Raw genomic sequence first — 144179 nt, forward strand, 5'->3', positions numbered from 1 at the left:
GGCACATGTTTGAGCTCATTTCATTCTCAGGGTAGTCAAGACTGATATTTTCAGCCCCCTGATTCTGATGTTCCAAGAAGGGGAATGACCTGCCTAAGGTCATGGCCTGTGGCAAAGCTGGACTCCGATTCAGCCTTCTACACCTCTCTAAGGTGTGTACGAACAATGAGGCATAAACTCCTATGTATAGGAAGAGGATCCATTATCATGCACATCATTCGAAGCCCTACTATGTGTCCTATATTTTTCAATAGCTTAATTTTAACAAAAAGAATTTATACTAATTTATAATAATATCTTACACACACACACACACACACACACACACACACACACACACACACTAATTCAATCCTCACAGTAACCCTGTGAAAGTAATGCAGGGGAGTCCAACTCCAGGAACGGTGCTCTTAACCACTGCCCACACTGCTTCTCGATCAATGCATGAATGGAGAAATGCAAGTCTACACCTAAAAGATAACATTGGCAGCAAGACCAGGTCTCCACCAGCTCAATGAGGATAGGGCCTAGGGAGAGGCAAAAATCAACTGAAATGGACCCAGTCCCCTTGATCAATTTCTTCTGCTCCACTGGCTACTAAACTAGCTCCACTGGCCTGGGCTACCCAAGATGGCAACTGTTCAGTGCACGGCACCGAATAATTACTGGGCACAAAGCTCTATGCCAGGCCCTAGTAATTCAGTGTGAACAAGACACGCATAGTCCCCCTTCTCACAGAGCTTACAGCCTGAAGGGTAAACAGATACTAAGCCAGTAACAATGAAAGCAATGAGGCAGCTAGCCTTTTTCATAGACTGCCTATTACAAGAAATTGAAGAAATCCTGTCGTCCGGCCCACCCAAAGCAGAAATCTCCTCTCCACTCTCTCCTACAGACATGCAGCCTCTCCTGGAATCCTCAAGTCTGGAAAGCTCCCTCTTCCAACAGCAGTGCACTGCAGTCTAATCATAAAGCTTTTCCATATACTGAATACCAATCTCCTCCCCTATCACACTGTTCCAAATACGTCTTCTGCAGCCTGGAGAACAGGATCTATCCTCTTCAACATAGCAGTCCTTCAACATGACTGAGGACAGCTTCAAGTGACCCTTGAGCTTTCTCCTTTTGAGACTAGATGTCTCCTCTCCCCCTCAAACATTACTTTCAGGCCATGGCTTCCTAAATTCTCCCCTACCGTACCTAGTAGGATGCTATTGCATTTGCCAATGACTAATGTAAAAAACTTGAAAGAATCCTTTAAATGTAGTCTGAACAACAGGGTAAAGTAGAACTACGATCTACCTTGAGGACCCTATACGCCTCTTAGCTACCGTGTTCATGGTTTTATTATTAATACGGATCACACGTAATTGGCTCATATTGCACTCATATATTTGCCCACATTTTCAAAGATGTCCATTGGCTTCTGTTAAAGTTAATTTTGGTGAAACTCAGATACCATCTTTGTACCTGTTGAATAAGCAACCCAGGCTTAGCTTCACAAAAATAATTTTCATAAGAAACCTACTAAGGCTAAGCACCTCATGAGTTGAGTAGTCTTTGATGAAGATTTCAGAGTAATGAAGGTGTATCCCATAATACAGCACTTCATATAGAAACTCTTTTCTCTGAAGCCCTTCTCTCCCCTCCCCACCAGCTCTGTGCCCCCAGCTTCCCTCTCCCAGGTCCCAGCCTTTGTAACTGTGGTCCACCGGCCCCTTCTCCACCATCCCAACTCCAGCCAAATTCTCTCTCCTCTGTTAGGAAAACAACCCGTTCACCCCTTGTTCCAACCAGCAAATTTGTCATTTCAATGCACACACTCAGAAAATAAAATTAAATTTAAAATTTCCTTTTATGTAACAGGCCTACCCAACTCAAAAGGAAATGCATGTAGAAAGACAGTATCAGTATTCAGAAAACACTGATTAAGCACATCCTACAGGCTAGACACTTAGCTCCTTGAAGGATACAGTGATGTGCAACATCAGACACGATCCCCGACTTTGTGGCACCTACCATCTATGAGAGACAGCAACCAACCAGGCACACAGCGGGTGTTCACTACAGGCATAACGAGGCTGTGAAGGAAGGATACAGCCATGAAGGATTTGGGGCAGTCAGTGGGTCAGGAAGGGGTTCTCTTAGGAGACGGTCACTGAACTGACAAGAAAGAAGGGGAGGGAAGGGGAAGTAATCACTATGGCTCTCTACTTACAATGCTGAAAAACTGGGAACAACATAAATGTCCATATAAAAGAATCAGTTGTGGCATATCCACGTGACAGACTATTAGCAATCCATTAAGAACTAAATTTTTGATGCTAAAATATTACAGAGACTTAAAAACGTGCAAACCAACCTAACTTTAAAAATATTACTGTAAAAAACCCTAAATAAAATGCTAACAATGAGAATCCACAGTACATTATACAAATTGATTCGTTCCAGGAATTCAAAACTATCTCAATCTTAAAAACCCATTAATAAAATTCATCATATAAATAGGTCAAAGGAGAAAAATATGATTACCAAGAAAACTGTCAAAAGCATTTGATTAAAATTCAAATCCACTTCATACTTCAAAAAGAAAAACTTTTCTTTTTGAAAAAGGGCATACATATTCACCAAAATGAAGCATCATGCTAGCTAGTGGAACAATAGAAGGATCCCCATTAAAATCAGCAATATGGCATGGGGACAGTCTTATATTTGTTATTTAATATTGTTCTAAAAGTGCCGGCCAGTGCATGTAAAGTTAACAATATGAGAGATACAGCTGTTGGAAAATGAGTACACAATTATCATTATTTTGCATATGATGTGATTATACTTGGGAAACACAGCAGGAAAAAACTGCAACAAAAAATCATAATCAAGTGGCCATTTATAAAAGAAGTACACAAAAATCAATACTGTTCTTATAAACTAGCAATAACCACTTATCAAATATAGAAGAAAAAACAATCTCATCCACACAAGCCAAAAAAAATAATTTTAAAGGTTTACTAAAACATGAAATAAATATAACAAAAGTTTAGTGTCACGTATATGAAAATATAAAAATAAAATTACTGAGACATACATGAAAAATAAAAAAAATTAATTAGAGATACAAACAAATAATGAAGAGACATAACTTGTTCTTTGATTAGAAGACTCAATGTTGTAAAAACTACCCATTCTCCCTAAGATATCTATAAAAATCAATGCAGTCATCGTAAAATTTGACAAAGTATTATAAAAGTCACTTTGAATAGCTCAAAGATTCTGAAGGAAAAGAAGTAATGAGGAGTGGTTTGTCTTATGTGTGATTGATACACACACACACATTATAAAGCTGTAAATTAAAATTTTTAATATTAAAAAATAGACAGATAAATGATACAGACATGAGAGAACATAAATAGCCTCAGATATGCATGAAAATTTAGTATGTGATAAAGAAAACACTTGAGTGATCATTTGCAGAAACCATATACCAGAATCTAAAGAACACAACTAAAGCAGAGATCGGTAGTAAAGATGAAAGAATGAAAATAGATTAAACAACCAAATCAAAAGTTTGGAAAAAAAAAACAAAATAAACCAAAACAAAGCAAAAGGAAGGAAATAAATAGCAAAACCTAATGCTTCAGAGGAAAGAAAAAGGTGAAACTAATAACTAAAAAGCTGGCTCTTTCCAGAAATCAACTAAATAGACATACCACTAGCTCACTTAAGGAAAAAAAAAACAAGAGAAAACACAAATACACAAAATAAAAAATGATAAAAGGTAAACAAAACTGAAAACACCATTAGAAAATATTTTGTATAATTCTGTGCAAAAATTTGAAAACTTAAATTAATGGAAAATTTTAAGAACGTACAACTTACCAATTTGATTCCAGTAGACAGAGCTTAAACAGACCAATTTCCTAGAAGAAAAAAAAGAAAATTATCAAAGACCTACAAAAAAAACAAAACAACACAACAAACAAAGTAACAGGCCTCAATGATTTCACATAGAAACTGCACCTTAACAGAATATATAATCCCAATGCTACTTAATCTGCTTCAGAGAAGAGAAAACAAAGGAATAGTTCCTGCTCACTTTCCATAAGGCAAGTATAATATTAATATCTAAATCTGGTAAAGACTGCACCCTAAAGCCACAGATCAATCTCACTTGTAAATATCAATGCAAAAATAAATAGAATTTTAACAAATACACCAAATAGCCAGTTAAAATAATGTTCCCGCCCTGCAAGGAGAGTTCAACATGAGAAGACTATTACTATAATTTACCATGCTAATAAATCAAAAAGGAAAATCATATGAACCATGCATACTGGGAAGGCTCTTGACAAATTTTTGTGAAATTTGCAAGACTGTGAATTAAGAAAAAATACTTTTAAAATGCAGGAATCGATTTTTTAAAAAAAACAAAACTGGCATCTCTAGCTTGTTCCTCTCTGAAGACAAAGCACATGCCCTCAGGCAAAGAGACAAAAGTAGCTGTTGCAGTAAATACACTGGATGCAGGTGACCTCCCAGGTGGGTGGAGGGGGTCTGGGCAGGTGAAGGGCAGCTGCTGCATTAAGGAACAGACTACGGTAGCAAAGCATCCCCCCACCCCAGACTACTTAACACATGCAAAGGAAAAGAAAAAATATACTTCTTCAATGGAGAAACATGGCTACATATTTTTATATGCATTGTCTAATTGAACCCTTCTCACCACCACCCAAGAAATAAGTACAATCATCTATTTCAAAGACAAAAATTTGAGGAGCAGAGATGCTTAGCAGCTTATTCAGAGCGAAGAGGTTGGGTTAATGTCCAAACTGCCTAGTCCACTCTCTTCTTTTAATTTCCTTATCAGGGATCGCCACTGGCCAAACTCAAAAGTAAGGCAGAGGGCAGGGTGATCCCCATCTCCCAGGGCAGAACAGGGTGGACGAGGGTGAGGTACGCATCCGGAGTTCCTGCCAGGGAAGGAAGGTCAAGGCTCGAATGAGATATGACACGCAAACATCTCAGGACCTCCTTGACGCTGATCAAACTCTCAACCAGTATTTACCATGTCAACGGCTGCCATCAGCCTTCATTGGTGAAATGCCCTGAATCAAACAGACTTTATTTTTCAGTCAAAAGTTTGGCTTTTAGACTTAAATTTTAAGAATAAGGAGCAGCAGAGAAATGACACAGCTGGCCCCATTTACCAATATCCCTGGAAACTGGTGAAATACTACAAACAAACCAACATCTGGGCAGAGGAGGGGCCAGTAGAATGACTAACATTGATTTTCCCTCAAAACATCATAGTAAAACCATTTTTAAAAGTAGTGCCGACAGGAGGATTTTTAGTAAGGGAATATCTTTTTGAGCTGTAGTTTTATTCTGAGAACGTGCCCATTGCCCCATATTATGGATGGTCAACTCCACACTTAATGATTTGGTTGCATCTGTGACCCTAGAGCTGAAAATATCGATGAATGTAATTAACCTACTTCCAAAATTTATTTTTTAAAAAAAACCTATTCTCTCCTAACTTGGGAACATATGGTGTCGGATTACGAGGTTGGCACCTGGCTGACTGCTGGGTCCATGTGTCGCGTTCTAGCACAAACAGGCGGAGGCGAAAGCCTGCCCAGAGGAGTCGCCGGCCAAATCCAAAATGGGCAGCCTGAGCCTCAGGCTCAGCCAGAAACTGCCATTAACATCCTGGTGGAGGAAACAGGGTTCTCAGCACCGCCCTGGGAGCCCGGCTTCCCCTCGGGTCCCACACCGCCCCCCGTGAACGTGCTGAGAGGACCCATGAGGTTGGTTTCCTTTTCCCGGCTGTATTTATCAGGGAGAAACTGCACTGGCCCCAGCTCATCTTTGGGCTTGGCGCTTGCTCTTAAGTTCAGGCATTTTGAAGCAAGTAAATCCAACCAAATGGTTTCCCTCCCGATTAAAGGTATGCGTGTCCTTCTCCCCACTACACTCCCGAATCCTGGCTTGTAAATACAGAGTGAAAAACATTCACCTCCAACTAGTCGGAAGGAAGCAAGTGGAGCGTCAGCGGCCTCCTGGCCTCACTTTCCTATGCTTCCCTCCCGCCTTATTGCAGACCCCATCTCTAGCTGTGTAAGGCGGCTCAAACTGCTGGTGCACCAGGGGGCTAGTGGCGATGGCCCTCCACTCCCCGGTCCCCTAGGCTGCCCGTTGTAATACTGTGCATCGCTAAGTTAAATTATTTTATTCCTCTTCTTCGCTTGCGTTTTTGAAATGCACCCACCCGTTTCAGGTTGAATTATGGATAAAGAGGGCGTAGCCATGTCTCCTGTGGGAACTAAGACCTGGATGGAGTTCATTCAGGCCCAGTGAGAAGAAGCCTAGGGAAGAAGACCAAGTGTGGCAGACGGGTGGCTGTTTCAGCTTCCCTGGGGCATCCCTTCGCAAGCTGGAAAGTAAAAGCCATTAGTGACAAGGAGGAAAGTTCACTCAAAGGATTAAAACTGGGCCTTTCCAACCAGCTAGAAGGATCCTAAGACCAAAAAAGAACAGGCCAGCTACCACCCCTAGCAAGAAGTGGGCCCCTCCTTCCCCTTACCTGTACACACTACCTGGCCAGACATGACGTCGTAGGGACAACTTTTCCTTTCCCGCCCCCGCCTAGGTGGCCGTGGGAGGCGTCTGCCGCTTCTGCCCGCCCAGAGTCTGTTTTCTGTCTCTTCTGTTAGTAATGCTCCCATTTCCTTAATGGAATGTTTCTTTCCAACTCTAAATGATTGCGATGGGGCTGCCAATCCTAATACTTCCCCCCACCCCATCAGCACTGGCCACAGAGACAGGCATCTGACCCAGGCGGGCGAGACAGTTTCCCATTTTGTTGGCACAAGTGAGTTAATACCAAGAAGTGGGCATGGAACCCAAGCCAGGTCAGTGAAAGCCTTCTCTGAGACCTCTATAAAACTGGAGTCCAGGGGAGAAAGCCTTCTTTTCCCTCCAGAGTCACCCAAGCTGGCACTTTGTGAGGCTGGAGCTGCCTGTGCCATGCCCTCAGCTCTGCAGAGAAAGCCACTGCAGTCTGCAAGAAGCAGTCGGAGATGGGAAAGGTATGGGGGAAAGAAACAGAGATGGGGGAAAGGAAAATGAGTTGGCAGAGAGAGAAAGCAAAGAAAGACTGGAGAGAGGTTGGGGAGAAAGGTAAGGGGAGAGAGACAGAAGAATAGAGAGAGATGGGGAGACAGAGACAGGGGAAGGCAGAAAGGGAGGGAAGAGGTAGGTGGAAATGGGGGAGAGGAAGGTGAAGGAGAGAAAATGGGGAGAGTGCAACAGGGGGAGAGATGGGAGCGAGAGAAATGGTGATGAGAGAGACTAAACAGCATGCTGAGGGGGGAGGGAGAAAGGTGAGGAGAGGGAGATGAAGGGGGAGGTGGAGGAGAGACGGAAATGAGGGAGACAGGGAGGTCAAAATGGGGGTGAGAAGGACATGGGGAGAGACTGAGTTGGAGAGGGAGGCGGGAAGGAGTGAGGGAGAAATGAGAGACGAAGGAGAGAAGACAGGCACCTTTGGGGTCCCCCTGGAGGCCGCTTGCGTTCTTGTGTACTCTGGTTTATAACCAGGTTTGAGGTGGATCCTATTGCTTGTAACCAAGAGTGATAATCACTCTAATGCCCTTAATCAAGTCCAATCCTACTGCAGACTTAGCTCTCAACAGCCTTGTTATAGAACCCGAAGATGAACGGGAGGTTTCACTGACCACCTCAAAACACAATCCCTCCTAGAATCTACCCAGCCGGTTTCCGTACTTCCAACATGTGGAGAAAATATAAGTCCCCTTTCCCCTGCCTGCAGAGAGCATATAAAGATCTTCATTTCTTCCTTCCTGCTTCCCAATCTGGATCTGGCTCTTAGAATCCAATCATCCACCAGAAATACAAAAGAAACTACTTGGATTTTAAAAGCAGCATTTAGAAGAAAATGATGTTGTACATCATACCAAAATTTAATATGGCCTTATGCAAAATAGTAATGTGTCTGGTAATGCAGAGATTCATCTAAAGTAGGTTAATAACAATCCAATATTATTCTCCCTAAAAAAAATGAAAATGTATGTTAAAAAAAAAAAGCCTACAGTAGTTGAATCTTGTACCCATTGATGGAGCTGATTTACATAGATAGCATTTAACATTCCATCATCATTATCCTATCAGTCTCCTGTCTAACGTGCAAGCCTACAGACAGTCAATGTGCTTAGAGGGGGAAAAAACCCTATACCCACCAGCCAAAATGGTGGTAAATGACAAAATAAGAAAAAGGGAAAAAGAGGAATTTAGGCAGACAGATGAATATCAACTGGAATGAGAAAAAGACTGTCTCCCCCCTCCCCTCTACACCAATATAGTAACCTAAAAGACAGAATAAAAGAAAATGAAATAGTTAAGAGTAAAATGTGGTTATCAAATGGGGAGAAGGGAAAAAGAAAAAGGAGGCATTATGATAATAGGTGAGTCTGCCTCTGCTAGACTCAACTTGGAGTGCCGGCCTTGACTTAGATGGAAAGCAAATGTAAATGAAACGCAGTTCGTCCTTTATAGTCAATTGTATGAATATTTTCAGATATTTTTCCATTAAAAATGTTAAGTGGATTTAATTCTGATGAGACGAACCAGAGAGAGTGCTCTGGGGAGACTCACATGTCTGTCTGTGCACGTGCAGAGAGGGAAGCGAAGGGTGACATGTACGTACATAGCTCTCATGTTGACAGCCCCTTCCTGGCCACGCGCTTGGCTGTGGCCTAGCAAATGCTACGGCCTCCTGAGCACCTCTGCCAGCACATCATGAGGGCCAGAGGGATGGAGGCAAATGGAGCCCGGGGTCTACAGAGCTGCTGACGTCCGTCACCCTAACCCCTAGGAAGGTCTGAGCTGTATCTCGACCAGCTGAGACGAGCCGTGGTCTGTCAAGCGTGTGTAGCCAGGGTGGGTGTGGGGAGGTACGTTTTAACTCAGCTGAAAGACAGGGACCTGGAGGCAGAGGGAGAAGAAAAAGAGAGACAATGGAGCATGAGACGAAAGATCAGAGAAGTAGGAAAAGAGGAAAGGAAACAATGATGAAGAGAGAGAAAAGATGGAGAAAAGAAAATAAAAATTTTCTTAGCCCCCATTCACCTGGTTCCTTACCCTGGATACTTAGGCTGAAACCCAGCCTTTCAAACACGTGCTGCAAGTCCATGGGCAGTCATCACGTGTGTAACACACTGCTCAGTTCTGCCATGCCTAAGGACACATCCGAACCCTCTCTAACACAGCATCCCAGACAGTCACCGCTATTAAACAGGACGATGCCACTGATACCTGAGCGTCACCCCTAGACCTTTCACGCAGCCCGAAGGTGCCCTCCGGCAGCCGTCCACTCAACAGCAGGCCTTGCCTGGGACTGCTCCTGATGATGCTGAGTTTTACTTACAAGGAAAATGGACAGAAGTCAGCTAAACAGAATGTGATGCCAAGAGAAATATGCAGAATCCCCCCTCACCCAAAGTTGTTTTAAACTAACAACCTTGGGCCATGTCTCTTTTTGTCCTACCCCCTAGTGTGACAAGGCTAAACCAGACAACCTAGGTTCTCCCAGCCAGCAGTCATGTCTACGAAAGAACAAAGATAAAGTAAAGTGACAGCTTTTGAATATTAATAGGGCCTATCAGCAAGGGTGAGCCGCAAACAGTGGAAGTCATCCACAAGTTCTAAAAGCAGTTCCTAAAAGCCCGAATTCATCTCATCGCTCCCCACTTAAGAATTCCACTAAGAAAATGAACCTTTATTTCAAAAATAAACTTCTGAGATGACGAGAGATAAAAGCGGAGAAAGAAACCCTGCAGCACCGCAGGGCCATCCTGCACTCAGCTTCCCCCCTCGGGGCCCGTCGCGATGCCAAGCCCACCGGAGACGCCCAGTAAGTGTTCGTGGCATGAGTGATGTGAAAAGGAGGGGAGCGTTTTAAAATCAGCTGCAGAATGGGAATGGGCTTTGCAAGCAGGCCGGCCCCAACCAGGATCGCGGAAGCGGAAAACCGAGTTTGAGGTCACTGCGCTCCGCTCCAGACGTTACCTACAGACTATTTGGAGGGCTTTCATTTCTAAAGGAAAGTGGGGAAAAAAAGTTTACTGGGCACCGCGTTTCTATCTGTTTTATTCACTCACTCACCTACTCACTTATTCCATCATTCGTTCATTAAATATTATTGCGTGCCAAGATGGATGGGGTGGGGTTCCCTTAGACCTGCAGGTAGCGGAGGACAGGTGCGAGCCTCAAAGACAAGGGCCCATATTCTGCTATAACCGCAGGTAAAGCAAACTTCACTATTAGGAGGCTGTTAATCTTAAGGAGCCTAATATTTCAAAATCATCACCAACAAATGCGCCTTCTCCATGCCTGACTCAGACATGATGGAATTTTAGGACTCCCCACATATACTTTTTCTCAAACGGGTGGTATTTCCTCCCCAAAAGTTTATGGCTTCTAGTCAGAGCCAAAACCCGTGCTGGGCCATTTTTTATATCTAACCCTGCTGGTACTCCCAGGTGAACACACAGGCAACAGCAAGGAATAGTTACAGGGGGCTTTGCAGAAATGGACCGCCCTCTCTCATCACAGATAGACACTTCTAGCAGACCTAATTTGGCCACTAAGAGGCTACGTCCATTCATTACTACAGTCAATCAGTCATTTATTCATTCTAATCCTTACTTAGCATTTACTAGGCACAGTAGTGATTCCAAGAAGGAGAACACCAGTGGCTGGGCTTCAAGTAAGTCACCTGGAAGAAGTCACCCTTTTTGGCATCAGTTTCTTTGTCTATAAAATGAGGAGGTTGGACAAAGTCTCTAGGGTTCTTTTCACTTTTAAAAATACTGCTCTTTTTCTGATTCTAATGCCTGATCTGCTTTGCCAGGCAGGGTTGCTATGAAGATGAAGTTAGAAAATGTTCAGGCAAGTATTTTGAAAACTAGAAAGCACCGCTCGGAGCGTGAGGCATTATCCTCATTGTTGTTGCCATAGCCCCAAAATCCTTAGAGAAAAGTTTTCAAAGGCCCATTTGATAACATCCCACTGGGATCCTAAATAGGAAAAGCTCTTCCTCAAGTCTCACCGGGATCTCTCCTGCGGCTAGGAAGTCCACATGGTTGTTTCTGCACGCGAGCAGCTTCTCGCAGCCAAAGCTTTTCAGGGACTGCAACCGCCCTCAGGAAAAAAGGGTGTCCTGGTCTTGAGGTCCAGTCCAAGCCCAGAGGGAACAAGGCTGTACTCAATCAGTGCTGTCTGCTCTGGGCATGGCATGAAGGAGCAGTTGCCAGCTGACTGGCATGCCTTAGACGAGGTTCTCCGGTAGCTACAATGTATGGGCCATGCTTACATGCCAGGAATTCTAGTGTTTATCAAGAATTATCTGATTTTTGGAGTAGGTACTCTAATTAATCCCATTGTATAAATGAGTAAACTGAGGCCCACAGAGGCTGACCTGCCTAAGATCACACTGCTAGAACGCAGCACAGCCAGAATTAGAAACAGAGGCCAAGAGGTCCCAAAGCCAGCAAACTTCATTACAATGTGACACTGAACTTGAACTGGGATATTAAGACAGTATGTGACAGGTAAACCAAAGGAACCTCCTCACATTTTTCCTGAATAATACATGAAATTAATATCACCTCAAGGTTATTGGCAGCCTCTGGCTTATCACAGGAATTGAACCTCTAAAGCAGCATTCTGTAAATGCATTTGCATGCTCCATTAGTTAAAAATAAATAAATTGTGTCACCGAATCCAATATATAGATATCTATGCACGCACGCATGTATTTATTTTCAAATTGTATACATATATCACAACACTAATGTATTAGATACATATTCAAACATATCAAAAATAAAAATGTTTAATGAGGAATCAATATAAACACAAGTTAAAACATTTTCTACCCAAACCCCAAAGGGACTGTTGTGCCCAGTCACTGGGACACACATAGCCACTTCCTGCAACACAGAGCAAAAATAATGTATTTTCCCTTCTTTTGTCTCTATTTCTTCTCTGGGCTCAGGTTCAAGGCTTGCCTTGGGCAAAATGCCCCAAAACAAGACCTTTCCTCTCCTCACGCGCCACTGGATGCTCCAAACCCCTTTCCCAGGTCCCCAGACACACAGGCACTTTCACGCCTTTCACACCCACTGCCCAAAGTCCGCCCGTTGAGCTATTGTCCAGGACTGGCGTCTCCTCCTATGGCCAAAACCCGTACATTCATGCATTCTTACAACCAGCAAACACTTACTAGGCCCCTCTAATACAGGCAGGGACTGTAGGAACCTGCAGAATCCAAAGATGAACCAGTCCCAGGCCTACCCAGACCAGAGGGAAATTAATCCACACGCATAAACGGTTACAATATTAAGCTGAAAGTGATAAATTCACTTAAAGTGACATCAGGGAGATGATTTCCAGGCGGAAGGATCAGGGGAATGTGCGAGAATAAGGCAGCCATTTGCACGGGAGGGACTCAGGACAGCAGGAAGGGCACTACCGACTCAGGGACACTGCGGGGGAAGGCAACGATGTAGAAGAGCTTTCTGTCTATGTTGGACGAGGATATGGGCAAGAAAATAATCCAGCAGGCAGAGAGCTGCTCCTGTGTTTTGTGGATGGTGCAGTCCAGGCAGAAACAACAACGTTTACAACAAAGTATCAAAGTAAAAAAGACCAGAGTGGCTACGTCAGACAGACTAGGGAGTGCAGGACTCGATGAGGCTGGAGTGGTGGGCGTGGCCCACACCCAGAGGCTCACGGAGACAGTCGGTCACCGAATGGGAAGGCTGCAGAGCAGTGGTGAGCAGATTCCCCTTCCAGACAGGCTGCCCCAGCGGCAGTGGGCAGAGTGGGCTGAAGGAAGCAGGGCACGGAGGGTCCATCGCCCAGACGCTTTCCTCTGGGACATCTTGCGGGGTGCAAGACCTCGGCTCTGCAGAGCACTCCCAGCCTATTCCTCAACTACTCCGGAGCCAGCCCACCGTCCGGACTAACCGGGGAGCGCACACCGCCAAAAGGCAACAAGAGCTCCTGGTCCATCCGCAGCACCTCGTGCAGGCCGCCCATCTCTTTAGAGCCCGGTGGCTTTGGGGAAAAATTTTCACCATCTGGGCCCCTTATAGCCTGGGGTGGGTCTCCTCGTGGCAGGACAGATTCTTCCCATGGTCAATCAGAAGCTCAGAATCAGATTTCCCATTCGCTTCCCGGGGTGCTCCGGCCCCTGCTGACACACTGCCTCTTTAAACACGTTATGAAGATTATCAGCAATGTATCAAGGTGTCTTTGCAGAACGGTATAAACTTCAGCTGCACTACTTATTGCCATAAACCACACTTCCAGGTTTTTATTTATATGCGCATTAGTTCAATATGATTGGATCTGTAGGCAGCAGAGGGGACTGGGGTAATTTATATATATATCAATAAAGGTCTCCAGCCAGCCACTGGGTGCTCTAAGGGGAACAGTAGTTCCATTTAAAACATTAGGAACTGGAGAAATTGAAAATAACTCTCTATTTAGAGGCCAAGGATTAAGGCATTTCGCAGGGAAGGTCTCAGCCCAGCTAGGCTATGCTAAAAAGGCTGTTAAAATGTCATTTGGCTGATAGTTAAGCCACAGAATTTACCTTAAGCCCTTTAATTCAATTGTACTTTTTTCTGTGACGCATTGAGCCTCACAGGGGGACAGCACAGTGTGGAGGAGAGGTAGCGGGGTGCACGGACAGACGTCATTTTCTGCCTCTGATGTCCATTCTCACTGTCTGCTGGCAGCACCACCTCAGTGAGCTCTCCACGAGAGGCCTTCCTGGAACAAGTGGTCCAGGTGCCTGGGGGTCCCCGGCCGTGGAGGCCGCCCTGTGCGAGCTGAAGCGATCCGATGTTCCCTCCCAAGATGCTGGCTGCTGCTGAAGTGCCACAAGGATGAAAAGTGGTGAAAGCCGACCTATCCTGGTAGCATTGCCCCGAAGAGACTCTGATAGGTCTTGCCATCTCTGGCAGTGGAGCTGCCCTGGCTCCTAGGAGCCATGTTTCCTCTTCCATTTTAGGAACCATGAAATAGCCTCCCCGTGAGTTCCGCTTACGTCAGCCAGAGCACCTGCTGCCGGCAACTAAGGAGCCTCAGTGAGCCACTTGGGGTCAGGAGCCCCAGTGTTAGGCTTGGGCCCATCATAAACTGGCCGTGTGACCACTGATGAGTAGCCCCTCTACTTGAGGCACTGGTTGCCTCATCTGCAAACAAAATATTGGAAGAGGTCAACAATTCTCAAATGTTAGGTATTTTGTTCAAAATTTAGATTCTGATTCCATCGTTTCAGAGTGCGGCCCAGGAGCCTGCTTTGTAACCAGCACTGGTCTTGGGCCTCCCAAACTTTAAGAGCCCATTTTCAAATCACGCTCTCCAGGGTCCTCAGGTCTGGCGGGGAGGGGACCCATGAGGACGGCCTCTGGGTGAAGGGGACGTTGACGAAGGTGACCCTCCCGTTTCCACTAGGGCTGCTCTCCTTTTATGTTCTATGTATTGAGATTACACATCGAATTTCCTCGGTGCAAAGAGCTCTACCGATGGGGAAAAATTAAAAATCAGGGGGCCAGAATCAAAAGAGAACGTCCAAGGAGCCTCACTGCTCTGGGTCCCCGAGGCGCCGCCTGCAGGGCCTCCGAAGGGCAGCCAGTGCCGGCCCCTGATAAAAGTAACCTGGAAAGAGAAACAGAAGCTGACCTCCATCCTGAGATCCTCTTCCTAACAAACCCATGAGCAGGAGTTTATTAGCCCACTGGTGACGAGGCAGCGTCCAAGGCCCTGAGCGACTTGCCCGGCGTGATGCAATTAGATAACAGCAGAGCCTGTGACCTCTCGGTCACAGCGCAGGGCTCCTCCTACAGCGCCTCTTCCTGCTGCGGCGTTTGAAACACCATAAACTGGAGCCAGAGGAGATCCATAAACAGCCCAGTTCTTATTTTTTAATTTAGAGTCCCTACGTGGCTTCATTTATTTTCAAAAGAGCGTGTGACATGTTCGTTGGCACCTTCCCGGCCATAAAATATCTGTTGACATTTGTGGTTTGGGGCTGGGTTGGATTAGTTGCTGTTTCACTCCATCCACCTACTGCATGTAGCACCGGGAGAAACAACATCCTTCCCTGAGCCCCTCTCACATCTTCTACCCGCTCCCCAGAGCAACACCTATGTGCCTTTTGCTGAATGGGAAGATTGAAAAAGAGCTGCTCCATCTTTTATCAGCTGTGTGACCTTAGACAAGGCACATAGCCTCTGTCTCCATTTCCTGGCCCAGGTGTGGTTTTTGTAGGGTAAGATAAGAAAGAGAAGATGAACAACAGTGACTAACGTTTATCTACCACTTACAAGGAACCAGACGCTGGGCTATGCTACTTTACCTGAATTGTCTCAATTGGTCCGCTCACAAGCCAATTACATAGGTATGATGATCATGGCCCGCATTTTACAGAAGGAAAAATGGAGGCATAAAAAGGTTAAGTAACTGGCCCGAAGCTACACAGCCAATGAGCAGTGGAGTGAGCTTCAGTCTCAAGAAGGCTGACCCCACAGTGTCCCCCTGCATCGCCGCATTCATGGTGCTGCTCCCTACCTGGGTGAAAAGGGTAGAGGCACATCAGGTAGAGGGCTCCTAGAGCATGCTGGGGAAGTCGGATGTTGGGGGGTGATTCAGGATAAAATAATGCAAAATAAAAACATGGTACAATGGAAAGAACGCCAGCTAGGTTTTTCTTCACTAGCAGTGGGATTTTATGCCAGTTGTCCTCCTGGAAGCTCAGTCTTCTCATCAGCAAAATGGGGAAATTATTCCTACCTGGGAGAGACAGTGTCAAAACAGAGATGTGTGCGTGGCCACCTGTCAAGTCCTCAGTAAGTGGAAGTGATACAATGTGTGTATCACCGTGACAAAGAGCTAGGTGAGAGAAAGAATTTATTATTCATATAAAGTATGATTATATATTAGAGTAACATAGAATCCCTTCCAAAATTATAAAATCAATCTGGAATTTTCTTCCCTCAATTAAACTCACAGAGAGCATGAGTCTAAAGAGTTAAAAACAAACTTGTCTCCATCTATCCCGCTCACCCAACTGACCTGGCTCAAAAGCCTTGAAATTCCAACAACAGGAAATCTCTACTGCATGTTGGGGCATGACACAGGAAGGACGCTCTCCGCGTTATCCCCTGTGGAAACTAATATTTTTTATATTTATCATCCAGTTAGGAAGTCTATTAATATGTATGCAAAATCCTTTTAGGTATAGTTCTGTACATACATGCCTATGCTCAAATATTTATTTAATGATGTCATGTTGAAATTGAAATCCACTTTTTCCTTAAAAATATGCCTAGACATCATTCTGTGCCAACAACTGCAAATACATATCATCATTTTAATGCCTTCATAATACTCCACTGTATAAATATGCTATGATTCATTTCAATGGCATCCAGGTTTTGCTGTTTTAAACAGCACCGCAGCAAACGTCCCTGTACGTACCTCTTTGTGTGCTTATCCGTGAAAGTCTTAGGATGAATTCCTAGATACGGAATTGCAGCGTCAAAAATGTGGACATTTACAACTTTGCTGTAAGAGCTTCCAGGTTGGTAAAGGCATTCACGTGCTGGGAGGGCAGTACCACCCACTTCTGTGGGGACACAAGCTTCTGCTCCAGGGACCCTTCCAGATCTCACTCTTCGTACTTCCTGATCCAGCTGTTCGTATTCATCCCTTACCCTAAGCTGGCAGTCACGGGGACAAGAGAACTCAGTAATGTGAATGAGCTCTGCCACCAGTCAAGTGCGGGGCTAGCATGGGAAACCAGTGCGTTAGACACTGAAGCACATGTCCTTTCTGCTCTTGCTGGGCCTCCTCATGGCTTGTTGGCCCAAGATTCTGGGCCTGGCATGTGCCATGGTGAGTACAAAATTGCACAATGAGAAGACTGTGGCCAATACAAACAAGTGGTTATTAACTGACCCGGTTCCAGCAACGCTGTTAGCAGCGAGGAAGCCAGGTGACTGAATGCACCAAACTGGATCCTCCAAGGACACTGGGTACAGGTTTGAACAGGGAAACATGGCTGTAGGAAGCTGGGAACTTAAAAAAACTTGAATGGATATCAGACCTGGAGAGAAGGGAGAAACACTTAGGCTTTCGTAGCCTGAAGAAAGCAGGCCTGGGTAGTGATTCAATAGTGACCTCAGGGTGTATGGAGATTAATTCTGTGGGGCTGCACTTGGAATCCATGACGGGCACATGGCTTGATGACCTGTGCAAAGAGTGCTCAACATTTATCCTCGAGAGGATTTAAATAAAGTATTTTATACATAACAAAAACAAACAAACAAACAAAAAGAAACCTTTGCTCTATAATTCCAAACTGTTTTTCTCCAGAATGGTAGTTCCACCTTAGATCCCCAGTAACCAGTACGAGAGCGATTTACAAGTATTATAGTAGGTTGAACCAAATGAAATTATTATATTTGAGGGTTAAGAGTGGTTGAATATGAGTAAATTCATACAGTTCAAGCTAATAATTCATCCCTAATATGACCCAGGTTTTGCCTTCCCATTTTAAACACTGCACTGGCCATTGAGAAAAGGGCCAGTCATGTGTTTGCACCGTGCACCTTCTCAGGTGGGATGGGAGGAGGAAACACATGGAGACTCTTTGCGCGGCCCCTCTGAAAATACGGCATTATTTGAAGGACTCCTGCTTTCCAAGAGAGAAACAATCTTCTTAATATGGTAAAGGCATGATTCTGGGTCGCCTGATGGCAAAGAGTGAGCTGCTCTTGTACCGTCCCTTTTTTGTTAAGAGAAGAGCCGATAAAACGGAAAAGAAATTGGCATGCATCAGCACAAGTCCTTGAGGTCACATCTCACTAAACACAGGTTAAATCTGGAGGAATGTCACGGCTAATGCACCTCGCAGCAACCCGGCCATGGCTAGCAGAAAGGCCGAGGTCATGTAGGCCGTTCATCATATTCCTTTTGGACAGAGCGGATCTGAAAGATTGAGAGAGCTCTCCAGAAACAGGATGCCAAACGGAGATCTAGGAAATGTTACCAAGAGATGATTTTTCACAGTGAGCCAGGAGAAGAGAGGAAGGAAGGGGGTTCCTGACAGAGGGAGCGGCGTGTGCAAAGGCCCGGAGGCCGAGCGAGGAGGGCCCGGGGCCCAGAGCACTGCCATTCCCAGCCTCGTCCGCTCCAGGCCCCCACAGGTTCCTCGCACAGACCGCTCTGCCTCTAAAACCACAAGAGGCTCTAAAGATCTCTAAAATCACATGTAGATATTAGGTACTTTGAAAAGAGTACTTTTGTTCGTATGTCACACAGATTAAAGCTAACCATAGACTCCACTCTTGCACGAGTTACTGGGTCATTCAAAATGTGCAACCACTTTATATGTTCTCAAAGGAATCTTCTTTATAGCAAATAACTCCCACCAGAGCAAACATCACATGACTCCCCATAAGTATAATTGCAATTGGCTTTGGTGAGGGCAGGCAGCTGGCCTGGAGCAGAGGCAGGGAGGGCGCCGAGCCGCAGAGAATGGGTGTGGAAGGGTACGCGGGGAGGTGGTCTGGCAGAGTGGTAAGGGCTCAGGTTCTGGCGGCTTCACCACTTCCCGCCATGTGGCACCAGACAACCTTGTAACCAGGCCTCGGCCTCCCCACCGTAAATGAGGAAAAGGGTGGCACCTACCAAGGAATTGCCCAACGTCCGCACTGCCGGAGCTCAGACCCGATAATCCTCTCTGGTGAGGGCCTGCTTGCGCACGGCAGGGTGTTGAACAGCGTCCCAGGTCTCCACTCACGAGGTGCCAGCAGCACCCCTCCCCCCAGCGGTGGCAACCAGAAATGTCTCCAGACATTGCCAAGTGTCCTGGGGGCACAACCGCTGCCCTTGGAGAGGAGCACTGGCCCACCGAGCGAGCTGGGGGGGAGGGGGGGGGCAACAGAACCCTGCAGGACAAGCAGGGGCGCCGTGCTGAAACTTGGCAGGGGCTCGACAAAGGTTTGCGAAATAAATGCATAAAATAAGGGAGGGAAAGCTGCTACGTGGGTGACAATGGCACTTAGCAGATCTGCCATTTCGTGAATTTAACCAGCCATCCCTTCAGCCCAGGAACTTCCATCTACTCCCTCTCTCTTCCCACCCCAAGAGGCCAGGCCCTGGGTCTCCCAGGTAACGTGGGCAGAAAGGCCCTGCAGATGGGACATGACTGCCTCGGTGGGTTTAATGGCGCTTTCGAAGTGTGGATAATTGTGGGGCCTCTTCTAAGCAAGTGCACTGGTGGCAGGAGGCTGAGGGCTCTGGGGCACCATGGGCCCACATAGCTCAGCTCCGTCGAGCTGATGGTAATGTTATTAAATGTGCTCTCTCCTTTTATTAGGCATCTTAATAACCTCTAAGTTGCACCCAGGAGAGTTGCTGCAGAAAAGGAATTCTGGCCAACCTAATTTGTATTTGAAAATACCCCATAGGCCAACAGAACAAGATTCAGATGAATTTCACAGGCAGCTGAGGGCTACACAAGGCAAGTGTTTCCAAATTGTACTCAATTACTGAATGCAAAATGCCTGCCTCCCTGCCTTCTCCATCCCCGTTCTCTGCCCTCCTTTTCTGCCGATGTCCCCGCACCCCCACACATGCATATGCAACCCACGCTCCAGACACAGGCTGACAAAGAGACTTAATGTGGGTGCGCCCATGTCTACAGAAAAATAATGATAACAGTTCATGCTTCTTGACCGTTTTTCACCCTAAGTCAGACCTCAGTGCATTCCTCAGAACAATTCAAAAGGTGAGTGCTATCCTTATCCCCATTTTAAAATCGAGGAAACTGCAGCTTTAAAAAGGTCGCTATCTTACCAGAAAGAATGACACAACTACATAAGTATAACGCATGGACATAAACCAAATTCCATCTGCGCCCTGAACTGGGGCTCCTCGCCCGTGGCCTCATAGTTTTCAATAATCTGGGGCTGACCAGGAGTGTGTCCGCGCAGTAGTTCATCGTGTCTGGATGAGGCTATGTTCCAGGCCTGAGTGGGGTTCTGGGAAAAGACGCTGTCCTGAGAGAGTTCATAATGGAAACTATACACAGTGGAAAGAACAGTTTAAGGGCATCAGGAAAGAGGAATAACAACTCCCATTTGTTATCGGTGAGAAGCTGCTACATGCCAGGCATTGTACCACCTACCGGGGATATTGCCACAGCCACAAATAAAGGTAGTAGATGTGAGAGACTTTCCAGGGATAGAATGAGCGGAATCTGCCAGCCTTGACTAAATGAGTAAGGAACAGAGAGCAAAGGACTCACATTTCCCTAATGTGAGAGACTATGAGGATGAGCAAGCCATTAGTTGAAATTGAAGGGCAGAATTTGGGGAAGAAGGAGCGAGTTTGTTTCAAGAATGTTAAGTTGGAGCTGTCATAACACATTACATTAGTTTCCTGTTGCTGCCGTAACGAAGTACCACAAGCTCTCTGGCTTTAACCAGCACAAATATAATTTCTTCCAGTTCTAGAAACCAGAACTCCAAAGGGAGTCTGAGGGAAATAGAAATCAAGGTGTGTGCAGGGCTCATTTCTTCTGAGGGCTTCAGGCAAGAATCCGCTGCTCACCTCTTCCAGGTTCCGGGAGCCTGTTTGTTAGCTCCTGGCCATGCCCATCCTGTGTCTGCTTCTTCTGTCACACACTTCTCTGCCCTCCTGTGTCCCTCTTCTAACCACACTTACAGTTATGTCAGACCCACGGAGGTAATTTTGGATAATTTCCCCATCTCAAGGTCCTTGACCTAATGACACCTGCAGAGCCCTTTTTTGCCACCGAAGGTAACATGCGCAGGTCACAGGGAGTGGAGTGTGGGTGAACTGAAGGGCTGTTATCCACCAGCTACAGACAATTGGGAAGAGATGTTCTACACATGGTTAGACAGGTAAGTCTAGAACTTGGGGGAAGTTCATTCATTCATTCATTCACTCACTCAGTCATGCCATAATCATTTATTCAGCAGTTCGTATGTGTCAAGAAAATCACTACATTATAGAATTGATTGGGGTTCATCCCCATAGTTCATAGGTGATGGGAGTTTATGAAAAGACAGTGTAGAGAGTGGAAAGCAAAGAACTGGAACAACACGTGGGGGAAACCTACACATTTCTGGAACAGACAGGAAAGAGGGATCCAATGTGAACTTGTCCAGGTTAAGAGCTATTATGCAGCACCGTTTGTACAGGTTTGTTTATACTGTTTCGGTGATTTTAAGTCGGGAATGTGATTTCAAAACATGCTGTCTGGTGGTGTAGGGGAGAGGGGATGGATTCAAGCAGACCCTTCTTGGGCCCTAGCACCCCGGGAAGGTCTGCTCTCCAGCCTACGCTCACCATAGTGACTGTGGTTCTGGCCAGTTCATTTCCTCTCCTGTTCTCAGCCAAGCACAGCCATTAAGCACTTCACATCCAGTCCCTACAGCCGGAGCTCTTGGCTGCCCCAGTGGTGGAGGCAGCAAGAACTTAATCCATGGCAGCCTCAGGTGCAGAAAGATGATACTGAATATTTCATTCTTGGGATGATGGGAACTGCAAGCCCCTGGAGAGGATCTGGCCGAATCTTTTAAGTGAGCCTTTCCAGGAATCCATTGGGTAATGGTGCTATTGGCAGTAATGACCGCCACTCGGGCCCTAGCTCCCCAGAGGGAGGGGAAGCGGCATTAGTGCACAACGGTGCTAAAAGGCAGGTCCGACTCTAGTTCTAGGAAAGGATTTTTTTTTTTAACTCTGCTTTCAGAGATTTCCTGTCACTTCTTTGAATCCAAAAGTCATTTGTCACCCATTTTTTCCCTTTTTTTTTTTTTCATAAAAAGCCAAATGAAAGGAAAATAAAGAGATCTAACAAAGAGAAATTATTTAAGGTACATTCCTTCTCTTCAGGAAATTACCTGCTTTGGCTTATAACTTTAACTCCTCTCAATCTTTAATAACTAGCACAAGAAGGCTATAAGTATTAGAATGGACAAGAGAAAAACAGACACGTTATCTCAGTGTGGAATTTCGAGACTGGGTGTACATTGGTAAGTAAATATCATTTGTTAAGCACTGAAGTATTAAAATGAGCAAAAAATACTATTTTTCCTTTAAAAATTAAGCGTTTTGAAAAACTGGATTAGATTTTTTCATTACCCTTTACAAAATTGAAAACAGATGGTATGCGCTATAAACTTCTTTAAAAAACACAGAGAAAGTGAAAAAGGTCCATTTCGGTGTATAGGGAGGTGAAATGACCTGAAATGTGACCCCTCTGCCCTTAAGACCTGAGTCCAGATCTGGCCCGTGACTCGGTGAGAGCTGCGCACCCGAGGGTGTGCGGCGTGAGCTGGGGGTCCAGGGACGGGCTGGCAGGGAACAGGGCTCCCGCAGGCACTGCCTGTGTTAGCCTCACCTCTTCTCCCTGAGCTGCCCACCTTTCCGAGAAAGCTCCTGGAAGGAAGAGCTCTGGAGTGACAGCAGACCTCTGCTTACCTTCTGGCACTGCTATTTTCTAGCTGGAGAACTTCTAAATGTAAACAATTACATGTTCAGTGTTTCCATTCACGAATGGAACTGTTATGAGGAGGAAATTAAATAATGCATGCGAAGTGCTAGCTGAGGGCCTGGCATATATAAAGAGCTTACTGTAGGGTAGTTGTTATTAACAGTAATGGTAGCATCAATGATAACAATCCAAATTGGTATTTCTCTGGAAACTTATGTCTTTTAAAGGCCTTGTATCCGACCATTAGCATTTATCCAACTCATCTACGAGGTGCCAAGGACTGTGTCAGACTCGGGGACTGACTACAGGGCAGACATGAACGCCTGCAGGGGAGGCGGGGAGGAAGGAAAGAGACTCCAGCATCAGGTGGCCTGTTTCCAAGTCCAAGCTTTCCTACGTCTAGTTGTGTGGGCCCGGGCAAGGGACTTATCTTTCTGTGCCTCAGTTTTCTCAACCGCAAAATAGGGGTGGCAATAATGACAACCACCTTGTAGGGTTTTTGTGATGACTGAATGAGTCCACAGAGGTAACGTATGGCAGTCGCTGTTATCTGAAGCTACCGGTACATAGCACACTCAGTTGGCTTTAGCTTTTATCATGGTAGTTCCTGCCCTCGTGAGGCTACCGTGCAGGGTGGGGCAAAAGTAGGCTTACAGTTGTGAGTATGTGAAACACAGGTTATTCCTGTATTATTATTTATTATATTATTTCCCATACGAACGGTGAATGTACTTTTCTCTTACCTCGTAGTCTTCTACATTCCTAAAATGGGAAGGTGCTTTCCAATTTGCCACAAATTGTACCCAGCCACTAATTCAGAGACAAAGAGACAGCCAGGGGAGGGTGCTGGAGGCTTATCTACGGAGAACATTTTACCACTGAGCCCAATCAATTACTTCATGTAGCTTGAGATCAAGCCAGTTTTATAATTAGACAGAGTAGAAGGGCAGCTACATCTACATCGTGCATTCTCCCAGTCGCTAGAAAAATTTTCACCTTTGTCTTCTACAGCTTGACTGGGGAATATAAACATATCACTCACACACACACACACACACACACACACACACACACAGTGTGAAACTTCTTTATTGAAGTTCTGTTATTAGTGTAAATGTCAAAAAGAGCAACTGAATGCTTCACGCTTGAACCCGAGGCCAATGTGGAGCGCACGCTGACATGCGTCCTGTAGGGGTAACAATGGTTATCCGGACACGTCCACGCTATCTGTGCCATCCAAGACAGAGATGTATTTTTTAGAAACAACAAATCTTTTTTTAATCTAACCATTTTTTGCCCTTATAGGAAATCTAGACAGGTACCTGAAGGCTCAGCTTCAACATGCACACAGTGAAGCTGCATGAAGCCAGCCAGATGCAGGGTCAGAAGACCCATTCTTCTGACAAGGGAAGCCAGCCAGGTCAAGACATTCCAGCCAGACACTGTGGCTGCTCCCCCTGATGGAAGAGTCTGCTTCCGTCCAGCCTGTGCCAACGTAGCTCCTGACATAAAGGTGATGAAGGGCTGTTTTCAAAGCCCAAAGTCTTGCCTCCGGACCATTTAGAAAACACTGCTGGCTAGGGAGCCATCACGCACACGAGTCAATGAAATATTACCCCTAATTGAGTGGGCCATTTGAGAATGCAACCAACAGCATGTCCAAGGAGTCAGCATTCCCCTTACAACTCCCCAGTCCCCTCCTGGGTTAGTATCCATTTAAGAGAGAAAAAAATAAAACCACTTTCATCACTTAAATGTAAATGAATCAAAGTATGATATGGATAGGGGAGCAATCAGCTTCCCCTAATGACTGATCTGTTAAAGGGAGTGAAGGGTGATTCATTCCGGATGTGGTGCTCCTAAAACGCATTGCTAGGTCATCGATTCTAGATTTCCCAAACTTCCACTGAAGGATATGCAGGAGTTCATCGGGGGTGAAGAATGCAGGAGAACTGGCGGCCTTTAAAAATGAAAAGGTTTTGGATGCATCCAATCTGGTTGCCAAGAACAAGCCAACTTGATTTCTTTTCTAATTAATTTATTTTTTTTATTGTTGTTCAAGTAAAGTTGTCTCCATTTTCCCACCGCCACTAGCCCTGCCGCACCCACCCCCACCTCCCACCCTCAATCCTTCCCGCTTTGGCTTGTCCGTGGGTCCTTTATACACATTCCTCGACAACCCTTCCCCTTCTTTCTTGATTTCTAAGTCATTCTTCAAAATTCCATTAAAAAGTCTCCCAGAGAAACTAATCCCAAAGCCGTTCCTGAAAAGCCAGATGTCTCTCAGTACTGAAGTCAGCAGCAGCAAACTGTCCATTTTCTTTGGCCCCAAGAATGATTTGTTGTTTTCATTTTAACTAGTCGTCAATATTTTAAAATCAAGATATTTCATTGGGATTTTGCATCTCTTGAAGATCACCTGACATTGTTTCCACATAGAGAAAATCAGCCAATGCTGAGTAGCAGTCACTTCTTCGAACAGTCCCCACAGTCTCCACCTGGGTTCCTTGATACATTCACAGTGACTGTTGGTCCTGCAGCGATGACTCGGTGGGTGCTGTCATGGAGTTACTCTGCTGCCTGTAGGGACAGACACCAACTCTGATCCCCTGGTCCTGACCCAGAATCTGTCTTATGGATGGGGTGTGAATAAAGCCAAGGTTTTCTCCACTTGGCTTAACATGAAACCCCACGCAATAGACACCTTATGCCAGGTGGTGACAAACTGGCTCGTTTAGATGTTCTTTCACGGAAAGTGACATGGCTGTGAGGCAGCTTGAGACAGTGGCCAGTTTCCCATGAGACCTGCCATGTACCCCAATCTTGAAAGCACCGGAATCCCGAATGTCCTGTCTACTGAGGGTCACTATACGTGGCAGTCAACCCCTGTTTCTGAAGATAACCTAAGCTTATCTCTTTTTAGAAATATTAAAGACAAACGATTATGTGCCTCCTGCATATCTCAAAGCTCTGCTCTCTCTACATTCTCACGCCATGGGGTAAGATTGCTTCATGAGAAGGCTGAGCAGAATGATCGGCAGGGCCTCCAGAATCCAGCTGGCTGGAACTGAGTCCCAGTTTGAGCCCTTGCTACATGATCTTAGGCAAGTCTCTTTACCTGCCTGTACGCACACACCTCTCTCTCAAAATGAGAATAGTACCCATATCACAGGGTTGTTATAATAATTAATGCAAGTGAGCACTTAGTACAGTGCTTATTTATATAACATATATTCCATAAATATTAGGTGAAAAAATGAAGTCTATTGTGTGAAACTTTTCACCTATAACTTGTTTAAATCTTTCACTTAGCTTTCCTGTTCCTTCCATAGACTACCAAAATAGAACCTGTGTATCTACACACTTTGTAACTCCTCTCTCACTGAAATACTCTTCTTTTTCCTCTGTACTTAATTGACTCTAACCCATACATTAAGGCTTACCTCAAGTTCCACTTTTCCTACAAAGCCTTCCCGGACTACGCCAAGCATAGCGTGGCCTCCCATTCTCCGTAACCCAACCGGGGAACTAGAGGATGATTCACAACTACCCAGACCATGGCGGTGCAAATGCTACTTGCTGCACACTCGCACAGCAACCTGAGTGCAGCAAAGAAAAAAACTAATGCCCAGCTTTCCTCCTGCCACCACCATGATATGATGGTATGACATTATATGATATATGATATGACATGATGTTATGGTATGATATGGATGCATCGCATTGTTTCAAGGCATTTCACCTCAAAATTCCCTATAGTAAATTCTTGTACGAACAATTAACGTCTGCTTCCCGGTCACTGTAACTACTGATCCTGACGTGATAAAATGGAAGGATATTAAAAAAGATTTTCTTCTTTCATCTCTGATGGAGAGGTAAAGACAGTGAAAGTACAGCCAACAGGATCAGTGTGGGGATGTGACTACAGGAATCACCAAAGATGATTCCTAGGTTTGGAGATTGAGCTACGGAGTGAGTGGTGGGCTCTTTCATGAGACAGGGGACGCTGAGGGAGACGTGGGAGTTCCTTGGGAGTGAAAGAACACCCAGCATTCTGACCGTGTTAAATCAGAGGCACCTATCAAACATCCAAGTGCACCCATGGAGCGGCAACTGTGTGAGTCTGGCACTCAGGAAGAGAGATGAAGTTTTAAATATAAATGCGCAAGCCATTAGTATAGAAACGGTACTCAAAGCCATGGGGCCGGATGGGATGGCTGAGGGAGTGAGGACACGGGGAAAAGAAAAGAGGGCTGCGGAGCGAGCCCCACAGCAGCCAGCCCGATGAAGAGGAGGTGGCCAGTGAGGAGGGAGAAACGTCTGGGGGCCCTGGCGTTGCCCAAGTCACGTAAAGAAGGTGCTTCAAGAAGAAGCAGTCAGCTATGACTAACACTGCTAACGGGAAGAAAAGACCTGATTATCAGGCACTGAATTTAGCAGATGGCAGCCATTGTGCCATTGATAAGACAGTTTCCATGGAGTGGTGAAAAGTAAAGCATGATTAGAAAGAAATGAGAGAACAGTAGACACAATATATACAATATAGTAAATTCTTCTGAGATGCTTAGTGTAAAGGGGAAAAGCTGTGTGTGTGGTTAACTGACCATAAGGGGCAAGAGCAGGAGCAGAAAGACCAGCTGGAGGCTTTAAAATTGTCCATGTGATAGAGCTAGTTGATCTTCCAGATGTACGATGGTTACCCAATTCTATTAAAACCTTAAAAAAAAAAAAAAGGTATATGCCAATATTTTTGTATAATGGAGGAGTTGGTACATGCTTTTACTTTTTTCTTAAAGACAGAAGTAGGAGTATTAGAAATAAAGAGAACTTCAGATTATCTAATTAACCTCACCTGCCATTTTCTAGATAGAAAAACTGAAGCTAACGAAATAAAAGCATGTGCCCAAAGATGAAAACCTCATCTGTGCAGAAGCAAAATTGGAAACTAGAATGCCCCGTTTAACACTTTCTCCTGAGCCTACACATGTTCCTCATATGGGAAAGGATCACTCATCAAAACCCCACTCAACCAGAGTCGAGAGGGAAAAAAATTTTTTTCCATGGAGGCAAGCATTTTAAAGCAAAGGTTAAAAACAGGAGTTTTATGCTCCAGTTCTGACTTGGCGAGTTATGATCTACCTCACCTTGGTGAAATTACTCGCCTTCTCTAAACCTCAGTGTCTTCATTCATAAAATAAGGACAAGAGCATTTCGTAGGGTTTTTATGAGAACGAACTCAGCTGATATACCTAAAATCATGTCAGATATATAGGAAGGACTTAATAAATTACAACTATTGGTATGACTCTTTGTCTTTTATCTGCGTATTTATCCAAATGCTAAACCCAAACTCCTCTGGAGAAACTTAACAATTAAGAATGGCCAGGAAGAGAAATTCCAAGCATGGAAAAGATCATCACCAAAACCGGCAAGGTAGGGATCACAAATCAAATTTGGGGGAGAAACAACCAAGTAATGACAAAACATCATGTGGGGCTCACATCTCTGAGGGGCAAGAAGAAATTCCAATTTACACAGATACGGAGTTCAATTCTTTTTGTGAAAAAGGCTAGTCTATTACATCTGGGGATTTTCTGCGATTCACAAAGCGTGGCCGTGAGTGTTTGATCCCGCAACCCTGCAAGATAACCAGGCAATTACTGTTATTACTATGCCCATTTTAGAGATAAACAAATGAGGGTAAAAGAGATTAAGAAACTTACTCAAGGCCATGGAATCTAATAAGTGCCAGGGTCAGGACTAAAGCTCAGGTCTTGAGCATTTTCCATTTAGGTGTCTGATTACTTGAGGGAGCCTAAGTACAGCTTCTGTAGCATTTGATGATTTTATGATGTGCTTTGGGATTTATGGATGTTATTTTGTTGGTAACTCTCCACCTCATAATCCACAATAACAGTGTCTGCCTTTTGTCTATGAAACATATAAAAGCACCCAGAGATTGTTAAGTGGTGGGTGCATCCAATAAATACATAAATCATAAAAATACAAAGAGCATATGATGGCTGGTTTCCTTTCTGACAAATCTGTTTCCTTCCTGACAAGAGATGCTGCCCTGTGGTTCTTCATGTGGGGAAATAAATGTCATAAGTTATCAGCCATTTAGTATTATGCCTTGTATGCACCTAGAGTCCGGCGGGGATTTAAATTTCAAATTGAGGCACATCATTTATGAGGGCTGGCCTAGCCCTGTACATAGGCAAAGTCAATGCATCTGTTTAGGAGGTGATTTGAGAGCCCACAAAAGTATCTCTACTATCCCCCAAAATAATTTCTCTCACTGTCTTCAGAATGTCCACCTTTATGCAGTTCTTTGATTTATTAAAGATTCTTCCTTCATTTATTCCATAAATATCTGTTGAGCTATGAATAATAGACACGATTCTAGGTATTGAAGGCGCAGCTGCGAGCAGCAAAAACAAAGATCCTACCCTCATGGAACTTTCATTCCACTGAGGCATAGATGGATGGACGGTAGAAGTGGGAGACAGGAACTAAACAAATACATATAATATTATTAAAATGCCTTCATTCAACAAATATCAATTAAATGCCTATTACATACAAGGTCAACACAGGTCCCGAGAGAGTTTACCAGGTCATTCAGAATAATTTAATTTGTCATATTAACCAGCCAGTCACTTAATAACCTCAAAGAAATTCAGAGAGTGTCAAGCCTTGTGTGCCCAAGTTTCTGGTATTTCCATGTCTCCCCTCCCTGCCCCTGAAAATATTTGGTTCAGCTGCCTCTCTAGGAGCAGTCCTCACCATACATGGGCAGAAAGGATCTAAGCACTGCCACTCTCCAGCTGTTTGAAATCCCCTCCCAAATAATCCTGATAGCTGAGCTTCCTTCATTTGATCAAGAAACATGTCTGAGTGTCCACTACATACATCAGATGCTAGAAATACAAAGATGCATGGGGTAACCCCAGCTCTAGGACAAGTGAAAAATAAATTGTGGTCCAGAGGTTGAAGTCCAGTGACTGCTCACACACCCCCTTGCTATTCCTTCTCAATTAACCCACCATCTAGACTCCCCCTGGTCTAGAGCAGTGCCCCATGGAAGTCTCTGCAGTGATGTAAATGTTCCATTTCTATGCTGTCAAATACAGCAGTCACTGACCTCATGCTGAGTAGATATGTGGCTGGTATAACCAAGGAACTGGGTTTTTAATTTTATGTATTTCACTTAATTTAAATTTAAGGCTGACCACATGCAGCGAGTGGCTACCATGTTCGACAGCACAGGCCTAGAATCAGGAATGCTTCCGGGGTGGGCGAACTGCGATAAGAGACCTTAGAATCCAGGGTCCATCAGGGTGTGCAGTTCTGATGTCAGACTCCCCAAAGTGTTGCCGTTCTCCTGGAAGTTGCTTGGCGCTTCTTGTTGGAGGAATTTCCTTTTCCTTGTAGTGATTCAGGACCATCCCCTTGTACCTCTATAATCACCAGAGCATCCCCTAGGGCCTCAGAAGCTTCTGTGTGTAAGTAGTAAATAGGACGGGAGGAAGCAGAAATGTCACACTGAATTCTTGGGAAAACTCAAGGAAGGGTAGCACTCGCATTCCACTGGAAAACTAGACATGTGGCCACACCCAGATGCAATGGGTGCTGGGAAGTGTAGTCCCTGGCTGAGTAACTGCATCCGGGTGATAACCGCAGACGATGGAAAGAGAATAACAAATTTCTGGTGGACAGCTATCCATCTCTGCCACAACCAGCATTAGCCCTTTGCTGCAATTTTAAAGTTGAGCTGGGGAAAGACCTAATACATGGCCCCAAATAAAAGCTACTGCTCTGTCAGTGAAAATAGGAACAGCATTAATCAAAGTGTCACTGGACTTAATTCTCCAAGCAGGAAATCAGAGGGTAAATTCACAGCAAAAATCTAAGGATGAAGTGCCCTTTGTGGCCAAGGAAAGAATGTCCCCTTACCTGTGGAAGAGAGAAAGATGCCCTGTTCTCACTGCTCCTTCTCATACGTTCACTCAACAGCCCTCCACCTGCCCCATCCTGCAGCAGGTTCGCTGCCTCACCCAGCTGCAACCCTCGTCCCATCCCCTTTCCTTCCTCCATGGTCAACCTCAAAGTGAGCCCAAACATCTGATAGCCTAAGTCCAATGGGGGGGAACATTTAAGAAGTATGAAACAGAGGTTCCTTCACCTCCTCGCCCCTGCCACGCTCGAGCTGTACGGTCAGAACAGGAGGGAGAATTTGAATATCCGTGATTTACGGCTTTTATTTTTGTTTTGGCAGCTTCAGCTTCAAATTCAGGTTTCCTTCATGGTGAGACCACACAAAATGCATTGCTGTGTTGTCAGGATCATGAATTACGGTTGTATTGATGATCCTGGAACAATGTTATATGAATATCTTTCCGCAAATAAATACAATGTAAGCCCCATATTTCTTGTTGTTTCTTAGAATGGCCTGATTCACTAAAGCAGGAACATCCCTATGCCAGACAATTCTTCCCCCTGGAATTCCATTGTTCCTTTACTGCAAGAGAAATTAGATTATCAAGGGATTCAATCACCGCTGCAATCGTGTTAGCACAAAAAAATATGTATTAATCCACATCAAATTTACATTATGGAAAGTAATCGATGATTTCGCTACAATTACTCCATAGATAACAGAATCCATCTCCTAGGGTTGTTGGGAAGCATAAATAAAATACTACATAAAAAGTGCTTATCTCTTACTAATTGTTAGCTTTAATTATTACACTTCGACTACAGTGCACACCTATTACCCTTTTGAATACTAACACTCCGGTTTTCTTTGGAACACCATTTCTATACCAGCACAGACCCCTGTGGTTAGCAGTGCTAAGCTGTCACCGTGTCCAGTCTCCCAGGCTGGAGCCCGGGGCCGAAGCCTGATCAAATGCCCACACAGCACCTCACCACTCTGGGGATGGAGAGGTGACCCAAGCCAGACCACAGAAGCACTCCACGGAGATTTGCTAGAACCAACAGTGAGAGGTGGTCTCAGATTTCTGATACCCTTCCCAGCTGGTAGAACACAAGCTTAGAACAGCCAAGGACCACCCTGTGAAGAGGGTATAAATGCAGATAAAATCAAGAGAAAGTGCTCCCTCTCTTTTTAAGCAGCATGTGATCCTTCACTGTCCCCAAGTCCTGGGGTCTAAGTTGGGTATATCAGGTCTGAATCCTTACTGCCCTTGTACATCGCCTCCGTAGAATTTGTCACGGCGTGCTGTCGTGGCTGATCAGCGCTCCGGACGCCCACTTGACTGTGAGTTCAATGAGGGCAGAGACTCTGCCTGTGTAAAACTCACTACTGTCCTCAAGACCCAGCACAGGGCCCGACACACAGTAGGGGGTCAATAGATATTTATGGAATGAGTGAATGAATGGTTGATCAAATGGCACTTTTCCTACTGTACCGGAATTCCCAGCTGCATGGGAATTATGCAGCTCTCTCCCTACATTGTAATCTCTATGAGGGCTGGCACCCTAAGTGCCCGAATCTCTGTGAGTCTTGCCCTCACTGCCCGGTCGCTGCCACAGAGCAGACACTCAACATACATACCTATGGAACACAGAAATGAGAGACGAACAGCTATAGCAATTCCTGCAGCAATTCTATAGCTAGACTTTATTTCTAGGGTAAGCTTTTTGAAAATCAGGCCTACTATTATTGCCTCTCTACTTTAAACACTTTAATGGATGCTTATTACCTCTAGTGTGCAGACAAAATTCCTTAAAATTAACTGCAGGGGTCTGGCTGGGGTGCTAAACAGGATAGCCCACTATTTGGGGGTTCCAAACCCTTGAGATTCTGATGAAAGCTATGGCTCCCTGTCCCCAGAAAAGGAAAAAAAAAAAAGTCACATGACTGTGAGGAACTACTTTCTCTTGCTGTTTTCCAAGGTTGACAAAGCCTCCTGTGTCCAATCCGGGACCTCCTGGGACCCATAACCCCAGGTGGGAGGCATCTCAGCGGCCCACCCACTCTGCCCTCAGAGTGAGGAGAGCGGTCAGCTCTGCTAAGGGCCTCTCTGCAGCTCCGCAAGCACCAGGAAGCCCACCCCCATCTCCGTTAGTTAGCAATTCAGAATGACTTTTCAGAGCAATCCCTCAGTCTCCCATGATACTTGTCTGACAACCCCTTAATCTTGGCAAGAGCTGCATTAAACCAACCTGTCATCGTTTTCGCTGCACACAGCGGCAGCTCAGAGACAGACACACACACTCACTCAGAAGCAGACTCTTCAGCCCCTTAGAAGAAATGAGAATTTGAGGGGCCGGCTGCTCCATGCCCAGCACTCAGCAGTCGACAGGGTATGCCAAGAGGCGCCGCGCAGTTCTGGCTGGAGGGGAGCTGCTTCCATCCTGGGGGCTGTCAGGAGGCGTCAAAAGGAATGTTTAAGCAATCACCATGCTCGAAACCCAGGTCCATGCCCCGCTGGATTAAAATAAAGGAATGAAGCCATGATATGAGAAAGTGTCAGGTGAAATTTGCTGAGAATGGGATTCATTTTGACAAATTCAAAGAGCCCTGTGGTTCCTTTGGTTCTGAAGAAACTGTTTCAGCAGTCACTTTTGTGACCTGTGAAATTCTAGCCCTTTTTAAAAGAAAGAGTGAAACTATATCCAGCTGACACCTCAAAATATTTTGGAAACGTAAAGAAAAATAACAACACTAAACAGGTATGACCAGTCAAAGGCAGGTGTGGTACAATCCCTCTCCTCGGTTAACTCTTTTATGAAATCCATAATTTACGAGATAATTATTAAATTGTGAACTGCCATTTTTTTTGATCCTTCGTGATATGCTAAGCACTTTCAAACTCTTCCTTCAATATTTATTGAGAGTCAGCTGTTGAAATTGATGGTAAAACTGGCCCCAACTCCTCACCCCTCCCACCACGGGCAAGGCGACCTATCTCACCCTTGACTCCGGGCGTAGCCAGGCAGCTTGCTTGGCTCAGGGCTATGTTAGCATGTGAAAACTGCGGAACCTTGAGACAGCATGCGTGCACTTCCACTCATGTTCTGGTACCTCTGCCATCGCCATGAGAACTGCTGGAGCAAGCCTTCTGCAGGGGATAAGCGGGGCAGAGCCAAGTTGCACCCAGGCACCTAGACAACAACCAGCTGACCAGGAGACTCATGAGCAAGACCAGTGCACCTACCTGGCCAATGTCCAACGGACTCCTGACATAGGAGCCATGCATTCACATTTTATTGCTTATTACTTGTGTACCACTGAAGTTTTGTGAATTGTTACACAGCATTACGGCAATAGATAACCAACTGGGTACCAAGCCCTGTTCTAAAGCAACGGTACACCGCAGTGAACAAAATGCGTGAGGCCCTTGCTCTTACATTCCAAATTACCTTACCTAATTCAAAATTTATAACAACTTTATAAAGTTATATCCCCATTTACACATGAGGAAAGCGAGCTGTAGAATGGTTGCATTACTTGCCCAAGGCATTAAAGCCAGCAAGTGGAGCTGGGATTCCATCTCAGGCTTTATGATGTGGTGGGTAAGTCATTAAAGTCCAGTCAGCCATGGGTTCTCCATCTGAAAGATGGGAATAATAATAATGCATACCACAAGAATTATTGTGAGGATTAAATGAGATCATGCATGTCAAAGCACTTAGCGTAAGGCTTTGTACGTGGGAAAATCAAGAGGGTTTTGTTGTGGATGACGCTATTTCTGCTATGGTTATCATCGTGACTGCTGTGGTTGTGCCTGTCTGAACCCAAAACCTGACACCTCGCCAGTTCTTTGTCATTGTACTGCCTCTGGTCTAGTTTCCTGTCCTTTCTACCTGATCAATGGACAGGTGGAACTGATTGATAAGCCTAGTAAATGTCACTACTTCTTTTCATAGGGAAAAGATCAACTTTAATCACTTTTATTCCTCTGAACCCAGAGGGGATACAGGCCATTTCTGTAGACTCACTACTCAGGGGTTATTATACACTTAGCCTAGAAGCAGACATGTCTAAAGGGAATAACCAGCCACATAAATTGCAGAGCCCAGTGCAAAATAAAAATACATAGCCCCTTGTTCAAATATTATTCAGAAATGACATCAGAGTTACAGTTACATCACAGCATTGGACCAACCATGAGGCCCCTCTTAAGTTAGTCCCTTCTTCATGGAATTGTTTTGAAAAATAAATGAAATCACCATTCCCAGTCCTTAAAGCAATGCCTAACAAAGAGTAAATACTCCGTGGCGGGGGGTACCCTGCCACTCTCATTATTACATGTTTGCTGAAGTAATGAAGGGAATCCCAGCCAATGTGCAGCCCTTTAATCTTTTCCGAACTCTTGGGCAACCGTTTTCTCAAGTGCTTTTCGTAAACAGGCTTCTCTGTCCCACAGGTGAAAAAAACAGAAGCTCAGAGAGTGTGCGGAGGCTTCCAGAGGCTGCACAGCAAGAACGACCGCAGTCTGCCCGGAACCTGGGGCCCGTGAGCCCCGCAGTCCTTCCACCAGGTCCTCCTGACTCCAGCTTCCTCTGGTGCTCACAGATGTGCCCATTAACCTATCTGGTCCTGTCGGGGCCAAATACAGGGTCCTGCACAAATAATGACCCTTTCTTATTACAAAATCCTAAGCGTGTAATTCTGTAACGTACAATATCACACTCAAGGATACCTCATGAAATTTTAGGTGAGATGTTCACATTAAAACTATAAATTATTACACCCATATTCTTACCCCAACAACCACACTCAAGCAGGCCTTACTCCTGCTGGACCCTGTGTTAGGCGGAGGATAAAGACTTAATTTGCGTAGAGATCTGCACCACAGGCTCTAGTTCATTCCCCTGGACTCACAGAGCAATCCTGTCCTCCAAGCAAACCGTAGGCTGCCCGAGAAGGGAAGGGAAGGAGAATCACCCAGCAGGCGATTAGCACACAGGCCCTGAAGCACAACAATGGAATCTGAATCCTGGCTCTGCCACATGACAATTGAGAGAAGCACTTAACCCAGATTATGTCACTATTGGCATTCTGGCCTAGAAAATTTCTTATTGGGGGAACACACCCTATGCGTTGCAAGACGTCTATAGCAACCCTAGCCATCTACCCACTAGATGCCAGCAGAAAGCCACCTCTCCAGCTGCTACAACCAAAATTGTCTCCAGACTGCTAAGTGGGTCCTTGGGGTGGGGTAGAGGGAAGCAAAATCACTCCCAATTTTGAAGCACCGACTTAATCGCTCAGCTTCAATGCTCTCAACGGTAATCTAAAGATGGTGATGATAAAAATGTCACCTGCCTCAGGTCCTGAGGACTGAGTGAGGTGATCACATGCTGGTGTGGCACGCAGTGAGATGGTCAATAACTATCAGATGCTGTTATTAGTGCAGGATTGGCCAAGGAATGCGGATCTTGGCAAGAACTCCGTAAGCTTACGGAATTTGGAGTTGAAAATTCAGTTCAGCAAATATCTATTGGGGTCCATTTCCACAGGGAAATTTTCCCAGGTACTGAGAATTAAGGGTGAATAAGATTCAGACCCGGCCCTCCAACCCTAATTCTAAATTAGCCCTCTGCCTACACAGTGGGAAGTCCACAGCCCCGACCTCATTCAGATCCCAGCTCTGCAACTTACAGGTGTGACTTGGGACAATTTTGCTACACCTTGTGTAGCTTCTGTTACCTCGTCTCTAAAATGGAGATATTAATAAGAATCCCTCAGGGACTTATCTATTTCTTAACCAGTTGGCTATCCTGCCTCCCAATAATACCCATGTCCCCCAGTTGCCTGATGGATTCCTTCTCCCTCACCATATTGCCTGCAGCACAGAGATTAAGTCCACAGCATTCCCAGCATAAGATGCTGGCTTCCTCCCCATGAACATTTACAATCACCCAGGAGGTATTTAGGGACCTGAGTTCAGGGCTCAGATGAACCCCGCACCTCACTTCTCCTCTCCACCAGTTCTTTGCCTCTGCAGTGAGAATAACAATGGTGCCTCCTTCACGGGGTTCTTGGGAGGATAAAGTGACAGCATTCATGTAAAACAATCAGCAAGCCCCGCACCAAGGAAGCCCTCCATACTCTGTCACCATGACAATAACGGTGTTGAGAAGGGGAAGGAGGGTGCTGCCCAAGAACTGGAGGAGGATGTGGCTCTCTGTGGCCTGAACCAATAGCCTTCGGAGAGCTGACACGCGAGCCCAGAATTCAGTCTCCCTCCCAGGCTGGGGGGTAGAACTGCAAGCCTTTCAACACCAGAACCTCCTCGGTGCCCCAGCCCTTCTTGGGCCAAATGTAGCAGCTTTTTCCCAGGCTCTTGCCAAACGATTCAAGTGGATTAAAATATGTATGTATATATTTATGCGGACAAGAAAGAGGAAAAGCGTAACTTCTAGTCAGAGCCTAAATTTCCTGCCTCCGAAGCCCAGCTGGAGAGCAGGAGTTCTAACAGAAAACAGCCGCACAATTAGCTGGAGCTCTGTAGCTGTCTGCAGCGGGCTGCTTGTGCCGATGTCTCCATAGGTGGTCTCCCAGTTCATCAGTTCATAAATAAGTAATTTGAAATGTGTTCCTGAGGGAAATTTTCCTCCCGCTCTCCCCAACAGACTGCACTCATCAGTTTTCCCATTCTCCAGGTAGCTGCCGTCCTCATTTACAATGGCCAGAGGAACTGCGCTGTTCTAATTCCTGCCTCATTGCATTGTCTAATGCGAGTTTTCACCTGCCTCACAACTCCCTGTTTCTTTATATTGGTCAGGAAAAAAAAACTTTGCATATATTATTTATTGGCACTTTGGAGGCAGCTTTGCTACAGGTGTAAGTGGAATATTTTTACATACAAAGCAAGGCAGGAAAGCTGAGCTCTGGACAGAGGTTTGAAATGTCCATCAGCTCTCCAGCTGCACATACATGGGAACTGGGCGGGCTCGCATGCAGTGCACAAACCACGCACACCCCACAGACGGCTAAATCATCATCACCCCCAGTCTACTTCGTTCACCTCGGTTTCTCCCCTCGCCACACATTCAGACTGGCAGATATTTTGTACACGTCTCGATGCATTGTTCCAATCCTACATTTTTCTCCACTCGAGAAAATGCACAACGAGATCAAAAGCACCTGGTGACTTAGGGGAACCAGGGTCCCCCACTGGCGAAGCTAATGGAGTCACTAATTTGCCTGGCCAATAAAACCAATGATTTCTATAGTAAAAGCCTTTGAGTGAAGCCTCCAGGGCTTGCTCCAGGGGTAATGGAGGGGGCCTAGTTTCCTCTTAGCCAATAACCTAATTATTTTTTAAAGCACTAACTGTACCTTTCATTATAATAATGCATATAATTGATTTTACTGATTATGTCTTTCATGGCATCTATTAGTCACAGGGAACTATATTTACTTCTTTTTGTTGTTTTTATGATTGTTTAGCTTTGGGTCTCATAATATGTAATTAATAAAATATGTTAATGTGAGAGTAATTTAACTAATGAGATTTCCAGGAATGCTTTTCTCTCCTGATAAAGGAATTCCTCAGAAGGCTTTTGTGGAAGAAAAGCCTTTTCTGCGGAATCTTGGCACAATCTGAAACCTAAATTCAGATTGATTTGTTGTCTTTCCTAATCTCTGAACAGCCAGAGGATTTCAGCAACTGGATTTATTTTTTAATATATTTTATTGATTATGCTATTACAGTGGTCCCAATTTGCCCCCCTCCATCTGGTATCTCCATTCCCTCTGGCAATCCCCCTCCTTAGTTCATGTCTGTGGGCCATGCATATAAATTCTTTGGCTTCCCCATTTCCTATATGATTCTTAACCTTCCCCTGTCTATTTTGTACTTACTAATTATGCTTCTTAATCCCTGCATCTTTTCCCCCAATCTCTCCCATTCCCCTCCCAACTGACAACCCTCCGAATGATCTCCGTATCTATGATTCTGTTTTTGTCTGTTTCTGCTTGTTTGCTTAGTTTGTTTTTAGATTCAACTGTTGATAGTTGTGAATTTATTGCCATTTTAATGTTCATATTTTTGATCTTCTTTTTCTTAAATAAATCCCATTAACATTTCATATAATAATGGCTTGGTGATGATGAACTCCTTTAGCTTTACCTTGTCTGGGAAGTACTTTATCTGCCCTTCGATTCTAAATGATAGTTTTGCTGGATAGAGTAATCTACGTTGTAGGTCCTTGTTTTTCATCACTTCGAATGCTAGCCAGCAATGTTTCTTTTGAGAAATCAGCAGACAGTCTTATGGGAACGCCTTTGTAGGTAACTATCTGCTTTTCTCTTGATGCTTTTAAGATTCTCTCTCTAACTTTAACCTTTGGCATTTTAATTATGATGTGTCTTGGTATGGTCCTCTTTGTGTTCATCTTGTTTGGGATTTTCTGTGCTTCCTAGACATGTATGTCTATTTCTTTCACCAAATTAGGATGGTTTTCTTTCATTATTTTTTCAAAAAAGTTTTCAATTTCTTGTTCTTTCTCTTCTCTTTCCAGCACCTCTATGATTTGAACATTGGTACATTTGATGTTGTCCCAAAGGCTCTTTAGCTTCTCCTTGCTTTTTTTGGATTCTTTTTTCTTCTTGCTTTTCTGATTGAATGTTTTTTCTTCCTTTGTTCCAAATCATTAATTTGATTCTCGGCTTCATCCACTCCACTGTTTGTTCCCTATAAATTTTTTTTTATTTCACTTAATGTAACCTTCATTTCTGCTTGGGTCTTTTTTATGCTGTTAAAGTACCCAGTGAGTTCCTTGAGCATCCTAATAACCAAGGTTTTGAACTCTGAATTGGACAGATTGCTTATCTCCATTTTGTTTAGTTCTTTTTCTGGAGTTTTGTTCTGTTCTTTTATTTGGGCCATATTTCTTTGTCTCCTCATTTTGGCAGCCCCGCCCCCTTGCCGTGTTTGTTTCTATGTATTAGATAGTGTGGCCTATTGTAGAAAAGTATACCAGTAAGTTGGCTGGGGCAGAGCCTTAGGTAATCGCTGGGGCGGGGCAGCCCATGTGAATCAGGTTGATGGAGTCTTCCATATGGTGTCACCACTCTGTGGCTCTGTGTGGGGTAGGGCTCAGGAAAGGGACAATGGCTGCTGCCTGGCCTTGGGAGTTTTGTCCAGGAGGAAGCTGTTCCCCAGCACTCACCCTAATGCCAAACACTTCAGTTTCCCCCTGTATGCCACTGGTGCCCCTCCCGCTGCTGCCCCAGTGCTGGAGCCAAGAGGGAGTGAGTCTGCATAAGTCCTAAGTCTATTGTGGGCTCTTTAAGAGAAGATGCCTGAGAATCCTGCAGTTTCTTCTCACTGTTACCCCAACCCTCCCTGGTTTTTATAGCCAGACATTATGGGGACTTATCTTCTGGGCACTGGAACCCTGGGCTCAGTAGTCTGATGTAGGGCTGGTACCCCTCGCTCTTGAAGTATCCCTCCTAATTTTTATCTACCACAAGTGGGCATGAGACCACCCTGTCTGCATCTCCGTGTCTCTGTGCCTTGCCGTGCATCTCTATGTCTCTGCCCCTCCTACCTGTCTAGATGAATGTGACTTCTTCAATTCCTTGGTTGTCAGACTTCCACACAGCTCGATTTTCTGATGACTCTTGGTGATCATTGTTTTGTAGTTTAGTTATTATTTTTGCTGTGTTTGTGCAAGGAGGTGAGCAGTGTTTACCTACACCTCCATCTTGACCAGAAGTCTCATCAAAAGGATTTAAAAGTGAATGTCAAGAACTGTCCAGTTTAAGGGGAAATTGTTCTCTTCTCCCACTTGGTGACAATAATCAACACCCTCACCCCTGGGACAACCATCCAGTTAGCCACTAGTGAAGCTGCCTCCCAGCTGCTGGAGGGCTCTTCAAGAAAGGGGCTGCAATATAGAAGAACTGATTATTGTGGTATAAAAAAAGCAAAATGTAAAGGGTGAGATGAAGAAAAGAAAGGAAACAGGACTACGTAAGGACAACTTTCTCACTACAGGCACAGAAAGTCTCCTGTGGGGAAAAAACAACTAAATCTGAACTGGTCCCCCCTGGGCAGCAACAAGTCACCTCTATCTGTGAGGGTTACCCGTGTATTGAGTGGAAATAGCTCCTTCTCCGGAATGCTAATCAGACAGGACTAAAGATACCTGCAGCACAAAGCGACGCTTAAAACTGGGTGTGTGGAAGCAGATGGATCTGGCTCACGTGCAGTCCTGCACCTGGGACTTGGTTTCATCATATGCCTCTATGTGTCATATTACCTTTCATCTTTAAGATGGGGGGATGGACAAGAGTACCTACCCCATTAGATTGGTGAGAAGATTGATGGAGACAAGCCTATAATGAAGGGACACAGAGGCTGGTATTCACTAGGGTTTCTCAACCTCAGTACAGTTGACATTTTGGGGCAATAATCCTTTGTTGGGTGGGGGAGTTGTACTCTGTTCAGCAGCATCTCGGGTTCGAGCTACCAGGTGACAAGAGCACTCCTCCCCTCCCAGTTCTGGCCACCAAAATTGTCTCCAGATATCTCCAAGTAACCTCAGGAAGGGGCAGATGCATGCAGCGGGTGAAATCACTACCTCTGAGAAACATGGGCCTACACTAAAGACTCAATAAACAATAGCTTATTATTACTATGATCTTTTCTGAGAAGCAACTGGAAGCACAGACAAGAAAATCACTTGGGGGGAAAAATGTAAGGTGCTCTAAAGTGAATTCCTCCAACCATTGTTAGGATCACTGAGAATAATTCCAGACTTTGAGTGGCAAGTGTCTCTCCCTGCCGTGCAGAAACTTCTTTCTGGAGGACCCAAAGTCTCCTAGGCAAAGAGGGACCCCTTTCCTGGAGCTAAACTGACTCCAAGTTATTGATTACACACCAGGAGGTATGAGACCCATCCCACGTCCAGGTCCTAGAAAACCAACCCAGGCCAAATCAAAGGTCAGTATGAGGTTGTATGTGTGTGCACATGTGAACGTGTAGATACAGACATAGATATATAGAGGTATCCCACACATAAGTTTCTGATACATAAGCATAAAAAACTACAATAAACTCTTTACTGCTAGAGGGAAAAATTAAAAGTTACTTAGCTCTTACCCATAAAAAGCCAATTACAAAAGTCAATAAAGACGAAAACTGACCTGCCTATTCTTTGATGCTTTTCTAACCCAGACTATTTCAAGTTTAGATCGAAATTCATTTGGAAAAGCTCTGTTTTCTACTTTGTGAAAAAAGCAACCTTCATCAGTTGAGTACAGGCCATGGTAAACGCTCTTTTTTACATCATCTCATTTACAAACTAGAATCTGCCAATTTTAGCAATCATTTGATTGTTTTGCTCTGTAGAGAAAGACAAGATATATATATGGTTTTTTCACCCAAAAAACACATGCACTTAATACCACAGAAAACCACATAAACACTAAAGTAACAATTTCTCAAACACGCCTTCATCCAACCTTTGCACATATTCACTCAACAATAAGTACCTGATGACACTCTAAGTCATACGCTGGATTCCCCCACAACCAGGAAAAGCAGGGGCCGGAAACACATGGGTAAGACAGGAGCAGCCAAAATAAGAACTTCAGGTAGAATCTGCTACTTGAAAATCATCAGAGTAGTCATCGTGGGGAAAAGTCATTCCTTATTCTACCTCCTTACCCTTTCATTACACTTTTGCATTGTTTTGACTTTCCATCACCTGTGTTGAAGGTCAGGGGAGGCCACTATAATTTTTTTTTTTTTTTTTGGGATATTAAGGTCTTTTAAAATCTTAATTGAGCCCCGAGGCACACCCAAAAATCCACATCCAAATGAGAACACATGGAAACCCATGCCTGTTGCCACAGGTACTCCTTAGCATGACAGCTGGGAGCTCTGTTCCAGCAGCCAGGGAAGCTGTACGCTGTTCCTCTCCTTCCACTTAGTCCACATGGATACCTTGTGCAGAGCTCAGTTTCCCAATGTAAAAAAATAATGAAAACTGAGATGGTGGAACCGGCATGATTTCCAACAATCACTTGAGCTTTGACTGCCTATGAATCCCACCTCTTGCCCAAGGTTACCCATGGCTGGTGGCCACATAGAACTAGAAGTAATCCCACCCCCTAGTTCAAGGCCTTTTCCACAAAGTTGTACACACACACTAATGTCCCTTCCTTCTCTGTCCTCCTCTGGCTCCTCATTACTATGCATCTCGCCTCTCATCTCCTGTGCAGCCCATCCACAGCCTCCTCCCCACCGTCCCCCGCCCCCCCAGCTCACTCTGCAGGTAGTGCAGGGAAAGATAGCAATGGGGAAAGACAGCCAAGCACACTGAAGGGGTTACTTTGCCCGGGGACCCCTTTATCTGAAGTTGTCCTCAAAAGCAGAAATGAGTTGATTTGCATTTTCCCACTGAAGCATGCAGAGTAGCTGAGGAGTGTTTCTCGTTACCAAGTACCGTCTTCCCTGGTTTGCCCTGAGGCCTTCTCTGGGGCTGGAGCAGCTCTGAAAACACCTGTACGCTGCCCATTTAAATACATGCTTCAGACAAATCTTTTCCGGGGTTTCAAAAGGGAGAGAGACTAATGCTTTCCTTCTCCAGCATACATTATCCTTCCTGTGAATGCTGAAGGCAGGAATTAACACTCTCTAGTCTGGTTTATTTCTAGTGTGTCTATTCATGCTGTGTACCAGTTCTGTATTCATTGACTGGCAATTAACAGCTTTCCCTCTCATTCATTCATTCATTCATTCATTCATTCATTCTACATGTATTTACTAAGCATCTGCTCTGTACACAAAGCACAGTGTTGGCTGCACGCAGCCTAACAGAGACAAATTTGACAAGGATCCTGCTCTCAAATTGCTCACAGCCCAGCTGAGGAACTAACGTGCCCAGATGTACCCAGATATACCCACATTTTCCCTGGGAACCTCACTGCCTTTCAGAAATTGGCTTGGCCAATATGATGGCTGTGGGAACCAATGGCTCACCCATGACTTCTGCACATTCCTGGCCTTCCTTCTCTGCTGCTCACGTGAGCCTGCGGCCATGACTGGGCACCAGCACCTCATGACTTGGGTAAGTTGGCAGAAGAACTGAGGTGAGCAGAGAAGGATGGCAGGTGGTGCCGCAAGGTCTTCTGCCGTCCTGGCGGCCCTCCACCTCACTCTCCAGTGGTTCCCGAAGCCCGGGCTCAGCAAGAGGCGACCCGCCTCATGCTGCGCACCGCTCTGTGAAACGTAAGCCCACCTGCTTCTCTCCCACCACAGACCAGTCTTCTTCCTTCCCTGGCATCCTGGAAATTTGGGGAATAGGCTTCCTCCATCCTTTTATTCACATAATTATAATATTAGAGGGAAAGCAATGGAAGCTGTAAGAGGACACCACGCCTCAGGCAGGCAATTAATAAATATATTGAATGAACCCTTTATTGAAGGAGAGGGCTGGAAAAGAACTATGGGTGTACAGGGGAGGGAAAGTTGGTCCTCGTAGAGAATTCAAAGCAGGAGATTTCTTCTGCGAAAGCAAGCGGTGTCCCATGAGCAGGCAGTGCCTCCCGTTGCCTGGTCCTTTCTGACCCTCACCCGCACAGGCTTCATCTCCTCTACTTTTGTTTGGGGCATCTGCCCGGCTCTTCATGAAATGCCAGAAGATGAAGGGATCTTGACGATCTGAACACAGGATGATTCAGGAGTCCTACAATCCCAAAGGGTCCAAGCAAGAAAGAATTTTAGAGCTCATCTCCCCTCTATCCTTTGGTTCATGAAGGAGCAATCAGATCTTACGAAGGGCACGCGGCATATTAATGGGCCATCACACGCTTACCACTCTTTCTTCTGTGGCAGAGAAATCCAGAACTTTCAGGTGTTTTATTTGGCCTGTATAGCGCTTCCTCCCTCCCCTTAATCTGAATGAGTGATTATCATTTTAAAATCAGGAAACTTCACATAATAATCCAGGAAAAAAAAAAAATCAATGGCCGGATAGCACTGCGCTCACACCCCTGACCAGCGGCAGCAGCCGGAGCTGGGCGGCTGCAGTCCCCTTCCCGCTGCCCCCACCCCCACTTGTCGCACACCTGGCTGGGTCCTGTTGCCTCCATCGCAGCCATGGCGCCTACAGGCCTTTAAACTGGCGTGCCCTGCTCCCGGCCAGCTTCCTGCCCTGGCCAGGAGAAACGGTTTAGCCTGACTAGACTCAAGCAGCCCTACATGTAGTATCATTCTAGAAGCACTGAGAAATTTCCCTTGCCACCCCTGAACCAAAAACTAATAATAATATTAATAAACTCCAGGCAAAAAAAAGCAAACAAAAAGTCTGTCCCATTGTCTGAAATTCTACTGTAACATCTTGGCTTTGGAAGAGAAGTGATAAAGGAAAAAGGGGTCCGTAATACACACCTTCATCTATGTTAACAGCTTGGCCGAGGGCCGTTCTTGACTGAAAGAACCTGCAGACCCTCTGCATGCGCACAAACACACACATGCCCACACACTACACAGCACAACACACAGTCCCCTCTCTCTCGTTTTTTTCTCTCTCTCACTTTCAAAATCAGCCACATGCCCAACTTTGTTGAAATCTAACTCAATTAACAAATTCCTCCTTAAAAAAAGAAAAAATAGTTTTCATAAAATGAAAACACAGGGCAGGTATACGTCTTTGAGGATGAAAATGTGATAGTCTGTCTAGAGCGTCACAGAGAGCACGAACCAGAGGACTAGACTCCAAGGGGGCACGGGCCTGCGTTTTGCTGATGGGGGCATGTGGGTGCTGAGAGGCAGGAGCAACGTGAGCACAAGGCAGATAAAAAGGAAGAAAAACTGTCAATTGAGCAAGGGTTATTTTATGGTGATATCAAGCTTACAGTCAGGTAAGTCCCAAAATGCTATGTCCAAAATTTTAGCAAGTGTCCTTCCTTTCCCTTGTTCCCTCTGTGAGTTCTGGGAAATGGAGAGAAAATGTAATGAAGCATGTTTCCCTTTAAATGGCATGTAGCGGCCTCTCCGTGGATCCTGTTTTCTGGCTCATTTTAATGAGGAAAGGCGAGAAAGTTTCCAATGTCCCCCCGCTGCCCTTCCCTGTGTCTAAGGGAGGGTTTCTCAGAGAACTGGCAACCAACAAAATTTTGACAGCATGAACTTCTTTCTCTCACAAGCATTCCTCCAATCCCCAGATAATACCCCTCATTCCTCCCACATTAACTAACACACACAACTTGCTTCCTCCCTCCCTCCCAAGCCCACACTCCTTCTCTCCAAAACCTGTAACATAATTGTGAAGGCTAATTATCAAATAATGCTTAAGCCTTTGGGAGCAAGATAGAAGGTACTAGAAATGTTTTAAAAAGTCCCCAGGCTGCAATAGAAACATGATTAACTGAAACAAAAATGCCTGGTGAAAAGTTTCAAAACTAAAGTCAGTTAAAAATTTCTTAATATATATACAGGTATTACACTCACATACGTAGTACTGTAATACATAATATATAGTATCATAGTGTGTATGTGTGGGTAATCAGTTCTTAACAGGTCACACAGATTCTCTCATTTTTTTTTTAAAGGTAAGTCCCTTAAAGAGAAAAATAATTTAAAGTTGATCCGTCTTTCCCCCGCTACTGGGACATCTGCCACAGCTTCTGTCTACCCCCTCCCTCCTCTGACAGAAGACCCCTCAGCTGGCTCTGGAGGGAGGGACAAGAAGTCTGCCTCTAGTAAGAGGGAAGGGGAGAGCAATTCTGGGCTATATAATTCTCTTCCTGGCCCGAACATGAGCAGATAGGGCCTGACAGATGCAGTCTTTATCATGGAATAAAACAGGCTCTCAGCGGTGTGCCGCACACATGAATGTCGCGTTTTATGAATTGCCGTACTGCCGTGCTGCACGCGGCCGTGAGCAGAGCTGGGCAGACAGGGAGGCTGAGAGACAACAACTGGGCCCCCGCCTCCCAAACCCCTCCACTCCGGGCGCAGGCATTGGCGTTCTGTCTGCATCCTTAGAGAGGAGGAAACCGCGGCTGTGGGTGCACCTGTGTGGGGGCCCAGTCCTCAGCTGTGATGCGTGGAGAGGTTAAAAATAGCACCAGGCTGGTCAGATTTCAACTGTCCTGGGACCTGAGCAGTTACAGAGCAGAAGGGGCTTGCCAGGGAGGGGGAGGCAGCGATTCAGAGAAAGAACACACAATACCCATGCACATGTGGCCTGTCATGCCCAGAGCTGCCGGGCAAAAAATAGGCTCCTCACTCCTCTGTCAGGAGACGGCAGGCCCGGGATGCTGATTCCATGCCCCACAAGCCCTTAGACAGGAAAGACAGCCCTTCCATGGACCCTGGGTCAGGGAAGAGTCTCCATTCTGAGACTCAGTCCACAGATGTGCATCCAGGAAGACCAACTCTTGACTCAACGCCATGGAGGAGGTGGTACCCATGACCTCCAGGCGCTCACTTTCCAGTTGAGGAGAGCTAGTCCTACTGGTTGTCTTTGTCTCGTGCCCCACTGAGACCTCTTGCCTCACTCATGGACTTCAGCAGGCATGGGGATTCTGAGCAAGAGATAAACAGAATCTACTGGGACTCCTCTAAGCCTGAATCAGCTAGAGTTAAAACTGGCACCTCCTAATTTCCACTCTTTCCTATGATATGATGTCATGCCATCCAAATTGGATACAGTTACTAGGGTGTGATAGAGTATTCCAGAGAACTAATAGCCATGGAAGAATCATGGCACATCTTCCCAAACCAATTTTTCTTTTGAAACAGAAAAGCAGGGTAGGGAGGTGATTATTCTTCTTATCAGGAAACCAGCATAAACCTAGAGTAAATCAGAAAATTCACACATTTTTAAGGGGAAATATTAGCTTTCAAAGAAAGTGCAAGCTTCCAGAAGACTATTTTGAGCTTCGGCCCTATAGCTAACCTGGAAGTGAGTTTACTCACCTCTGTTATTAGGGATTCTTCAGTGCAAAAAGCTTAGGCATATGGTAGGCTCAATAGTGGTCTCTCAAAGACATCCCCGCCCTAGCCCGCAGAACCTGTGACTCTTACCTTATATGGCAGAAACAGACTTTGCAGGTGTGATTAAGTGAAGGATTGTGAGATAGGGAGAGTCTCCTGGGTTATCTAGGTGGGCCCCATATGTAACTGCATGTGTCCTCACGGGAGAAATGCTGAAGGAGATCGAGCTACACGGAGAAGAAGGTGATATGATGATGAGGGCAGAGATGGGAGTGATGTGGCTTCAGGATGGCAGAAAGGGCCACAAGAAAAGAAGGACAAGTGACCACTAGAAACTGAGAAAGGATAAGAAAGAAAATTCTGCCCTCAGAGCCTTAGAAGGAATGTTGACAACACTTGATTGTAACCCATTTTGGACTTCCAATATCCAGAATTGTAAGAGAATAAATCTGTACTGTTTTAAGCCACTAAATTTGCAGTAATTCATTATAGCAGCAAGAGGAAATGAATACCTTTCAAAAATAAAAGTCTAGGTCATGCGGATCTGCAACTTCATGCTACTATAATGAATGATTTTGCTTTGAACCACACAGAACATAGAATAATTATCCCTTCTCCATTAAAAATTATTCTATTAAGCCACAAAACATGCTTTGCTCAGACTGGCTTCAATGCATTTGCTCATATCATTCTCCCTACCTCAAAAATCACCCTCAATCTTATGTTTTAGATTCTATGGTAAAACAAATAAATGAATGAAACCTCCCTAAGCCTATATGATGAGGAAAGTGTGATTTTCTGTTCCTAAGAAACTTTACTATTTAGAAAAGACAAAGAAAGGATTTCTAATCCCATAAAGGGAGGAGCTACTTATGTCCAGTGCCAGTCTCAGATATTTAGACTTTATGATCTGAAGGGTAACAAAAATCTTAGGACCCCAAACTGTCTTTTCTACTTGCCTGCTCCTGTACTGTTAATTCACACTATTCATTGAGAATTACAGTCCAGTCCAGTTTCTCCAGTGCCCCCTAATAAAATGAAAACAACGTAAAAGACTATTATCAGTCATCACCCTAAATCATAAATGAGTATTAAAATAAGCACACATTTGCCCAGACCTCTTATGAATTATAAAATACAAACAATTTACATTTATTTACATTTAATTTACATTTAAAAGACTTGGCTGGGAGATAAGCAAAGAGGATCCAACAAACCACTAAAAGGAGACCCTGAAGAAAAAAGAGCAAGGGAACAGAGCAATATCAAAACAACAACAACAACAAAAACTATAATTAAAGAGAGTTTTCCTAATATAAAAAAGGATTTGAACTATATATTGAAAGAATATACCGTGATGTCATGAACCTGAGAATATTGACCCAGAATGACCAAAACCAAGACACATACTAGAAAAAGGGTTGTATTTAAAAGAAAAGGAAAAAGAAAAAAAATGGGTATCTGGGCAAAAGGAGCATATAACTTATAAGAGAAATCAAATTAAATTATCCTCAGATTTTTTTTGACAGCAAAGCTTTTTGCCAGAAGAAATTAGTGTAATGTATTTAAGATATTCAAGGAGAGAAAATGTGAACTAAGGATTTTTTTTTTATCCAAGGAATCACAAACTGCTAATAACATGCAAAAAATCAGTGAATATTATTCCCACGAGCCCTTCCTACAGAGTCTACTAAAGAACAAGTTTCAGACAGGTATTACTGGTGAATATTAGATATAGAGTTACTTGTAGATAAAAGACTAAATGAGGGTTAAAAGGTACAGACTCTAGTATGTAATGGTATATGATTTAAAATGCAAATATACTACAACTACAAAAAAATGGAGAGATGATTAGCATATGCAAAAAAATGTTTTATCTGCTTTCAGTAATAATAATGTCAGTGATAGTACAAGTATTATTCTGTGAATGTCATATAAGTAAAGTAGATAAAAGCAAATGCTAATTATGGGATATTCTAATTCTACCATCCCCCATGCCTTCAAGGACTTCCTGGTGAGAGAAAGGAGCTACTAAGGTTATACAGAAGATGCTACTAAAGACAGAAGATGTTAAGTAAACACCCTGTAGGTATGAATCGACTTAGAAATATTAGTATGAACTCATGAGGTATTTGTTTACTCCAGCTATTTCCATTAAAAAGACTTGGAAACAAAAGTCAGCCCAAGAGCAGTGAGCATCTCTAGAACTCAAGATTTGATCTGCAAATGACATATCCCATTGAACTAAACCAGGATTTCTTGGAGAAATGGCTAATTCCAGGTCTTAGGCAGGAAATGTCCCTGATGAATTTGGAACATCTTGACATGCAGTTAGAAGGAAGCTGTCAAAAACTACTAGAGACATTTCAAAAGAATTCAGAAAGTACCTTGAACTGCTTTACACTGGCCAAAGATTTAAGATTTGCAATAGATTGAAGTTCATCAAATATATATAAAGTCAAGAGTTCATGACATATACTTAAAAAATAATAATTGGTCACCTTTTAAGGAAACAATGATTTCAATTATTACCTTGTAAGCCAGGTAAATAAGAGGAAGTAATCAAACTATATGTTACCCATCCTATATGAACCGTAGTATGTGTAACAAAATGGTAGATGAAGGAAAGTGTCTCTTTATAAAAAGTATCTCAGGCAATAAATAAAAAGAAAGTAGAGAAATAAAATTTTACTATTTTTCAACTCCCAATGAATTAATGATGTAGACATCGAAGATCTACTTTAATATAAAAAAAACATAATCCAGACACAAGATGTAACACTATAACCTTATTAAAGGGATTAAGCTTCTTAACCCAGCTACGAATTTGCAAGAAATACAGAAGACAGAGAAACACGCTGAACTGCACTATGAGTGAGCAGTTCACAAATCTGACTGCAATCAAATGGCCCAGATGGGTCAACAGATAAAATTACAAGGGGAAACAAAGGGGTAGAGAGGGAAAACATAGATTAAGAGAGGCTTAAAAAGTTTACTAAGTTAAAAAATATATGTATGGGCAAGACTAAATTACAGGGTTTAGGAATGCACACTTGAGTGATAAAATTATAAATAAATGACAAAGTTACTACTCCGAAAGCCAGGATCGCAGCTACTTTTGGAGGTGGGGCGCCACCGCGTTGGAAGGAGGCCGGGGACGAGCGGCAGGAGTGGCTGGCACCTCTATTTCTTGATTTGGGCGACAGTTACAAGGACATTCACTGTATATAATAATTCACCAACCTACACATTTTTGGGGTTGGTTTTCTGTATCCATGTTTAATTTTATAATAAAACAAAAATTTTTTCAAGAGCTAACTGAAATGGTATCTGAGTTCTTCATCTCTGGATTAGCTATGTGGTCTTGATGAGCAATAAGCTCTCACAGAGCAAGGGTCCCCTGGATTTCTCCTTTGATTTCTGGAGGAACTGGGACATAGTAACTGCGGTCCAGCCACAACTGCTAAATTAAGCACATGGCAGAGCCTATTAAACTGTTGTTACACAAATCTTTGAGCAGTGATTGGAGAGAAAATGCAAGCCATTCTGAGCACTTTTCCTAGATGCCTCCTGGATGCTAGAAAAATCTCCAGGAGCCCTCTGTTACCTGTAGGAAATGCTTATGCTGCTCAGCTTCACCTTCTAGCCTCTTCCAGGAACCAGTTCCAACCAGCCTTTCCAGCCTCACCAAGGCTACTTTCTCAAATGCTCCTCTCCAGCCAAACAAGTCTACTTTTAGAATTCTGTCCCCTATCTGTTCTTATTCCCCCCGCCTCCCACCTTCTCTGGTAGCTTTCCCCTTTCTTTCCACTCACATCCTTTCTACCTCATCTTTAAGGCCCGGCTCTGTTCCCATTTCTTCTCTAAAGTCAGTCCTTGTTACCCTGCCCTGCTGCACTTTCTCCTCCCTCTGAACTCCGACCACGTCTATTACCACTATTAGACACTTAGCTCCAGCTCGCACTCGTTTGTGAGGGAACTCTGTATTTGTTTTGGGCCTGCAAATATACTCAATACTTCTTAAGTCTGGAACTGTGACTGCCACTTCTTAAAAATTGTCACAGAAAGCCTATCACAATATTTTGGGCATAAAAGTCTCCCAGTCAGTATTGCCAATTGACTGGTTGGGGGCACATGGATGAATAGATGGGGAGAGAGAAGAATGAATCAAATTATCACGTATTTGAGAGCATTCAGTGGGTACTGACAGGCATAGTCATATAAGTTTATATTAATGGAGACAGAATTATGGGGGTCTATTTGACCCTCATGAATTCACTACAAAGGGGTTTCTGGTCAACTACAAGCATTTACAAATGTTGAGTATCTAAAGATTAACATGCAAAAATGAAAAAAAAAGAAGAAGAAGAAGACATTGCAGGTGATGGAAGAAAGTTCTGATAAACTTCCTTTCGCTCACAACTTTTTCCACGTCTGGACCCATCTGTGGCAGGCCACATATTTACATTCTGTACAGAATCATTTATGGCAAGTTTCGGGGTGGGCAGGACTCTAGATTACGTCAGGTAAGAACCCTTTGGCCTAAAATCTAGGTACTGGCAATTACCAGGAAAAATTAAAGGCCCAATCATTCAGTTATAAAGGTGATGCCTGCATAAAAAAGAAAACAGGTCCCTGCAATGGGTCAGCTCCGAACTGAGAGAAAGCCCTGCCGTGGCCCGAGCCTGGGCCCGCCAAGCGAGTGGTGTGCTGTCCGCGGCCTGCGTCTCTGGCTCCCGCCAGCCAGCCCCAGGCCTGCCCTCCTTTGAAAGGAGCATCGCCAGGAGAAACTTTCAAGGACCAGACAGATTGGAAAGGGTAAATGAATAAAAGAAGTATGAGAGCTGAGATATTAGCAAATACAAATAAAGAATTAGAGGTAGAAAGAATTGGAATCTCCAAAGTCAACAGACTTCCCTTCCCTCCTGCTCGGGTGTTTTCCCTCTGAGAAAGCCGGGAAAGAAGAGAAAGGCTCTAACGTGGACTGGATGCCCGCGCCGCATAAGAAATGTTCTAATTGCTTTCATACATACATTTTATTTAACCTTCCTCCGCAGCTTACAAAGTGTTATTTTCCCTATTTTACTGAGGATGAAAACTAGGATTCAAAGAAATTAAGAGAATTGGCTAAGGCCAACACACCTATTAAGCATCAAAACCAGGATTCAAACCCACGTTTATTTTCCTCCAAAGCCCTGCCCACCACACCACTAGTGAAAACAGAATCGCAGCAGGTTTGAGCTGAATGATGACCTCACAGTCATCCCCATTTCACAGACGAAGAAACTGTTGCCAGAAAAGAGAGGCAACTTGCCCAGGGCCACACGGTCACCTTGAAACAAGCCCTCACTGTAGCCTAAACCCAGTGATCTCCAGATAAGGAGCTCTCATCCATTGTATCCACCAGAGAACTACAAGAACGGCCCACTCAACTGGAGGCAAGCTTGATGAAGCAGCTGTTAAATACAAAGGCACATTTAAAGGAAGCCGGTAAAGGATGGAGCAGCAGGGCCCACCCCTGTGCGTAAAGGGGCAAGGCCAGGACCCTGAACGCAGAGGGTGCTGTGGCTAAGGCGGAAGCTATAGCTATGGGAGAGCTCTGGGCTTCCACAGAGAGCGCCATGGCCAGCATGCAGCCTGGCAGGGCGGGGATGCAGACCGTCATACCCTGCTCTCTCTCCCCTCCAGCAGGATAGCCTCTGACTGGCGCCTCCCATAAGCTGCAAGGTGAGGGATTCCCAGGGTGCAGCTTCCAGGGTTCAGACCTGGAGGGGCAAACGCAGACTTCTAAGCACACTGTTACTCAGGGATGTTTCTCTGAACCTCAGTCCTGGGGCAGAGTCCTGCCCCAGCAGGTCAAAGACAACAAGAACAACAAAAACACCCTGTCTTAGTCAAGGCGGGGCCAAACCGTCTGGGCACAGAAATGAAGGGCAGTTCCTGGCACAGAGCCGGGCTTCTCACTACCCGTGGCAGGGGTGCCTTCCGTTAGGGGCAACCTTTCTGTGACAAAGGGGGCAGACGCCCTGCTCTCATTGCCTTGGTACCAAAGGCACCGCTCGGGGACTGCTCTGCTCTGTGCACAGGTCAGCACCGGCGTTCGAGCAGAGCTGCTGCTGTTTCCGATGGACTTTTGTGGGCAGATGAGAGTTAAAAACAGGAGGGTGGATGCAGGGACTGTGCTTGTGCAAGGGCATGTCTGCTGTTTACCAGTTCTTGGAAGTCAATGCCACTTTCTAAATAAAGACAATCCCCAAATGAAGGCAGTACATTCACTCGCTCACTCACATACCCCCCATCACAGCCTTCCATTCCCCACTGAAGTTTCAGCCTCAACTTCCACCGAGCCACCTCCTCTCCCTGATTTGGTCATATTTCCTATTTAGTTTAAATCAACAGTCTGATTGTATCAACACTAATGCTTTATGGAGGTTTATTTCTTCAAACAGACTGTGCTCCTCATTGCTATAAAGTTAATTTTATGTTCTTTGTTCACTTACCTAATCTGCAAATTACATCCTCCTGTTCCCTGATTACTTACTATTGGAAAAACAGCCCCTTTTTGCTTCCAGTTTGAGTATGCTCTGCCTTATCTTGATGACCCTAATCTTTCTCCCCCACTGGCCTCTCATGGCAGCTGCAAGGAACCGGCAGGGCGCAGCGTGGCCACCAGCACAAACCTCGAGTGAGCGGGCCAGGCCTGCCTGCCGCGCTCCTCCGCCGGCCTTTCTTCCCCTCCCCACCCACCCCCCGCCACCACCCGCCCCCCCTGCAGTCGCTCTTCTCAAACAGAGTGTGGGAAGAGGCTCAGCGGCAGTGGGGAGGATTAGAAATTCTGGGATCCACTCCATGCTCTCCAAAAGTCCTAGTGGGAAGACGGAGAACTTCCGACACTCACAGAAACAAGGACAAATGCTTCGGAGGCTGACATTCGGCTGATACCACATGAAAAATGACCTGACTCTTTTGTTGGAAGCGCCTGGCGGGGGAGGGGCTGCCAAAGGAGGCGAGATCACTGGGAATGATGAAGGGAAAAACAGCATCCGTTCTTATCCGATCAGGATATTTAAGAGGATGGGGAAGAGATGACCTGGCTGTCAGAAACGTCAAAGAGAATTAAGCATGTTTGTAACCGTGTAGAGGGAAGGGAGTGAGGGAAATGAGGAAGATGGAAGAAATTGACAAAATATTAAGAAGACGGAGTTGGAAGGGATCTTAGCAAACCTCATGCTTTACAGATGAGAATACTGGGGTCCCACGGTCAGCTCTCAAGTTCTAATAACAGCAACAGAGTGGTAATACTGATGCAATAATAATGGGAAGTGATATTTGCTTACTGTTATTTACCAAACCAGTCCACCCTCTTACTGCTGTTTAGCATATGCCATGTCCAGTTCCATCTCTGGCTTTCTAGGTTCTCCACAACAGCAAAAGCTAATGTTTCTTGTGCGTTGTGCACCAGCCACTATTTAAATGCTTTACTTGTCCTATACTTAATCCTCCAGAAAAAATTTCCTATGTACAGTTAGCACCTCCATGTCACAAGTAGTGAGAACAAGACACAAAAATGTGGATCACGTGGTGAAGGTCACAGGTGGGAAGATGGGGACAGCATTCCGCCAAGTCTGCCTTCTGAGCCCACATTCAGAAAAAAAAAGTGTGGAATGAATGTGACTCTTAAATTGGTGTAGCATTCCTACAAACCTCATTCCAGCCTTAGCCTCAAGGCCCCCGTATTCTGGGGGACACTGCTCTCTGTCCAGAACCCCTCCAGGCTTCCCAGTTCCTGGGGCGGAGTCTTCTGGCAGCTTAAGCCAGGCCAGAGGTGAAGGGCCCGGCAAATAGTAAATATCTTAGGTTTTAAAGACCACATACAGTCTCTGTCACATGTTCTTTGTGGGGTTTTGGGGGGGGGGGTTCTTTACAATCCTTTAACATGTAAAATGTTATTCTTAGCTTGAGAGCTCCCTCTGCCCCCTTCCTAGGCCCCCCAAATCCTGGAGTCCTGCTAAACCTGTGTATCCAGTCATGAAGTTCTTTATCCCTGGCATGCCTCTCCGAACACCCCTCCAGTTCCTGAGCTGCCCCCAGTCCTAGTCCAGGCACCCACTATGGCACGCACGCTCTGCTCACCAGGACGGTCTCCTCTGCTCCCTGGAGCAGGCCACGCATCACTGCCGGGTCCTTCTCCCCAACCAACGATTTGCACAGGTCACTCCCTTGCTAAAATACTTTCAACCATAAGCTCCTAACTCTCCATTAAAGGAGAGGTGAGCCTCCCAACACACACACACACACACACACACACACACACACACACACACACATACACACACACCTGGTCCTTAATGATGATAATACAGAAATAACAACATTATCAAGTCTGGATATGCGCTATTCACTCTGCTAGCCAGACGCATCCTCTCATTGGAGCCTCATCTGAACCCTGTCGGATAGGTGTGATTATGAGCCCAGTGTTACAGGTGAGTAGCTGAGGCTCTAGGAGACCTGGGAGTGTGTTAGTGTACACAGTAAAATGGTAAAACTAGGAACTATGCTGTGGCCCTCACACTCCAGGAGCCTTTCCTCTCACCTCCATCCTGTGTTCCCTTTAACATGCTTCCCTCTCTGTCCTCCCCGAGCCCCGGCGCCAATCCCACCAAGAAACATCCTCAGTGGGACCCCTGATTCAAGGGACAGCGAGCAGGCCACCCTGCAAAGGGGAGCGATTGCCCTGGAAGAGAAGCGAGCGCTGAGCTGAGAGTGCCATGCACTGGGCAGGGATGACCCTCAGTAGGGACGACAGGTTCCGTCGGATGTCCCTGATAGCAGGCTGCCTGCCGGGCAGCAAGCGGGCAGCTCCGAGCCGGAGCAGCTGCCTTTCAGAGCCGCGGACCAGGGCAAGCTACTAACATGTGGACCCAGCCACTCCACAATTTGCTTAAAAGCCACACTGTGTTTCCCGGGCAATGGCCGCAGGCCAAAACACACACATTCCAGTTTTTACGACTATAAGGTAAGCATTCTTTTAATGGCTCTTTCCCTGATTGTGTGCTGTTTTGCTTGTTCCATCTCCTGGCTGTTTTCCCCCTTTCTTAGCCCAGCTCTGCTCTCTGCCTCCCTGGCCTCCGCTCCCTGCTTGCAAGCTGCCTTGCCACTCTCGGCCTCCTGCCTTGCTTTCCTGCACCTCTCCATCTCAGTGGTTTTCCCCTTCCTTTGGACTCCCGGTCAGGTTTTCTGTAATTATCCGGCTCCCTCTCCCTCCGTGTTCCTGTTTGCTGGGCCGGCCGAGCCTCCTTCCCTCGCCTTTTCAGTTCCTCGGCTTTCGCAGAGACTGGAAAGCTCCACGCCAGCTTCCTCGTCTTCCCACTTCCCCGTTGGTCCCTCCTCCTCCCCTGCTCCTCTCGGCGGCCCTTTCCTTTCTTTCGGGACACCTGGTCCCACTGCCCGGCTCGCCCTCGCCAGCCCCCTTCACCTTTCACCTCTGTTCTTTGTTCCCCTGTCTCCTGCATTTCCTCAGCCCTCCCCTCCCTTCCCTCCCTCCCCTCAGGTCTCCTCCTGGTTTCCAACCCCCCCCCCCCCCTTATCTTTGTTTTCCTTCCTTCTGGCTCCTGATAGAGTGGGAGTAGTTGCAGACTGGGTCCTAATCCCACATGCAGACCTGGAGCCAGCATGCCCGCCTAACGCTGACATTGCCCAGGGAGAGGGAGCCTCAGTCCCTACCATTTGCCCCTGTGTTTTGCAGCAGAGCTAGAAGGCTTCCCAGTAAAGCCACCAGGAGTCTGAGGCACCCAGCTTGGTGGGCAGGATGAAGAAAGGACTGACTGTTTCTTTTCCCACTGGTCTCTTGCAAGCCAAGGCCAAAGGCCAGGGATGGGACGTGTCCTTTGTAAGTTGCAGCCTCGAGGCAGGACTTCAGCGACCATCGCTGCCCCCTCCTCACAACACACACACGCACACACACACACACACAGATTTCTTACTTTTGTTCAGGGCAAAAGGCCCTGTGACTTTTCAGACATAGTGTATGAAACACACACACTGGAAAATAAGAACTATAAAGGGAGCCAGAACCACCACAAAAGGGGAGCCGATGCTGGGGAAAGGGCTGTCTGCCATCCCTGCCCTCTACTTCTTGCCCCTCAGTTCTCTTCAACTTCGCCGTTTCTGCTTCCTGAGCCCCCGCTGGAGCAGGGCTGATGTCTTTCCTTGGAGGACAGCGCCATCTAGCAGGAGAAATGCCAAATCCTTAGCAGAGGGCCCCGAAGAAAGCCTCCCGGGCTCCTAGGCACCCGCGGCTCTTCCTAACTAACTCTCCACCAGTCAGACCCCCATTGGTCAGAAATAGTGATTTTAACCCTTTAGCCTTGTTGCAGATTTAAGACTATTTCCAATTGCTGTCTATTTCTCCAGTGTCTGGTTGAGTTTTAGTTTGCTGCCTTACTTTTGGGGAAAGGCAAGAAAGTTCTAGGTGAGCCAATGGTCTCTGTGCAATGCTAAGGAGCTCCAGGCGACTTTTCCAAAGCAAAGCACTGAATGTCCTAAAGGTACCTAAATGGCTCAGCTCCTCCCCCACCCCCAAATCGGGAACGCTGCAGCAGTTATTTGCTGCTCTCTTCTTTATCATTTCTTCCTTCTTCCTTCCTTTCACATATGTTGAGAGCCTCTTGTGTACCTGGCACTAAGTTAATTAAGAGACAGAGCCTCTCTCAAAGGTCCCATGTTCCAAAGGACTTAGATTTGCAGGACGTTTGACCTCAGCTGTGCTAAGGGTCTAGGGAATGGGGGACAGAAGACAGACCCAAGACCCTCCCCGACTTCTACCTCTTCCCAAACAGCTTCCTGTTTGTCTACATTTGACTTAAGAAATTTCTGCCTAACAGTTTGTTTGAATGAAGAATTCTGAAGCATTAGGAATGTGAAAACATCTGCTTCAACATAAAATGTCCCACTCTATAGATGAGGACACAGGATCTGGAGAAAGTTCAAGGACTGACCCAAGGCCATAGAATTAAGGGACTACCGTCTCCACATTCTATGTTCCCAACTTCCCTAGGTCTTCAAGGCCAGGCTTCTACAGCAGGAAGGAAGGCATAGTGAACTGCTCCAATTACTTTCTCTATTTACTCCTCTCCTGCCGGTTCCATGTGGGTAAGAGATGGCGTATGAGTCCACTAGGGATGCCATAACCAAGTACCACAGCCCAGGTGACTTCTACAACAGAGATTTAATTTCTCATAGACCTGGAGGTTGGCCCTCCAAGGTCCAGGTGTCAGCAGGGTGACTTTCTTTTGAAGGTCATGACTAAAAGATCTATTCCAGTCCTCTCTCCTTGGCTTGCGGAAGATCACCTCCACCTTCTGTCCTCACATTGCCTTTCTTCTGAGCATGTTTCTGTCTGCGTGTCCTCTTCTTCGGGGGACGCCAGTCATACTAGATCAGGGCCCACCCTACTGACCTCACTTTTAAATTAACCACCTCTGTAAAGACTCTAGCTCCAAAAACAGTCATATTCGGAGGTACTGGGGGATGGGACTTCACCTTAAGTTTTTTGGAGGGACAGAGTTTAGCCCATAACAGATGGCAAATACCTCGTAAGCCTGGATCAATGGGTAGTGGCTGCCTAGATGCCTCACCAGAAGGGATGAACAGGATGCTGCGACAGGGTCCCCATGGAGTCCACATTGCCACTGTCTGCGACAGAGCAGCGTGACTGTCACATTTCTGCCCTCAGTGATGTAGGACATATAAAGACTGCTTCTTTTGAGCAAGGAACATAGATCACCGTGACACACTAAAACATCCCAACACACCAAAACAGCCCAAAGCGATGCTTCCGAAAGAAGGCCCACAGCAATCCCAGGGGCCTCTCAAGCCCTTTGTTTTACAGGTGAGGCAGCTGAGACCTGGGGAGCCCAAGCCTTGCCTTGACCACTGAGCTCCTTTATACCCACAGCAAGACTAGACCCTGACTTCACATCTTTGATCTAGTGTCCTTTCCAACACCTCAGGGCTACGCGTGACATCCAGATCAAGACAGATGCTCCTGTATTTCCCAGGCAGGGTTGCAGAAGCCCCCATCCCCACAGACACAAGAAGGAACCATGGGAAGAGAACTGAGCTAAAAGCTGAAAGTCCTCGCTGGAGTCTTCGGCCAATGACATGACTGCCTGGGCCACCAGGCATCAAAGGATTCTGGGCCTGCACCCAAGCCTTTCCAGAGAGAACACTGCCATCAACTAGTGACATCTGCCATTGCCACGGGCACAGGGATAGGGAGTGGACAGATGAATATTATCTGTTTCCTGAGTTAGATAATCTCTAAAGTCCCGCAGACCTAAGATTTTGCAACGAGAGCCTTGAACGACAGGAGCCATGGGTTTCTTTCTTGAACTTAACTAGAAATCCGGATTAAGAGACGTGCCATGACAGTCCTTGCACCCGAACACGGTTCTGTGACTTGCTCTGAGGACCTTCAGAAAAGGCCGCTTCTTTGCAGCCCCTGACCCAGAAGCTCCAGTTGCCCCTTACGTGTGTGCCCGCAGCTCCCGGCCCCCTGAGTTCCCGCTCGAGCTTCTCCAGGTGGAAGTTTCCCCCACGGGGGTCAGCCGCTGGGACCTAACGCTGGGTCCTGGCTAAACACAGGCAGCGTCCACTTACACGATGCAAGTGACAAGAAAGGAGTTGCTGAAAAGCTACCCCTCAGCCACCGCAGGTGAGGGGGCACGTCGAAGCCTGGATGGGTTAAGGGCCCTGGAAAAGGTCAGCTACCAGAGGATAGATTCCATTTGTCAATGGCTCTGCAACTGGCACAGCCTGGTGTGTGGCTGCCCCCGGGGCTGCGCAGGGAAGGCACATGGCAGGCACTGGAGACATTTGCCTCTTAACTTCACACAGAGGCCGTGAGCCTTGCTCACGTTTGCCCACTCTGCTCGCAGCTCCCCAATTCCCTCTTACTTCTTCCTCTTGGCAGGCAGGCCTGGGCCAGCTTCGGGGAACCGTTGGGGTAGGCGTTGGCCACCTGGAGGAACAGGCCCCATGTGGGTGGGGGTAAGAGAACCCGGAACTGGTTGCGAGAGCAGGGCTGGAGAAGACGATAAGATTTAGTTTCAAATCACAGTCCTGTCACTTTCTGGCAGTGTGACCTCAGACAAACTGCTTAACTCCACTAAACCTCAGTATTCCCATCCGAAAAAAAATGGGAGGAGTAACAGAACCTAGCTCATAGGGTTGTTATAAGGATTAAATGGGATAGCAGTTATCTGTGCTGATTAGTATTATTAATTCAACAGATATTTAGGTTGCAAGTATGTTGAACTGCTTGGGATACAAAGATGTGTAAGATGTTTTTTACTTCACGAAGTTCTTGGTCAGTTACAACTGAATTACAGTATGTTATCAAGTGCCAAATTAGATATCTGTCCAAAATATAAGGCACAAAGAAGTCATGCCGCCTGAGGAGCTGAAGAATTTACTTTACATCATTGAGACCGTTTGAGAAGGACCTAGAGAAAGGAGGAAGACTTTACCTCAAGTCCCCACCAAGGAATCAACATGAGCCAAGAGGAGCAAAGCCTGTCGTGGGGAACATGAGTGTGGGCTGTGCCCAGACATGGTAAAACCCCCGGACTTAGTCTCTTGGTTCCAGGACGGAGCCTCCCCGGAAGTCAGGAAATTTGATTTGACCTGACCCTGGCTGATGGCATCACCTCAGTCAAGTCGCCCTACTTCTCGGTCAAAGGGGGTTAATTTCCCACAAAGAGGTCCTATAAGGTTTCAAAACTTTAAGCAAGAGGTGTGTGAAAGCTCTGGGAAATTCAAAGAGCTACCAGGCAAATAATAACAACAGTAACAAATGTTTACTGGGCACTCACTACCTGCCAGGCACTGTGTTGCCCCAGCCATCACTGTGGCTGCTTGACCGTGGAGGAAACCTGCAGCAAGCGAGGCAGCTTACTCAAGGGAACGCAGCTTGCAGGTGGGTGGCGGACCTAACATGGCCGTAAGTGAGAGAAGGGGACTGCATGCCCCCTCCCCTCCTAGGCAGGCTGGGACTACCGTCTAATTACCAGAGGGTCTGGCTAGGCAGCATGAGAAATGGAGCCACCAAGCAATGCCACGACCAGAGCTGGTTTCAGGGCGAAGATAGCGCCCTGTTTGAGTCCAGCTTGCCAACCCCTAGAGGAGCAGAGCATCAGGGTCCTTCTGTGTCTGTTGGGGACATCATAGTCAAAGAATATCACTCTTTGCCCAGCGGATGCCAAGAAGAGCTCAATATACAAATGTCAAGTCTCATTGAAGCACATCCCAGGTCACCGGCAGGATTGGGGGCAGCCAGAGCCTAGAACGCATGCCTGGCTACCCTTGCTAAGTTCCTGGGGCCATCCCTTGGCCGGAAGCCCCAGTCCCGTAGGATACCCCACTGGAGGACCCACGGCTGCTAAAAGAGCTCCCCATCGCCTGCAATGAGACTTGGCAGACCAGGGCTAAGGGAAAGCTGGCCAAGGATCACCAAGTCCCCCAAGGCTCAGGTAGGAAGGACCAGCTGTGCGAGGCCCGGGGGAGGCTGGCTCGGACTCTCAAGGCAGGTTGGTGGGAGAATGTAAGGGGTGCACTGGGGCTGCCTGGGGGCTGGGGATGGTGAGGCCTCGTGGAGGGAACTAGCTCAGCATGTCAAAGGAACCCCACCCACTGAGAGAGCTGGGAAGTAAAAGCGCCCAGTGAGACGGGGGCGCCCTTGCTGCCTAGAGCTGGGGGAAAGCCCCAGGGACTGTTCCTTCTGCTTCTGAGGAAACGAAGGAATGGGGGACGGCTTCTGGTACATAAAACAGGAGTACAGTAGGGTGACCGTGGGTGCTGGCTGTCCATCTCCTACAGGTTCCTCTGTTCTAGCCACCTGTCCAACTTCTTTTCCTTCTCCTCCTCCTCCTCTTCCTCTTCTCGTACTACTACTTCTAGATAGTGTTTATCGAGTATTATCACTACGCCAGGCACAATGCTAAGTGCTTTGTGTGTATCATCTCATTTAATCTGCACTATAAGCCTCTGAGAGAGGCAATATATAAAGATTTCAGAGGAGAAGGAGCTGAAGTTCAGAGAGGGTTCAGTGGGCTGCCCAAGGTCACAGGCCTGCCGCAGTGCCCGCATCCAGTTTCTCACTGTAACGCCCGCGACCTTCCCGTTCTCCGCCTTGTCTGTGAAGCCCGTCTGAGGACAGAACGCCACGGCGGCCTGCCTGCCATGCACTGCACTTGGGCCGCTTCTCTTTCTTTTGCGAAATAAGTCATCAACGGTATCACAGGATAAATCCCTGAAGGGAACTTTCTTCAAAAGGGAGCCAGAGGTTAAAGAAAATGTTCTGCCTTCTGAGGGTTTGAGAAAGAAGCAGCCCCTCTCCAGGGGAGGAGGTCAGAGAGGAGAAAGCAGGCTCAATGTTCCAGGCTGGGGAAGGGGTGGACTTGGGAGCCAGACCTTCACCAGTGATGCCCTTGACAACTTCATCCCTGGAAGGCAGCTGAGCAAGTGCGGGCGAGCGGAGGGAGCCTGAGGTCCTGGAGCACCAGTGAGCGGCCTGAGCTGCACCCACACCCAAGAACGATGCAGGGCTACACTCTCCTGGTCACACCGCAGGCCCGGGAGAAACCACATCACTAGAAAGCTGGCCATACTCCAACTCCCTCCTCGGCGAGTATCCAATAAAGAGAGGCCATCCTTTGCGCTAAGTAAGCAAGCCCTGGGGTTTGGAACAATTCAAGGGGCGATGAGAGACTCTGAGCTTCCTTTAATAAGGCATCTGAGGATTTCAAGCAATTAAATGGAAAAATAAGAAAATCGATGCTATTTGCATACTGAAGTTGCTCCAGAAGCAGTGATACTATTGAGTTTTTCCTGGTATTTCTTCTATTGGTCTTTTATTCCATAGGCGTCACATGACACAGGAACAACTGAGATAACTTGCTCAAGACAGCCATGGCTCACCCATACAAGAGCGGTTTGTCTCCCCCAAACCAGTCCAAGGCACTATGTCTGTCTACACAGGCTGCACACTGCTCAACTGCAAGGGGTGCTGTTCCCACAGGCTGCAGTGTGAATGGCTCCTCCAGGAGCTATGCGATGAAGAGGCACTGAACTGTGCTCTCCCAGTCGTCCAAGAGACAGGTCGAATGCACCCCCCTTCATTCCGCCTTCCCCCAACAGCCCTGCTGACAGGAACCACACTCCCTACCTGGCATAACTGCAGTGTATTCTCTACAGCAAGATACTCCTGCCTTGTAGTTACTGTTCCACGTGAACAGCCTCTCCCTCCCACCAGCCCATCATTCTTAACCTCTTTGGAAGAGTCCTGGGCCCCTTTAAAGTCCTATCAAAGATACATACGCATTCCCCAAGGGGGAAAAAAACTGCACAAACACATGGAATTTCATACCTAACTTCAGGAAATTTGTGGATGCCCCAAAGTCTACCCACAGCCATTCAGAGTGCAGCTTCCACGAGAGCAGAGACAATGTCTGTCTCATTTGCCATGGTATCATGAGCACCAGCACTGTGCCTGGCATGTAGGAGCCCGGTAAACGCCTGCTGAAGGAGAAAACGATTGACCCTGGACAGGCCTTGCGTGCAGGATCAGCGTCAGATCCCTTTCTGGAGCCCCAGAGAGTTTTCAAGACAATCGCCCCTCAAACAGCCTGGCATAACACTCAAAATGCTCGTTAATAAAGGGCTGCTCGGTTCCCCTCTGACACAGGCACCACAACCAGCCTGGCCCGTCCAGGCCCAGCCAGGCCCAGCAACTAACTTCACCAAGCTCCAGGGGCTCCGTCTCGGAAAGGCCATGTCCCCTCACTGAATGGGAAATACGGCACAAAGACTTTCTTATGCTTCCCTTTGTTTCTGCTCAAGGAGATAAAGAAATCTGTTCAGTGAGGTGAATGAATATAGTCGTAAAATCATCATCATCATCATCATCTCATGCAACTTAAACTGTCCTCCACATTTTCACATGCTCTTCTAGTCTTCTTTGCGTGTCATCCAGTGAAATACACGTTGTCCTCATTTTACAAGTCAGGAAGGTGAGGCTCAGAGGGGACAAGCAACTTGCCCACATCACACTGTCTGTCAAGGACTGGGACAGGCCCCCTGGAGCTCTGTTTCTCAGGCATTGTTCTGCAGACCTCAGGTTGTCATCTAAGCAACCACTGAAGCACACGTGAAAGGCCCTGCCTGGGCAGACGTCGGCGCTCTCTGAGTTGGGCCTGTCTGGGCCATGCCTCAGAGTCTGCCCGCATCAAGCTGGAGAAGTACAGCTGTTCAGCAAGGATCACCTGCCGCAGGCTTCCAGCTACCAAAGGCTGGCCAAGGACTTCCACCAAGACTCCCTTAAGTCCACCGTCAGCGACACAGTGGCCAAAATGCTCCACCCTTCCTCTGCCACCACTGCCGGCCACAGGAACTGCTCCGCCACACCTCTCCTCTCCCACGAGTGGGCAGGCTTGTCCCCATACCTGGGCCACAGGGCACGGCAGAAGTTGAGGGCCTGGAACCTCAACTTCCACGAAGAACAGTCCAAGTGATTGAAACAAAGAAAATGAGATTGGGAAGTGAGTTAAAAGGCTCTCAGAGCAGGGGACCTGCTCAAAGGAAAAGTGAGTGGGAGGCACTCTGACTAGTCTTTAAGACATAAAGGGACAAGCTACTATGGATGATTGACACTTGCTTTTTTCCATCTATATCAGAAGTAAAGGAAGGTAACCGCCTCTACTGCAACAGGCAAATTTTCGGTGGAGTGTGAACAAGGACTGCCCAACTGCAAGCGTGAAGGAGGCTGTGGAGTGCCCACCCCAGAGAGCTTCAGAATAGGATTCGCAACCCCTAGCGTCAGATCACTTTCGGGCACATCCCCTTGCCTGGAGGTAAAGGGCTATCCTCTACACAGGCTCCCTACCCAATCTGAAATTGTGCTCCAAGTTCTTTGATGGAGACTGGATTGCCTTCGACGATTCTGGAAGGTGGTCTGGGAAGGAACTGCCACATGCAGGTTAGAGATGAAGGATGAGATCTTGGAACCCTTACAAGGCAACGCTTTTCCCACCAAGCCATGGAGAGCTGTGCTCCTTCCCAGGCGGGATCTCACCTCTCGGCAGCTCAGTTCCCAAGGTCTGAATCCTTGCACCAACCGTTTAGATTTCTGAGAAAGCCCAGGGAAGCCTGCCCACAGCCACAGGGCAGGGGGTTGGACAGCTGCACAGCCACAGCAACCAAGAGTGAGAAAGCACAGTGACACCCCTTATCTGGCCGGAGCTGCCTGCAGATAAGGTAGAAAATAGTGCCGTTCACAGTCACTTCCTGGGTTTGTGATCCAGCATCCCCCTCAGTCCCATTAAAAAAGATTCCAGTTGTGAAAACGCTCCTCTCTTCCGGTCTTTTTTGTCTTCTCTCTGTTCTTTGCTCTCTCCCCAGGCCTCCTTCCTTATCTTGCTGCTCCCTGTCCCTGCAGCATGCTAGTCCTCACCTCTCACCCTCTCTCTGCAGGGCAGAGAAGCTGCTCCAAGTGATGACAGGTGCTGGGAAAAGTCCCTCGACCCGAAATAGTTTCCTCTCAAAACTTCATCTTCCCAAAATGCAGGTCATGTGTATATTGACTGGTTAACTCTCGTGACTCCGTGGGAAATACTGTATCACAATATGTCCCTGTGTACTGGGAGTGGACCGCAAGATGCACCCATTCAACAACTGTGCTAACACAGGGGCACGTGGGCTTCCCCAGCTGGGGGTGGCTGGGTGGCACAGGAGACCCAAGGGCAGCTGGACCCATCCCCCCTCCGCCGCCCTGTGTGAAGTCCTCATTTTTCATTTTCTATGTGTGTCTCACCACGCAAAATGTTGAACATGGGTCTGTCTGGTGGGCCCACCGCAGTCAAACCCAAGGCTCCTGGAGAAAGAAAAGGAAGGCGCAGAAACAAAACAACCAGTCCAGACCAGAGAATCCGGGGTCCTGAAGGCAAATGCTACTTCACAATGTGTCCGGCACGCGCCCCACTCTGTCACCACTGCCACCCCCGATCTATACAACGCCTCCGAGCAACGCCCACGGACTCGCTGCCTTTCGGTGGTGAGCTGAAGAGGGACCCTGAGACCCCCTGAGCGCACACGCGCTTTGACTTCCAAGGCAGCCGTTTCACTGCTGCCCTGGTCCTCCTGAGTTCTGCGGGGTGAAGTGGCCCAAGAGCGCGTGGCACATGAAAACAGTGGGTGGGAGTATGTGTCAGGCACTAGCGGGCCCGGATTGGAATCCTGCCCCGTCACCTACTCAACCTGTGACCATGGGCTCACTATTTGACTTGCCTGGCCCTCTCTCACGTGTACCATGGTTATTTTAATAGTACCTACATTGTTGTAGGCTACTGAAAGTTAAATAATACAAGGACTTGTTTAATACCTGGCACATAATAAGTGCTCAACAAATATTAACAATATTAGTAGTCAGGCCTGAAGCCCTTGGATTGGAGGTAGCTTGTTTTGTTTCGTTGGTTTTTTCCATACCAAATGACCCTTGGTGTCATGGAGAGGAAGCGGAGATATTTATGACTCAGCTCCTGATTCGGGGAAAAGAATGACCCTTGGAAATGTCATCAAGAGTGAACTTTGTCCTTGCTGCGGATTCAGATCAACAATTGTGATACCGCCCCACTCCAAGGCTCTGCCCTGTTGGAGCAAAGCAGGCCCAAAACCTAGGGTCTTTCTACAGTCTCTTCAGACCATCCTCTTGAATCAAATTTCAGAAGAGGCCTCTTTTCAAAGGCAACTTTAATATCAAACTAGCCAAAAAGATACAGTGATCTGGTCTTAGTGACACCATTCTAATCTAGCTAGCGATTCTCACAAAGAAAGGTACGAAAGTCTCATCCTTCCACAGAAGAGCTTGAGCAGAATTGAAGATTGTGCAGTTCGGGGAGACCCGCTATACACTATCTGAAGTCACTAGACATTTGAAAGCAGAAATGTCTTTCTCCTTTGAGTATTGCATCCTAACTGCCACCCGGAGATGATTTATATGTGCTCATCCTTATTACAGACTACACATAATAAAGGCATGATAAAAATCATATCTGCATAGATTCAGGCAGCTCTGGGAGAGAGGCTGCCAGTTTTGTTTGACAAGACACTCAATCAAGCAAAAAAGGTTTAAAATATTCCAGGAGGACTCACTGCCTGCTCAAGACTGTATATTTTTATCCAGATAACAGAAATCCTAATTGAGTACAACATTAGTACTCATTTTTCCTAACTCTTTCCTAAAATGAGAAACACCACAGGAAAATTACGTAAACACTTTGCCCTTGCGGGCTGTAAAGAAGAGTAGCTTGCATCTCCATCTGTTTGGGGGCTTCTAAGTAGAAAGTGAACATACATGGGGCTGAGTTCTTCCCTATAGTTTTGACTCACTGGGTGAAAACTCTCCTTCGGGACTTTTTCATATGTTTAAACCCCGTTTAAAGTCTCCCTCGCACTTGGACTTGCGGCAGGGTCTGGACAGGAGAGGCGAGTGAGACACGCCCCCAGGTGACAATTTAAGTGGGCACCAAACACTCAGAAATCAAAATAAGTGGTATTTGAATGCAATATTTCTTAAAAATAGAAATGAATGTCAAAAATCTACGGTGAAGAAAAATATACGAATTTTAAATAAAAACAGGACTCACGTCTGCATTTCTACAACTCGCTTCTCTCACTTCCCCCTGTAACCCTGGCCCCGGCTCCCAGGAAGATGTATTTACAGAAACAGACAGCTGGCCTACAAGTCACACTTCCCTACATATATTCTTAACATTGCATTAAAGTATTACTTATCTTGGTCCCTGCGTGGCTTGGCGTTGTTTTTCAGTGCCCCCTTTAAATTTCACACAGGAGGAAAAGGTCTGACTTGCCTCGCCACAGTCCCAGCCCAAAAATGTAGACAGAGATGCTCCAAAACCCACAAGAAAACTCAAAAACCACACTTTTGCTCCTCCCAATATCCCTCCATCCAAACACCTCTCCTCCAGACTAAAGGTGAGCCGGGGCGGGCGTCAACGCAGCCCCTGAAAAGAAACTTTTCCAGCTGCTGCAAGAGCTGACAGGTTGATAAAAATATTTAAAGGCATAATACTGAAACAGAGCAAAAATTAGAAATGTAATAATAAAGTTAAATGTAACTCTTTTAAAGCATAATTCTTTTGAGAGACGAGTTTTATGTCGGACCAGCATTTGAAGCAGCAGCAGTCATTATTAACGGGAACCTCCGAGAGAGAAGATTTAAATCACCAAAGTAATAAAAGCTGAACAAGGACTAGCACCTTGAAAGGCACTTGGAGAGAAGATTGCATACAAATGCAATTAAAACGATGCTTATAAAATACTAAGATGTTAATTGGGTTCAGTCCCAGAAGCCCCAGCAGTACAGTATGTCAGAAGTTAGCTGGTTTGAAGTTTAAAAAGAGTAGTTTAATTTGTACACCTTGTCCTAATTACAGAGCTTTCTGCAGCCCGCATATCTGTATGGTTTATTGTAGCTTGGAGCTTTGTAAAACAAACACACACACCAGTTAATTGGGTTATTGCGATGGAAAATTGGGCTACAGAACAGCAACCTCTCTCGCTGGCCTGCCTTTACAGCTGGTAATGAACGCTCCAGCCACGTCAGGGAGCCCTGATTTGTAAGGTGTGCCGTTTACAGCTTGGCGATTCTGTTGGTCTGAGGAACGGAGGCGATGCCCGGAAAACAAAGAATCACACCAGATAATGTTGCCTCCCATCCGCGCCCCTGCCCCAGTTGGCCTGCGCTTGGAACTTTAAGCGCGGCCACCCGCTCCCTGGTCCCTGCGCTTTCAGACATCCCTGGCCCGTCTGGGGGCCTCGTTCCCACATGAGAGCCTTGCGCCCCCGGAACGGAGCAGGGAAGAGCGGGCCCCACCAGGAGCCCTGTTTCCAGAGCACCTGCAGGGCGGCCTCGAGCGGTGGTGCTTTTTCCCCTACCCAGCCAGTAAGGACGTAATGCGATTAAAATAAGACCATTAAATCGCATTGGGGGTGAATGTGGCTGAATCGTTTTCCAGGAGCCTGGCTGGAATGTGCTTCCCATGGTTGGGGTTTGGGCCATTTCATGCCTGGGACAGGCAAGCTTCCTTCTCGAGGGAGGCCAGAAAGCTGAGACAGATCTTGGGTTTACAGCCTCTGTTGGTGGCTCTCCCAGTCCCCTTCTACCGCTAGCTGCCTACTGTGATTCCTAAATGAAATGAGATGCGAGTGTTGGGACCGCTATTCCTACGCCAGCTAAATGAGTCATCTTGGGAAGGTTCAGAAGCGAGCGGTGAGGTAGCAGACAGGGTGGAAAATGGCAAACGCAAGAGCCCCAGGCCTGCTCCCAGCTTGTAGAAAATAGAGGGGGGCCCTCGGTCTTTGAGCATGAGGGAAAAAAGAAATGTCATCTCCTACCAGAGCCCAGAGCAGATCTGCACATGGGGCCCGCGGTCCAAGCCAGCCCAGGGTAGCCAGCTCCACACAAACTCAGAGGGTCAGCCCTAGCTCCAGCTTGCCCTCCGCCTGAGTGTGTGGGGGGAGGGGGGTCTAGCTCTGCACTCTGAGAAGAAAGTCACCTGTTCGATGAAGGCACCCTAGGGAGCTGAGGCTCCAATGTTCTCCACCAAATGTATTTGCAGTTCAAAAGAGAGCCGCCTTGGGCCGGCCATGCGACACACAGATGGGAGAAGGAAGGGCGTGGGAGCCAGAACTCTCAGACAGGAGCCCACCCTCTCATCATGCTGAGCGGACTCTAAAACTCGGTGAACACTGAGGATACATTTCAAAATGCTGAGCGCTGTAGAGATGTCAGAATGCAAGCAAGGTCTTTCCTGTCGATGAGCAGACACTGGGGAGAGGCAAAGCCCACGACTGGTTTTGGGTACCGGGCCGGTCTGCGGAGTGGAGGAGAGGGAATTATCTACGCCGACAACCTCCCTGGAAGTTTAGGTTAAAAATGTTTACCTTGAGCTAACCAAAGTCCCAAAGGGAAGCATCCCTGTCCAGCTGCCCGGATGTTCAGCGAGCCTGGCCGAGCCGCCTGCCGCCTGGCCTTCGGGAGGCCTGCAGCCGGGTCCGGCCCAGCGAGGGATCCCGCTCTCCCCTGAGCAGCCATGTGGCCGGGGGCACCTCCCTTAAATGCTCTCCGCCTCACTGTCCCCATCCGTAAACTGAAGACACCTAAATTACTGGCCCCATGGAGCGCAGGACATAATTCAAGTAAAACGCTTGAAACACTACCTGGAACATGAGCACTAAATAAATTTTACCTATTATAATTACTGTTAGTAAGTATTATCCTTGCTTTATGGATGAGGAATCAAGGCTCAGAAAAGTTAAGTAATATGCCCAAGGTCACACTCACCCCCCAAAGAATGGAAATTTACGTCAAACCCAGCAATTCTTACCCCAAAACCCAAGGCCTTAATCACTGAGGGCAAGTCTGCCTGAGGGGACACCCCTCACATTCCAGGGCTCGTTAACTTAATCTTGGTCTTTTCCAACCCGTAGCCCAGAAGAAAAGGGGTAAGTGGGGACATTTGCAAACACAGGGTGCGTCTGAGGGGAGAAAGAAACTGCAGATCTGAGAGCCCTGGGTCACCACAGACACACCACCCATTTCACAACTGCCCCCAGAGGGGTCCTGACCCTGGGAACCAGCCTTAAGGACAGCAGCAAGGAGAGGCTCCTGCAGCGCAAAGCTGCTTTGGTTTCTGCTTAAAATTGACTTTGAGGTTGTATGAAGCGAGAAAGCATCAGCAAACCCAGCCTCCCTGGCTCCGTCGAGCCCGCGGCAGGCAGGTTATTATTTTTATTTATTATTTGTTGATGGATATTCAAAGCCATCAGTCAGGTCTTCCCCGGGGCCAGGAAGCCGAGGAGCAACGGTGCTGGAAATCTCAAGCTCAGTTCCCAGAGCTGCTCGGGAAGTGAGAGTTATTAAAGCACACTTTTCTATTGCGATCTGCTCTGTGGGGTGCCTGACCCTACATCTGACTCCAGGCTCCTGCTGGCCCTGCGGTACAGGCAACGGAGAGTCATACAAATTGCAGAGAGAGACTCCGGGGATGGCCGCGGAGGAACTGGAGGGGAGGAGGGGGATGCTTGCTGAAGTGGGGGTTTTGTACCCTGTTCCGTATGCTCTCTGCCTTAACCTTTCATTCGTCTGCACTCACTGGGTTCAGCGAGGCCAGAAGATGATGAAATTGCCCAAAGAGAAAATGGATGGAGTTGTCGATGGCAAAAAAAAAGTCCATGTAATAAGAGAAAAGTCCCTTGCCACGTTATGTCACAGGGTGAATACTGACTATATCCCTCACTGGGTGCTTCCGAACTCTTTTTGACCTTGACTCTGACCCAGAGTTAGAAATACCCATGACAACATGCCCCTATTTTCCCATGTACACACTCATTTCTACCTCACGGGATGCCCTCTGATACTTTTTATAGTCTTTAATTCTGTTTAAAAAAAAAAAAAATCTTAGTGCCCTGACCAGCATGGTTCAGTTGGTTAAGCATCATCCTACAAAGCGAAAGGTCATTGGTTCGATTCCCAGTCAGGGCACATGCGTGGGTTGTGGGCCTGGTCCCCTAGTTGGGGCACATGCAAGAAGCAACCAAGCAACATTTCTCTCTCACATCGATGTTCCTCTCCCTCTCTTTCTCCCTCCCTTTCCCTCTCTCTAAAGATAAATAAAATCTTTTCTTAAAAAGTCTTACTGAAGGCACACAAAATTAACTTCACACCCACCTTAGGCCTTGGGAATAAGAATCCTCTGAAGTCCGGGAACCAGCTTTTTACAACTACACCCCGATGGCTCTCTTGCACACTAAACTATGCCTTGGACCCTCAGCTGCCTCAACTTGCCATCTCAAGGAACTCTTCAACTCATCCAGGAGTTCTCAGTGTCTGGAGGTGGCCCGTTCCATAATGCCAGTCTGGGTCTGTGATGGTTAATTTCATTGTCATCTTGACTAGGCTACGGTGCCAAGTGGTTTGGTCGAACACTATTCTAGGTGTTGTTGTGAGGTGTTTTGTAGGTGTGATTCACTTTTACAGTCAGTTGGCTTTAACTAAAGCAGATTATACTCCATAAGGGGGGTGGGCCTTGTCCCGTCAATTGAGAATATTAAAGTATTAAGAGCAAAGTCTGACGTTTCCCAAAAAAGAAATTTTGCCTCAAGACTGTAACAGAAACCCTGTCTGAGCAGCCAAGCTGCCAGCCTGCCCTACATATGACAGACCTGCCAGCCCTCGCAATCGTATAAGCCAACTCCTTAAAATAAATCTCTTCTATATAGTGTGTGTGTGTGTGTGTGTGTGTGTGTGTGTGTGTGTGTAGAGAGAGAGAGAGAACTTTTGTTGGTTTCTCCTAGTGGTTCTGTTTCTCTGGAGAATGCTAGCTAATACAAGGTCTAAAGTCACATTTACTACTAAACAAACATCTTAATGTAAAAAGTGAGTGTTTGACCACATAATGGAAACAAAACTAAAGGGGAGGAAGAGTGGATTCAGAGAGACACAGAAGAGAGCAGGGATGTAGGTGAGAACCCTGCACCTGAGCGTGGGTAGTGGGAATCGGGAGAAGAGGGTGTGCTCCCACGGTATTTATGAGCCATGTTCCCTGGGAATTCATGGTTGATTTGTTTAAGGGGTTGAAGAAGAGAAAGGAGTACAGAATTACACCCAGGGTTTCAGATTGGTTCCATGCTTAGAAATAGAAAATAGAGTGAGCAAGTTGGGGAGAAAAGATGATGAATTGAAATGTATGCCTATTACATTTGTGATGTTTGCAAAAACCTGAAGGTAAAGATGCCTGGTAGGTGTCTGCATACATGTAACTGGAGTTTAGAAGCAGACCCTACCTACAGAAAGAGAGAGTGATTTTGGAGTCGCTCACCATAGGTCGTATTGAAGACATGGGGATGGAGATATATCTGTGACATTCATTACGACACAAACTGTCTGGGCTGAAAAAGAGAGAGAGAGATGTATTTATTGACTCATATATCTTTAAAAAATGCAAGAAAATGCTGGCATTAAATACAGCTGGGTAAGGATGTCTAAATGTCCAAGTTTCCACATGTCCAAATGTCACTACCAGGTATCGGTCTCTCTTCACCTTTTCCCTCAGGGTTTCTCTCCCTTCTGGGAGGGAAAATGGACACAAGCACCTCTAGGCTGACAGCCTACGAGCTTAGTGACCTCCATAATAATCTTTTAATAAATCACTTTCCAAATAGATCCCACCGAAGTCCCAGGGCTGTGGGTTTAGGCTGTTCCCCCGGTTCTTATGTGGTTCACCTCCCCTCCTTCGGGTCTCTGCACAAACATCAGCTTCTGGTGGAGACGTCCCAGACCACAGGTCTGAGACAGCTCCATCACTCATTTCACCTTTATTCTATTGTACGTCATTTTATAGCACTGTGCTACCTGATATTACCGTGTTGACTAATTGTGCATTTAACTATTGTTTATTATCTATTTTCTCAAGAACATAAACCCCATGAGCACAGAGACTATTTCAGTTCTATTAACCTGTGGATTCCCAGTCCCTAAAACACTACCTCCTGGCACGTAATAGATGCACAATAAACATGCGTTGAATGAATAGGCTCTGACCACGGTGGGTGTATTTACACCAATGAAGGGCTACATATTGTGGCTTTTTCCCTCCTGAATGTTGATTGTTGAACATTTACTAGCACACCAGAATCACACATCCTGAGAGTAGCAGAGATGCTGTTGGTTCCATGAAAACAAAGCAACATGGTTTTTAAAAGGAAGGGTGAGACGGACACAGGGAGGGCCGAAACGGCAGACGTCGACTGCGATAACGTTGACAAGGAAGAGTTCATAAACCAAAAAGAGGGAGAGATCAAAGATAAAACTTTGTAGGCACTAACGATAAAGGAAAGATGGGTGAAGAAGAACCCACAGAACATATATTGAAGAGCAACCAGAAATTAGAATCAAGACATTGTAGTGTCATAAAAGTCAAGGAAAAATTGAATTTCAAGAAAGAAGAAAAGGTCCATTCTGTCTTATGCTACAGGCAGAGCTCAAGGTAGCCTAGGAGAGTGATTCAAAGCTAGGGTCTTTATTTGATTGATGAGATAGTAAGATTCTGACATCCACTGGCCCACATTTCTCCCTAATGGGCAGAATTAATGTGTCACAAGTCACTGAGCACACAGCACCTATCTCCTTTCCTCAACCTTTGGGGTTCTCCGTGCCCAGGGGGTGAAAGCAGGGCTCTCTATTTTATGTGGCCCATTGGGGGACCACTGGCACAACAGATCCTACTCTCCCTTTGGGTAACATCACCTTTAAAATTCCAACTTGGGAATGAAAGAGGAGGTAACCTGTGATGCTAGGGAAGGACTTCCAAACTAAGTTTCCAGCTTAGGCTGAAGACCACTGGCAACTTTATGTTTTGGGTTATTTGGTTTCTGCAGAGCTACTCAGCTGAGAAAGAGGAGGGTTACTTCATTTAGGGCTGAGTTGGACAACTGCTTCCTGTTTGCAAACCTCGCTCTCCGCATCTAGATTCCAAGAGTCTTATCAGAAACCATAAATACCACTAACCTAGGAGACAAGACTAAGGTCGCAGGTCATCCCACAACAGAGACTTACCACAGTGCTCTGTGATCCTACGTAAGTCACTGAGCTTTTCTGAGCCTCTGTTTTCTTTTCAACGAGAACAAGAAGATTCAGACAACACCATTTCACATGTATCATACAGCTTTAAATTTGTTTCTGTATTTTGAACTGCTTATATATTCCTGCATATGTCATAATGTGGAATGCTCCAGTAAACACCTGTTGAAAGCTTGAAGGGTTAAGAAGCAATACATTACCTAGCCATCATATTAGTACCGGAAAGAAAGGGGTGGGAGAAACATAACGCAAGCCACAACCAAAAAAATGAACATCAGACCATGACTTCGTAATTCATGGATTCAGAATAAGGGCGCTCTATCTTGGCCCGCCATCTGCAAATGGCTTGTTACCGTAAATCCTAGAAGGCCCTCATATATCAATCTCATTTACATCATGACCCTACCCCACGGACAGTGTTATAACAAAGCAACAAAATGCTCCTTCCGTGCCTTCAGCATTTCACTGGCCATAATTCTCACTGGAATAGACCCCATCACTGGCATTGGCTAAACTAAACAGATGATTTATATCAATTAGGACTCTTTGGTGGCAAACAACAGAAAGTGACTTAAGGGGATAAAAAGGCAATTATTGTAAGTCTACTGTACAGCTTGCAGAATAAAAAGGAGAGCTGGTTAACCAAGCACCAGAAAGACAAGAAGCAGGCAGCTCAGAGATATCGGTCACTCGCGATGTTTTCTCAAGAGCACTGCTTTCAGGTGACTCAGCTTCCGTCTCTCTCTAGGTGTCTCTGCTCAAGGTTCAAGTACCGGGAGGAAAAAACTGATTGGCCTCTTTTGGGTCATATATTTACCCCTCGAATCAATGAGAAGTGGCTCTTCCAAGAGGAATGGTGTGTATGTGGTGCACATATGTGTATATATGCATGTGGTATAACTGTGCATGAATACATGTGTATAGCATGTATATGTGTGTGCATATATGTATAACAACACCTGTGTGAGGTTATATGTAAGTGTGTGTGTGTTCTGTTTATATGTCTGTGTACGTGTGCAGAGAAGGAACATGCTAGAAAGAGAAAGTCCACAGTATCAAGATTTTTTTTTGATAAATTTTCTAAGATGTTTTTAAATTCCAGTAACAGTTCCGTACTACCTATACACCTTGCTGTGTCACCTATCATTCCTCAACTTTGGCTGCCTTCCTCTGTGCAATGGGAATACGAAGACTTCCATTCCAAGGTCACTCTGAGGATAAAATAATACACACTTTTGGTAACAGTAGGACTGGCACAATAACCTCAATAAATAGGAGCTAATATTCTTACTATCTTATTATCTCTCAGATAGACTATGATATTCATAAATAGGTCAATATCTAGTCAAAAAAAGTGCTATTCAATCTCATTCTTTCTGCCCCAAGAGCATCCACATTGGGAAAGTCGCTCTTGTCCCCAACCCCAGGAGGCAGCTCCCTCACTCTCAACTCAGCAGGGTTGCTGCTGTGCTTCTTTCCACCTGAAATAGCCTCCTTCCTTGCAGTTCCATCTGAAATCCTCCCACTGCTTCCAGGCTGGGCTCCAACCCACCACTGCCGTTAAGCGTCCGCTGGCCCCTCCAGGTTCCCCGAGTCTCCTGTCCCTGTGACTGACAACCACCCTTACAGCAGAGATGGCGGCTGTATCCAACGGTTGTGGTCACCTGGGGTGCTCTGCGGAGGAAAACCGTGAAACTAAGACCACGTCCGGAATCCGCGAGAGAGTGCCATGCAGAATTGAGAGTGTCTGGCACGAGGGGCAGCGAGTCCAGGCTGTGAGCTACCTGGCACCTGGCTGTGGTGCCTGCCATCTTCGCCTCTGGCTGTACAATGTGGGGCACTGTGCACCTCCCGTTCCACGCGTGCTCTCCCCTCGAAGCCAGGGACCCTGTCTCGCACTTTTCATTTATGCTCACTCTGACTCGCGTGGTGCTGCGCACAGGCAGGGGATCGATCAAGGCCAGTAGGAGGATTAATTCATTCCTTGACTGGTAGCCAAAAAGCATGAGGTCATGTCCTACAAACTCAGAGCATCTGGGGACAATGAGCACACGCAATCCCATGACTTTCCCAGCGGGGCACGTGGGGACAGTGGCAAGATCGTGGCTTTCTGAGTCAGACAAAACTGAGCGATACTCCAGTCCACCTATTAACTGGGTGGCCTAGTGGCCCAGTCACAGAACCACACCAAATCTCAGTTTCCCTGCCCAGAAAGAATGGGGCTAACGAGATCCATGTTGCAGGGTCATTCAGAGGTTTAGAAAAGACCAGACTTACGAAAGGCCTGGCCCAGTTCTGGGCTGAGAATAAGCATTTAGTATATGTGAGTTTCATTTTAAGGTATAAATAATGAGGTTGAAAAGAATTCACAAAGTACCAATACCATCATTGTCATTATCATCATCATCATCATCTGGCAATCTGGTTTCCCTGGAAGACAGTCCACACCAGTTCCACCTTGTATCATACCATTGGGTGGCACTCGTGAGGAATTCCCTCTTTTCTTCCTGCTCTGCCTCTAGAATGACCCACCAGGATATGTTCCACACTCTAGCCACCCCTCCACAGGCGATTTGGAGCTCCTCCCGCTGCACAGCGGGCTCCCCTTAAAGCAGGGGTGGGGCAGGAGAGCTGAGACACTGTCCCCACTGAACCGAGCCTATCATTCCTCGGCTTCGGCTGCCTTCCTCTGTACAACGGGAATGCGAAGACTTACAACCCAGGGCCACTCTGAGGATAAAATAGGATAATGCACACGTTCGGTAGCAGTAAGACTGGCACAATCACCTCAGTAAATAGGAGTTAGTATTCTCACTTCCTATTTCTCAGGCAGGAGCTCAGCACACTCAGGCATGTGGAACATCAGCCAGGATCAACAGAGACCCTGGACTATTCTTGCTTATGTAATTTTCTGGGGAAAGCCGAGGCATTTAAATCACTAACCACCCAGCAACAGTTGAAATAGCGCCTTCTTTTAAAGCCAAATGTCAATCTAGGATAAACCAGACATTCCAACCCATAGATGGAACTTTTACTCTTTTAAAAAATGTATTAGGGTCGCATTGGTTCACAAAACCATACAGGTTTCAAGTGTACAACTCAAGAAAACCTTGTCTGTACCCTGCGTTGTGCGCCTATCGCCCCATGCAAAGTCTCTTTCTGTCCCCACTCCCCCCCGACTTTGCCTACTTCCACCTACGCCCCACCCCCTTCCCCTCTAGCTAAAACTGTGCTGTTGTCCATGCCTGTGTTTTCTGTGTGTGTGTGTGTGTGTGTGTGTGTGTGTGTATGTATACACATGTATGAAGCTGTGGGGGGGTTTTTTTGCTTAATCCCTTCCCCTTCCTTCACCCAGTCTCCCGATCCCCTCCCCTCTGACAGCTGTCCGTCTGTTCCATGTATCCATGCCTCTGGAGCCTATTTTTCAAAGAGCTACCATTTATTGACTGTTTACTATGTGCTAGTCACTATGCTAAGAACTTACTACACGCAGTCATACTTTATCCTCCCAACAACCCCAGGAGGTATCAAACTATTGCTTTTCCTCAAATCTTTATAAAACCCCGTCATTATCTGCAATGCTGTGTTTCAGTGGTAATTAAAATGCACAGGGACAGTACTATCCCCTGAGCTATATCTCTGCCCTGCCAAACGCTCAGCACAATCACCAGGAATCCAATGGGGAGAGATGCCCAGGGGCAAAACTCCCATTCTTGTTCCTGCGCCCCAGAGATTTCTTCCTACAACGTCCATTAGCCCTGGCAGGCCTCGCCGGTGTAAATCACCACCTGGCACTCAATGAGAATATAGTTATTATAACAATTGCCGCATTGCATGATGCTCACACCATTCGGAAATGTAGGTCTAATTAGCTCTAAGCTGCAGAAGATTTGAGTACGGTAGTTTCATTTTGGCTTAATGCTCGGTGCCTGGTGTAAAATCTGAATTTATTACTCTTTTTTTAATCATTTCTGCATGGCTCAACCAGTCGTATCAAAACTACTGCGTGTTACAGACTTTAAAAAGTGATTCCCTGTAGGCGTTTTAAGGTATAGGATCTATTATGGGAAGATATATATTTGACAGCATTCTGTTTATTACTTGGTTCCGCTACATTGTTCATGAACCCAGTGAACGATGTTCACAGTGGTAAGTAACACTTTATTCCGGGGAAAAGAAACACAGGGCAACTTTTTTTGGTAAGTACGGGAATATGGGCGCGCTGCACAATTACAGGACTAAAGGGCGAACGTTTCGCGTCCCCCATAAAGACCTCCCAAAACAAGGGACTATTTCACTGCTACATATCCCCCTAGAGTTCTCCCCAAAATTTTTTTTATTAAAAGTAGTGTGTCTCAGCAGTGGATAATCTGTTATGTTTCTAAAAATTTTAAAGGAAAAAAACAAATCCTCTGACTCCACCGCCAAGACCAGCTGTTTGAAGGTGGGTGAAGGGGAGACATCCTTGTTATTCTTCCTCACAACCCTTTCTTCATTCTATTTGTGCCTGACTGGTTCAGCTCTTTTCCCAGCTGCTGAAGGGAGCCAGCTCCAAGAGGCCCCACAGAAAGCCCTGTCTAGGTTAAACTGAGCACTTCTGGGGATGACCCCAGGCTCCACTTCCCGCCCTGGCCCCAGGCTCCTCGGTGCTGGCTCAGCCTCGGCCCCCCCGGTTTCTCCCTTTATTTCTCTGTGGCTCCCGGCCCCTAGGTCGTGCCTCTGTCGGCCTCTCTCCGAGGCTCCCGGTCTGGCTTTACCTCAGGCACTCCCCTTAGGACTGCTCTGCAGGCCGTGGGCCACTCCCAACCCACCCCCCACGGGACCTGAGTCTAGGCTCAGTGCCCCTAAGTCCCCTGCCTGGGCTGAGGGTCAGTCAGTATTTTTGAGGAGAGGAAGTTGCAGGTAAAAAATAAAGTGAACAAGGACTAGTGTTCCCATTCAATTCCTTTGCATGCCTTTACCCAGTGCTCTGGAAGGTCTTTGATGCGGGGCCCCCATGGAACTCACCCTGGTCTGGGGAGCCCTGTCTTTCCGGATGGCAGAGCACAGAATTGGGGCAAGTACCACGGGGAGGCTGACCCAGAGCCCTGACTGCGCTGAGCTACCAAACCAGCCAAACCAGGCACCCTCTGCCTCCAGAGCTCTTCTTATGGGCAATGGTTCTATTGTTTAAACCACGCTCTGTTGGATATTCTATGTGCAGCCAAAGCATCCTGATTAAATCACTAGAAATATTACAATATTACACCCTCAATGTACACAAACAGGTAGAAAAGAAAGAATATGGACTTGACACTCAGACCTAGACGCACGTCTTAACTCCCTCGGTAGCTCGACTTCATTTATTAATTTCTCCATCGCCCTGCTGAACTGTAGGCCTCTTGAGAGCAGGGAGCATGTCTAATCATTCTTTGTTTGGAGAGAGAACGTACTGTAGTCTTTTGCAAACTCAAACACCTTGACTGAAATCCAAACATGGCCAGTTACCAATTGTGTGACCTTGAGCAAGTGATTGGACCACTGTAACTCAAAAAAGAAAAACTAAGAAAACTAGTGACATAATGCCTACTTCGTAAAACTGTTATAAGATGAGCTGAGATAATTCACGTAGTAAGCCATTTAGTAAAGTACCTGTTAGAATGTAATAATTTTTTAAGTCAGTTAATAGTATTAGTTTAATATATTTACCACCTACCTAGAATACATCTTGACAGATAATAAAAAATTGCTGAATGAGTGACTGGATGAATGAATAACAACTTTGCTTATGTTGCTTCGAGTGTTCCAGGAGGTATAAATCTTGGAGGCTTGAGATACTGAACATTAACTTGTGGTGAGATATAATTTTTAAAATCGCAGGCTTCACAGCTGCTTTGTTACAAGTGTAATGGTCCCTTATCCGTTTTTTAAAATCTCTAGGTAAGACTTGCCCAAAAGCAACATGTGGCCCTCGTAGGGAACATTCTCTTCTTAATCTGGCTGACAAGGACACAGCAGAGAAGCCTCCCACTCTCGTGCCTGGTGTCAGCTTTCCAAGCCTGCAAAGCCAGCTCTGCTTTCTGGGACTAGGCCTCAGTTGACCCTGCCTATGCCCCCTGCTTTCCCCCCTCCATCTCCCGACCCTGGGAAGCTACTGCAAGTGTTTGCTTGGTAGTGAGCAGGACCACAGGGTGCAGAGTTCCCAGGGTCAAGAGCAACGGGATAGTAGAGAGGAACGCCTCAGACCAAGCAGTCCTGTCAGAGTTTTCAACATCTAAGCACTCAGCAAATATTTTGGAACATCACCCACATGTCAGGCATGTGTAGAGGGTGCTGAGGAACACGCCCGCACTCCTTCCAGACTGACACATCCATTCCCACGGGCACTGGGAGCACTGGCTACCGGAGGCTTTAAGCGGGGTGCTTCTCTGAGAACTGCTCTCAGTGAAAGGAGCTGCCTTGCCAGACATTTTGCTCCTTCCCTGGTAGCGGCCCCTATCCAGCGACTGCTCTCCTCTGGGGTACAAAGGTCTAGCCCCCTTGCCTCAATTAGGACAGAATAAGAGAAGGGAAAAATAAGTTCTATGATATATTTTAAAATAATTATTCTGGCTGTTATATGAAAAACAGATCGGGGGCAGGAGGCAAGGGTGGAAGTAAAAGACCGGTAAGAAGGTTTGGACTTGGAGACATGGAACTGGGTCACCGGCAACTTCAGTGAGAATCCCGTTTGTCAGTAACGGGGATGAAGGCCTGCAACGGCAGAGGCCCCGAGAGAACGGCAAAGAAAGGGACTCCAGGCCCGTGACAGAACTGCTGGGGGCTCAGGGTGCTACGCTCAGTTGGTGATGCTGCCATGAGGACAGGAGACGGAAATGGGGGGGTGTATGTACAGGTGACGCAGATTTACTCTTCTTGCGCCAGGACAGATAATGGCTCATTCCATATTCTCTATACACCTGATTATGCTATCGCCTCCTTGGGTTACTCATAAACAATTAATTTAAAATTCGTGACATACTGCAGTGTCCTGAAAGAACACTGGATGTCTTAAAAAGATATATCTCTTTAAATAATTAAGCAAAAGGGACTTAAAAGGGTACAAAAATCAACATTTGGCTATGCAATGCATACTTGCATCTCCTGTCTCTCTTTTCCCCGAGAATCTGGGATATATAATACAGATTTCCACATATGTATCTTTTTTGTATAGTTATTCCATTTTCATTAAAGGTCAAATGAGGCTGCTTTGTCAAATGGCCATGAGGTACAGTAGGAGAAACTAGCAGGATCAGGAGGTGCCCAGAAATATTTATTTTAAAATATAAAATTTAATTAATAAATATAGAATTTAATTCAATGGCCAACTGATTCCCAATGAGACCACACTTGCTTCAAGTCTTGTTTTATTCTAGTCTCCAAAAGCAGTTTTTTTTGTACTCATTCCGTTAGGAAAGTATTTCCAAAAGGGTGCTTGCTATGGTTTTCAAAAGTTAATTTCCCTTTAAATTTGCATGTTTGCCTCCTACCACATAATTTAGAGTTGGAAAGTGTCTAGAGTTATCTTGTTCAAGCATCTGCCTTCTGTTCATGAATCCCAGGTGCACTCTCCCCCTGACAAACGGCCCTTCGGTCTCTGGTTAAACGCCTCCAGTGACGGACAACTCACTTCTCCTGGAGAAAGCAGCCGCCTCCAGCTGCCAGTCTTCTGAAGCGGGAGCCGGAGGGAGACCCGGCCAAATATCCGGGGGGCCATGCACACAGGTAGATGCGTTTTCTTGTATAAGTTACAGGTTTGCATAATGGGATGCTCAGCTTCTTTGGTTATCAGGGCTGATTTATTGTAACGCTTCTCTGATTTCTGAGGCTCCAAGACAGGGCAAACATTCTTCATTCGTCAGCTGAACACCCTCCAACTACGCCCAGACTTAAAAGGGCTCCCATTAAAGCAAACTGGGGGCTGTCTAATTTTTAAATCTTTTTTGTCCTGGGCTTGCAGAGAGACATGTGGTTGGGAGGGTTAGAGGGATAACTGGAAATAATGGCCTCCTAGTTCTTTAATTATGGCACCAGTAACCCCCTTCATATTCTGGGGTTTGGTAGGATGTTTATGGTTTTGTCTTATTTCATCTTAAAGGCTGAATAAAAGCGGACTCCAACCGCGACAAACTCAGGAGGCCTGGCCCCAGGCTTCGAGCAAGGAAGCAAACAAACAGAATGCATGGGAACCCAATTTCTCAGATTAAATATGACAATGGTGTAGAGTCCATATGTATCAGGGAAAAAGGGGACATTTTAAAAGTCTCCAGAGTTCCCTGTCAAATTTGGATCATCCAAGGCCCACGCAATTGTTCATTTTTCATCCTCAGTGGAATGTCATATGGATTCTCTTTCCCTTATGCTTAAAGATGGATGGCCAATTGTTTAAGCCTGGTGTTTTTCATTAATTAGGTCTCTGCCACTAAAGCTTTAAGTGAAGTCATTTAATTCAGACTTTGCTTAGTAGGCTATAGAAAATCAGTATTTACTACTCTTTTTCATTAAGTTTTATTTTCCATATGACTCACCCAGTCAAGGAGAATAAGACGAAAATTTTACAAAGTCCCCACAGATAACACAGAGCATTAGATTTGTTACCAGGAGTGAGCACTTTTGTAACCTGGGCCTAAGTATGTCCAGAGCAAACAAAGAGCAAGGAAGTGAAACACAAATTTTGCTTTTTTCCACCTGTGGAGACATGGGATAAAAACGTGTTTTAATTCATCTGTGGATTCTAAATGCTTATTTGCAGACTTAAGTATCAAAACGACATTCTCATTCATTCTGGCGGGGGCGGGGAGGGGCGGGGGGTGTGGTAAGCAGTGATTTTTTTTTTTTTAAAGGCCAGCAAGGCAATCTGGTTATATCCATCATTACCCTTAGTTAATGGCCCACTTGTTAGTGAGCAGCTGCTGTTGCCAAGGAAAGGAACCTGGTTTCTAACAGTAGTACCTCATTGCCAGCTGGAACGAGGGAACGAGAGGAATCAGTGGCCTGCCGCGGGCGAGTGGGCGAGTGGGCCCAGCTTGAAAAGAAGGTGCTTCCCCTCAGTCACCTAGCATGACTGTCAGTCTCCCCTGGAAGAAACCTTTAAAAATGAGCACTCTTGGGCAGGGTGACCCTGAAACCAGGCAGGACCAATGTCAAAGAAGCCGGCTTATACGGAGAGCATTTCCAGAGCTCACATTTCCTTGGAAAAAAAAATATAAATCAAAATCAAAAAATATAAATCAAAATCAAAATATAATTTTGACAACAAAATGCCAATGTATTCATTTCTAGTGAAAAACCGAGCCCTTGAACAAAACAGAAACTCTTTGTGCAGGTATGACTGAGGCATTCCCGTCCTGCTCTCAAGCCGCAGGGGAACTCAGCCGTGAGGGTCAGAAGGGGGCTTGGAGCCTCCAGAATCAGGAGGGGAAAGGCTAGGTAAACAGGATCTTAAATGGCATCCACCTAACGAATAACAAAGACCTTACCAATTGCACCATACATTTCCAAATTCCTTCAGCTAGAACTTCTTTACACTCATCTCCACCCTAGCTGAAGGTGCTGCTAGAACCAAAAATTAAGAGACATAAAACTGACGTCAAGCCTCTCCTGTGGGCCTTTGAGCAGTCAGTCCGTGGGGAGTTTGGCGGCTTCCTTTCTGGGTGATTCAGAGGCAGGGAGACAGCCAAGTTCGCAAGCATATGAGTGGGCCCATGTATTCAGAACACTAAAAACAATAGAGTTGTAGATTACAAATGATATCTAGAGACCCATTGATTTATGTCAAAGTCCTTCCATTTATAATGATATTTAAAGAAGGGGAACCTAACTGGTCACCTTCAGAGGATGATATGAACCAATTTATTATCTTTATGGTAAATGAAGAGAAAGAATCGAGCATCTCCTACATGAACTATACCACTGGGTAATCAATGGGTAGCTGAAGGGAAGCACCTGTTTATAAGTTTTCTAGTTAATAAATGAAAGGGAAATACTGGAATTAGACATCACCATTTAGCAATTCCCAGTGAAGGAATGGATCCAGGCATTGAGCACCGGCTGATGTTAACAACAACAACAACAACAAAAAGCAAAAATCAGACATAATGTGCCTCCTGGTAAAAGAACTCAGTGCCACCTACCAAAGAGATTGAACCTGAGTCTAATTAATCTCTGAATACAATTCCAAACTTAAAAAAAAAAAAAAAAAAACCACAAACGAGGGCAGCAGAACATGCCAAACCGTACAATGAGAATGAGATCAGTGACATTCATATTATGGGAAAAGTCTACAGGTCAAAAAGTAAATTGTAAGAGAAAGAAAGGAATGCATGAGGAATCCGTAGATTAAAGGGGATGTGGAAGATGTCAATTCTTTTAATGGGCAAGACTAAAGTAGAGTGTCTGGGGATACTCACTTGTATGAAAAAACTGTAAAGGATGCAAGGAAGTAATTACTATAAATGTCAGGATAGTGGTTTACTTTTAGGGGAGGGGAGGGTGAGATGGAATGCGGCACGTAGAGAACCTTCTCAGGTGATGGACAGTTTTACCTCTTGATCTCAATGGCGGTTAGAAGGGTGTGGCCTTATAAGTCATTAAACCATACAGCTGTTTTGTGTGACTTTCCTATTTGTATCTGATATAATAATAAAAGGTTTAAAAAATGAGCAATCTATTCTTCCTCTTTGGTGTTGTTTGATGAGTACCTAGACCTGCAGAAGACTTCTTACACTCCGATAGAGACTCAACCAACCATTCCATCACTGCCCAACATCACTATATTTTGGAACATCTACATGATAGGCTGTAGCTATATCCATCTTAATCGGATGATTTGGATGTGTCCTTAACTGACACCTCTTGGGGCTACTCTGGCCCAAAAGCGACATTTCTAAGAGGCCCGCCAGGAATACAAACCCGGCCCAGAAGCCCTCGCAGATAAATAGCCCTGGCAGTCTGAGGGGACTGAAGTCATTCTCTTCAACGGTCATCCCTCGCATGGGCCGAAGCGTGGTGGCAGTGTGCCTATTGGGAAAGGGAGGGTGACTTCAGCACGCCAGCACATTATCAAGATGAAACAATGATCTCACCAAAGCCAGTCGAGAAATTACACACCATTTAAAATTCCTGCTCTCCGTTATAACCAAGTGGCAAAGCTACAAACAGTTCATAAAAGCCTTCCAGGGCATGTCGTAGAGTGGGGGAGGTTGTTGCTAAAAGTAGCCCAAAGGACGGCGGAGACATGACGACTTCAACTGTATCGGTTTTTACAGATCCCTGCCCAGCCCTCTCCCACTGCCTAAGGAGGCCTTGGCTGCGTGTGTGTCCGCCTGGCCCAATAAAGCGAGAGCCCGGGCACTTCCCTCAGATGAGCCCATCGCGTGCTCGGGCTGTTTGCAGCCGATGCCGGATGCGACAGGGCTGGTGCCTTGAAAGGAAAAGTGACGACTTCGGCTGCAGTCCCACAAGGTCTACCCACTTGGCTTTGTAGCTCCCGCCCTACAATCATTTCTATTAGTTTTGATAATGATGATGATAAAGTATTCTTGAAGTTCACGGCTCAAGAGCTTTGGGGACTGGCTTATATTAAATTGGCCAATAAAGTGCCTTGAGCCAAGGCAAATTGTGAGGGGATGCAGAGATTTGGGAGTATGGAGCATGGGAGGAGAGGGAGCCATTGGAAAAAAAAAAATTCCAAGCACAAAGAACTTTATAAGTCTTCAAAGCACTTTTAAAGTCAATCTGATATGTAACTAAAAGCTAACGAAACTGCACGTATATATCTCTCACCTAGACCGCATTCACACTGGGCATGTAAAATCCAAGATGCAAGGTTTTATGGGAGCTGGAACCCATAATGTTTCTGCCTGTCAGGAAGCTGATGAAATAAGACTTTTGATGGCCTAAGCCAGTGGCACCCCGGGAGCACAGACAACAGCTTTACCCCACCCAAGGCCCTGTAAGGAAGCTTGGACTCCATTACTCCCGTGGGCAAAGTCCCTGAACTCTGTGATAATAATTCCTGCATTACAAGCCAGTTTGCCCAATATCTTCAGTTTATCAATGAGGGAATTATGGTCCAAGGAGGACCTTGCTTAAGGTCACTGAAGTAAACACGAATTCCATTCTTTCCCTCTTCCTGGCTGACAAAGCCCCAGTTTTGCTCAGGGAATCCCTTGCCATACACCCATGTACTTAGAAAAGGGGTCTGATATTACCCTCAAAGGGAATAAACTATGGCTGATCAAGGCCAATCACTGCTGCTAGCAGCAATTGATCAGGCAAAGATGTAATCCAATCCTGGCCAACGGTATCTGGAAAATGTCTGCTGGGGAATTCTCAGGAAATATTTTCCTCAAATAAAAAACAGGAAAGAAGAGAAAGAAATACACAGGAAGAAACACACTTTTTCTTCACTGGATACTATAATATCTGTATATGACACCTACAATTTCTGTAACCACCATACAACCCTGTCAGGAAGGCCAAGGAGAAAGATGGCAGACCCTAAGTGTTCAATGATGTCATGAAGCTGCAACTCTGGACTTCTTGTTAAGCACAACAGTAAACATCCATTAACCTACATTTTGATGTACCTTCAATTTCTTGTGAGCTAAAGCATCCTAGAAACACAGGAAGTTTGTGGTAGAGCTAGGATTAGGACCAGATGTCATGATTTCCAAGCCACGGAGGGCCTCTTTTTAGGGACTGGTGAAGTCTGTAAGTAGCTGTATTAGTCTAAGTTATGCTGCAGTAAGAAATAACCCCCAAATCTCAGAGGCTTACAACAGCAAGGTCCTCTCTCTTGTTTGTATATCATGTCTATCAGGGTTGGCTGAAGTTCTTCTCCAGGGACCCAGGTTAATGAAGAAACTCTTTTCTGAAATATTGTTGGTTATGTGACAAAGGGAAAAAGGGAACACAGCAAACCATGAACTGGCTCTTAAAATTCCTGTTCAGAAATGACACATATCACTTTCACTCACATTTCTTAACCAGAGCAAGTCACAGAAACCAGTTGGATCTCAGTGAGGAAGGGAAAAAGAACAATTCCTTCAGTAAACACCACTTTTAATCTGTATTTAATGCTTCTAAGAAATAGCTAAGCACCCTAGGAGTAACCAAATGGCTCTGGAATTCTTTTGAAAAATCTCTAAAATTCAGGATATTTTTAGGAAACCCAATGGCCATGGCCTTTTTATAATAAACTCTTCTCAAAAATATCTTTTCATCTTAAAATGATTATATGGCCATTGAAATATTTTTCCATACTGTATTATAAACTTGAATGTTGCTAAGAATGTAAATCTTAAATGTTCTCACCACACAAAAATGGTAATTTTGTGATGAAATGGAGGTGTTAACTGATACTATGGTAGCAATCATTTTGCCGTATGTAACTATCTCAAAAGCAAAGGGAGGGGAAAATTTAAAATTTTCCATGTCAGGAAAAGGTTAAAAAAAATAAAATGTCTTGCTTTCCCAATCTTACCCACCATAGATAAATCATTAATAATTTGGTGTATGTTCTCTGGTCTTTTTCCATGTATATTCATATGTCTTCCTTTCTAATTAGCCATCTTGAATAAACATATGCATATATATATACACATATATTTGTGGCTTATTGCAAAAAAAATACCATTTTACACAGTTACATATAATATTGTAGACATTTTTGCACATCAATATATAATGAACTACTTTTCTTTTTAATGATTACATAGTATTCCACTGTGTATATGTATGTACCATAACTTATATTACACTTTTAGAATGGACATTCAGGTTATTCTCATTTTTACCATCACAAATAATTCTGATCATCCTTTTATACAGAGATATTTACAAACTCCTATGAGTATCTCCGTGGGATAAATTCCAAGAAGTAGAATTGGTAAGGGGAAAGGCATTCACGTTCAAAAATTTGGTAGATATTGCCAAGTAGTCCTCTGAAAAAGATTATACCAAGTATTCTTTTAAACTGGTGGGCCCAGTGAATCAAGCCAACAGTGTATTAGATAGTGATCTTTTTAAACAAAAATATGTGCTGAGATCCTTCTATGTGGTCAGTAAAAAAGATACTAGACATATTTATAATGGTCCCTCTCCTCAATAAGCTTAAATCTAGTGAGGGAGAGAAAAAGAGACATAGGGAAATACTAAAAATATTATACATAAATACTTAGCACAAAAAACTGCATCAGGCACACGTGGAGACAGCTGTAAGGAGGCAGATGTGCTGAAGGAACGAATGTCAGGAAAGGAAAGGGGTCAGGGAAGGGGCACAAGAGCCTTCCTAAAAAGAAGCAATGCCATTAATTACAACTGGGAAACAGGGAACTGACTCTTGGAAGGGGGGCTGCTGCAGGTCAGATCGATGGCAGCACCAGAAGGGGAAGGGAAGCTTTGATGGGCCAGTGAGCTCACAGGGTCAACGTGCTGAGCTCATCACGTTAGGGTCAGAGTCTCCTCGTCAGGCCAAGATTTCACGTAACTGTCTCGGGCCCGTTTCTGAAGACTGTCTTAGCAGCGGGATGGGTCTGAATGACCACCTGAAGGGAGTGAGACTAGAGGAGTTCCGCCCTCTTTATTAGAGTCCCTAAGCTATAAAACACCAACACAGCTCAACCACTTCAGCCCCTGGAGAAAAAATAAGCCAATCAACCCAAAGGATATAACCAAATCCCTAAAGGGTCTGGATTTTTAGAGTCATCGTGACTACCTTAACCTTTAGCTTTCACTAGAATCTTAAAACAGACTTACTGGCAGTGTCGTCAGCCCCTCTGGAAGCCGGGATTTCCGTTGAAAAGCCCAGAACCAACCCCAAGCTCACTGGAACCCCTTCCTGTCTGCCGGCAATATAGAGACAAGCAGAAGCTATGGCACCATTAGCTCTTGCCTTCAGGCTCCTCTGTTCATACACTTGCTTGAATGAATTATTTGTTTGATCAACTATATTTCTAGGGAGGTGGATTCTGCCTACCATGGTAGTGATTTCCCTGAACACATTCATCATTGCCCAATCAGAACTACTCATTGTTTGCCGAGTTTGGTACTTAGAATTGCCAAATTCATCAAAACTGGCAGCTCTTGTACCCTGGCCAAACATGGCAGACAAATCTACCACGTAGAGGCAAATGTATGATACAACGTTGCTTACCCACATGCCCCTTCCAAGCCCAAGACAATCCTGATCACAACACTTTTTTCCGTAAGACCTAAAAACAGCCTCAGAATTTTTTTCAGCACAGCTTACTAAGCAATGACTACCAATCAAACGGAACTGGCAGTGGCACTGCTGCCCATTTGCCATCCCTGATATCCAGCAACAGGTTATTCATTTCCTCACCAGGCCTTGTCTCCCCCATGTTACTTCACCGGCCATGAACCTTTCTCAGGAAAGCCATGGGCATTGGGACCTCGGGCAGACACGAACGGCCCATGCGGGGAGGGGAGGGAACGCTAATCCACTTCTCCCCATACTGCCTACCATGCATACCCCCTGGCATCGGCTCCTCCAAGCCCCCATATTCTTATAAAAGGGTTTCCCATGAAAATATTAGCTCCTCATCTGTTTTCACCCTCCGCCTAGAGGTAGTTGCTTCCATCCGTTATTTCAACAAATATTTACTAAGTGCCTACTATGTGCCAGGTCATGTTCAACAGACTGAGAATGCAGCAGTGAACAACACAGACAAAGCCCCTGAAGGAAAGGGGTAGGTATGAGAGTGGGAGGCAGTGACAGATTATCAAAGGTCTCATGGTGGGGGTCAAAAGCAGGACTCACAGAGCTGGTCCCTGCCTTCAATGAGGCTCAATTTATCATGAAAGCCAATTAGTACGTTATTGCAAGTAATTTACACTAAGAGTAACAAATGTGGCACATTGACGAAGGCACCATGGGAGGCACAACATCTGGGGATCACAGAAGCCTTCCTAGAAGAGAGGGCGTCCAAGCTGAGCCCCGCAGGACAAGAGGAGTTTGCCCTACAGTGAAGGGGGAAGCCAGTGCCGAGCAGAGGAGCAGCGTGTGTTGGACAAGCTAGGGGGCTGAGAGGGGGCCTTCCTCGCAGCCCAGGGATCAAGGAGCGGGCGGGTGAGACACGAGCCTGGAAGAGCCGACAGGAGGCAGAACCCTCAGCGCTCGTTAACAGTTTTCGACTTCGCCCGAAGCAGGAGAGGGAGCCTTTGAAAGGTTTTGCGGCTTATCTTTTTTTGTAAAAAGGTTACCATGTCCTCATCCATGCTAACCTTTCAGATCTTTGAAATGATTCAATACAGTGAAAAAAAATTATTTAACTGCCCCCCTTCCTTTCTAAGTAGCCATCTTGAAAGCCCACCTTTTGTTTCTGAACCTCCTTCCCAAGGGGCAGCTGGTCATGGGGCAACTGTTACCCCGCTCCCCCTTGTGACACCAAGTCTGCTCCACTCGTGGCCTGTCCTGAGACAGGGAAGTCCCCAGAGATACTTCCTAAAGGCAGGCAGGACACGCGCATACGAGTGCACTTCCCAGAGAATAAGGAAAGGGAAACCTGGTTTCCTCTGCTTGCCTCTGGCTTTCTCCATCCAGAAACGCAACAGATCAAAACCATTTCAAACTGGGATGAAACCATATGGTTTCCAGAATCACACATCGTTTTACAAGGTTCAATGGCTCAGACTGCCTTTTTCTCTTGGTGAAAATGAACCAGACTTTTCCCATTTACTATTTGGGGGTCATTACATTGAGGTTAATTAATCCATTTTTTGCCTGTGTAGACATCATGAAAGGTGTCACAGGTGATCTCGAACATACATAGCTTTCACGACGGCATTCCTTCCTTTGGCCTGAAATCATCCTGAGTCCAGTTTAATTCAAAAAGCATTGTTTACAAATGTCCAGGCAGCAGGAATTTGTTGTTATTGTTTGGTTGTGCTCTTTGTATTCTAAGGTTCTTGGCATATTCCCTGGTCTAAATTAGGCCTCAAAAATATTTCTGATTAAAAATTTATACAGCTCATGACAGCCTCTTTCTAGAACACAACCCCTAACTAATTCATGTTCACTTACCCTGCAGTTTTCTATTTATAATATTTTACAATTTCTGTGTATTTGTATTATAAATTATTAAATGACATCGAGGTTTTTATTTTGATGAGAGAATTTCTGATGAATTTGACAGTGTAATTACTTCAAATCCTGCTCTGGATTGCTGGGAAAATATTTAATTTTATTTACTTCGATGAATAATTAAAGCATGGAAGTGGTAGGCTCTCTTGCTATGCCTTCTAGCTTCTTCCTTCTGTTTGCTTCTTGCTAATTAAAATAGTGATGCTTATATATGTAGTGGCTTAAAAGAAATAAATTACCAATTTGGAGAGGGACGGAGGGAATGGGTGTGGGATCAGACTGGAGAAACCTAAATTGAAGAAGAGAAGGAGGAGGGTGATGATGCGACCCGGCTGTGTTTTACTCCAAGCTCTTCTTGCAAGCACAAGGAAAGATCGCTCTCCTTGTTTATTCAGTGCACTACCCTCCCAAACGCAGGAACTTCTTATCGGCAGGCCTCCTCCACTGAAAAGACGGGAACAGCCTTGCCACAGAAGCTGGGGAAAAAAGCCGGGAAGACAATGGACTATCACATGTGCTATCATACGAGGTGCACGGACCAAGTCATTGTATGATCTCCGTGTGGTTGTCAGGCAGCTGCTGTAAGGCACACGCAGAGCCAACCCTAACGCTCCTGCTTGAGGATAAGAAAGTTGAGGTTCTGTGGGATGAACAGGCCAGTCCCACATCACTCACAAGCATGAGGTCCCAGGTTTCCTGACTCTTGAAGTTAAGAAATCAAGGAATACATTGTTTCTCACCAAGAGATCTTAAGCAGTGCAACACTATTGTTAAAGATAGAACAAGAAGTCCAAAACAGACTCCCTCCTGCTGAGCCACTGAAACCAGATTTGACTTCATGGCAGTTCCCGCTCTCCCGGAAGTGCAGTCTTCCACCAGCCCATCAGGAACCGCCTGCACTAGTAGGTCACCTGCCAGAGAGACCCCTGCCATCCCCTAAAGGAAAGTGACCCCAAAAACCAATTTGCCTTTTTGCCTAGTATAACTTCCTTGTTTCTGCTCCCTTCTGCCTATAAAAAATCTCTTCATTTTGTACAGCTCCTGGGAGCTCCTTTTATCTGCTAGACTGGATGTCACCTGATTCATGAATCTTCGAATAAAGCCAGTAAGATCTTTAAAATTTGCTCCGTTGAATTTCGTTTCCTAACCTAGTAAACACGTTAGCGGGCTTTCCGTATTTCTTGCCCAAAGACACTTTACACACACACACTTGTGTGTATGAATTTCAAATGCTAAACCACCTGAGACACTGGCGGAAAGCGTACGGAACCGCACGTCAGCACAAGTCACGGCTCGACGCTAGACCTCAGTTTCCTCACCCGAAATGGAAGTAGTACTGATATCCATCACTCTAAGTTACATTGTTCGATGTCACTGAGAGTTAAATATGGCTCTGGAGACACTACCTACCACATCTTAGCCATCCTCACATCCCCAACCCCTACCACAAGGCAGGCTCTGCCGTAAACGAGCTGGAAGGCTGACTGAGTGGCCTTTGGCTGGCCCACGACCAGACTGAAAGGCCCTAATTACATCATAAGGTCCTCGAGGGCAGGGCATTACCTTGTTCTCCACCTCCACCCCCCCACCCCACCCCACTATATTGCTTGAACACAGATGATGCTAAAAAAAAAATGCCTGCTGAGATTTACTGGAATAGAATACTCAGTATCATTCCCACGGAGGCGGCGCGAGAAGGGTTTGGCAGCAGCTTTTCCCAGGAGTGTTGCCTCAGGCAGGGGCTGTAAAAGCCCTGGAAGTGCGAGGCCACCTTAGTAAAAGAACAGGGCATTGTTTGGAGCCAGAACCCCTAGTGAGCAGGTCTTTTCCAATCAAAGGCCCAGTCACTGGCCTGTGTTCCACAAGCCCCAGGGGCCGGCTCTCATTGTGCGGCAGGGCCACTGGAGGGGACGCCCACCTCCCAGACTGTATCGATTAGCTGCTCCATCTGCCACTCTGCAAACAAGCAGCATGGTCCCCCATTGGATGAAAATGTCACCCATGGTAACAGATCCTCACAGCTGGCGTCTGACCACAGGACCCTGGGGAGGGAATAATCAGATCCTGAAAAGCAGTCAGCCCACACCAAGCTAAATGCAAAATGAAAAATAAATAAATGTCTATTTTAATCTCCCCCCTCCCTTCTCCATCCCGAGCACCAGACATTATTTGCAAGTTGTGCTGGCACCACGGGGGGCTGGTGGCCCCCAAGGCAGGTTGCTCGAGGGTCCTAAGTGTAGTCTGTGGGAACCGCCACTCAGAACCCCCCCCCACCCTGTTTTTCTGAAGCCCTACAGAGAAGGCACTGACTCCAGCTCTGGCCACTCCAGACAGGCTTCGGTTCTCTGCTTAGGGCTCGCCCTCCATCCATCGCCCTCCCCAGGGCCTCTCTCTCCTCCCAGGACACCTCCCCCTCCTCCTTCCTGGGTTACTCCTGCTTCTCTGTCAGACCTCAGTTTCAGCATCTTTTCCTCTGGGGACTCTGACCTGAACACTCCCCCAAACTACGTCAGGGAGCCCTGGTGCCACGCACCTCGCACTCTGTGCTCCCCCCTCACACCAGGCCGCCTGTCCTGCCAGCTGAAAGCGCCAGGACAGTGACAAGCTCGTTTGTCAAGCTGACTGTTCTATCCCCAGCACCTAGCACAGTGCCTGGCACATGACTAAACAAACATTGCCCGTTGCAACACAGTTCTCACAGGGCTGATGAACACTACCAGACTCTGACAATATTCCATGTCACAAGATTCTCTGTCACTACACTAGCGCAAGTCGAACACAAAGGAATATGTCCGAGGGCACCAGGGCAGCTCACAAAGCTAAAGGGGCTAGTGACCGTCGGGGCGAGAGCAGTGTTCGTCGTGAGCGCCTGTCCTGTGCACTGGAGGCTGTGCAGCGGCCTCCCCGGCCTCCACCCACGGGGAGCCCGCAGCAGGCCCTGGCCCAGCGTGGCCACCAGCAATGTCTCCTACGGGGGAGATCCCGAAATAACAGGAAAGGGTTCCGCTGTCGCCAGCCAAAGATAAGGACCGAAATCTACCATATCTTTCCAGTTTGACCAGTGGTTCTCTGGGAATGGTTCTGCCGGACCTCACTTGGGAACATTACAATGTCTGGAGACATTTCTGGTTGCCACAGCGGGGAGCAGGGGACTCAGGACAACCCCCTGCAATAAGGAGTGGTCCAGCCCCAAACGCCAGCAGTGCTGCAGCTGAGAAGTCCTGATCTGCGTGAGTACGGTCAACCGAAGACATAAATAGACATTTTAATTTTTCATGTTAAAGCCTGACCTCTACGTCTCACTCTTGGAGTTCAGGAACATGTGAGACCCCTTGCCTTTCATTAAGCCAACGGACACGCCATTCTGTGGGGAGTCCCTGGCATGGACCCAGCAGGCTCCCAGGGGACCCAGTGAAGTGCCACTGGGAGATGGTTTGGTGTGGTTAAGAGTATTACTATCTGTATTTCCTGATTCAAACCCCAAGTCTTCCCCTTTCTAGTCACGTCCTTGGACAGGTTACTTACGTCTCCTGAATCCCAGTTCCCCCTCTGTAGTACAGGAGCAATAGCATACCTACAAATAATGACACAGCTCTGAGCATACAAGGACATACGCTCTGATTTTATTTATGTCACAATAAGCACATGAGACTTTATACCACACAGCTTTCCCTGATTCATAGTTATTTTCCTAATTCAACAAGTGCACTGTCTTTGAACTTGACTAAGCCATAGGTGTAACAAATGCTTTTGCACCGACCAGCACTGCCCTGGGTGCAAAGCTGTAGCGGCACCAGGCAGCAGGCCGTGCTCTGGCAAAGGTGAAATTCTTGGCAGGGGAGGATCTTAAAGTACAAGGATGCGGAAGGATAAGGGTCCGTGGGGCTCAGCTGCGTGTTAAGGACAGATGACAAGAAGCCTGGCTGAGGAGCAGCAACTTTATTCTTCAGGCATCAGAGGCAAACAAGGACCGGAAGCAGCGAGCGGCATATCAGGTGTGTCTTTTACGAAGAACACAATGGCAGCACATTGGTGGTCGCTCACTTCCCTCACGGTGAACTCTATTATGCTCTCCCAACCTTGCTTTTTCAAGTTCAAGTGGAATAATTTTCAAATGACCGGGATGGGAAACAGCCATCTCCGTGACCACGACAGGTCTGTGGATGAGCACGGCCTTCCTGAAAGGCCGGGTGGGAATGCCTCAGGCGCCTGAAGTCACGCCTGCCCTTCACCCTGGAAACCCCATTTCTCGGAGTCTATCCTGGGGACATCATGAAAAATGGGCACGAATATTTACCTATAAGAAAGCTCAATTTTGGCAGTAAAGGAGTAAAAAGTTGAAAACCCTACATATTCAATAACAAATAACTGGTTAAGTAAATTAAGGTACAATGACTAATGACATAGTCATTAAAACCACATTATTAACATGTGGAAAACAGGTTACAGAAAGTATGCATAGTGTGTGATACTTTTTTAAAGCACCTACACACACATACACATACGTATTTATATGTTATCCTTACATATGCCTTTTTGTCCCAGTGAGTTCTTTCCCGGTGACTTAGCCTATGGAGTCAATGCAGGCAGTGACACACGGGGAAGGCAAAAGTGGGGTTACAGGTGTGAGTTTATTCTTGTGTTACTATTGATTAATTATTGTATTATTTTTCATAAGAGCAACTGTAAACCTACGTTTTGCCCACCCTGAAGATAAAAGTGTGTGTATTTGTACATAAACCTATACATATGCACACAAAAGAGTCTGGAAGGATATATATACGGAAGTATTAATGGTATTTGCTATCTCTGGGTGAAGGGATTCTGGGAGATTATCTCATTTTTCTTTTTGCTTTTCCAGATTTTCAGATCTCTCTGATAACGAGCACTTACTACGTTTATAATGAGATTTTTTTACATTTAAAATTAGTAATTTATAGAACTTCTGATCATACTTCAATTTTTTAATCATTACAGAAAGATGGTCTAAGCTATACCCTGAAAACTATCCTTGATTCTCCTTAGATTTTAGCACAGTTTTAATTTGGTGTATACTAAATACGCCAAGTGGTGAGCTGCTGGTATCTATTAGATCCTAAGTGATGTGGGGCTACAATGAAAATGTAACCTATAGAATTCCTTTCCTCAAATAACTCTTAGTCAATCCAGGATAAGTGAAATACGTGAAAGAGAAACTAGGACTAATTCAAGGCCACTCATGGTGAAGCACTAAATCATGAGAGAGCCGCTGAGCGAGGCAGCGGTTCAGAGAAGGAGAATCTAAGTATATATTGGAGGGTGCGGGACAATTTTCACGCACAAAAAGAAGGGATGGCAAGGAAAGGGAGAGCCATGGCATAAAGGCACAAAGGCAGGAATGATGGGGCGAGTTTCAGAGACAGTAAGGGACAAGCCGGGCTTGAGCACTGAAATCTCAAATGTGGACAATCACGCCCACGTAACAAAGCCACGGGCCTGCACATAACAAAGAGATGAGTGATTTTAAAATATCTACTATGAACAAGAGGTTGATAATGCAGGCATTAATCATCCAGAAACCACCTAAAAACAAAAGAGCAAGTATCACAGGAGGGGCATTTTAACCTCTTTTACACAAGGCCCCAAAACCCATTATAAATGTTTTTGGATGGGGGAAACGGTGGTCCTTGCCGCAGGACACAAGCTTCCTGAACCCCAGGGTAGCGGCTGGAGAGGAATGGGTTTGTAGACAGGGAAGTTCGTGCTGACGAATGATGGCCAAGGAATGCGGATGAAATCCCAAGTAAGGGAAAATCTGTTTCAGCCCCCAAAGTGGAAATTCTGCAATGAGTGAAATTCATTATCTTAAACTTTTGGCTATGATGTGTAATTGTTAACCTCTGCTGCTTTGGTTCAAGGCTCCGTTCAGTAAAATATATTGTTTGCCATCAAAGCTGATGTGGATTAGGAGCTGAGCACGTGCCCTCCCTTTTAGGTTATATTAATATACCAAAATCAATAACATGCCATAGCTTTCAGAAGTAGTAATAAAATACCCTAAAATATTCCCAGAATATGTCTATAAATTATTTGTTCAATGTACTTATGTTAAAAAGGTTGTCAGTTACAATGCTCTGGAAGACTCTAAAATTACAAGCCATCGTATTTGTATTTGATAAAGCTCTTGCTGTTTTGGGTCAGAGGAGGTTATGCTGTGGGGAAAAAAATCATTATTTTCCCTAATAAATAAATTACTTGCCTATATTTCATGTATCACTCAGGCCAGCCAGTATTGAAGGTTTAAATAATAAATAACAAATAGCTCCATTCATTTATTAATAATGATGCCTCACTAGCGCATGCGTGTGTGCGTACATACACACATGTGCATGTGTGTGCCTTACGTCTATGTGTTTTCTCTTAGCCGCTTGGGGAGGCAGACTGGACAGCAATCATTAGGAAGGACAGGAAGTCGTGCCTCTTGGGTCATTAGCATTTGTCCAGGTTAGGGAGGTGGTCCAGTGCTGACTGACCCTGCCACGGCCATGCCTGGCACAGAGGGCTGGGCCAAGCCCCCCGATGCCTTTGGCCTGAGACTCGCTAGAGGGCCCCCGACTGTCAGCCCTTCTCAATGGAGCGCCAGGGCAGAGTTTTAGGGGGAAGTTAGAGGAAAAGGAAGACAACAGGCTCTGTCCAAAACTCTCTCCTTTTATTTAGCAGGAGAAAGGAGGTTAGCCATGTCTGCCTTGGGCAGTTTACATCACTGCTAACCCCAGTTAATTAAGTCACCCCACAGATCAATCGCCATCATATTGTCACAAAGACGCCCTCACCACTTACCTATGGTGCCTGTGCTTCCACTGGGAGCAACCTGACCTAGGTCGACTTAGGACACCCATCCCACAAAAAGCCAGCTAAGAAATATATTACACTGCATTACATTCCCCAAGGAATACCTGGACCAAAGAAATGGCTGGAAACAGCTGGATCTTGCAATGAGTTACTGTTGGCACTAGGTCAGAGCAAAAAGCTATCGTCCTTGCCGTGAATCCTGAAACAGACGAATCCCCTCTGTGTGTCCTTCCCTTCTCCACTCACCTAGGGCACGCACGGGGCTTGGCAGGAGCTCTGGGGACATGCACATATATTAAGACGAACAGAAGTCTCAGAACTACTCTTTCATGGTAAATTGCATGCTTTTTCCTACATTACTTAGCTCTAGGTCAAAAGATCTTTCACCTCTGAAAAATACATATGAAAATCTGGCCTGCTCCAGTGACCTAGTTAATTGGGCCCCAGAATGTTGGGCGGAAGAGTCAAGTTCTGCCTACTGTTTGGGGTCCGTTGCTGATTCCTTCTGCCCTGGGTAAATCACTCCTCATTCGTTGGTCTCTTCTTTATGCGACCCTCACCACCGAACAGCAACACAGAGCAGGGCACAGCAGGCGGCCACACCATCATCCTTGTTGAAAGAACAGGGTCAGCTCCTTGCTGTGAACAGATTTTCCTCTGTGGAAACAGGTTCATGTTTATCTTTCAAGTTGCAGCAGCACACTCGGGATTGCCAACATGTGCTGCACAGCTGCTGCGGCGCCTGATTTATGAACAAATCTGCATATAATTGTGTTGATTCCTTTTTTTTTTTTCCTGGTCAATTTTTTTCTTTAAATAAAATGGCTAGGTCCAGGTTGCATAAAGCCCCAATTCTAAAGCCATATAATTTTATGGATGAGGGGTGGGGAGAGGAGGAGGGGGAGTTCTTTTGTATGGCACCTGAACTCATTAAAATCCTAAATTCCATAATTTTACACTACCATGTGCCACAACTGAACAGCCTAATTGCTTACCGTCTTTATGAGAACCACAAATGGGGCAGCAAAACCAGGGAACAGGTGGGAAGGCCACACTGGAGTTTGGGTCCAAACCTTGTCAAGGGGCGGTGACCAGACTAAAGCTGGATAACTCTGTAGTGCAAGAGGCTTGACTCTCTACAGAGGCCTGAAGGTGGCCAAGAGTCAGCGGTAAGGCAAGGTCTGTGCCAAAATGAAGAGATCCCCCAGACTGGACACCTCCTAATAGCAACCTGGCACTAGGGATTTTAAAAATAAGGCCCTAGGGGATAAAGCTACAATCTTATCTCTGCCTATATGTGAAAAGGTTCCTGGACACACATAAAGTTTCTACCTTACAATTTACAAAAAGAAAAAAAAAGTGGTTTAAGCGCCAAGAGATCAAGTTTCTTCCCTGGTTCCTCATGACAGGACCTGATGCTGTGGGAACCGTGGGTATGAAGACGCTTTAGCGCCTCTTCCGTAGTCCGTGAAAACAGTTGATGGACCACAATGACTGGTGTTTTCAGGATCTTGGTTGATCACTTTGCTTCCCTCACAAAGCAAACTAATCTCTTTGGAGAGGGTGTTACAGCTTGGTGACTGTGGGGAGGGGTTCAGAAATGTGCAATTAGGAAGAAATGTTTAGCATATTTTTTTCATACCTGCCAATTGATAGCAAAGACCAGGCCAACCAAGCCCCAAGGGCCAGACCCCATTCTCAAGACTGGGGAACCAAGCTGCTTGTTTCCCTCACCTAAAATGCTGTTTCAAAACCCAACACTCCAATCAAGCCTCCAGAAGCCTCACCCCTGAAAATTAAGTGTGCTGGTATCCGATTGCCAGCCTAAAAAAAGCATGAGACATGAGAAGAGCAAATTGATGAGACCCAGAAATCTAAGTTGAAAGAGGTTGGAAGATAGCAAAGGACCAGGACAGGTGGTTGACAAGTCCATACAGACAGGCACTGGAAGCCACAGTAAGTTTTCTAGTACCAAAGTCAAATATGAAGCAAGCGCTAATGTTAAGTGAAGGGGTGGGTGAGGGAGGATGGGTGGAAAGTCAGTGACAATAGTTGATGATAACTGACCTCAAGAAAGAAAGTCCTAGAGGCAGGAGTGGTAAAAGGTGGCCCTGGGCATCCTGATGATGACCAGAATCAGAATTTACTAAGGCCCCTGCTAGTGAATGTTGTCCCCTAACTAAACGACAAAGACACCTTACCAAAAATCTAGTAAGGCCTAGAATCATGGACAAGCTCTTATTCCCCAAGGGAGCTCTCAAAGAGGGCTCCTAGGCCTGGCCAAAGCTTTGACCACTCAGCAGTATTTTCAACAAACACTGCCAGCTTCTTTAGAAATGTAGAGAAAGATCTTTTCCTCTCTGAACCAGAGGGACGGGATGTTTCAGTTTAATCCTCCGTGGAGTCCTGCAATCCCACACCAAGAACATGGTGTCTCGCATTAGGAATTCACTGAGACAAAGTAAGGCCAGATGGATGTCTGGCATGCCAGGCACAGTCTGTGGGGGAGCAGAGGTCTCTCACTGAGCCCAGTAGTTAGAGACGGGGTCTGATACAGGAGAAAGAACGCGGGACAGGGAGTCCTGCCTCTAGCCTTGCTAATTCCAAAATCAGGCCAAAAATACCAAGTAGGATAATGATTTTTGTTCGCTTTACTTCCCCACTTTTTCTTTTCCTCATTATTCTCCAAATCTGTTTCCAGGCGCCTTTCCTCATTACACATCTCAGACATTCCTTACCATCGACCAGCTCACAACCATGTAAGTACTGGCTTAGCATTAAGCATTTTGCATTCATTGTTTCAGCTAATCCTAACGACAACCTGGTAAAGCAGACACCATAATTGTTCCCATTTCACAGATAAGGAAACTGAGGCTCAGCAAACCTCTATAACTTGATTAAAGGTAACCTTGTTGATGCTGATGTTTCCCAGCTGGCCTCTGACTTCCAGGCTTGCCCGTTGTTCTTACAGATCTCCTCGCTTCTAAGAGCCACGGCTTTCTCTTCAGCCTGCCCGGTTTCTACTCACTTAGCTAATGACGCATGGCTTGTCATGCTCCACGGAACGGTAATGAATATGAAGGTATTTTATAAACCATAATGAACCATACAAATGTGGAGTCTTACGTTAGTGTGTGAGTGCATGTGTGTTTCATTCATTTCTGCTTCTGTCTGGTTTCTGACTTGTTACTTTACCATTTTCCCAGATGCCTTCACCTGAAATTCGGACTCCTTAACTAGAGTAATCCCATCCCCTGGCCTAATCCCCTTACATCCACAATATATGTGGTGCTCCCAGTCCTAGTTCCGTTCAAATTTGGAAATGAGCCAAGGCCATCTCTGTGCTTGACCCAGGGGCAAGGTGCTGCACTGCTCACAGAAACTCTTTACGAAGCGTCCTCTCCCCCAGCATCCTATGGTTGTCTCATTTGTCCCTGTGTCTCTCCCACTAATTCTCACTGCCCTTCACACATTGGCCCCACATGTATTCCGTTAAAGCTTGAAACAGTCTTCATCATATCCTTATATCACCACCAAAAAAATTTCTATTGTGTCCAAGGAAAACAGCCACATAATCATAATACTATTTGATCATTTACTATATTCCTAGCACTAGGCTAACCATCTTACATATATCATCTCATTTAATCCTCACAATATCTCTGTGAGATATATAAAACTGTTATCTCCATTTAATGGATGGCAGAACCAAAGTCAAAAATGTGCCTAAGATCACATATGCTAAGACACAAAGCCAAGGTTTAAGTCAGATCTTATGTGTATCTTCAAAGACTTATGCTATTAATTAATATGCTATACTCCTGTAATTGCCAAGTCTCCTGCTCAAAGTCAAGCATATTCCCAGTGGGGAACTGCACATAGAACAGCCTGTGTCCACTCCTGATATCAGCTGGGGACGTGGTTCAAGGTCCTGTGAAACTACTCCCCCATCACCAATCCATGAATGTTCACACGCAGCTGCTGTCGGAGATTGCAGAACAAGAGGGCACCTTAAAATCCCTCAAAGAAGGTAACTAAATTCAAGTTATCTTCTGCATAAGGGAGAAGTCATGTGATCGGGGTTTCTGCTTGTTTTCAGTCAGTAAGGCTCATCTGCTTTCTGGAGAGGAACGCAGTATATAGACACCAGTGTTTCCCATTCTCGACTCCCTCTGCACATCGGTGCCTTCCTTAAGGGGTGGGAAGTGTTCTAATGCATCCACTCATGTTAGACGGATGGCATACAGCATTTGCATTTAAGAGTGTGTGCTTCCATTCAACCGACACTTGAGCAGGTGTTCTGAGGTCTGACCTCCTAGGTTAAAAATTCCTGCTTCATCAATTTCTTTTAGCCTCTTGCAGCCTCAGTCTCCTTAGTTGTCATGAGTATCAAATGAAAGAATGCAAGTAAATTACACAGCCTCGACTGGCCTCCACAGGTAGGTAAGAACAGTCAGATGCTAGACCAAAACAAAACAAAAACAATAAAAATACATGGATCAGGCCAAGGAGCCGGGGAAAGTGATCACGGAGGCAGAACTGTACTTCCCCAGCTTTAGGGCAGAGAAGAGAGAACGGCTATGAAGCTCATCTTTTCCTAGCCTCCCCCTCCGCCAAATGACACTGGGACTCAGGAGAAGCCTCCGTGGAGGAGCCAGGTCCCTGCAGAGAAGTGGAAAGCATAAGCCCTTCAGGCAAGGAGGAAAGTGTCTCAGCCAAGGTCAAGAGCCAGTCTTATTAACCAAATTTTTTTCCCTCCTCTGGAGGAGGGAGCTCAGGAAAGAAGCGAATAAGGAAACAGAGCAAGGGGTGGGGGGGTGAGAGTTAATGGTGAGTGGGCAAAAGGTCTGATGTGCTTTCAATAGAAAACAGATCTTTCCATTGTGCCTACCAGACAGCGTTGCCTTGAGTTTGAGTTAAAACGATCATGTCGTATAGAACAAACAGGGGAGATAAACAAACCCAGAGCTGTGAAGCACATTCTCTCCCGAGCCCAAGGACATCACCCACTGCCGGTTCGCCGGTGGCAGAAATCTTAGCATCTCACCACGTAAAGGCCCGTGAAGCCCCTGCGTGAGGAACAAGTCGTTTCCTGGCTCTCTTTATTACAACTCCTTCTAATTTAAAATTTATAATGAATGCGAACAATAATCAGTTTGTAAATACTGTTTTTAAGTTCACTAGAGCTTTGCGGAGATGCTCCTTCTAGGTAACAAGTACGTGGCTCATTACTCTCTCATTAGCAAGATGGAAATAAAGATGCACAAAAGCGGGGGGGGGCAATAAAAGGGGAAAAAACATCCTCTCCAAAGATATTGTTGGAGTCTAATTGCCTGCAAGGAATTCTTAATAATGTTTACTAATGCCTTTTCAGCCTTGCCAATTTTATAATGCTCACTCCAGATTCCAGGTGTGACGTCTGTGGTCCCCGCTGCGAGCCTTGCCAGCGAACTGAGACACCTAGAATAGCAGCTTTGGAGAGATTTTAGCCCCATCTTATGTCCCCAGAATGCAATCGCACCCACTGGGGCTTTAGAAAGCAAATCCGAAGCTCTAGTGTGTTTATTTAAAATTAAATCTCTGATTGGACAAAGCCTGCCTTTTACCTAGACAAGACACAGCACCATCTTGACCTGGCTCACTTAGGGCGAGGCTCCGAGAGGGAAACTTTTGCTGGAAACTCTGGTGAAGGCTAATTGTTCTCTTGTTTGACACACAGATCTCTTGTTTGTAATCCCATCTGGCATTTTAGAAATCCAAAAACAAATAGAACATATTTTACAGAGATGAAGAGCCTACGCCAAAGATTAGCTTCTTGAATCTCACGACTGTTAAAGCAAAGAATGGCAGGGGGACTCAGTTCAGGAAGAAACTACAGGAATCCCCTTTTTCCATGGTTTTGCTTTCCATGGCTTCCCCCCAGAACAACTGAGGTTCAAACATATTAAATGGAAAATTCCAGAAAGAAACACTTCGTAAGTTTTACATTGCGCCCCGTTCTGAGTGATACGATGAAGTCTCACACCGTCCCACTCCATCCTGCCCTGGCGGCGAATCACCCCTTTGTCCAGCGTGTCCACACTGTGCACACCGCCCACTCATTAGTCACTTAGGAGCCGCCTTGGTTATCAGGTATTTTGAGAGAGAGAGAGAGAGAGAGACCATATTCACATAACTTTTATTACAGTATATAGTTATAACTGTTCTATTGTATTATTAGCTATTGTTAATTTCTCACTGTGCCTAATTTATAAATTAAACTTTACCATAGGTATATAGATAGAGAAAAAAAATATATAGTCTATATAGGCTTTGGTGCTATCGACAGTTTCAGGAATCCACGGAGTCTTGGAACATATTCTCCAAGGGTAAGGGGGGGCTACTAGACAGTAGTTTGGAATCGGGGGGGGGGGCGGTATTGAGGGAAGCAAGTATTGTTCTCCTTCTGAACAAATAATGAGTTATTTAGAAATATATTTGGAAAAAACTCATTGACCCTTGCAAGAGGAACTTTGTGTATGAAGAAACTAAGGCAGGAGATTTGTAAATTCACTGCAGGTTAAAGGTCATAGCCACGAGAGCTTTGTCTTCACTGTTCTGTCCCAGCCTGGCCCTACCCTATCTAAGCGCCTTTCTGCCTCTTTCTCCTGTCCTCCAAGCAGTTGAAAAGGTCTTCCTAAGCCCACAGGGTCAAGGCCAAATATTTGGACTAAATACTGAGAGGCAAATTTGAAATGGCCTTACTTCATTTCCTGTACGCTGGTAATCCCTTTCTCGTACAGCTTTACAGTGAGGAGGGGGAAAGGGGGAGGCAAGTCCCATTTCCATCCAAAATGCCTCGCAGTTCCAGTGTTCAAAGGAGAACTTTTGGAACGGGCTTGTTTGCAGGAGTCTGCTGTTGATTACATGAGGAAACCAAGCAGAGAACTGTGAACAAGTTCCCCCAACAGGGTTCATAAAACAAGATTGAAAAAGATATATGCTGTAATTTCAAAACCACCAAGCTAAAATCAGGCTCTAGGCCCAGATCTGGGGTCCATCCCCAGAGGGACCAACAAGCCAAGCCCTCCAGCCAGCTCCCTGCAGCCAGGGGTGGCGGGGAGAGGTGGGCTCGGGCTCAGGGTTCTGGGTTCCGCCATGAGCTAGCTGCATGGTCTTATGCAGGGCGCTCGGCCTGTCTGAGCCTCGGTGTTAGGTCTCTGTAAAATGGGTGGGTTTAACTTGAAAGTGGGTGACTCCTGCTGTGGGGGTCGAACCCTGGCGCCACCACTTACTAGCTGCATAACCTCAGGAAACTTACTTAGCCAGAGAGTGCCTCAGTTCTCGACTCGGGAGCAGGGGCAACTACACTATTTCACTCACAGGGCTGTGAGGGTGAAGATTAAAGGAAAAACAATAGGTCGAGGCCTAGAATGGTGCCGGGAACGTGATCAACAATAGACACTGGCGCTGCTGCTTTCAATGCTGTTAAATGACTGCACGCGTGAAATGCCCAGGTACAGGGAGGACAGAGCACTCACCTGAGCTGACAGTGGGCGACAGACTCCTGACTTCCGGCCTCATGACTGAATCACTCCTCCAGGGACTCAGAAACCCTGACCCCTGCCTCTAGGAAGAGGCATTCTTACCTGTTCCTCTTTCAAAAACATGCCTGCAGAGACCAAAGTGAAACGCCAGGTTCCCAGAGTGCACTTGGCAAACGCCAACTCTTGTCCTGGCCTGGCCGCCCTCAAAGGCTCTCCGCACGTTCCCCTCACAGGGAAACCTCTGGTTTTAAGCTGACTTTAACAATTCATTTTTCATGTGACCCTGACCAAGTCATTCAACCTCACTCCGTTTACTGCTATACTCGTATAAATATGAAAACATAGAGGCAAATTTAAGGGTAACATTTTTTTTTTCTCTTGCAAAACATTCCTCAGCACCATATACACCTGTGTTTACGAGCACTTTCAGAAGCGCATTTTGGAATATGTATGTTAGCAAATGGACGCCTGCCACTTCTGGGAGATAATTGTGTGCTTTGTTAGGCAAAAACTTTTTGATATCTGAGAGGAAGAATTTATCAAATCCATTTGTCTTTTCTTTTATCTGTATATTTCACCTGTTCAAATCCTTCCCACACTCCAAATCAGCATCCGCTTCCAAAGTCGCTGCAGCACGAGCGCCAGTCAGACCGTCCCAGGTGCAGCGCCTTCGCTTTGAGGACACAGGGCAGAGGGGAGGGAAGTGTCCTCTCCGGGGCCTGGACCGTGGTGGCGGCAGGAGTGGGTGTTCAGGGCTTGGGCTGCCCTGCAGCAGCACTGAGCGCGGAGCCACGTGGAACAGAGACGTGCGCGTCAGTAACAGATGCTTACGGTGACTGTGGTGCTGCTCTTGCTTGGTGGTGAGGACAACACTGCCCACAAGGTCCTACATGATCTGGCTCCTGGGTACCCCTCCACCCCATCTCCGGCCACTCACTTCCTCCGTCTCGCCCGCTCAGTGAGAGCTGCGTCGCAGTTCCTGGATCACAGCAGCCCCGCGTTTGCTCTCTCCACCCGGAATGCCCTTCCTCTAGATACCGGCCCAACTCGCCGCCAAAGGACTATGTCTCTACTCGCATGTTGCCTTATCAGAGAGGCCTCCCCTGACTAAAGTATGTTTTTCATTTGCTATTCTCTTATTTACCACATTTTGTTTTCCTTTTTATAGTATGTATCTACCTGACATTAGATATAATACTTTGCCTGCTTTTCTCATATTTTATTCACAAAATGCAGGTATAGTACATTCTCAGTAAATGTTTGGTGCATGAGAGGCACTTAAAAATATTAGTGTTCTCTCTCTCTCTTTCTCTCTCTCTCTCCCCCCCTCCCCGCCACGCCCCTGCGCCTGGGCTGCAGCGTGCTCTTCTTGCTTGTTCTTGGGTTGAAGAGGGATTTCTGACTTCGGATTCCATAATCACTGTGGGGAAGAATTGTTGTTTCTCAGGAACTTGAAAACAGCAGAGATACCCCATGTGTGGCTCTGACCTATTGCCCTCAAATGAGGGGCAGAAGACACGGAGGGGAGTAAACAGCAACAGTGAAGACCAGTTGGATTTTGCCAGCAACCCACCCCTCCAGGGGCTGCTGACGCTGGATCTACTTAGGGGACATCCTGCACCCTCTCCTCCTCAGCCACACCCTTTCTGTTGTAAGATAACTGACGTTAACTCCCTTGCTGTCTACATTCCCCTTTTTCTTTTTCTACCACTGACTGGAGCATTGAGCGCGTGCCAAGCACTAAGCTTACAACTTGCTGGGCTCTGCCTCATTTCACCTTTACACCGTCCTACGGGCAGCTACCAACCTTGTCCACATCTTACAGACGAGGGGGATGCCATTCAGGGAGAGGATAACTTTTTCCAAGGCGAGCAAGCGGCAGACGCAGGTTTCTAGTACAGTTTGTTTCTCTCTGAAGCCCATCCTCTTAAAACACTATGCCTTCAGCATCCTCACATTCATTTAGACTCTTCACCCAACATTCGCAGGGCGCCTTCTAATGGGATGGTGCGGGAGGTGCTGCGGGAGACACAAGGATAAGAAGGCACATCCATAGCCTTAAGTTGCTTTACTCTAAAAGGAGAGGGGGAGATTCTCCCACACCGAACCAAGAACAAAACTACAGTACCTGACTTTTTAGTGACACGGGAGTATGGACAGTAAGTGCTCTAGGAAGACAGAAAAATATCTGTGGACTTTAGTAAGGGTGAAGAAGGAAAGAGAAGTGAACATTTGAACCTGTCCCTGAAGGATATGGCAATACAATAGGGCCGGGGTCCCCAACCCCCAGGTTGTGCACTGGTACCCATCTGTGGCCTGTTAGGAACGAGCCGCACAGCAGGAGGTGAGCAGCAAGCGAAGCTTTGCTCACATTACCACCTAAGCTCCACGCTCCTGTCCCTCCCACCCTGGTCTGTGGAAAAATTTTCATCCACACAACTGGTCCCTGGTGCCAAAAAACTGGGGACCGCTGCAGTAGGGAATACTCCTCTCTATATGTGGAGATACACATGTGAATAATGTTTCCATTCATTAGCGTATTCAGTGCACAATATTCATTGATAACTTATCATGTGCCTCGCAATCAGCTGGGGGCTTGGCAGACTAAAATAAGTGCTTTGCAAGGGAAATTTAAATGGCCAGGGAAGAGGACAGATCTGAGTTCTACAAGGAACAGGAGGCTGCCTCCCTGGCTCCAAAGATCCCATTAGAAAAAAATGTGTTCAGCATTTATAGCCCAGAGTATAAGAACATTTTGTAATCAGGAACCATGAAGTGGACCCTGGAGAGCACCCATCCAGAACCAGGTCAAATTTCAGTGGGAGCTCTTCCTTTAACTCTCCTGGTGAGACTAACTACAGTGATCAAAGGAGTGGGTTTGCATTTTGGCTTCGACACATCACCCCTTTTCCTCAGAGAATAGAAAGGACAATCCTTACTTCACAGAGTCACAGTGAGGATTCGCTGAGATAAGATCCATAAAAATGTTGGCACAGAGTTGGAGCCTCAAAATTAATAGCTCCTTTCCCATCTCCATTTTCCCCCTAAAATAGTTTCTTGCTTTCTGAAAAGGACATTTAAGGAATCGTGGTCTGATTGGGGGTTTTTTTCCCCTGAAACTCCACTGAATCCACCCACTCCTGCCAGGTGACTACCATCCGGCTTGCTCTGCAAAGGCTCACCCTCCCTGAGCTCTGCTCTCATTAAACACACCCCCTAACCTGAGCCGCCCCCACATGCCTTTACCTCCCTCCTACATGCAAAGCGCCGGCTTCCCTGTCCAGGGTAAGCATCGGCATCGAGGGTCCTACACCCATTTAAGCTCGCGTAGCGAGATCATGGCAGCAGAGCGATCCCCTGCCTACCCTGCAATAATCGGGTTTCCTCGTGGGGATAAATGACTTGGCCATCAGGTTTATAGTTTACCCATTTGGGAACTAGGTTATTGCTTCATAAAATGGTGCTGCATGGTACTATTATCATTTAATTATGTTGCCTAAAAATAAATAAATAAAGATTGCCTTTTTAAGCACTTTTCTCCAGCACCGCCCTAAGCTTTCCCGGTACCTGGGCTCGTCAGGAGGCAGACCCCTCCAGCCTGTTTCCGGGCCTCAGATGTCTTTGGGGGTGAAAGCTCATTCTCTCTGGCACGGTCCCCTTTGCCAGGCAGTTCTCCTCAAAAGGGTGGTTTGATCTTTATTGAACATGGTATTTCAAACCCCCCAGAAAATTGTGCTAGATGTTTTGGCAACATTTCCCTTCCCAAAAGCATTCTGTGTCTCACGTTCCTTTAACTATACATCCCAGACACTCAATGCTGGAAATGCATTTCCTCATATGCTACCTGGTTATTCATTCAAAAGAACACCTATGGAAACTGTCCTTCTCTCTATCTGGTAAAATGCCAAAAGCCGCCCCCCCTCTTACAAAAAGCATTCTTTTGGATCAATTTATTGTGTCTATTACAATGCAATGGCCCACATAAGGTGTCTGATGTAGGCTAGAACGGTTGGGAGTGCAACAAAACAAGATTTGCCCTGAGTTGATTCCTGTGGAGGTTGGCTGGTGGTATTCAGAAACTCAATATACTATTCTCTCCACCTTCGTATAGGTCTGAGGTTTTTAAAAAGCTATTGCCCCTGGAGGGATAATAGGATCACTTTCATTTACATTTTAGTATTAATTAATCTATCAGGGCTGATAGGATCCTTCAAGAGACAATGCAAGTAATGATGGGGAAGCAAAATGAAAAGCTTTATGCTCAGCTCTGCAGGATGGCCCTCCTTCAGTGCAACTGGGGGTTACACCCCACGGAACAGCTGGTAAGATGGGGCCCCGTGAGCTGAGTAAAACTTTAGGAAAAGGGAAGTCAAGAAAGAGTTGAACAGCTGCACACTTCAAGTTGCTGGAAGGAGGGGTAGAGTTAGGCTGAACCTAGAAAAAAGGAGAATATTCCCCCAGAGGGAAATGACATAAGGCGAGGTATGCAGGACAAGCACAACCTGTTTCCTGCGCGGCCCCCTACTGGTCTCTTGTTCCCAGTCTGGTCTCCATACTGCAGTCATAGTAATTTGCCCAAAACACATACATGATGTCCTCTTGGCCATACTGAAATCCCACTTCATTTTCTTGTCTTACTCAAAATAGGTCCCAAATCCCTAGCACCACCTACGAGACCCAGTGTGTCTGGGACCCTGCTCTCTGCCCTGGGGGCGGACTTCGAGTCTCCCTGGACATAGGACTAAATGAAAGGTAGCACTTAACATCTATTCTTCTGAACAGCACCTGGAAGCAAAAGGGAGAAACAGAGCAGCGGTTTAGGAGGGAGGCAGAGGCAAAGTGCTTCTATGTTGTTGTTTTTATTTGGTTTGGTTTATTTGATTTGGTTTTCTAGCTTGAAGACCCTTAAATAGGTTTGCAAATTAAGTACAGTTCTCAACAAAAGGACTCCCTTCTCTGTCTCTACCACGTGTAGCTTTTTAGTTGTTTCATTAGGGATGATTTTCAAGGGTTACCAAATTTGTTCAATGAACTTTGTTTTTAACAACCTTTGGCCAGGTCCTGTTCATTAAAGAAATAAATATCTCTGCAGAGATGAAAATAGTGTAAGGATGAAGGTGTTTGGAAAAGGTCCATCTATTATCAACAAGTGCTTCGTGCTTCATCTGCTTCCAGCCTGCTTTACTACTGAGTGTTACTCTCACCCTCGTTCCTTCCAGCCTCCGAACTCTACATGGAGCCTAACCCTGGTTCCCAGTGACCACTGGGTCTTTTTAGTCCAGCTCACAGTGATTCAGTGACTTAGGGTCTGGATAAATACATATTTTCTAAGAGTATTTCCCAGTGATGCCAAGAATTGGAAAGGGTTGTTTACTTACATCATAAAGAGTCTAAAGAAACCAATGCTTGATTTCTTCAAGCCACGTGGAACCTGAAGAATTAACTAACCTACATCCCATGTTTAGAGAGAGGAACTGGAGCCACAGAGGGGAAAGGACCGGCCCAGCATCCCCCACAAATGTGCAGCTGAGCCAGGGTGAGAACTCAGGGGTGCAGACCTTCCACCCAGGGCTCCTTCCACAGGCCATCACTTTTCTGATAGTGCTCCTGGTCTCTTACCTTACCTTCTGGAATCCCAGACTCCCTGGGGAAACGGGCCTGGTGGAGTTCCTTTTAGTAGTAGTAGTAGTAGTATTTTTAGAGAAATCTTGGAAAAAATACAAGCTGTCTTTATAATAATAAGCAGGGCCTAAGCCACATAAATGTCCTAGCATTGGCAGGCCAGACAGAGACACCCCTTCCTGTTGCCTGCCCTGCATTATCGATACCAGTGAGACCTATGTGCTTAGTGGAGCAAAATGAGAGTAGATATTGGTTAAGTGTTGTTTTTAACAGTAATGGCCAGCAGAGCTATTTCTGTGTTTGTTTTGCACCCACCTCCACCCCAGAGCCAGGTCTTATGCTCAGGAGCAAACAGCTGGCTGAGAGAGAGCCGCCATGTCCACCTGTCCAAGTGGAGTGACAGGGTTGTCCTCGCTGCAGGCGGCAGAAACCCTACCTGATGGTCCCTCCCCAGCTCCTTTCCCCGGCTCCCAGTGGCTGTTTCTAGGATGCCTCTTGGCCCCTCCGTGCCGTGGGCCTGCCTCCTTGGAGAAGTCTTCCTTAACGCCATGCTGCCTTCTCTGACGACCAAGCAACATCATGAAGTCAACCCAGGCCATGAAACTGCACAGCTGGCTCCAGAGGACAGCCTGGGCCTCCAGAAGAGCAGGGGGTCCACAGATCCTAACAGGGAGAGGAATCTGACTTAGAGAGTAGAAGATGTGCCTTGGCTTTTTGAACGTTTTTCGTTGTAATTGGCCTTGTTATGACATGCCCCAGACAGCAAGTCACTGAGTGGAGACAGCCTAAAAGTAACATGGTAAAAATTGAAAATGCTGCTTGTAAAGGGTGAGTGCATGCGTGTTAAGCATGAAGTTACCAAGACTCTGATGAGAGAGCCAGGGCCTCAAGAAGAGCACGGTCCAAACTCACAGTGAGCAGGACTTCAAAACAGGCTAGCCCCGCTCCCTGCCACCTGGACCCGTTCTCCTCTGTGCGAATGAACAATTCCAGCACCCGCTGCCCACCAAATGGAGACCGTGGTTTGGATAAGAGGTTCTGAACACTGGAAATCTCAAAGGTTGACCTGATCAGTCCATTACAATAAACCAAAACAAAGTGGCATCAAGGCTCTTAAAAATAGTTAACTCTGACGTTGGGGGACCTGCCGCCAGGTGCCAGCAAATCAGGACAAATAACGAACTATCTTTGGTCATGGGGATGGTGACCTCTTAATCAAGATTTATCTGACTTCATATAGTTCTATTGTTTTCAGTAAATCAGTTGATTCCCAAATTATATCTCATGTATATGCAAACATGAACTGGGAAGCAGAATGGTACAATGAAGAAGATCACAGATTTGTGAGTCAAAAAGACAAGTGTCATTTATAAGTTTTGACCTTAGATAAGTCCATTAACTTGCCTTCCCTTTCTCATCTGTAGAATAAACATATCCCTTAAAACTTACCTGATAGGATTGTGGGAAAATTAAAGGAGAAAAATCATGTAAAAACCTTAAAACAGTATTTACTCAAAAAAATGTTACCTATTATTATATAACTAAACGTGGTTTTAGTTTTAAAACTTCCTAAGGCCATGATTAAAAATAAATTCACAAATGAAATAACTCTTTGTCTAACCACATGATCCAAATTTTGCTTTGTAAACTGGATCACAGTAAACATATATAACCAGAAGAATCAAGATATAAAATGTAAATTACTCAGCAATACTCTTCTAAGTATATCATTTCTGTACTAGGTCGATTCACCAATGTCTGTTTCTCCTTATTAAAAAATGTAATGCTAGGCGCACTTTCCCGCCAGGCAGCACACCCAGCTCTTCTCTTCCCTCGCGGGCGTGCCTCTCCTAAGCTCTAGGGGACTCCAGCAGACCTGCAACCAGAGGAGCAATAGGCAGCAGGGCAGCTCGTCCCGGGCCGACCCCCTGAACCTGCCTCCAAGGCCCTGTTTCTCTGACTTTCCAGTGAGGCAAAGCAGCGCTGCCTCGTCTCTCTCCTATTGCAAAGAGGGGAAAAAAGTGACCCACAGAGTTTAAAACAAGGAAAGGGAAGACTTGAACACAGATCAGGAGAACTTGGCCCCAGGGCTACTTCTGCCACTGGCTGGATAACTTGCCCATGTCACTTTCTCTGTGAAACCCAGGGGCCTCTTCTGTAAGATAAGGGCTTTGGGGTGTCCCTGAAGATCGCTTCCAGCCCTAAGGATCCAGTGATTTGATATCAGGCAGTGATTTACCTCCACGCCTGGCTACGCAGAAGGCGACATGAAAGACGACAAATACACATCCAGGAAAACAAGGGATGGGGTGAGGTGCGCTGACAAACTGTGCAGGACACGCCATTCAATCCCCAGGAAGCAGCAGCTTCCCCTGCAGCCAGTCCCTCTGTCCCCAGGGACAGGGGCCTCCACATACCTCTCAAAAGATGACCCATATCTTTCTGGCTCATGGAGTGTTGGCAGTAGGGGAAATCCTGACTCTAATCCAGGCTACCCGATAAACATCATCAATGTGAGAAAGTAAGCCCTCAGCTTGTCCCAATGTTATTGTTCAGGAAATAAAACTGGCATCGAAATGCGTTCAAACGGAACGCAGCCATGATGCAGTCCTTGAAAGCACGCCAGGCCAGTCCTCCGCCTGATGCGGTCCCCAGCCGCGAGCAGGCAGCAGTCCTCCCGAGTCCCTCACACCTCCGAGGGCCGCAGGGGGCCTCGTGGCTCTTCACACTAGCAGTTGGTCACATGGGTGACACATTCAAACTCGCGTGTCCTCTAATACAATTTTAAACTGGATATAAAATAATATATAAACATATATATCATGATACAACTATGCTTGTATTTATTTGAGATAGGTTTTTTTTTTAAAGATTTTATTCATTTATTTTTAGAGAGAGAGGAAGAGAGTGAGAAAGAGAGGGAAAGAAACATTGATGTGAGAGAGAAACATTGACTTGTTGCCTCTCGTAGGGGCTCCAACTGGGGATCAAACCTGCAACCCAGGCATGTGCCCTGATGAGGGATGGAAGCAGCGACCTTTTGTTTTGCAGGATGATGCCCAACCAACTGAGCCACACTGGTCAGGGCTAACTATGTTTTTAAAGCATGCTCAAATGCCAAGATTATCTCTGGGTGGTAGAATCATGGCTCTTTTTTTCTTACATTTTCCAAATTACCTGCAATTGGCCTGTGTTACTTTTATACTCAGAAAAAAAAATAATTTTAATAGAGTTAAACAAGACAAATCACCTCTATTGGTCTCTGACACTGTTTAAGAGAGACCACCAAGCCTGTCCACTCATTTGGGAGGCTAACTTGAATGAGCTGGATGCTGCCTTGAACTCGCTCCTCTGAAATGGCATTCCTAGGACAATTTCAATAAAAGGCGGCATGTGTGATCAGAAGAACTGAAAGTCAGAAGGCCTGAATCCTAATCTTAGTTCTGCGCCCAACTACCCTGAGGTTGTGAGCACCTGGCATGGCCTCCCTGGGCCTCAGAGGATGGAACTAGAACCAGATCATCCACAGCCCAGTCCTGCCTCCTCTGCTTTCTGGCTGTGCAACCTCAGACCAGTGACTTTACCTCTCTGAGCCTCAGTTGCCAATTCAGAAACTGGAACTAATAAATGTCCCTGCCTCCCAGGACAGCTATGAAGCTCAAGTAAGACAGTCTGCACAGGCCTTTGCCTCATGCCGGGCACTCTGAAAGCGCTCTTGGAACATTAGCTGGGACAGACATTATCGCCCTTCCTGTCCCTGTGCAGCGGGGAAGCGAACGTGGTCCTGACGGGGTGAGGGGGTTCCACGTGGGGAGCCCTTCTGTGCTTTCCCAGAGGCCGAGCCGGTTCTTCCCCACGGGGCCCGAGCTCGACAATGACCGAGTCCTGCCATGCCCTGACACTCCTTTACCCCCACTCTCCCTCCAGCAGCCCCGGAGATGTCCGGGTCGCCCCACGGGGCAGGAAGGGGTAAAGGAAAGCACACAGTTGCCTGCTGACATCCACACAGCATCGAGATGACCTCTCCTACCTTTAAAAGGAATGGTTTGCGTGTGGGGCCGAAGACAAAGAAAGCGCTATTGACTTTTATTTGTTAGAGACTATCTCAGATCCCCTGAGTTTGTTTGATGAATTGTTTTGGATAGATAAAATGGCCCTGTTCCCACTCTCCCTGATTCTGCCACTGAGAGCTGATTAACAAAAAATGTGCTCTTCACATTGGAAAATGCAACCCTACAAAAACAGTTCTTATGGGAGAGGAAAAAGTTTGTCTCTTCTGATAGTCTTCCCATGCTTTGTGGACAGGCCAGGCTGGCCTGAACTTGGGGTCACCTTCTCTCATGTGGAAGTGTCAGGAGGACTTAGGGTTGAAGACCCCCGTGCACTGCTTGCAGCTAATGCTGGAGCAGAGGGAGGACGGGCCCAGGAGCCCTGCGGGGAAGGCAGGAGACTGACCAACACCTGCTGTGACCCAGGGGCTTGTAACAGAAGAGGAAGAACAAGAGTGACCTTTAGCTGCAGGAACACAGAGCTCAGAGAAAGCACAGAGAGCAGTCGTACAAGGCTGTGCAGCGCAGGGGCTAAATGCCCCCGGCTCTGCAGCCAGAGACCTGGGTTCCCATCCCGCCCTCACTCAGGCAGGTGAACTTGCTGAACCTCAGCCACACTGGGGAGGGAAGGGCCGACCTCATACGAGTTGTTTCAGCCGGGCTATAGAGAACCAGTGCAACCGTGGCATGTGGTCTGCACTCCGTAATCATAGCCGATGCACTAAACTACAAAGGCAAAAGGTTATTGAGCAGTGCTATGGACCAGGAACCATTCTACGTGTTTCACATGCATCCTCTTTAAAAAAAAAAAAACAAAAAAAAAAACACAACCCTTAAAATAATAAGTATCATCCTCATTTTATAGAAAACTGAGACTTAGGAACTTGCCCAAAATCCCTCAGATAGTGGAAGGCAGACTAGAATTTACCTGTGCACACACATGCTCCCTCTCATGCACCTCACCCGTTGGAGCCACTGCAGGCTTTACCTCTTTTCCATGAAGAGATGTTGGAATGACCTTTTGTCACATCACATTAGCCCTTTATCCATGACGAGACCCACCTCCCACATTTGTGCCATTTGCGCTATCCCTGTTGACAGTGGCTGGAAAGCACACTGGAGTGTTTATCTGGCCAATCCCCTATTTTATACAATCATTCAATGAAACGCCCCAAAGACTCTCAGAAATCACCACTCAACATCCTCCCTTTACAAATGAGAAAACAAGAATCACAGAGGAAAAGCAACTACAAAGAAGACACACAGCCAGGTCCCAAATCAGGTGAGCTCAGAAGAACCCAGCTGTCCTGAGTCCTTCCCACCGCTTTATGCTTGGTGGCCTCTGGTGTCACCATCTTCCTTGCGAGTGGAACACGGGATTTCACCAGGGACGATGATAACAGCTGGTAGTCCGCCTTCCAGACCTCATTCCCGATGTGCCCATGCAACAACAGGGAAGCCTTCACCACACGCCCGGTCAGCTGACACCTGCCACCACGCCCATGAGAAGGCCCACTTGCCAGCATCACAGAGCTGTCCTAGGCATAAGGCACCCCCTGTCCTCCCACCCATTTCCTGCAGCCAATCCTTGCCCTTCCGCTACCCCACGAGAACTATGTTTAGCCATCATGTTAAAGCGTAAGCCCACTGTGGACATTTCTCCTATTACCTAAAGAGACTTTTATCACTGGGTTTTGGGACAGAAGGGTCAGGAAGAAGATGAGTGGCCATTCATTCATTTAGTAACTCAATAAACATTTACTGAGCACCTGCTATGCAACAGGCACAGAGCTGTGAGCAGGAGTGTGTGAACCACCGGATGTGGTTCAAGATCAGAACCTATAGCCCAGAAGAAGACAAATATTAAACAGGCAAACACACCAACAAATAAAGTGACGGTGAAAATGCAACGGAGGAGGAGGCTCACCGAGCGGCGAGTGCTCGGGACCAGGCCTCTCTGTGGAGGCGACGTCTGAGCATGAGCAGCGGGGGCGCGGGTGAGCTCCCTGTAAGGACAGCACAGAGCCTCCTCTCATCAGCCTATCGCTGGTCTCCATTCCGGGTTTTCAGCTTCTCCCAAACCATGTTTAATATTTTTAATTATAAAAATAAGATATACTCATTGCAGAACTTGAGAAACTCAGAAGAAGATAAAAGAAGAAAAATTAAATTGCCCACAAACTCATACTCCCATTATTGCTAACTGGTACATTTATATGTATATACAATTATAAAAAAGGAAACTTTTATTATTGAAAAGAAAATGTATGGACATGGTAAAAAAAATGCAAGACATAAAAAACACATAATAAAAATTGTTATTCTCCCTGTAGCCACTACCACCCCCAGTTTTGTTCCCCAGAGAAACAGTTTTTTATGCAGACGTCAAGAAATATATTTCTTTTTACATAAAATGATATCATTCTATAGACTCTATTCTGCTCCTTGCTTTATCACTTAACAATATATACTGGAGAAGGAAGTATAGGTAATCTTTATTTTTTCTTAATAACTATTAATGCCTATTTTTACATAGCTGAGACCACATTGTATAACAGTCTCACATCCTGCTTTCTCAGTTAATATTACATCACGAAAAGTTGTTACTTCACTTAAATTTTTGTAAAAATTAAAGAAAAGCATTTTAATGACTGTGAAACATTCTGCCATATGAGCAAACCATAATCTATGTAAATATTACCTAATTATAAATATTTAGGCTATTTTAGTAAAATTTTAATGGCTTCAATGAACATTATACATAAAGCCTTTGCTGTGTTCTTCTATCTATAGAACATTTCATTCATTTCTATAAGAATTTATTGAAAGTCAGACAGAAAAGGACAAGAACCATATGATTTCACTCATATGCGGAATACAAAACAAAAAAAAACAAATGAGCAAATGAAATATATGAGCAAACAAAAAAACAGACTTATAGATACAGACAACAGAATATTAGTTATCAGAGAAGACAGGGGTTGGGGGGAGGATAAAGAGGAGACAGGGGTCAAATACAAGGGGACAGAAGGAGACTAAGCTTCCAGCGGTGAGCACACAGTATACAGATGTCATATTATAAAGCTGTATGCCTAAATGTATGTTATTAAGCAATGTTAACCCACTAAATTTAATTTATAAATAAATATTAAGATCTCTTATAAACCCAGCCTTATTCTCTAGACTAAATCTACTGCAATACCAAAGATCAGTATGATGTGCACAGCAGTATCTTTAAGAAGCAGCAGCATCACTGTGCTACACCAAATGGTCTATGGATGGTCGCATCTCCAGGTGGCCTCAGTCAGGTCTGCTCCAGGCAGCAAGACTGATGTCTGGTCTGGCTATTGCTGCTATCTGACCTACTCCTCCAACTGAACGCTGCTCACCAAGACGGTGATAATACAACATGAGTCAAGGGCTCAGAAAAAGGGGGCCACGTGGTCAGCTTAGATTCCAAGTCTTGATCTCCTTCTGATTTAGGAAAGAGATGTCTTGCCCGTGGCCTAGAGGCTCTATATTAGGGCAGGAGACTATGCCCAAACTGATTATAAAACGTCCCTTTATCTAGCCTTGTGGGCACACATGTTTTGGGAATCTCGCTGGGACTGGGGAGGAGTGGCTAAGACAAAACAGAATTTGGATGCCTCCCCTCCACTAGATACTTCTATATCCACTTGCATGTAATTACTGGCCCAATAAACATGAGTGTAGGTTCTGGAGACAGAAGGTTACTACTTCCCAGACAAGTTATTATACCTCTCTTGTCACTCCAATTCCCTCAACTTTAAAATAGTGATAATAATGGAACCTATCTCAGGACTACAGTGAGAATTTCATGAGTTAGTTTCATATAAGTAACTTAGAACTATGCCTGGGACATTATAAGCACTCAATAAACGTTTATCATTATAATTTGCAACAGGTGAAAAATAAAGTTGAGCACTTAAATTTTTGAAAACTCATCAAATTCCAACAGCATCATGGAGGAAGCCCAGACGGCATCAAATACTTGACAAAATCAACAGAAAATATTCAAAATTCCTCAACATATTATTCCAAAGAGGAACATGGTTAGAATAAAGCAGTGAAACATGGCTTGACTGTGAAATTTTTAAGACCAGGGGCTAGACCAAGGCACATGAACATACCTCCATCTGGACTCATGATAGAGGAGCTACTACTGACTGTTTCAATGATCCAATCATTTCAATTATGCAGCCTCATTTCTAACTCTTTAGGATGGGGCTCGGGCACAAATTTCTGAGAGGCATTCCAGGCAGAGGGAATCGTACCACAGAGCATGAAACCACAGAAGCGTACCGTGTGCTCAGCAGATGACAAATGGCTCACTGGAGATGACACTGGAGCCTTTCTCATGGCTGAAGCCAGAACCCAGCAGAAGATGATCCTGGAAAAACTAGAATTGGGTCAAAATATGCAGCAGGGCTTCTGAGGCCACATAGAAGTGATTGCGTTTCTTCAACAAACATTTAGAACAAGGGTAACTCTTCATATTTCTATCTTAAATAATAATATATGTGGCCATGTAAAGAATGTTCCAAAGGGCAGAAAAATCAGAGGAAAAATGGCTACATTAAGGTTGTTATTAAGAATCTAGGTGAGAGATGATGAGAATCTAATGTAGGGAGATGGAAAATTCAAGAGGGAAAAAGGCATCGAGAGACATTTCAGAGATAGAAGCAAATGAGTCTCAGTGACTGTTTAATGTCACGGGAAAAAGAAAAAGAGAGAAATGTTAAAGTTGTCCCAAAGCATCACACTGGAAAGACAAGAGATCAGAGCACACACAGTGAGGGGTTGGTGGCTGGGAAGTGTTCACTGCACGTGGAGTGCTGAGGAGGGCACGTTCTGGGGGCGCAAGCCCAGAGGAATCCTGGGTATCTACATCACTGGGTTCCCCTGGCATCAGGAGGCACCTGGTGTGGAGTGAAAATTCCTGAAACTGGAAATGGAGGATGTGCAGAGGTAGTCTTTACTCATTTGACTACTCTGCCATGTATTGTCCCTGCCAATAAGGATTAAATTTCATTGCTTTCCGATGCTTCCCAAACCCTCCACATTGCCTCTCTCTGCCTCCCGCCAAGAGTGATGTGTCCTTTCCCTCCATGGCACCCAGCATGTATGACCGCATGATGCTATAATTATCTGATCCCCTACCTATTTTCCTAGAAATGTGTCTTATCTGTCTCCATAATATCAATACTTAGCACAATGTCCGGCACACAAGCTGCAATCAGAATCCTGTGATGCAGGATTCCTTTATGGCCTAATATACAAAGATAATCACATGCAGTTGCATTAGTCCCTCACAGATAGTTGCAGTGTTAATGTTCCTTGACCTGTTGAAATTGATAGGAGGAGATGTACAGTATGACAAATTTTAATCAAGACACTCAGATGTTGTCTGCTGCATTCTAAATGCACGATAGGCCCATCTGCCTTTTCTCATATTCCTGCCACGACCATTTTGTTATCTCTATGTCTGGAGTCCCATAATTATTTTTTTTAAATCTCTACCCTACTTACCAATGCCCAGAAAAACAGCAACAAAGAAAGTGAAAACCAAACTCAAAAGGAAAGCTGCCGACAAGCAATATATTTTTCTATTTTAATTATTTTATTTAAAAACCTGTTACCTATTAGAAATCTGAATGGATTGTAGAGTATGCCAGGACTTGGAGATTTAATTTGGGTTTTACAAGCAGTGAAAGCAAACGAGGCATTCATCTCAAAGTAATTTCTCTACTGTTATTATCGTCCTGAGTACATGGACAAGGAAACCAAGACACAGAATAGAGAAGTAAGCAGTCCAAAGCCACATGCAGAATAATCGAAGGAGGAAGGGAACTGAAAGAGAATGCTGAACACAGGGCAGTGGTTCTTAGCCTTTAGTTGGCAGAAAAAAAATCACCTGGCATACTTGTTTAAATGCAGAGTCCTGGGCCTGGGTGCAGGCCTAGCAAATAAGACTCAGGAGGCTGTATTGTTCCAGGCTTCCCAAGTGATTCCCATGAACACCTACATTTGGGGGCCACCAATCCAATGACCAGGCATCAGAAGCCACGCAGTGAGGAATACCAGGCTAGGCTCTTCAGATGGCTCTGCTCTACTTGACTGAACTGGGGCACCACTTTGTGAAGAGTCTACAGGAAGGCAGCGAGCAGGACCACGGGAGGCTCCTCCCAGGAGGCCCTCTGCTCCCCCCACCATCCCATCCTCACCAAGCAGGGCCTGGCGAGTAGGAGCCAGCTGCACACATGCCCATCCGGACTTCCCCAACACCACTGTTCAGATGTGGGAACTTTCCCCGCCATCCTGCTTCTGAAGGGTGGCTGCTGTGATGGGACAGCTCCCATTCCCAATCCTTCCTACAAGTTGGTTTGGGTTTTTGTGGGGGTTTTTTTTTTGTTCTCTGTACAATTAATTAGCTAATAATTTTTGCTTCTGATCCATTCCTCATTAAAAAGCTGAATCCCCGAGTTGGGGCTGTCAGAACAAAGGTGGGAGAATTTATGTCTTAATTTTGGTTCATTATGGCAGGAAGCCTCTTGCGCCCATCACTCTCTCTCCTCAGCCCCTCCCCTCTGAGCTCTGATGGCTCTGTGACCCTAAATGCCTCTCACATGGCAGCCGCCATACAGGCTCTGTCTCTGCCCTTTATCTTCCGCTGCCTCATTAAGAGAAATGAACCTGAGTCTGAAAAAGACGACACAGGGGAAATAAAAATGTAATCCCTTGGTGCCACCTATAATGAATTGTTATGAAAACCATGAAAATATCTGTCTGCAGATATTGTTCTTTGATTTGAAGTCAGTGTTGTAAGCGGTAATTTTTGTCATTAAAGCTGTTAATCTGCTCAGCGCTCCTCATAAGTTTTTATGAAGAAAAACAGCCCTGCTGCCTCCCCACTCATTGCAGAGCACCACGGAATAATTAGCTTTAATTATGGCTGATACTGCTGTCTGTTGAAAGTGGAGGGGCTTCACGCTGCCAGGGCTAGGGATGGGGCCTGCTCAGCCTTCAAAGGGCCAGAGGAGAGAGGCCTGCAGCTTTGAATCTGGGCTCCCAGCCACAGCCAGCCAAACACCACGCACCACGCCCCAGCCCGGGCAGATGCACTCTTGTGTGACAGGCTCATACCCCAGCATGAGCATGCACACACCTTGCAGCACACACACACACACACACAATGTCAGCACCCTCATCTCCTGTCATGTCCAGGTTCAACCACCATAAGCACCCCTACCGTCCATGATTCACATACACTTCTAATCACAACATAGGTATAAGCAAGTCATGATAAGACATGCACCAATGCCCAAGCTGGTGTGGCTCAGTGGTGGATTGAGTGCCAGCCTGTGAACCAAAGGGTCACTGTTTTGAATCCCAGTGTAAGGCACATGCCTGGGTTGTGAACCAGGTCCCCAGTAAGGGGTGCACAAGATGCAACCACACATTGATGTTTCTCTCCTCTTTCCTTCCCCCTCTCTGAAAATAAATAAATAAAATCTTTAAAAAATCCAAAATAAAAAAGCATGCACCAACTAAGACAAGCACCACAAAGATGGGCACACAAAAACTGAGCATACACAACCAGCTACAGCAACATAAACCTTCAGCTATATCACACACATAACCCCATTCCCTCAGCCACACCCTACACCAACCACAACACACATATACCCACCGTGACATAGGTTCCTTCATATATATAGTCATGCACCAATAAGGACATTTCAGTCATCAACAGACCACATGTACGATGGTGGTATACCAGAAAGCCTTAGTGTATTGTAAGCTATACCATTTAGGTTTGTGCAAGTATACCCTATGGTGTCCATACAATGACAAAAGCTTCTAACAATGCGTTTCTCAGGCCATATCACCGATGTTAAGCAGTGTATGATTGTACGGCCAACCCCAGAAGACACACACCCGACGATGAAACACACACCAGTGCCTTATCTCTAAGGGGCAGCCAAATCAATCACCCCTATTGTGTAAAAAGCCTAGTATTAAGTTCTGGAGAAGCAAATGTTCTTGACCTGAAAGAATGCATTATATTGTCAGAAATAAGCATCTAGACCAAAAACAACTGGCAATTCATTTAATATCCATTGATACAATTAGCACTGATTATGCATCAAGCACAGGTCTAGGCACTAGGGTACCTTCATGTGTAAATAAGGTATGGTCTGTGTTTCAAGAAGCTTGTGGTAGACACAGATTGCCTCTCGAGAAAGAATTTTTCCACTTGCCGGAGCACTGTCCGCAGAGAACCTTTAGTTACCTGCCGTGGTGGGGATTACGTAACTGCAGGGAGCTGCCTCACCCAAGGGCACTCCCGGCCCAGGTGGCCACGCTCAGTGACTGATCACTATGTGGATGCGAAAGTCTCCCCATTTCAGTTAATGCCAGACAACACTGACCAGCCCTCCTCAGTGAGGTTCTAGCAAGATCTGCCAGCCAGGTCCCTCTTTCCCTTTGCCCACTCCTTCAGTTTTCTGTCTTCCACTGATGCTGGTCCAAAGGGGTCTCCCTAGTAAACATCCTATCCCACTCAACTCCATCTCAGATGCTCTTATGAGAGAAAGCAACCTTGTGGCAGCACTGAATTCAACACTGTGAATGCTGCCCACCAAGTAAGAGGACAGGGAGTAAACACTGAGGGGGCTCTTCTGAAAGACAGAGGCATGGAGCAGGAAGAGAAGGATTTCTGGGGAAGGTGAGGTTTAAACTGGGTCTGGAGTGATGGCTAGTATTATATAGTTGAGAAAGCACAGTGTTTTTCAGAGCAAAACGACTTGGGCAAAGGCAAAGGAGCAGGAAGTACAAAGTGTGTTCTTACCTCAGGGAAATAGTGAGATATAAGAATGAAACCAGACTGTGGGTGAAGCTTGAAATAATTTTTTTTAAAAGGGTTGTACTTCATCTGTTAGGCCAATTGACCTCAACATTTGGCATTCTGAATTAATTACAAGGGGTATGGAACCCAAAACTGTATCTAGCATGGTTACAATTATAGTTGTGGGGGGGGGGGGCATCATAAATTGAGGAGTATTGAAAGAGAGCAGGTTATAGTCATATTCAAAAAGCCTGGCAAGCACTTCTATAGCAAAGGCAATAATAGAGTTCTCCCACTGTGGGCCTCCAGGCCACGCATCCAAGCATCCATGCATTGATTCAATATTTATTGGGCCATCCCAACCCCAACCCCAGCCCCAAGCATTATGCCTCCTGTTACCAGGGACTTTGCATGGAGAAAGCATTTGTCCCTGCCAGATTGAATTCAGAACATTTGAAGTTCTCCTTTTGTTCCATTTCAACAGTATTCCAAAATATATAGCTTTGCTGCTGCTTCAATTAATTTCACAGGGAGTTTTAAAAAGAGAAAAATGGCCTTTTCTTTGACTTGTCACTTAATTAAAAAATAACATTTGGGTTTGGTTTGAGAGTTCAAAAAAATTAGTATTTAGTCTTTCAGTGATTCATTTAATCAGTTCAGTTCGAGTTCCTGAAGTTGGCCTAATCCAGAGAATCTATACACTCAGGCAACGTAGTTGCTTAGGATTCATCCAAACTTTCCAATTGCTCCCTCCTAGGCCTGGGTTTACAAGCCCAGGGGAGAATGAAAAGCTGGCCCCACTCTAAATAAATGAGGATGGTGACTTCTAATAAAGGGAACAACTAAATCAAACTCTGAACCCTTACTGAGGTAAGAATCAAAGGAAACTTTCTTAATATGCTATTTAAAGCATATATCAGACACTGACAGGAAACATGCATAATGGTGAAACACTAAGGATAACTCTGTTGAAATTAGGAACAAGCAAAGATACCACTATCACTGCTATGATTCAGATTTGTTCTAGAGGTCTTAGCCAATGCAGTAGGACAAGAAAAAAATTCTGAGTAGGTATTGGAAAAGAAAAGAGAAAATTATTATTATTTTCAATCATAATTATCTTCTTTAAAAAAATCTAAGAAAATCAACTGAAAAAACTAATAAGGGAGTTCAATATGGATAAAGATACAAAATAAAAAAGAACTAATAGCTTTCTTACATGCCAGCTAAAATACATTAGGAATTTTCATATTGAAGAAATATCTCATTTACACAGAAAAATGTAAAATTCCTGATAACTTAAAAAAAATCAAGACCTATACTTTTTGAAATTTTTAAAATCCAGGCATGACTGAAGAGCATCAAGCAATTAGAAGTTTATAGGCATGATGCTATAAAGGGCTTGTGGAGCTGAACTCCCTTCTGTTATTAATTTTTATTCTTGGTGAATTCTCTACCAGAAATAATGATTTTGCTTCACTAACAACCACCCCTTTCCAGACTTGGGTCACGGAGAGCAATATAATGCAACTTTACCTCTTTGCCTGCTGGAAGCCAATCAAAGGATATGGTTCTAACATTGCTGTGACCAACAACACAGACCAACAACACAGACACCCAACTATTCAAAAACATTTGGACTTAGCTGAGAAGCAAAGATAAATGCCATAGAATAAAGTTAATGAATGAAAGTTTACATATAATAAAACATTAAATATTTGTTAAGTGAATAACGTTTACAACAAGCCCAAAATTGTCACCTGTTAATTATAACAACAAAACTACGTAATTTTACATAGCACCTTCACATGCAATGTCTCATTCCATCATCACAAAAACTACAAAATAAGCAGCACTACAAAGTGTGATTTTTAAATACTTGTATGTAGGAAGCATATACTCTGCTCTAGGGCATACATACATAAACAGTGTAATCTTTCACACAAAATAACTCATTTAATGTTGTTTTATGACATCACTCTGTGATAAGTGTTCTATTATGATGCTTATTTTGTGGATAAGGGAACTGAGGCTCAGAGAGGTTAAAAATCTAACTACAGCGCCTGTAAGTTGCAGAGCTAGGATGAGCCCAGCTAAGTCTGACTTCAGAACCTTCACTTTTACCCTTTATGGTATTATTCTGACCCATCACAATCAACATCAGCAGCAGGAGCAGCATTATTAAAGATCACATTGGTTTGGTTAGTCTTTCATGACTGAATAAAACAGACTTAGTGGCTTAAATGACAGAAATTATTTTCTTACAGTTCTGGAGGCTCAAAGTTACAGACCAAGGTGACATCAGAGTTGGTTTCTGATGAGGTCTCTCTCTTTACTTGCAGACACCTGCCTTCTGCAATTTTCCATGACACTTGTTAAACTCCTCACATGGCCTTTCCTCTGTGCATGCACATCACAGTATCTCTTCTTTTAATAGGGACACCAGTCCTATTGGACAAGGTCCCCATTCTTATGACCTCATTTAACTTAAATTATCTCCATATAGGCCCTATCTTGAAATACAATCATACTAAGGGTTAGAGCTTAAACATATGAATTTGAGTACATAACGTCTGTATTTAAAAATAAGGGAACTGAGGTGCAGAGAAGCTAATGGACTTGCTAAGGTCATATAGCTATAAAGTAGAGGGACTTAGGTTCAAACCTAAATGTGTCAAACTCTCAATCCCCATGTTCTTTCCACTTCTCCACAGTAATTATTTACACTGCAGGAAGGAAAGTCATGTGTAAACCATGTAAAAGAATAGATAGATGGATAATATAAGACCCATTTTCATTCTACTTTGGATGAAAACTCAGTATACATTTTCTATCCCTGTTTTATCTTCACATTATTTCTAAACTGCTACTAAAATGAGTTTGCATTATATTACTGTGCCTTCCCTCCTACCCCCAAATTGAGAACAAAGAGGGGTCACCCAAAACCATGTTGACATGCATTGCAGAGACAGCAGGACATTAAAAACCTGCCATAGCTAACCACACACATATAAACCTGAACTGACTGTATGTACTTTGACATACTTAGAGAGAAAGGGCTACATAAATTCAAATCGCTCTCCTACCTAGGCATCTAATTCAACTTCACAGGGACCTAGGCTTCAGGTACAGTATTATTTTCCAGGTAGATTCATTCATATATTTATCCGAGTAGCATTTACTGAGCAGGGCCTGCCAATTAATCCCAAACTAGCTCATTTCATCAGTGGAAGGCAGTGCTTTCCTTACTTCCCCACGGACACAGACTTCGGGGTGGGGGGGTGGCGGCAAAGGGACCTTCCTTAGGGTCTTTCCTCAATGTCTCCACCCACATCCTTCTACTCCCAACCCTGCACACCAAAATAAGGTGATCTATTTTTGGCAATAAGTATAGTTATTGTGCTTATTTTACAGATAGGAGAACAGAGAGAAGGGATGAAGTTCAATGTCATACAACTCAAAAGTGGTAGTGCAAGCAGCCCACACTTGTATCTGCTACGTTACATAGACTTCTTGATATGCTATATTTCTTTAATTTGAGTTTCAACATCAGAACAGAAGGAAAGTTCAGGTTTGAAGGAAAGTTTGGAGAGACTCACCTAAAGAAGAGAATTCTTAAGCTGGAAAAATAAGACGTGAGAAGTCAAGGGATTCATCTCAGGCTACCCAGTGAAGCAGGAGACAAACAGTGCTCAGAATACAGATTCCTCCGAACATGCCTAACCATCTCAACTCACTTTCAGGGATCTGGCAGCCCCATCAACCTGGGACCGTGATCTGGGAGGTGAGAGGAGCCTGAGCCCGAGCCCCACCCATTGCCCCCCGAGCACGGCATCCTCTCCACAAGCCGGGGCACGCACAGGAAGTGTATGCGTGTCCTGCACAGAGCCCCGTTACGGGCAATTCCCCTGATGGGGGAAGGCTGAGAATAAAAAGTAAATACCACACAGGAGTTCATGTTTAACACGTAAGAAGGTGCTACGCACTTAAAAAATACAGAGTAAAGGGGACAGAGAGGGCCACCTGTGAGGATAAAGGAGGGGAAGAGTTACAGTTTTCACTAGTGTGGTCCAGGTAAAGCCTCACTGTGAAGGTGACATCTGAGCAAAGAAGAAGACACCAAGGACATAAAGGACATTGCCATGGAGATGTCTGAGGAGCAGGCACCGTGGGCCAAGGAAACAGCGCGCCGCAGAGGCCTCAAGGAGAATGGACAGCTCCCTGCGGGGAGGTCGCAGCCATAATCTGAGCCAGAGATGACAGCGACTAGAGTGGCAGCAGTGGAAGTGGTGGGAAGTGGTTGAATCCTGGATATATTTTGAAGGCCAACTTTACAGGATTTCCTGACAGATTGGTTGGGGAATGTGAGAGCCAAAGTATTCAAGCATGTCTCCAAGCTTTGGACATGAGACATGGAAAGATGGAGATGCTATCAACTGAGAAGGTCCGGGCTGGGAGCGAAGCAGGTTTGGGGGAGGGGAAATACCAGAATTCCTTCTCGGGCATGTTGAGTTCGCAATGTCTATCGCAATATCCAAAAGAAGCTGCCTAGGAGGCTGCAGAATGGATGAGTCTGAGGTTCAGCAGACAAGTTGGGCTGAAGATGTAAATTTGAAAGTTATCAGCACGTAGGTGGTATTTAAAGCCAGGCAACTAAGACAAATTCAACAGGGAGTAAATGTAGATAGAAAAAAAAAAAAAGAGGACTATTAAAGACAGAACCCGGGGGCACTCCAACATGCAGAGGTCAGGAAGGGGAGGGAACAGGAAAAGAGTTTTGAAAGGAGCAACCAGTAAGGTGGGAGGAGAATCAAGCAAGTGTATGATGTTCTGTAAACCAAGGGAAGAAATTGTGTCAAGAAGGAGGAAGTGTCCAGCTATTTCAAAAGCTTCTGCTAGGTCACATAACATGAATTCTGAAAAATGACCACTAAATGAAGCAATACGAAGGCTGCCTGGTAACCCTAACAAAACCAATTTTGATGGAGAGAGATGGGTGCAAAACCTGATTAGGGTTTAAAGGAAAAAGGAGGAGAGATAATGAAGACAGCACAAGGGAGGAAAGAAATGGGGTCACAATTAGCATGAAAGGTGTAGTCGAGAGAAGATTTTTTTTTTTAAGATGTGAAAAATAACAGCATGTTTAAATGCTGATGGGAACAATCCAATAAAGAGAAAGAGCCTGAGGCTGGAGAAAAGAGGTAGGATTGCAGAAACAGTGTCCCTGGATAAGCCAGAAGGGATGGGGTCCAGGGCACAAGCGAAGGAATTAGCCTTAGCTAGAAACATGAGTAATTCACGTATTATTGTAACAGGCCCAAGCCAGAGTATATGGGCGCAGGTGCTGGTAGATGGGGTAAGGTGTTTGGGAGAGGGATTGTTAATAAAGAAAGACTAGTGAAGAAACAGGGCCAGACCATGAAAGACCACATAACTTTCCATAAGTGGTCCAGATTTCAAAGCAAGTGCAATATATAGCAACATTATACTTTTAGGCAAATTTCCATTTTATAAAATGTATTCACAGGACTATGTAGGATAGACTTCAGATAGAAAGGGAACCTAAAGCTAGAGAGGCCAATTCGGAAGATGCTGAAGATGTGTAGGTAAGAGAAGATAATGGTAATAGGAATAGAAAGAAGTTGGTAAATTTGAAATTTTTCACTAATGTACTTGAACAGACCTGTTACAAATTAAAAATGGCCTCAGTTTCCTGGCTCAGTCAACTGGAAGGATAGCTATGCCATTCACTGGGCTAAGAAACTGAAGAGGAAGAGCCCAGTTGAGATGAACAGCTGGTTTCTGGACCACCACGGTTTAGACCTCTATGGGGTGCCCAGAGGGAGGGTGTCTCCAGGTTATGGATGATTCGGAGCAGGAACTGACGAAAGCTCTTAACTGCAGCTAAAGAGCTGGGAGTCCTTCTAGACAATTCTGCAGTAACACCGGCAGAGTCTAAGACGCTGCTTGATGTGTGTGAGCTACCAGCTTCTACACTCAGTGGTCCAGGCCGCTCTGCTTTTACAGGACCCTTCCCTTTGACTTCAGTTGTCACCTTCACGTCAATGTAACATGATTTTAATCTACCTTTATCTTACATTTATTATATCTAGGTGAAGGCATGAAAGTAGCTAGTCTTGCAGAATAAAATAACAGGCCTTTTCCATAGCAACTCAGAGACCTTTTCCATTTTCAATTTTATGGATATATTCTTGCTAGCAAAGGTTTTAGATGAAAGGACGCTACTATAAAGTGCATTCTAGTTCTTAACTATAAACAACTTCTTTATTATGTACTATTGTGGATAATCCAAACACCTTTTTGTCTCCATTTTATATAAGATTAGCAAAACACTAATTATCTAAAAAAGTGATTCCTAAACTGTGGATGCATACCCCTGCCTGTGTATGCAAGACGCTTTTAGATGATTTTAGATGGTCCATGATCATGACATTAAATAACATTGACTCCTTTTGTAAGAAGGTTGATTTCATTTTCCATTTTCTTTCCAGGAGAAAGACACACTCTGAATCTAGTGTGTCCTTAATTCTTAATATCCCTTGACAACAGCAATAAAGCAGGCCTTGGGCTCAGAGTCTTCCACAAACCAGCTTCTAATTAGAACTCAATAACACTGTTTTATTTTCATTGTATTTATTTTTATACTTAATGTCTATTTATGGCAAATAGTTTTCATTTATAGCATAGGTGCTCAATGTCCTTCTGAAATAAGAGTATTTTTTAAACGAATCAATTTCAAGAAATATATTAAGTAAAAGATGGTTCTGGGGTATGTCCAAAAAAATAAAGAAGGCAGTGTTAAGAAGTAATTTCCACAAAAAAAAAAAAAAAAAGTAAAATCGCGACTCATACTCATATAAAATAACACAAGTTAAAGATTTTATGATTTAACTAATTCATTACTTAAGTGGGGAAACCAGGCAAATAATATAACTGGTTCAAAGGAGAACTAGAAGAAGCACAAATTTATAGTCTTTGAGAGAAAATTAAATATCAAAATAGACACAAAATTGACTTTGGCACCAGGAGAAGGGTTGTCCCTCCACTGGACAGAATTAATTTGCATATCAAGAAACAAGAATTATTTTGCTTTACTCTTATCTGTAATATACAGAATAAAGAACTAGTTCAAGGACAGTGAAAGGCTTGAACGAAACACCTGAACAATGCACAGTTTTTCACTGAAACACTGGCCTACGGCAATTTACAGTCAAAATCCGAGGGAGGCCCCATGGAGCAGATGAAAGGTGCGTGGCGGAGGTATGGAAATTTGCAGTTTGACCCTGTGCCTGTATGAGGCTAGGCAAGGAATTTCTCCCATTTGGCCTCTGATGAGTAATCTGTAAATGAAGGGCCTGGACAAGATACTTCCCAAGGGTCCTACATGTTATGAAATTCTCACATTCATGACACTTAAACCCCAAGGGCTTTGGCTGCAAGGAGTGGCATTTTAAAACAGCGCTCCGCGTTTGCAAGATTCACAACCTGGGACTGGCCGGCTGACCAGCCTCCCTCGAAGCAGGGGAGCCGCCTCCATTTACTCAAACCAGAAGTGTGGTCAGTGGTCACCACGCACCAATGTCCATTGGGGAAGAGATGTCTTCCCTTGTGCTCATCTTGTAACTAAGGCGTTGCTGAAATCCACCAAACACACTTCATTTACCATCATCATTGCTATCATTAATAACGGGAAGAGTCCCTGCTTCCACTGGCTACCTCGTCACATCATTAACTTGCTTCTCCCCGAACTCACTGCAGGTCCCACTCCTGCTTAGAAAGTCCCTGTGCCTTGGGAGGCATTAACACAGTTATTTTAAAAGTAATTTGATATGAGAATTTCAGTGATGCACAGTTCAATTTTTGCACCCCCTCCTGAGTTTTTCTGGACCACCATTTTGAGGAAGCTGGATTAATACAATTTACATGGAGTCCAATTCATTCCTTCCTCAAGTGACAGGGAATGGGGACAAGGCAGAGGTTACGAGGACTATATTCTATGACCTTACACCAGGAAAGAGCCCAGGGAGGGACAAGTGCTGTCTTTCTCTCCTCCTGTGATGTTGTCCCCCTGACAGAGTGGAGTGAGAAACCAAGAGCTTGGGCTGTGAGGCCAGTGAGTGTTGGATCTGCCGCTCATGAAGGAAGTTCATTCACTTCTCTCTCTACCTTGGTTTCCTGCTCTGGTTAAAAAAAAAAAAAAAAAAAAAAAAAAATTATAACAATCGCAGGATTCTTGTGAAGCTTAAAATTAGGTGTGTAAAACACTTAGCACATGCCAGTGAGCACTTAATAAATGTTGCCTCTTGTTGTACTTGCCGTGTTCCCACCTGACTGCACTCGGAATAGGAAAATAGAAATAACTACAAAAATAAGCACTCTTTCATTCCGGTGAAAGGATTAAGAGGTACAAAATGGCAATGACAAAATAGTCACAGGGATGTAAGGTAAAGCATAGGGAATACTGTAAACAATATTGTAAGAGCGGTCTGTGGTGCCCGGCAGGCGCTCGCATTATGGAGGAAACACTTGGTAGCCTAGGTGACTGTCTATCCGCTGTGTGTCCGTGCCTGAAACTAAAACAAAATAATGCCGAATGCACACTGTAATTGAAAAAAATAAAATCATTTTTAATATTTAAAAAATAAAAAATAAGCATTCTTTCATTCGGTTCCACGGGTATTTTCTCCCTTACCCATTTTAATTATTTTCCATCATAAAAATTATGAGTAATACAAGTTTTTAATATTTTCAGCCAGTGTTGGAAAGTATACACACCAAAGAATTAGGTGTAATTTCTAAACTATGGGATTGGGAGAATTTCACTCTGTACTTGCAACATTACTAGGTTTTATTCAATGACAAAAATATATCGTTAGCATGACTTTTTCAAAGATTTTTATTGGGATAAAACTGAAACACTAGTAGCATGAGTACATGACAAACAAATTGCAAATGCAGAAAAAGAGAGGGAAAGGATTCCTTCTGCCACTCCCGTTATCATTGTCCTAGCTCTCCTGAAGACCCGGGGAGGTTGGACTCCTGCAGAACATGAATAAAAAATCATGGATACAAACACAACAGCTCTGGAAAGCTGGAGCTCTTAAAATCTGGAAGGTCGTGGATCTCACTACGTGTCTGATGAAAGCTGCAGCCCCTGCTCCCAGGGGCAGCGCACACAGAAAACAGCCGCCTTCCGCTGCAGGGCGGTCCTGAAACCCCCGAGACTCGCGGAGGTACGATGTTAATGCTCGTGGTGTACCACTAACAAGGTCCTTCGCTATCTGCCTATTTCATTAAGGGCAAGGAGGCATTTGATTAGATACCAAGAAGCTCCCCACACCAAAAGCATCTTCTCCACAACACTCCTGGTGCTGCTGTCTAATATTTCACTATTAGGAATGACTTTGATTCAAGGCATGATTACCTATAAAACTGCAAGCAACCCCAAGAAATGTAACACATTAAATTTGTATCATTTATTTTCCAACAAATACTCAGTTGAGCACATACTATAATTCCAAGAGACAAGGTAAACAACACAGTTCTCTTTGAACTCAGCCTAGTGTTCAGGAGAAGATACACTAAATTTGGTCAATAATGAGAGCGATGAAGAAAAGAAAACAAAGCAACTGAACAGAATGGCTTTGGGGGAAGACAACCTTTTTCCTAGGGCGCTCAGGGAGGCTTTCCGCAGGCCCGCCTGGTAAAAATCAGCCAGCCATATTAAAATGTGTGTGGAAAGACATTGCATGTCAAGTCATAAAAATGTTCATTGAATCTGCATATCACATTTTTTTTCTCAGATGAAGGCAGCTTCTAAAAATAGGAAGAAAGCAAGTCCAGAAAAGAAAATACTTCAGAGAGAAAAAGAAAGGGACAACTCCAGGGGAGTTACAAAGAGGGAGAAGGAGAAAAATGGGTAGGAAAAAGAAGTAAAAAACCAGACCTGATGTCTGATTATACCTTGGAAGAGTTGGAACCTTTTCAGCTCCATGTAACACATTTCTGACTCAAAACAGTTTCAACAACAAGGAATCCTACCAGCTTCCTCAAACAGAAACTCAGAAATAATACAGGATGTGAGCAAGATACCACCAGGCTCCTTTCATTCTCAGCGGCGTCCTCCTCAGAGACAGGACAGAAAGACGCAGGGAGAGACACAGGCCGAGAGACAGAGAGAGAAGCAGAGAGCAGTAGAGATCCGGATGGCAGGAAGGGATACACGTGGGCACAGCTACGTGTCTGGCCAGTGTTTCCATGCTTTTCTCGCCCTCGTGCTCGCAGACGATCCTGGCTTCGCTCCCGTGGCTCAGTCAGCTCCCCGGATCGTTGAAATGGGTTCGGCCATCGTCAGACATTTAAGTCCTTTAAATGACAGATGTGGAGAAAGGTAGATGGACAAAGGGCACAAAAGGTAGAGCTGGAGGGAGAACTTTTCTGGGAATTTTATGACATTGCAGAAAAGGAAAAACCACAAGCTCTGAGAGAATTAGGTAATTAGAGAAGAGGGGTATTTTTTAAGAGCTTTTGAAGTATGTGTATGCCTTCCTTAATGTCTGAGCAATTTAAATAAAAAGCTTGAGTTGCTTTGGGTTGACATTTTTGTTCTTATACCTACGTTATATTATTGCAACACCGCGTGGAGTCGGGACTGTGTAGGTCCTGGCTTCAATAGGGTTGCACATACTCACTCACTCACTCACTCACTCACTCACTCACTCACTCACAAATGGCACGAGCTCAACAACCCTGTTTCTCACACCCCTCGAGAACAAGCTTGTCTTGATCTGCTCCAATGCTCCTGGACCTTGCCGAGGCATGTCAGAAGGAAAGGGACTAGAATTTTGGCAAGTCACTTTTTAAAGGTCATTGACCTCTGGTGTGCACTACAGTTCAAACAATGAACTCTGTACTACAAGTCGTTATTATTAAAAGCAGTTTGGATAAAGCAGAAGGTCTTGGATTTACAAGCAGGAGACTTGGGCTAAAATTCTGTTAGCTCACTAGCTGAATATGTTCTTTACCATCTATATAACTAGCTTCAGTATATTCTTTAACATCTACAAAAGGGGCACAACAGTACCTCCTTTACTAGGTCAGTACAAAACATGAGCTCCTTGAATATATGGGCTTAACATGTGGAACATTCCTCATTCATCTGTGTATCCTGAAGACAGCTCATGGATGGCAAGGGCACAGCCCTATGCTGTAACTCCCTACCCATGGAAAACAAAGCTAGTAAATAACAGTAGTTTGCTCCACCAAACCTGGCAGATAGGGGACACTAAATAATAAATATCTGTTGAGTGAATGAATGAATGAACAGTGTGCTCCCAGCGCTCACTACCAGCTGATCGGAGCTGGCCCCTGAGATGAAGCCCAACTGCTAACCGAAGCCCCAGCCTTTATTCGAGCATCTCCACAACATGTGTAATTGCCTGCCCATGCCCTCTAGACAAGGGGTCCACCACCTGTTTTTATAAATAAAGTCATACTGGAACGTGGCAGCACTCATTTGTTTACATAGTGTCTATAGCTGCTTTCACATGATCCATGGCAGAGTTTGGTAGTTGTAACTGAGGCCATGTGGCACACAGAACCTAAAATATTTACTACTTGGGCATTTACCAAAAATGAAAAATAATAAAAAATAAAAAATTGCCAACTCCTGCTCTCGGCCATGACCTGCTTGAAGGCTGAGGCTGTACGCTTCATCTTCCCATCCCCAGTACCTTGCAAAAAGCAGGCATTTGGTAAATGTTAACCGAATTAACACATGTTGGGGATTCTAAAAATGAAATTATGAGCTCACTACAATAAGCCATTCTGTTTCTTATCAGGACCTTCAAGTGACAGAAAACAAGACAATCTACTTTCATAAGGAGACGCACTGTGGCAAGCAGCCGGGACGCAAAGGCACACTGCCCAGTAGGAGCCTGGAGCACTCGAGGTGGGGGTGGCACTGGGGTGGGGGTGGGGTAGCAGACTGCAGACCAAGGGGAGAGGGGCCTGAAGGGAACACGCAGGAGGAAGTCCAAAGTCAAAATGGGTCTCCCACCTACTCTGCTGAACGTCCACACTGTCTAATAAAGGTATTTTAGTTATGAACTTCCAAGTGTTTTTTGAGGGCAGCTTACACCAGTCACCTAAGGAAGGTCATGAACTCTAGGGGTGGGGCCTAGGAACCTGCATTGTTAACAAGCTCTCCAAGGGCCTTTTATACCCTCTGATTTTTAGAACCAATGACCTAGAGAATATGCTCCTTCCTAAATGGGAATTCCTAGTAAATATGTATCTTAGACGGAACCCATGTCACACATACTTCCATGTATAGATTTTAAGATCAATGCATTCTCACTAAAGACCTGAGTACTATCTGTTGAGAGGTACTTTTATTGTGTCCACACAATGCCAAAAGCCAGGTCAACCCACTCAAGAACAGTGGATAATGCTTTGCTTCATGAACTAGCCAAAACTGATTGATGATCCAAAAGTCTCATGGAGACATAGACCCAGAGAGAGACAAGGACAGGGCCGGGGGGGTGGGGGGGGGCAGGGGGAAGAGTATGCGACAGAATTACTACATCATATTGGAAAGTATCCTTACCCCAAAATAACCAAGACAAATGATTTGTGACTGACATAGGACAAAGAATTTCAGTATAACGGAGTTGACTATGGAAAAATTGCAGTCAGTACAGTAAATCACTCTATGGGGAAAAACAAAAAGGAACAGTTCAGAACGAGTGCCTCTAGAGATAAAAATCACCTCTCTATTTCTGTAAAAAAAAAAAAAGAGAGAGAGAGAGAAAATCCTTAGAAATACTGGGAAATAATTTATAGTGGGGGGGGAAAAGCCATTATAAGTCAAATGGCCTTCATACATGATAGCAAAGTATATGTTTAACATGGGTTCATTATGCCTTCCTTTCTATCAATTCTAACTAGGTTTTCATTTGCTGCCAAGGTTGGACCCCAAGAGTGTTAAGTCTAAAATCAATCCTTTCTTCTCAAGTCTGCAAATGTTCATGAAAGGGGTTGAGAAATGAGGACAGATGCCCCCACCCCAGGCTCATTTCCTGGCTTCTCAATGGCAGTCATTCAGCGCTTATGCACCCAGGGTACCCAGGCTACCATTCCCACTCAGGCTCTGGAAGCAGAATTCAGAAACAGCATGCATTCCAAGGAATTCTTTCTTCTTTTTTTAAGAACTGTAAAATTAGTAAAATGTGATTGTGCAAACTGAATAATCTCTTGGGAAAATAAATGATGTTCGATTCCTAAATCATTCTCTACACAAAAAGGCATCCTAGATGAAGCAAAAATTAAAGTGCAAAATACAAAACCATAAAGATTCTAGAAGAAAACACTGGGAGAAATGTTATAATCCTACCATGGAGAAAGTATTTCTAGAGGTAACACAAAATTCAATTGCCAAAATGAAGTATAGATGAATTTTACTCCACAAAATTCTGCATTAAAGAAAATACCAGTAAAGTAAGTCAAAGATAATTAAACTGGAGGAAAACTAGGTTGCTGTGTGTATCATAGACCAAAGACTATATTTCATTAATAAGAGTCCTTAGAAATCAATAAGAAAAATCCAACTACTAAAGAAAAAATAGGCAAGGACATAGAAACTTCATAAAAAATTAACTAAAATGACTTATAAGCATGTTACATTTACTCAATTTCCTCACAATAAGAAAAAAGAACTTCAAATATTATACTGAGATTCAATTTTCTACCTTTCAAATTGACAAAGATTAAAAAATTACAGCAACTTGTATTAAAGGTGGGAAAACAGACACTCCAAATATCTTATTCTGGGGAATGTAAATAGATTTAACCTCTAAGAAAGTCAATTTGGCAATATCTATCAAAATGTAAAATGTAAATATCCTTTAACTCAATTATTAAAGCTCTAGCAAGCCATCCTGAAATTTGCCTGTGTACAATTAGCCGGTGTACAATAATGAAGATTGTTACCATATCAATGTTTATATTAGAATAAAATTGAAATATCCTTGGGGAATAAGGGCGGGTAACTTTTCACTATACTATATATCGCTTTCATATCTTTTTAGTTCTGAACTATAGGCAAGTCCTACCTACTCAAAAGATACTTTTTAATGAGCTGCAAGAAAATTAGACAAATATTCTAACTCTCTCACCACATTATAAAGCAGTCCTGAAGTCAGGTTTTTACCTGCATCATTAAGAGTATTATCAGGCAGGAAATTTTCTGTGATAAAATTCTGCTTTATTTTTCCCTCCTCCCCCTTTCCAAACATGTATTCTAACCCTTACTAAGAGTTCCACAGGGTAGAAAGCAGAAGCTACTAGGTTGGTGATTTCTTTCCATTTTTTGTAAAGGCCCCCACGCTTTGAAGAGATTATGGCAGTAGACCCCAAGAGGAAGAAAGAAGTGTGCTTTTGAATATAGTAAGGAAGTGGAGAGGGGAGAAGAAAGTTTCTGTAGTCAGAGAGGTGAAGTTCAGACAGCACCAACAATTAGGCTCCCAGGGATGGCTGTCTGGTGGGCTAAGGGGTCTCTACCCAGGACACAGTGTTCCCACACTCATCAAAGAGACCTCAACCCAGGGGCCAGCAACTGAAGGGTGCACGGAAGCAGTGAGAACTACCCTACATGGACCAACAGGGCCGCCTCTATCTGGCATTAAGAAAAGCCTAGGACCTTGGCCAATCTCTGGGTCAAGGAAAAGGTGGGAGCGGCAGCAAAGGGTTAAAGAACCCCCCTAATGACGCAAGTTGGGCTCCCCTCCAGCCTTTACGACACAGGGCATACAGCTGGACTTAAGCTGGCGTGTTCTGGGGCTAGTTCTGTGGGTGGGGATTCCTCCCTCGCTGACAGCAGGGCGCACTGTCCATCAGCGTATGCCCCGTAGACACTCCGTGTGGTCATGCGACTGCGCGCTGTCTTTTTTGATGGCAACACATGAAAACATCTTTCTTTTCTCTCTTTTCTACCATGTTTTATCCTTCAAATCTTCCTTCGTTTCTTACACGTTTACCTTTGCCTTTTTCTCCCTTTTTCCTTTCCCGCTGCCCAAGATGTAGACATACCAAAGACATGAGCAAGGGTGGCTGGGCATGACCAGAATCGCTCCAAAATGAAGGTGCTCCCTTGAGCTTCCGGAATCCATGCCCCAAGCCTAAGAAAGTTCTCCAAAACAGCTGCCTCTTCCAGCTGGATTTCCCCGTGAGGCTGGAAAAGACGCTAACACTGAGGCACACGATGAAGCAGACCCTGAGGTTTCACAGGAGCCTTCTAGACAGGGCAAAGGGTAGTCTGACCTGTGGAGCTGACACTGAACACAACAACACACTTGAACACGAGTCCAGGGAGCTGCTCCTTCCCCGGTCATCATAAGGAGTCGGGAAGGGGACACGTGAGAGACCCCAGCATCATTAATCATCAAAGAAGTGCCACTCGCCTGTCTGAAGCAGCATAATGAAAAAACGGGGGAAGTGAATGGGGAACTGGGACCCTGGGGTATAGAGAGTCCCCAGAGTGCTTATTTAATGGGCAGTGAAAGAAAGGCTCATTCTCTCAAGGGCCTAAGAGTTCCAAAAACATTTTTTAATTGTGTGTTTTCATTTCCATGATAATTTCAAAAGAAAAAAAAATGTTTTAGTAACTATGAAGCCAAAACTTTCTCTTTAGCAAGGACAGTTTGCAATTGAAAGTATAAGTCAGTGTTTTCCAAATGGGCATTGTCTTCTCTGGAGCTGAGAAAATGTTTTCCTTTAGAAGGGACAATACATTACACCAGTGTAAGAAGTCTTGGTTTTAAGCATTGTCTTTTCAGGAGAGTGGATAAAACGCGAATGCCCTCCATGGCCTCCCATCAGTGTGGCAGCACTGGTTATGTAACGAGCAGCCATGACTTTGGAAAGCGGGTCCTGGGTGAGTAGGGAAGGCTTGGAGGAGTGGCACAGAGCACGGGGCAGCCAGGTGGGAGACGGGAGAAGAGGGCACCGCGTAGGAGGGGGTGGGCACCAAGGCACCGAGGAGGGCCTGACAAAAGGCCACTGACGTACCATCCAACACAGTGTCAGATGTCAACCTAACAGACTGGTCTGCCTTGACCTCGAGCGGCATCCGCTAGGCCGACCTTCCCTCCCCCCGTGTGGTCTACCTGCTGGCATGCACACCAGCATCCCCATGATCCCCCAAGACAGTCTAGCCTGGGACTCCTGCTCTTCGCCCTCAAAACCCCATCCATTCCTCAAAACCAGCCTTCTCCCCAACCTTAACCAACAAATTATGTCACCTGAGCTGTATACATTATCACTTGTCCATGACTGTTTGGATTGCTCACTGTTGATGAACCTATATTCCTCTTATTTACCGAAGAATTCTGTAAGACCCTTGTGGGCAGGCCCTAGGGAAACACCAGCCATAGCAATAATATCTATTATTTTCAACAACCACAAAGCACCTTTATGCATATGGTCCCATTTTATTCAAATACCCATCCTATTAGGTAAATTGGGTTATTCTCTCTCTCTCTCTCTCTCTCTCTCTCTCTCTCGACTTCGATCAAGAACAAAAAAGTCCCAGAAAAGTTTGGTAACTGAATTTAAACTGATTAAGTCAACTCACAAGCATGCTAATAAACTCTCTAATAGGCCAATCACCATACTGACATGGCAGTCCTTTTTATATTGCTTGATTTGTCTTAAAACTATTCTTCAAAAGAATGGCATTATCTCCCAATCCTCACTACCTTGCCTTCATACTACTCAGCCAGGTTGCAATTTTGTAGTTATTTTGTGATTATGGGCTTGATCCAAAATAGGTATTTAATAAATATTTGTTAATGAATGACTTCTATCGTCTCCGCTAGCCTGTAAGCTTCATGAGAGTAAGAAGATGGCTGTTTGCTTATTCTACCCTCTGCTCCCAAATAGTGTCTCGCACAGAGTAGGCCCTCATTAAACTTTTATTGAGAAATGAATGAAACAAGTAATCAATACCTAAACGCCCTCCTGCGAAAAGCACCTGTGATGCCCACAAATAGATTTCTTTTAAAAATATACCTGATGTCAACCCCCCAAAGCAGGGCAGTGAACCCAAAACAGAATAAAATTACTTCCAAGAAAATGAACTGTTCCCCAGTTGCAAATTGGCTCTGGATGCTGCTGCTTCACTTCCATTTACACTCTTCTCAGGCAGCTATTTCAGGTGACGGCATTATCATCGATGGAATTCAATAAAGCGACCTGCTTTCCCCCCCTCAACGTTTATTTTCTATAATCCGTCTTACAGCGGGAGGCCATTATCCAGTCAAACAACGTTCAATTTCATCGGCATTACTGCTTCAAGGAAATATGCAAAGGGTTTGCACAAATGGGTATGTAGTAAATTTAGCCTTTTAATAACTTCATTCTTTATTAGGTATTTATTTTGGGAGGCGAAGTCCTAATTAGATTAAGCAGAGATGCTAAAGAGCTATGGAAGCACACGGGGATTCCAGAACTGGATGGATTTGGTTTAGGTTTCCAGTTTTCCTTTTATTTCCTTTTCTTCAGATGGCTGGAGAAATCCACACTGCAATCTCCAGCCCCTCAGATAAGAGTTTGTGAAATGAAACCCTGCCCATGTTCTGTGCGATTTGTCTTCCTTCTACGCCAAGTTATTGTGGGGCCAGAGTCTCGGAAAAAGCAGCTCCCAGAGCCAATGGTGAACCCAATTTACTGTGGCAGATGAATATAACAAAGGTGGTGGTCTAGATGTTTGGCCTCAAGGCACAATTCAATTTTCAGCTGTTTCAAAGCTATTATGTCAAAGGCTGTTTGCATAAACATAATGTTGCTGGGGCAATCTTGGTTAGGCAGAAGTGGAGACGTCTGCCCTCTACTGCCCAAAATGGAAATGACAGCTGGACCTCCTTCAATCCAAATTTAGAGCTACAAGAAGTCTATCTACTGTGCCCCCAAATGACGAGCCATCTCTAGAAGGTTCTGAAATGCTTTTTCTCAAGCTTTAAAACCAGGAGTGACTGTTCAGTTTTGTTTCAAGGGAGAAAATGAAGTAGACTGAGGATGTGATGAGTTGATTAATGATGTGGGAACCTAGGAGAAAGCTACTTCCCTTCTTAGAATTTAAAAGAAAATTCCCTTCACCCTGCCATCCACCCACACATTATATAATCACATTGATATTTAATGTGTTTTTTTTAACATAGAAATAAGAAACAGACAATGACTCACAGGAAACAAATCAATACCTTTCAGAACAGGCTAAAAATGTCATGGTAAAAAAAAAAAAGTGCTTAATGTTTATGAGGGCAAGAGTGGGAAAAGATATATTTCCAGTTTCATGTAAAAGTCTAGCTCTTTCTCCAGGTTTCCTCTCTCTTTCTTTGTTCTTTCTCTTTGATTTAAAAAAAAAAAAAAAAAAAAAAACCTATCAAGCTCTATGCTAAGCACTTTACACCCTCAGAGAACCACTGTCAACATTTAAATGTTTTTCCTTCCAAATGCAAAAAATTTTTAGTGAAACAGAGGATGGGCCACTTTGGAGGAAGAGTATTATAAGGTAGGGTGCTACAATGCAGGGCTCCCCGACCAAGAAAAAGGTGACGTGCAAACAGATAGAAGATGCGCTACAGGGGACACTGGCCTGAACCACACCGGCATAGAGTTGGTCCTGAACCAAACTTGGAACGGAACACGGCTCATCAGGTGACACTGGTCCCAAACGGCCCAGGACCGATCCTCGGTTAGGCTTTGTAAACTAATGTCCTTCTATCTCAAGTTGTCCTTTAAATGCTTTATATTCTAAAACGTGCAAACTTTGTTCAAGTCAATGGACACAAGATATGCCTCCTGCATC

This window comes from Pteronotus mesoamericanus, unplaced genomic scaffold (assembly GCF_021234165.1).
Source record: "Pteronotus mesoamericanus isolate MK-2021 breed Mesoamerican mustached bat unplaced genomic scaffold, CSHL_Meso_final contig_2, whole genome shotgun sequence".
Taxonomy (NCBI): Eukaryota; Metazoa; Chordata; class Mammalia; order Chiroptera; family Mormoopidae; genus Pteronotus; species Pteronotus mesoamericanus.